This window comes from Oxyura jamaicensis, chromosome 13 (assembly GCF_011077185.1).
Source record: "Oxyura jamaicensis isolate SHBP4307 breed ruddy duck chromosome 13, BPBGC_Ojam_1.0, whole genome shotgun sequence".
Classification (NCBI taxonomy): Eukaryota; Metazoa; Chordata; class Aves; order Anseriformes; family Anatidae; genus Oxyura; species Oxyura jamaicensis.
This window is the reverse complement of record NC_048905.1, coordinates 267,460-369,095: the sequence shown is the minus strand read 5'-3', so window position 1 is coordinate 369,095 and position 101,636 is coordinate 267,460. Positions and strand designations below refer to the sequence as shown.

The 101,636-nt window shown below is 40.2% G+C and overlaps 1 protein-coding gene across 8 annotated transcripts; it reads left to right on the top strand.

Moving 5' to 3' along the window:
• The first annotated feature begins 23,230 nt into the window (after positions 1 to 23,230).
• On the top strand, positions 23,231 to 99,517 carry IL12B (interleukin 12B). Of its 8 annotated transcripts, none has more exons than XM_035338897.1 (12): positions 70,033 to 70,412; positions 70,564 to 70,725; positions 74,978 to 75,104; positions 86,294 to 86,374; positions 87,367 to 87,550; positions 90,150 to 90,231; positions 92,188 to 92,469; positions 93,932 to 94,049; positions 95,092 to 95,285; positions 96,123 to 96,274; positions 97,521 to 97,642; positions 97,911 to 99,517. In XM_035338897.1, exons 6-12 carry the CDS (start codon positions 90,150 to 90,152, stop codon positions 97,912 to 97,914), a joined length of 954 nt encoding a protein of 317 aa, XP_035194788.1. In that variant the 5' UTR covers positions 70,033 to 70,412; positions 70,564 to 70,725; positions 74,978 to 75,104; positions 86,294 to 86,374; positions 87,367 to 87,550; the 3' UTR covers positions 97,915 to 99,517. The 8 variants fall into 8 exon arrangements, with proteins under 8 accessions (XP_035194784.1, XP_035194788.1, XP_035194782.1 ...); XM_035338891.1 differs by having other exon boundaries at positions 96,123 to 96,280; XM_035338892.1 differs by having other exon boundaries at positions 86,291 to 86,374; positions 96,123 to 96,280.
• Positions 99,518 to 101,636: the final 2,119 nt, after the last annotated feature.

Genomic DNA, 101,636 nt, shown 5'->3' with positions numbered 1-101,636 from the left:
AAAAAAAAAACCCCAAAAAAAAAAAAACTACACGACGCTCTTCCAATTTGTTAAAACAAAAAAAAAAAAAAAAAAAAAAAACCATCCCCCCAGCCTTATTCATTAGTGAGTGAGTCAAATTACGACTTGATCATATGTTACAAACAGCAAATTCAAGAAAAGACTCTTCATTCATGGACAAATACAACTTTGATGCTCTCTACCTATAGGAAGACAAAGCTATTCCATGATCCATTATCTAGAAGTTGAAGCATGATAAAGACCTGCTGGAAGTAAGAGCCATGTTTGTAATGTGAGGAAAACATTTACTGATGGTTAGAGAAGATGTTATATTCTTAGCCATTATCAAATCAATATAAATATTTTTGTAAAGAAACGTGTTCAGAGAAACATGGATTATCATATCTTTGATATGAATTGTTACTGAGGCTCTGCAATTCTGCTTTTGGCTCTGTCATGTATAAATACATCAGCGAATTGTGATGGCAGATTTTCTTTACATGAAGAACATAAATAAAAATAATTGCTTTTCCTAGTTTTCTGTGCAAGAGCTAGGCTTAGCTTGGATCAAAATTTGCAGGCATTAATACTGCTTTTAGTACATCAAAGAGAAAACTCATCTTGTGTGCACCTTTTTGAGTAGCTGCACTATATGAGTAGCTGCACTATATGCTATGGAAAAAGTAGCATCTGTTTTATTGTGTCTGTCCATCCAATGCCTGCTTATTGTTTCAAGGTAGAGAATTTTCTTTTTTTGTGGTGTTTTTCACAAGAAGCAGGAAAATGACTTTTTCTCAGTTATATGCAGCCTACTTCTCTTTGATTTTTCAGCCCATCCGCAATGCCCACCTTCTCACAAGGCTCTGCAGTCTGCTAACTGCAGTTTAAGAAGATCCAAATGTACTGCACTTGATAAAAACTGCCAAAAGCAATTGGATAAATAAGAATACCTAGATGAAGTTTAGTGCAGTGAAGCCAACATTTGGGATTTTCTAGGCATTAGTCTAAAAAGCTGTGGAAGGTTTCATACTGTAAAATCTGACATTTCCCCTCAATTGTGAAAATACAGATCTGGTAATGGTGTGGTTATTGTGCTACTTGTGAACCACACACTGTCCACAATAAGTGACGGAGACGTTAATAATAAGCTATCTTTATATATATTACAGGGGTGGAGCACTGAGGGCTAACAGAATTGAAAAAGCACTTCAGTGTGCAGCATTAGTTTTCAAAGAGAAAGCAAAGCAGACGTTGCAGAGATGTCTTTAGATGTGCCCTATTAGGATGTTAAACTTATTTATGCTATTATGCATTATAAGTTTTGATATAGTTGGTTTGGTTTGTTCTGAGGACAGATGCTACTGACAGACTAAGGCACATTAGCTTTTTGCTGTACTGCAGGGTTCCAGTGGTGTTGATAGCACTAGTCAGAAACTCAATTTGCTCAGCTTAGTAAGTATACTCTGAAAGGAAAACTGCTGGGCCAGTAAACCAGATTTCCTCCGCTCTACTCCGTTATCCTCCCCTCTTCTCCCCTCCCCATTCTCTTGAAGCTTTTTGTTTACTCTTCTAATAAATGAAGTGTCTAGGGCAAATTTCACTTCTGCCGCTGATGTGGCATTTAGAAGGTGAAAGCAGAACTGGCTTTAAACTGTTTTAACATCACCTGCATTCCTGAGCCTCTGCATTCTATTATTTCCTGACTGTTCCTGAATGGCTTTCTTGCAGCAACAGGATAACTGAATAAACTCATACTCACTATTGCAACCACTCCCTGGGTGGACAGTGTGTAGCAAACGCATGAAAACCATTCGTGTGAGCCAAAAATTGTATTTTATGAGCAGTTCCTGGGGAAACTGGACTATAGCATTCTCCCTTTGATACCCTCTACCTAAACAAAGGACTGGAAAAAGATCTACCTGCGATCACTGGCCAGGCAGCAGCATGAGTTACACTCATGACTGAGTGGACAATCCAGACTTCTTCCTTCTGATTTTATTTTAAACCATATTAAGGAGAGTCCAGAAGTAACATTCTGGTTACTTCTTGCTTGTCCTCGTACGCATGGCAGGCCGGAGGGACAGTTGTTACTGTGGTTGTTCTTTCACTCATTTCAGTAAAAGCTTTTCTCATTGATTTTTCAGAAAGCAAACACATGAGCACAGTTCTAACTCTCTAATGGTTAAAACAGGCAAGATAGTTCCTACCCCTGGAATATGATTTGCAGAGGTACTTTTTTACACTACGTTTTATGAAAAAAAAGAAAAAAAGAAAAAAAAAAAAAAAGGAAAAGTTAGCTCAGCACAGCCATTTTGATTTTTTTTACCCTAAGAAAGAGTTTTTACCCTAAAAAAGAGTTTTTTTTTATCCTGAAAGAGTCAGGCTCATCTGACAGGGGCCTGTTCCCTGGCATTCAGTCACGGGCCATCCCTCTTCCCATCCTTTTCTGAGCTTCACAACACCTGGAAGAAGAGGAGAAAAAAAATTGATTTAGCAGAAGGAATTCAAACTTATAAAAGCATGTATTTTTTCAGTAAGCAGGACAAGAAGTGACATAAGAACAGTCAGACAGTCACAGGACAGTCAGTGGAATTAAACCTTAACTGAATTTAAAAGGGAAAAATAAAAATAAATGGTGGTTGCACAACTTGTGATTAACTCTGGGAACTCACTGCCACAAATATTTATTGAGCTATGCTGCAGAGTACAGTTCTATAAATAAGCAAAAACATGCTGTATTAATAAGAGAAACATGCTGTATGTAATAACATAAACTGCAGAATTAATGCCAGAGGAACATACAGTAATTAGGAGTAAGGAAATGTCTGTCCCTCCAAGTGGTTTTAAAGGAGAGAGCCTCCTGTGCCTTGTTGGGCTGCCCATGAGGCCCTACCAGAGATGTCTCCCATGAAGGAGAGATGCTGAAGGTGGGTGAGCTCCCAGCTCTGCGAGGAGCCAGGGCAGAGATGGCCTTGGTCCAGCGCTGCCAGTCAACACGTGTGTGCAGCTCCTGTGGATCCCCCCTTGCCAAGGCAGAAGTTCTCCATGTGGAGGAAGCAGGCAGCAATGATGAATGAATGCCGTACGTTGGCACATCTGTTAGGAGGAAAGTGCTGCTTGAGGAAGCGGAGGAAAGAATATCAAACCTCAGGGGGAAAGACTTAAAATAGGCCAGTATGTCAAGGAGAACGAGCATAAGGCTGTTGATATAGGAGCTCTGGTGATTTAGGCCTTAAATTGCCGCAGCTTTCTTCTCATTGTCTTTGTCAATGGCTCCATCCCCCTCCACAGCAGGGCTGGCAGAAGAGAAGGTGATCCTCAGCATGTCTGGTAACCAAGAGTAAAGCCACATTCCCTGGCTGTGCACGAGAGATGATACTTTGCAAGGACACGTATTCCTTTCTTCAGGGACAAAAACCTCCAGTAAAAGTATAAATGGATAAAAATGTCCCATGTCTACTGAACTGCAGGTACTGGAGCTCAGCTGAGGGCCCTGAAATGGGCCTGCATGTGTCAGGCTAAATAGCCTTGTTACCAAGGGCTGATAAACTTTATAAAATAAACGAATTGCATGGAATTTGTATGTCAGTTTAGAAGACTTTATTTATGCTCAATTCTTGCCCACATTGCTGTGTAAAAAAACAATATATTATAACGTGTTTCCTGGTCATTGCTTGCCACAAGGACAAAACAAAGTTGAACTGCTTGATCAGCATGGAACTACCTAGTGCCCCACAAATGTGGATGAGAGAAACACAGGATGTGTGGGAAATGGAAGTGAAATGCTGAGTGCTGTTGGGGGAGAGCAGAAGCTCTGAGCCCTGGCTCAAAGTCTGAGTGCTCAGGAGACCAAGGAGAGGGTTGAGGTGCTGCCAGGACTACTTCTGTAATGGCAGTTTCAGGGCCAAAGTCTTCTAATTTTTATCAGTTTGCAAATTCCTTTTTTTATTTTTATTTTTTTTCATTGTGACTGAGTTAATCTAAAGGAAATTTAGAGGAGAAAACTTGTATTTTGTACCTCACTGAGCCAGGAAGGCTTTCATTACAGAGATGACACCCTTGACTCCTGTCATCTTTATTGTGCTCTGTTGGCTGGAGAAGGCTCAGATAGATGTCCAAACCCCAAAATTTAAGGCTTGGGAATAAAGACAGTTGGATAGAAATCCATCTCTGACAAAGGATGTGCAAGGGAACAAATATTACAATGCTATGTGGACCAGCCAAAGACAACTGTTTCTCAATGCATCAGTGCATGATGCTAACAACAAAGTTTCTGATCACTTCGAACCTGACTTCATAGAGAGAAGTATCTGGATTGCCAAAAATGACAGGATGGCCAGAAATTGCACTTTTCATAAGAAGTATACCACCACCTTGACTCCCTTCCCTTGTGAGAGGTCCTACAACAACAGCCTCTCCCCAGATCAGTTGGCTGCTTCAGTCCCATTGACTACAGATTGTAATCAATATTTTCCACTGAACTCTGATTTTCATGATGAAGGATGAGAAACTGCTGAAAGGGAGAAAATTACAACTGTCCATGCAGTGTTGGATTAATGCATTATCCACACTCGCCTTGCTGCTGACGAAGGTAGATGCTTTTTAGTCCCTGACAATGCCCTGGATATTTGCTGAGAAGTAATTTGTGTTGTCTTTGAAATGGTCAAACAGTCCATTTTGTGCTCTCTTGTAGCTCAGCTGTAGCTCTGGGAAACATTTCTGAGCTGAGAGAAGTAGTCTTCAGAGAGATCACAGGTTTCTTCAGAAATTGAAGATTTATTTTAGTAATTAACAGAGAAAGTGAGGCAGTCTGGGAATCCACCTGTCTGCAAAGCACCACAGAATCGATGGATTTGGGTATTATAAAGCTAAAGTTGAATCGTCCCCCAAAACTAAGAATGACAACACCAAACATCCTTACTTGTTCCCTGCTTTGGAAGGAAGGACATCTTTGGCTCACAGAGGGAGGTGTTTCTTTGCCTCTTGAATAGGATCTTAGACTTTCTGAAGGTGGCTGAGAAGGTGTTTCTTCTGTTTTGTCATTTTACCCTCAGATTTCCCTTGTTTGCTGCATGCATTGAAATGCAAGACTGTGGAAGATGAATGAAGTCCCCTGATCTGAAGTTTCAGATAGAGAAGATTTCAAATGGGGATTTCTCTGCAGCTATGCCAAATGCAGGGCTACATCTGTTCATGTTTCTCACCATTTGTGTCAAAGGCCCTTTTCTTTCTGGTTGTGCCATGACACAAATAGTGCAATACCAGGGTCAGGCTGCTAAATCACATGCCCCCTCAACATTTCCTCATCTTTCCTGGCTCCACCTGGCTTTTGAAAGGAACATCTGGGCTCAATGGTAGAGAAAAAAATTGCAGGGTGAATTAATGTGCCTTAGCAGCCTGCAGGGGCTTTTCCTTATTATTCAAAGTATGTCTTAGCACAAATGTATCAAATGCCAGTGGGAATGCATCTTCAGGGAGCTGAGGAGAATTCAAGGAAGGCACACACTGAAAAATATATGCCATCTTCATCTCTTCAGTATATTAGGTAGCTACTTTCCTGGGTAGGGAATTGTTCTCTTTGCTGCTTGAAGGAAAAGAAAAAAAAAAGAAAAAAACTGCAAAAATAACAAAAAGCACACCAATTCTCAGAGGAGAAGGACTGAGTCAGAGTGAGAGAGTGAAAACTGTACCATTTAACTCCTCCCAGGAGATACATAGATTGGAGATTATACTTTCAAAACATGACATACTCTGGTGACCTGAGTGATGTGACCAGCTAGAGCAAACTCCTGGCTCCTACAACGGTAAGTTTTCTGTGGCACTTTACAAGCAGCGATAATTGTGTGTGGCCTTTCACAAAGCAGGGTACAAAACCAGAGCCAGGTCACACATTAGCACTGCTCTCAGCTAGCTTATTCATCAAATACTTGGCTGGGCAGTAAAAACCTCTTCATTACATGCAAAGATTAATAGTGAGAAGTGATGTGAAGGCTGTGTCTAGGTCTCTGGGTCTCTCACCACTAACCACCACTTATCATGGCCATCTTTCATCAGGAAAAGCTAACACAAACATGCTTTTCTTTGCCAGAGGCAATGCAAGCTTTTTTTTATTTATTTTATTTTATTTTATTAAATAGAAAATATCAGATGGACCCATTGAATCAACAGCTCGAGGAGGAGACAAACTATTGTCTTCCCAGGGGTTAGACACTGCTTATTTTACTCTGGCAGTTTAGAAGGTGCTTTAAGATTTCTAGATGAAAATTACATGGAAAGCAAACAGCTGACTTTCAAATCATTAGGTACCCTAGGAAATGAAAGGCCTAAACTATCTGGACTGTAAGGAATCTAGTGATGTTTGTTATCACAGGGTTTCCAAGCTGGGCTAAATCTTCATGAAATCAACTCAGAAAACTTCACACGTCTTAGTGTGGTTTCAGTCTGCTGCATTCCAGCTGCTAAACCTAAGGTGAATTCAAACCTTACCTACTGTGATCTCTCACTCTGTGCTTCGTATCAGCTTCATTGTGAAGGACATAGAAAGGAAAGAGTATTTTGATGGTCTGTAATGTAAGTACTATTTAACATTCATAAGACTATGTGTGGGAAAGAATATTTGCCCTTTAAATGAATAATGATGAATTAATGACATCAAGCTGTATGTGCTGGCTTGACATGCTTGTACTCTCTGGATATCATTGCTGCTCTTCATACTGCAAATGTCACACCACACACACACACAGGCAGATGTGCCAAAATGTGATAAAACCAGAGTGCAATTTTTCACACATCAACACTACTGTCAATTAAGACAACTTGCAAACCTGGATGGGAACTTTTTTTTTTTTTTTTGGCTGTATTCTTTGTAAAGGAAAAAAAAGAAAGTCATGGGGATTTCCATTTTTCTGAAGGAACAGAGTTCATCTGACTGCTGTTGTGTAGCTTTCAATCCCAGAATAGCAGTGGTGGAGAAGGAGATCCACCAGTGTGAGTTAGTGGTCAACTACTGTGAGTTTCTTTCTCTTAATCCTCTTGAAGTAGTAATATTTCTTATATTCTCTGATTCTGAGGTATGCTGCTGTCTTGTCAGACTCAAATTGATTGGTATGGGCCGTTAACTCCAAGTACATGCTGCTTGATTATCAGCCAAGTTCACTTCCAAGAGACTGACTTTTCAATCTTGATCAATTTATAACTCACTGAATTTCCAAGCTATAGCAGATCTGTTTCCTAGCTAAGGACAACAGAAGGGCAGCTTGTATACAGTTATCTTCTTATTTGCACCCCATGTGGTACTAGCAACCTTCAGGGTGATATTTGGTTTGGATATAGACCGTGGAGTACAACAAGATGGTCTCTCTCCTTTTGTCCTTTAGTACTGAGAGCAGGAGCCTGCAGTGCTTGCTGACCTGCTTGCACCCTTTTGCTCACTGCCTGATGAACATATGACTGTCCAATTAGTCCCACATGTGGGAAACAGAAAAGGAACAAACAAGCTAAGAATGTAATTTTTTTTTTTTTTTTTCAGTCAGGAAGCAAAATTTATTTATTGTCTTCCTGTAAAAATTATTTTGCTTCCTGACTGAAAAAAATGGAGCTACACCCCCAGCACTGATGTTAAGAAATACTTGAAGGAGTAGCAGGACCTGTTAATTGAGTATTAGATTTTGCACGGTGCTTTATTAGAAGGTAAACAATTTAGACTTAATCGGTCTCCTAGTGAAACCTTTCAAAGAAAGAATTTGAAACGGAATAGAATAGGTTTGGAAAAGGAAAGGGAAAGGAAAAAGTTTCGAGGTTTGAAAACAAAGCACTTTGTAAACCTAACAGGTCACATGTTGTTGAAAACTATAGAATAAAATTGCAGTGTGTGATCAGAGAAGAAGAAAGCCAGAAGCACTATTCCTCAAGAGCAACCACAGAGAAAGCTAAGACTCGGGTTAACTGAAGTAGTTCAGTGAAAATCAAAGTTTGGACTGAGAGAGAGGGAAGGCATTTGCACAAAAGGCTACTCGGAGAAGCTTTGTGTGCAGGGATGCCAGTCAGTACTCTCAAAACCGCTTACATTTTATATTGGTCTAATAGCTTCATACTTAAATTAAGCAATTACTTCACTGCAGTTCTTTTGTTTGTCTTGCTTACCTCTCTTTCCTCTTCCGTGCGGCTTTTCCTGTGAAAACCCAATGGTTTATGAGGAAAAGCTATTTACTTATGGAAGATGATTCATGCAAAAACTTCAATATTCTTTGCACTTACATCATTTTTCAAATGCCAACTTGTGAGTTTTCAGTCTTTTGAGGTGATATGACCCCTGGATGGACGAAGGCAAATACAAAGTTTATCTGACATATGCAAGACACCCTTCTCATCCCGTGAAAAAATCTGAGGGACAATGAAATATTTTGAATCCACATGAAGAAAACTTGTCTTGATAAAACACATTTTCAAATAATTTTTGTTTCAGGTATGTTAATTGAAGAAAGCTCAAGGCAGTGCCTGATATCTGAATATTTTTGTAAATGGAGACCTTGAACATGTTTTACTATGACCACATCTTCAAAAACAAACTTTAGAAATTAAAAGCAATTTAGGATTTCATGAATTTTTCTTAATAATGCTTCAAGGAAGTACAAATTCCAAATTATGGAACAATTTAAATTATCACTATATTGTCTGCTAGGCAACTTAGAAGAAATTCTTTTTCCTTAAAAATGAAACCAAATTGTTTATTATTTTCCTTTTTTCTATCCTTCCTGTAAATACTGCAGTGAAACCATTGATCTGGATAACTGGTTAAAAATATTATTCACTGACAAGTGAACTGATGGAAGCTTCAAGCTAATATATTCTAATTTAAACCTAATATATTTTATACTCTGCTTGTTATTGGGAAGAAGAAATATAATTTAAAAAATCCAAAACAAATCAAACCAAAACAAGGACATCTTTTCTGGTTAGAGTAAGTGGATATTTATATCAATATTGTCTCTAGAGTTCTTTGTTTCTGACTTACTTCATTAACCTCTATTTACTTTTAATCTGTTAAGAGGTTTTTACTGAATTAGAACTAAAGAAAATAAGTATGTTTCAAGAATGTTTTGAAATTCTTTTTTTAGTCTATTTTCAGAGTGGTCCAAAACAGCTAGAAAGGTTTTAACAGCTTTTATGTTCATACTGACCATTTCTTCTTCTTAGAAGTAATGCATTCTGCAGCATTGCCTCACAGAGGACATTGAGGGTGATTTCTTTTACGGTCATGTTGTACTGCACCTAGGAGAACTGAGGCTCAGAGCTGCACAGGACAGACCCTGAGATATTTATCAGATATGAAGATGGACAGAGGAAGCCTTGTCCAGACCCTGGATCCAAAAATTCCAATTTAAATTTGAGGTCTCCCTTCAGCCTGCCTACCATCCTGTCCAGGTTTTGGGGGCAAAATTCTATGCGATGAACAGGCACTGAAGCACTGAGCTGAATAAGCCTACAATTTCAAGGCTGTTCGGTGCTTTCTGTCAGGTTAGAGCCCTTTCTTTTAGTTTGTTTGTCTTAAAATAGTCCTTTCTGCTTCAAACTTTTGAAAAACCCGTTTCTTACAACATTTCTCTTTTGTGCTATGTTAAGCAAATTTGGGAAATAAGTGTGATTTTTCAGTCTGTTTACTTTCAGAAAATACTCTCCACTGGAATAGAACAGCTTGTGCTAAAACACCTGATTATAGCAGAATTTCTCTGTGAGGCCATTTGACATTGTTTCTTCCTTTTATGCCAATGTTATGATGGAAACTAAAAGCTTGACTAAATTTACATAAGTGTATTTTATTCTTTACTTGTACAGCATGTAAATATATGCAACACTGTTGTCAAGAAGATTTATTATATCTATTCAAGTGTAGAGGTAGCACAGATTGTAGCACAAATTGTTTTAAAGAGCAAGGAGGTTAGTGAACTGTCATAATATGGATGTGTGTGCACTTACCCTACCAGGCTGCTGATTTAATGATAATGAATTAGTGCTTAGTGGGGAAACTCTTCCTCTGAGGCCAGTATATTCATTTTTGATTGTTAAATCTTCATGCATGACATCTCGCTGTGGGTCATGCACTTTTGTTCGCATTAGCAAAGAAACATTAGTGCCATAGGATACCTGAGCTATTTGTGAACGCCTTTACAGCAGCGCTGTAATGGGGCCATGTTTGGGCTGGTTTTGCCTCTGCTGACCTCCCTGTCCTTGGGTGTAGGGTTCAGGGTCAGCACAGAGTTTTTAAAAGACTTTTAGATGCAGAGGCAGCAAGGAGTTAAAAATAAGGCAGAGGTGAGACCTGCCGAGGTATCTGTACAAATGCCCCCCATGAGGCCAGGGACGCCCCCAAACCTTTAAGGTAAGCAGACAGCTGTGGGCTGGGTTAAAAGGCACAAGCAACAAGGTGAGAAACGAGGCAGACATCCAGTTTTCCATCCTGCCCAAGGTGGGCTGCAAAAAGCCATGTTATACCGATCAATCTTCCCATACCCTCCATTAGCTTATTCAAAATCAGATGATCATTATATAAAAATAGGCATTGCGATTGTTTGTTGATCATCTTGTTCTCTGATTCCTGGGCTGGCCACAGTGGGGCTCCTGCATATACCTGCTTTGCAAGGAGATTTTGACCGGGGCCATGACTTGAGGTAAGGAGCAATCACTTTGGCTTCTGCTGGTAAGGAGAAGCTTTTGGCTTCTGCTGGGCATTGGAAACTTAACTGCAACTTGGAAACAGAAAGCTGTGACTTTCAGCCTGGTTTAATAGGGTGGAAAAATGGCTATTGTGTCTGAGATTTCATTTTCTCTGTATTATCCCTTATACTTTTAAAGCACTCTTTCTCAATTAATTTATAGGACAGATAATTTAATCTGAGAGTTGAGTAAATGTGCTGAAATACAGCCTACATTGCACTCATATGAAAGCTTAAATTGTGTTGTTTTATTTTATCCCCTTGGAAGAAAATAGTCATTTTCATTGGAAGTACATGAGGAGATTTTTATATAAGAAGAAATAGCATTTAATGTGCTGTTTTAGAAAGTGAAGATGAAAAAATCTTATAGCACTTTTAGGGAATTGCTCTATTTTTGTAGACTATGTGGTCTCAGACCATGCAAAGGCCTTATATTCTATTGTCCTTTTCTTTTTCTTTACAGTGTGGTCTTCACACCATGAGCCAGCAGTGTGCCCTGGTGGCCAAGAGGGCTAATGGGATCCTGGCGTGCATTAAAAGGAGCGTGGCCAGCAGGTCAAGGGGGGTGATCCTCCCCCTCTACTCTGCCCTGGTCAGGCCTCACCTGGAGTACTGCGTCCAGTTCTGGGCTCCCCAGTACAAAAAAGACAGGGACCTCCTGGAAAGAGTGCAGTGGAGGGCCACAAAGATGATACAGGGCCTGGAACATCTTCCCAATGAGAAAAGGCTGGGAGACCTGGGTCTGTTCAGCCTGGAACAAAGAAGACTGAGAGGGGATCTTATCAATGTCTATAAATATCTGAGGGGTGGGAGACAGAGGGATGTAGCTAACCTCTTTTCAGTGGTTTGTGGGGACAGGACAAGGGGCAATGGCCGCAAGATAGGGCACAGGGAGTTCCACACCGACATGTGAAGGAACTTCGTCACAGTGAGGGTGATGGAGCACTGGAACAGGCTGCCCAGGGAGGTTGTGGAGTCTCCTTCTCTGGAGATATTCAAGGCCTGTCTGGACGCCTACCTGGGCAGCCTTCTCTGAGGAACCTGCTTTGGCAGGGGGATTGGACCTGATGATCTTTCGAGGTCCCTTCCAGCCCCTACAGTTCTGTGATTCTGTGATTCTAAGAAAAAAACAATGTTAGAAAAGCAGAAAAAAAGTAAGCTAAATCTACATAATTGACTGAAAATTGCCTAATTCTTTCTGCAGAGATAACTCATAATTTTATAACTTTATTATATATAGCAATTACGATATTTATAATTGATTGACTTGAATATACTTATAGTATAGCTCTAAAATTTACTGTTTGGATACTTCTAGCACCCCTCTGAGGTAGGGAGGTGGTACTGTGTTCTTGTTACAAATGGGAATGAAGAAATTAAAACTGGCTTGCTGAAGGTCAGACAAGGAGTGTTTAACAGACAGAAATTATGTCTCTAATCAGAGATTAAGGCTCACATCATAACCACCAGTGTCCTCTTAACTGGATTGTTTCACTGTGATAATAATTGTCTGTTTAAAAGGATCTTGTGCCATACCTGAGTGGAACATATCTGGATATTATATTCATTACTTAGTAATTAAAAACCATAATAATACAGTCCTTTGACCCCATCCCTAATGGGTAGACATTGCATTGAGTGATCTTTCAAAAGTTCTACGTATTTTCATACCCATATGTATGAACTGCAATCTCATGTTTTTGAGTAGCAGGGTGCCTAGGGGGTTAGGCACCCCTAACCCTCTAACTAATCCTTAACCCCAACTGATCCATTAGTATTAGGACATCCCTAGAGAGATGAGGGACTGTAAAGATTTCATAATGTTGTTATGAAATATTTCATAATGTTCTTATTTAAGAATCTCCTACAACTACGAAAAAGCAGTGGAAAAATGGGCTACTTTTACTTAGCCATTACCTAGCCACTTCTGATCAAGGCAGTGTTTATCCAGTGCTGCTGAACTCCTGTTCCTCAGGCATCTTTTCTGCTGCTAGCTGCTACTGTGTGCAATTTCATGGTTTTTCATTTCATGGTTTTCCTCCCCTCTCTCTCTTATGTACTGGCTTCTGGTGCCATAGAAGACTCTTGGATGTGATGTTCATGTGTTCTTTATTTCCCAACGTCTGACACTCACATTTCTTTCTTTTTCTTCTTTTTTTTTTTTTTTTTTTTTTTTTTTCCTTCCTTTTCACAGATATTTCCATGCATCAGGAAAGTCCACTGCAGCCAGGAGAAGAAGTAGACTCCTCCCTTTGGTCAAATGTAATGTGGATATAAGCCCTCACTACTGGGTTATCTTGCAGTTTGCAGTAAAAAGCAGCCCCATTTGCTCACAAAGTGATGGCTCTATTCTGCCTGGAGCATGCATGATTGCAGTGACTGACTTTGGTTGGTGGGTGCCATAACCAGACAGAAGTAAACATCTTCTGGCAATATGGAGGGAAATGTTTGATATACTGAGGAAAGCGACATTAGAAAATGAGCTCTGTTAAGTAAATGTTTTAAATATAAATGAAATAGCTGTTTCACTGAGAATTTGGTTCAAATTCTGATGGAAGTTCTTGCCTTTTAATTGTTTCCTGCATCTTGAGCCCATTGTCTCAAATGCTTCAGCTGGAAGCCTAGCAGAGTGATGTCCATGGACTAAGCAGAAACTCCAGCTGCTGCAGGTTAACTGCTCTGTGTAGAGATTGTGTCAAAGATGGGATGAGATGTCACCACCCTGTGACATAAGAACCACCTGCCACAGACACTGGGCCAAAAAAAAGTAAAAATGAGGGGGTAGCAAAAGCAGGTAAAAAAAGGTTGTAATGAAAGTAAAATAAGTTTAACTGGCCACAGTAATGGAGATCTGCTGTCTAGAAGAGATTAGTTTAGAGGCAGCTTTTCATTATCATGCCTTAGGCTGTTAGTAATCCCGGAAGAATCCTAAATGTTTGGTGCTAAATGGTTAGTATTTATTGGGCTTTAACGGTCTGTTTCAATTGTCATCCAACATGAGCTTATTGGAAGTGCGGGGCTGAATATAATTCTCTGCTGACAAGTCTGTGTTTTGTGAGTATGATTCTCCTGTAGATGCTTTCATTCATACAAATATCTTAAAGTGAATTCTAATAATTTAATAACTTCCTAACTGACCTGTGCAATCTTTCTACTCCTGTGCTGTGACCTGAGGAATCCCAGCCCTTCAAAGATGTTAACTTCGAGCAGCACTAGTAAGGGTGACTGCGGGTCATGCAGGGTTCACAGCACAGCCCCCTCCAAACAAAATTTTGTGTAGCTGCCCTGATAACTGTGAAGCGGGGCATGGAGGGAGGGAGCAAGAGGAATGCATGCCAATTAGAAGAATATGGCCATAAATATCTTCTTTTAAAATTGATGCTACTTGTGGTAAACATAGTATAAAAGAAAGTTCCACTGGATAAGTAAAAGCAGAGCTTGTGAGACTTAGCAGCACAGTCTCAGTACAAAGAGAAAGCAGGTAAATGGAAGAACAGGGATGTAATCATGTGGAGTTTAGGACTCAAAGCATCCAGTGAGACCTGGCTATACCCTAAGGATCCCCTTTTCTGGAAAATGCTTCAGATCTTTTCCATTTACTGAGTATCACGGTCTTCTTCAAAAACCTGTCTTGACATCATTGGTGGATAAACTCTGTATTTCTTGTTGCAACAGCATTTAAAAATTAAAGCGTGTGAGTAACTCCAAAGCAAATACCTATTGAGGTCTCTCATTCTGAGCTACTTGTGCAGCTTTTAAGATAATTGTTTTTCTCTTTGACAGCCAAACTGGAGGGTTATGGACACAACTGACTATCAGTATTGTTTTTCACCCAGAAGCGAGGTCAGAAGATAAAACAACTGATGGTCTGATATCCTTCGCCCTCACTTCCAGCTTTCTGGAGGATGTCATGGGCCAGCCTTGTCATAGTGCCAATAAGGCCATAAATCTCTCACATCCTCTGTTGTGATTTCTGATACAGCCTGAGTCAGTCTTTGTAAAAATTTGATGTAACTGACATTTTTAATAGGATTCTGGCAACTTCCCCTTATAGATGAAACCAAGAACTTTCAGTTTTCCTTTAAGAAAATTCTACCAGAAAGTCAAGCCTCAGTAGACTTCAGGTTTAGGCAAAATGATTGTTATCTTTTTTCACATTACGCTAACCAGCTTGGTGTAATGCATGTGCATGGGGATATTGCCCTGAGGGTATCCATGGCCCTTTCTGGCAAAACAGAGAATTCATTAAGATAGGGGCCTTTGGTCTAAAAGTTCTTGCTTCCCAACACTTAACAAGATCATCTGCTATAGTAGATATTGCTTACCATGGACTCTGGGATTTTTGCCATCATTTAATTGTTTGCTACCACCAGAGGATGAGCTTCCCAGGAGTTTTCTCAAACTTTCACTTCTTTCCAGGCAGTCAAGGCGTTGTGCTTCTGATGCTTTTGTAATCTCTTGAGTTAAAGGTTTGCAGTAACCCAGATGGAAGGCTGTGCACTAGTGACCTGTTCTCTCACAGCACTGCACAACATTCTCTGATTAAATTCAGACCCCCAAACTTGTTCTCCTTTATTTTCCAAAGATTCCTCTGTGACAATGAAAGAACAGAGCCAATATTTAAGAACCGTTGCTTCCTTTGGTTAATGTTGACTTTCCGAGAGATAGAAACCAAACTGTGATTTTCTGGTCAGAGTTCTCCAACCTGTCTCTGAGCCCAGTGAAACGAGAACAGGGTAGGAAACAGGGCTTCCCTTCCACAGCTTGGAAAACCCTTCCATTGCCAGGGCTCAGTGCTTGCAGGAGGAAGAGGCCTTTCAGCATAAGGGGGTCAGGAATAGAAAGTTTTTTTTTGTTTTGTTTTGTTTTGTTTTTGTTTTGTTTTGTTTAATCATAGAGGTTTCTCTGCTTTCCCCTCAAGGCTATAGGCCTGGAATTATGTGCAGAGAGAGAAAGATTAATGATGTAAAGGTTAATGACGTAGCTGTGCTGGCATGGGAATCCCCTCACCGTAAGTTTCCTGAAGGCCTGACACATGGTGATCCAAACATTTCAGTGATCTTTGGGCAGTCAGATGGGCTTCCTGCTTTGTATGGCAGCAAAGAGAACACTGTTCAGATCTGCTGTTTGCAAGTGTTTGGACTATGATATTTTGCATGAAAGTAGATGAACAAAACCATATTTTTTTCCTTTCCTCTGTGCATCTGATGTGTAGGCTTACCATTTCAAGAAGGTGGAAAAATACCAAAGATATCAAAGAAAAAGTTGAAAAATGTAGGAATATCACTCACTTTCAGATAACAATTTGGAGTTTGCTGATCCCTTATTAGTAAGGTTATATTTCATTAAATCTTGTGGATCAGACACAAACCTCCACAAAAAAAATAATCAGAATTATGAGTAGTATATCTGCAGTCTATTTAATGCAGCCTACCTGGCTATTACATGCTTTCTTTAATGGTATGCAGGAAGAGTGCAGTTTAATGTAGGTGCAAGTAATAAGGAAATATTCATTGCCAGTTCAATATTATCTAACTTGTCTGTCTGCACTGACACAGGACAGTACTTTGCATCAGTTTGAGATGATGGTAATTATGAATCAATGTGTAGAATTAGCAATCCTTAATCAAAGGTGAGAATCTGTAACACAGGAAACCCAACAACTTTAAAACAATAAAACAGCTTTAAAAGGTGAAAACAACTCCTGTATCACCATAACCTGTCCTGTGCCAGGTCTGTCACTCTCGTGTCAGCTGTGCCTGTTTATGCTGGTGTGCCTTGAGGGACAGGACTCTCATGCAGTAGCGTCTGCATCGATAGCCACTTCAATTAATTGCTTCTGTGCCTTGCATGTGTACAAAGCTGGATATACAACTTGGATAAAGTAACCAAGTCTCTCTCTCTCTCTCTCTCTTTTTTATTATTATTATTATTATTATTATTATTATTTTTTTTAGCGAGAAAGCAACAATTCAGTCTGAAAGCATTCCAGAAAGGAAGTCTTGTTTTTGCTGTGGGGTTTGGGTTGTTCCTCTGTCACATATGTTGGAAAGTTTCACTGGAATGCATGATGCTTTCTTTGATTGTTCTAGAACCTTCAATGAGGTTGTTTGAACTAAAACTATTCTTATGCTTAAAATGTGTAAACCAGACACTTTTTTCAGTTGTAGTGTTTTTGTCATTTTAGGATTATAGTTCACTGATAATTACTGTCCAGCTCTTCTGGTATCAGGATAATGGGTTGTATCTGCAGTTCTGTTAAGAAATATCCTTCGTAGACTTGTGATCATTGCCGGTTATCTGCTATCCCATACCGTTTTCTTGTCTGGCTGCCAGTTTGGATCAAGGTTTTCAAACTTGCCTTTGAATTGGTCACATAACTTGCTTTATTTTCTGTACCAAAATTTCAGAATGTCTTCATATTCTTCCTCTCTTGTCCTGCAAAGATTTATGATGTAAATATGAAACTGGACTCAGTCCAGAAATTTGTAACTGGATTAAATATCTCCAGAGTTTGGATGTGATTAGATGATTTTGCTCCATTTCTTAAGTTCCCTGTTAGTTTTATTTAATTATGTTTTTCCTATTTTAGACATATTCAGATAAAAGTTTCTGACTCACACTGGCTGGTGTCTCCATCTGAATTATCACTGTTTAGGGATAATATATATTGTAGTCAGCTACATGATGAAATGTTTTTCCATCTCTTTGTAACTTGTTTTTCATGCATAACTTTTCTTTTTGCTGTAGTCAGGGAGGAAACTGTTTTAATTTTGCACAGAATCAGTTTAGTCTACTGCATTTTTACAAGTAAATTTTTTCTCTGAATCATGCATGTTCTTTCAATTCACAGACTTGTTTGCTTTAAGGTGGACTATTTGTATGCTAAAATCACAGCCTTCAGGGGCATCTAACATTGGAGGCAGAATGAAAGCAGAATATAAAATGCCGCTGAGTTGTTGATTCTAATTTGGTTCGTATAAAGGAAAACAAAAAAGCCTGGTGAAGACAAAATAGGAAATGAATTTTGGCTTTCCACACTGAACAAACAGATCAGGCATTATTACACATTATCAATGCCAGTTAATTCAATAGTAATTGTTTCCACTGTGGTAACTGAAAAACTATTTGGGGCAAGGGCTGCTTCTTTGCAAAATACAGTGGATATGCTGGCTGTGATTTATGACTGAACTCTTAGGTGGGACTGGGACACAGGCGTAACAAATACCTAATGATGAATATTATAATTACTACTTCTACAGAAGTGTTACTCAGCTGTGCCTAGCTTGACTCTTGGCAATAGAGTCACTACATAAACTAACCTGAAGGCTGGCAGATAATTTCTTAAAAGATGGCTTAATCTTCTTACACCAAGGCTTAGGTAGAGTTCATATGAGGATACAAAAGCACATCTGGAAAAGTCAAACATTGTCATTCTGATAAAGCTGAGCTTCAGATCTCTTAATTACAGGCTGTTTATGAAACAGCAAGTATGACTAGTTAGTCTGGAGAAAAAAGAAAGACCGTTCCAGATGTGATTGCATCTTTTTTTACATCTGTGGACATCTCTGACACAGCTGGGCACCCAAAGAGACCAAGTAAAAGGAAGCTCTTCAACAGTGCAGTAAGTTTTAGGACCACAAGGCCAATAGACCTGTTGCTCTCTCTCTCTCTTTTTTTTTTTTTTTTCTTACATAAATGTTTTTTAAGCCACTTAAGCCACAGAAGGGCATTTCAAATAGCTTATTTCAGTTGTCTCCTGTTTCTCATTCAGGGCAATGACCTAACGCGGAGACTTTGCTTGTGCTGTTTTCCTCTTTTGCGTCCTCTTTCTGATTATGGGGTGCCACCCAGTTGCATTTGGATTACAGTGATGTCTGTCTGTCTTGTTAAATCCCCGCTTGAAGCAGCACTGTTATTTATGGTCAGAGGCCTCAGGCAGAGGGGTGCGAGCCTGAGGCCCAGGCCAGGCCGCTGAGTGCCCCCTGCAGAGGATGCATCTTGCCACAGCCCTTCCAGGCAGCAACTCTGCTTGAGGGGCACAGCAAGAAAACATTGAGCTTTATTGCTCATACTGCAAGTGGACAGGGTCTTGTAGGAGTCTTGTGCAAAGAGTGTCTGAGGCCTAGTTCGAGAAGTTCTCTGAATTTGGAGCTGACCTGGGGGTTCAAATTTCCCCTCTTTCTCCCTCATCCTCTCATCCCTGCATGTATTCTTTTACTGCTTTTGGAAACACAGTAGTTGTTTTTCCTAGCTGTGTTTATGTCAAATATTTAACAGGGTTGTCTAGACCTTAGCAAAGAGTGCTATAAAGAGAAAAAAGAAAGTGAACTGAGGGCATTTTGTAGGTTTCCTGGGGAGCGGGTGGGAAAAGACACGGGCTGTGTGCAGTGGCAGAGATCCAGCAGCAGCAGCAGGTGTTCGGGCCTCCCTGAGTAACTACAGCTGGAGGTCACTAATAGCTCTGACACATACAATGTGTGGCAAGTGATGTGAAGCTTTTTGTTTTGGAAGTGCCTGAGAGGAATAAACCCCCATTCAGCATTCATTTGTCACTATTACATCTCTGCAGACTTTCTATCCTGTCAGGGTGTCAATCTACCAACGCAGATATCGGCTGTGCCGTGTTGCTGAAAACAGCCCTCCTTTCAAAAGGAATCAGTTCAGTTCCTTCTCCTCAGAGGTTCAAATGATTTTTGTTTGAAAGCAGCTTTCTTGACAGTAATAACCATAAATGCAGCCATTATCAGCTCTAGGCAAAAAGTACTTGAGAGTTTGATATGTACCTTTTGTGAAAGTTTTTTCCACACAAACACACAGGTTTTTGCCAGAGTATCTCTTGGCTTTGCATTAGCAAACTCAGGGTAACACTAGGCATGAAACTGCATCTCCTCATTTTCCCCATATATAACTACTTAATTTCATCAGCTATGTAAAATAAATGCCACTACATAAAATTGCTGCATTAATCCTTTGAGAAATACAAATTTCTGTTCAATAATAAATTTGCTCATTTATTAAATTTGCTCATTACTATAATGTATTTGCAATTAATGTTTTTCACCTTTTTGAAACTCTGCAGAGTTTTACTGAAAATACATGAAACCTCTTTTACTGAGCATAATCTGTTCAAACAGGATCTGAATAGCTTGCAAATTGTTAATGAATATTGGAGTTGACAGAACTCTACAAGTGATCTGGACTTTTAAAATCATATATTTTCAGTTCCTGAAAACTGAGCAACACTCCAAAGAGTGAAATTAATCTGAGTTTCAAATGAAATCTTACATTTCTATCCTAGCCTGTTGTCAGTTTTCATCTCAAGTGTCAATATAGCAGGAAGGCTTGGAAATTTGGTGGAAATGCTATCAGCCCCTAGGCTGGAGAGAGGAAGATGATCCAATGGTAGGGATATTCACTTGGAATAAGGTATTGCACAACATGGTGGAAAATATATAAAATTAGGGGGTGTAAAAATTATTGTGGCTGACACACCCTTGACCTCAGTCTTTACCACCCAGGTTGCATCTTGGTTGTGTAGGAAATCAGTTGGGAGAAGGAGCTTTGGAGGAGCTCAGCTCCACCATGACCAATCTTTGTTGGTGAAGTAGACGTACTTCCATCCAGTGAAACTGGTAGCACCAGAGTAGCATCTCTTCTGGTGTGTCTCCAGCTTATCTGAGAGCTCTTTGAACAAATTGAGCTTCTACCACTACTAACAATAGCAAAGACATACCTAATAACTTCCTGAATTAGGTTAAAGAAACCTACTGCCTTTGAGCTTTTTAAGTATTTTTGCATTATTTTGCAAAAATTATAATGTGTTATTTTTCTTCTAAAACAACTGTTCTCAGAGCCTTCACTTAATGCTTATCCTAAACTGAAGATCTAGGGTTGCTCTGAAGGCAGGAAACAATGATCATAGTGCTTTGGATAGGTTCATAGACATGAAAGATATGCGTTAGTAGACAGAAGTAGTTATGGAGGAGAAAATTAAACAGCCCTTCTCTCATTATACACAGTGAAGCCAACTTGGAAACTTTTCAATATGAGAAGTGACAAAACACTGATAGTGCCACAGCACTGCAAATCTAAGTCTACTTCTAAAATTAAGTTATTTTTAAGGCTATGCATTTAAAATATGAAAGGTCAGTGTACTATTCAAAGATTGCAATTACTGCAAATGGCTTTATAAGGTTCATGATTAGATTAAAAAAGATCAAAGTCACATCTGAGTAAAAGAAGGAATTACTTTCTAGTAAAGTCAGCCTTCCCTTTTGAAGATACACTCCATGTTAATGGATCCAGTGAATGTATTTTCACAGACTGATTTCTGCAGTTTCAAAAGTCTTGTTACCAGCCCACAGGACCTTTCACACACTGGGGTTACTAAATGCAAGTTTTGAATTCTTTTCAGTGATGCAAAGGAAATATTTAAAATTAGAACAGCAGAAAAAATCATTAACTCAATTTCATACATTTCTGTTTAAAAAGAGTTTAATAATGTTCTCTCTCTCCCCTCCTTTTCTTTAACTGAATGACAGATTTTCTTCCTTTGGCACCAAAGTTGTTAACTTTGCTTGGTTTTATTTCCAAGGACTTTAAGGCAAGGGCAGTGGCTTTCTGTACATCAAGGTAATTCTGTGTTATCCTTTCACCTATTGACTAGGTCTGACTTGATCTCAGAATGGATAGTTCGCTAGCTCATGCTGGGGAATTAAGGGATGTGGCTGAGTATTGCTTGCAGTCATCACCAAAATGAGGGACTTTCTGAATTCCACCACAGCCAGGCAGTGTGCAGTGCTTCTGGGAAGAGGGAGGCCCTTCTCTGGAGGAGTAACTCAGAGCAGCAATGGGTAACTTTGTCTGTCCTTCCTGTGTTAGAGAGGGGGAAACTGTGATAAAGGAGTAAAAACACAAGCAAGTACTTCCTCTATCTACAGTCTGTGGACCACCAACCATCTGGAAGACAGCAAAAGGTGTTAACTCCAGCTCATGCTGATCTCCAGGGCCAGGTGGGACCAGGCATGTATGATCAGTATTCCAGTGAAAGTGCTAAAGTAACAAACAGTGAAATTCCTAATACTGTTATACTCAAGCATATAATTATCCTCTCCTTTCCTAGTTGCCAAGTCATAGTGAGATGCATGGCAGCCTTTCATTGTTTTTTTATTTTTTCAGAAAGGTTGGGCAGTCCTTTGAGTAAAAAGTCTAGGAGTGTTATTCTGACACACACTAAGCAAATTATGCTTTTTGGTTACTGAACTTGCACTTGTGTATTCTTCTGGAAATGATTTCTTAATAATTAATTGTCTATTCGCTGCTGCAGCTGAAATGGATTTTCCTAGCCCTTGAAAACTTGGAAGTGTTCAAAATTCTCCCAACTGACATTGGAGTGAAGTATGGAAAAAGATCTACAATGCCCAAGTAAAAATAAAACTATTATTTTCTTTTGGAACTTTAGAAAACTTTAATCTTCCAGTGCAAATCTTCTAATTTATTAATTTTATAATTACTGTTAGCTTAAGTGCAGGAGTTTTTATGAAAATAGGATTTTTGTAGGTAAAAATAGTTCATGTTTAAAATTTTAAAATATTTTCTGAGGAAAAAAAAATCTGTTATCTTTTGTGTGTGTGTGTGTGTGTGTAATGTTTTGGTTTAGAAAAGCTTGTATTTTCCGAAATAATGAAACATCTTCCACTGAGAAATTCCCAGGTTTAACTGGAGCTACTTACTGGATAATGAGGGTTCATAAAAGAACTCTCGTCTTCTCCCAAGCCACCTGTGCTTTCTTTTGAATAATTCATTTTATCCTATTTTTCATACCTTCATAGCTAACATCATATCATGAGATTCTTTACTACGATAAAGAATTGTTTTATATATCATACATACATCATAGAACACCCTGAGAGTTTCTTCATGTATTTCAGACAGGGGTTATTCTACAGAGGAATAAATGGACACCTGGGATGGTCAGAGCTAGTGAGACTTCTTGTCTACTGAAGGCTATGCTATGTGAAAAGGAAAGGGTGTTCCCTTTTCAAAGGAGCAGGAAAACACAAGAGCAAGAGGAAGTGCGAAGCATGCTAAAAGAAAGATGAGGTTCTTCCTTCTCATCTGCCCCAAAGTACATGTGGGCTGTGGGAAGAAATGTTTGTAGCAGCATGCATGGGAAAACCCATGGTCTGGTAGCCCTGTGTGAATGAATGGTAGTGACCGTCTTTTAACATATGTGTGCAATAATCACAGATGCTTTTTTGTGCTTCTCAGGAGAAAATAAAAGAGATTTACTATTTTGTTCAAAAATGTAAACACTGAGGTCAGTGTTGCTGGGAAAATAACTCAGTCTGTAACAGGCGTGCTTGGGCCCTGTATCTGGATTAGAAATATAAGTGAAGATGTCCAGCCCATGCCTCAGATGCTGCACAGTGTGCTTGGACGGGCTGTCCCCAGCTGGTAGCCACATGTGAGCACCGAGGAAAGTGCAGGGGGCAGCGCCGTTACTTGGGGCACCCTGTGGGCCACAGCTTTTGCCATCCTGGCCCAGCCCAGCCCAGCAGGCCCAAATGGGGGTCCACAAGCTCAGTGGGGTCCCAGAAGTGGCAGCTGCACTGATGAGCCTTCCAGGCAGGCATCAAACGCCAAAGGTGGGAGCGAAAATCCCTTTTGGGGATCTCAGTGTAAGGCAAAACAAGGCCTCAGGAGGCCTTGGGTGTTTGAAGGTATCGAGCTGACCCCCCATACTGAGAAATAAGGAACTTTAAAAGAAGAATTCTAATTCACTAAAACTAGTACCTATGTGTATGGTTATCTCCCTTCCTGAATTACTCATTTAATATCTGACCACATGCTGCTAAGGGCTTCATGGAGAGATGAGAGAGCATACTTACTCTCACTTCTCTGAAGTCCACACAGCACATTCCTGGGACTGATTGTTCCCTCATCCTTTTAGTTTTTGTCCCCACAAGCTTGGAAGCAAAGAAAGGCAGCATTTTAATTTCCCACCCGGAACAGCTGTTTAAACTGACTTTGATCAGATGGATTAGAATTTGTGGCATTCACTAAGGCTAGTAGAAAAAGCTATATTATTTTTAATGAGGAAGAGAATTCCAAGTATGACTGTTTTACCATGAATTTTCAGACCAAACAGAATTTCTTTTACATATGAATGGATTTACTGTACGTAGGGTCAACAACACAGATTTTTAAATGGCCTGTAGGTACTTAATTCTACAAGCTGGTATCCCGGCCTGATTGGAGTCAATGGGAAATTAAAGCATAGTTGGGAGACAGGGTCTTGTCTCCCTTCTTTAACAGGCTTCCTAACTCTGAATTTCCAAAGAAGCCTCAGTTAGCTCTTAAAACACAGATTACAAAAGCTGGTGTTAGGCAATTAGTGATAGAAGTGGTATTAAAAGGAAGGGCACATAGGGAACAGTGATTTGAGAGAGGTGTCTGGCAGCAGTGACAGTGTGGTAGGATGAGGCAGCAGAAAATGGAGAAAGAGGATGGTGGGACTACAGCAGTTTAACCTCTGTTGTTTTTACAGTCATTTCGTGGGATAGCTCCTTATGAATGTAAAACAAGGCAGGGAATGTTGGTACCATTTTGTGAGTGGTGCCTCTGTCATCAAACCCATTTTTGTTCCTGTAAAGGTGCTCATGACACCTCAGGAAACAGAAATGGTCTCCCCAGGCCAGGGCGGCCAGTCTCTGCGGGGCTGACCTGGGCTGTGGGCTCTGGGCTGCTTGGAAACTCTCCTCCAGACATGCTGAGATAGGAAGTGTTTAATAGCATAGGGAAAAAAAAAAATAATAATAATTTAAAAAAAAGTCTTGTCAGGAACCTGGAGATATCAAATAATCATTATGATATATCTGAGTTTTATTGAAACCCAGGAAACTTTGCTAAAGAAAGTTGTAAATATTTTTCTCCTGAGTGACTCAGGCTGCCTCCCAAGTGAAAGCAAAGCCTCCAAAGTTCCAGAGATAATTTCTTTCTTCTGCACTGCCCCACTGACTTCCTAAAGCAGACTGAAAAATTAGTCCATCCTCTGCCTGCATCCAGAGAAGCTGGGAAAAGGCAATGGGCATTAACTTCATTTTGTTTCAAGCCTCATTTTCAGAACTGGACACCCAGCAAAAGTTTTTGGAGTTTTCTGCATCCAGTACTTGAAGGAAACATGTAAGTTTGCTGGAACTGTCTCTTCCACTACAAATCCCACTGTCTCACTCCAAAAAAAGAGTCAGCAGATGCAGCGTGTAAAAATGAGCCATGGTCTAGGGCAGCTCTATGAGGCATGTAGCGGCAGATGGGAAGATGGCAGGTAGGGCAGTGGCTTCTTACCCCTGTGCACAATCAGCTACCTCAATGGCTGCCACAGGACAGGAGAGAGGTGATTTTACACAGCTTTGCTGTCACCCATCGTCATTGGAGTAACCAAGATGGTCCTGGCAGACTCAGAGGATGGATGAGATATGAATGTCAATCAGTCTGCAGTTCCCTTTTTTTACCCAGCTAACTGCTGACTAAAGTGTAACAATCCTCATGTTCTTGTCAGTGTCTGAAATTTAACGTCTACTTTTAGAACAACAACAAAAAATAATTATAATGCTGGATGTCCTCCGACCCCTCATTATCTAAAATGCAAAACTCCGAAGAGATCAACTGCATACTGCTGCAGGTTTTCTGCTACTGCATGGCAGCCTCAGTGCTGCTGCCTTTGCAACCATCTTATCCAGATTACACAAACAGTTTTGTGGGAACATCAAGTGATCTCAGACTTTGTTTATGAAGTACTCCTCAAGACTGGGAAGACTTAAACCCTAAACTGGAGCCAAAAGAACAGATGTTCCTTTTCCTTCCTTGAGGCAAGAGCCTAAGGGGAAAGAATAAAAAATAAAAAATAATAAAATAAAACTAAATGGGTTCATTGTAGGATAGACTCACTGTATTTGCTTTCATCTAGGTAAAATGTCAAAATTGTTGAATTCAAATTTTAAGACCTATATAAAGATACTCTAAATTCTCTGTGGAGGAGTTAACCATTTTCTCTGGCTCTATTTTTATACACAAATATAAATAGCAAAGATTGTTCATGCCTGATAGCATCAGAGAATCATTGTGCTGGGAAGGGACCACACAAGGTCTCTGGTCCACCCTCCTGCTCATGGGGGGGTCAACACTGACTTCCAATCAGGTTGCTCAGGGTTTTGTCCAGACAGGACAAAAAAGGTCTCCAAGGACAGAGACTCTACAGCCTCTCTGGGCAAGATGATCCAGTCCTTAATTATTCTCATACTTATTATTTTTTACATCCAGTCACAATCCCCCATATTTCAATTTATGACCATATCTGAAGGACAAAAGTACTTTCCTGATTGATGTCATATCTTGAGTGCTGGCTGGACGTTGAGCTTCATGGAGCAGATTCAGGAATAGCTTTTCTAGTGGATTTAAGAAAATGGCTGCTGCCTCCATTAAGTGTTTCAGCTGCATTTTTAGCAAAAATAGTCCACATTTTTATGTGAGTAAATAAGCACTGTAGGAATGAAAGGATAAAAAATGCAACCATAAATCACATTCTGCCATGGCATCATAAGTATAGTTCCATCAATGTCAAGATACAGCTCTGTATTTTTTTATTCCATAAAAGAAGATTAAAATGATCAGAATTATGTGGTTCATCACATGCAATTTCTAATTCTTTAAATGTTCTCCTTTTCTAGACATAGTCATTTTTAAGAAAAGCTCAAGCCACTGACCTTCATATTTTTTTCACTGAGTGACAGCATAGGAGTATTTCTACTAGAATAATTAGTATGAAAACATAGTTTGTCACCTAATAAGTAAAAAAATATTTTGAGCAGCTTCCATATAAGAATAAGAAAACATTTCAAGCAGTCTGTTTAATAGCAATGTCAATAAGTAATGTATATCTAATTTATTGCATTGGTCCTTGTGTGGGATTACCAGTAAACAAGAGGGTTCTGATGTGCAGTCCAGCCTCCTTCCTTGCATGAAGTTTATCTGTTTGGATGTGCTCTAGATAGATTTAGAAAAACAAAAGTGGCTTGAATGTTTCTCTGTAGTGATAATTTTGAAACACATATCCAGATGGCTCAGCAGTACAGTGGATATTCACAGATACTGCAGGAAGCACTGAGAAGTTATGGGGAAAAAAAGGCACTAGAGCCTTTCTTATTTTGTCCAACAAGGCAAATGGTCTGTTTGGAAGGAACTGAGGTAATTTGGAGCCAATTACCTCACCTCTGAATTTCAACAGGAGTAAAATTTCCTTATTAATACATGGATATTATTAGTTGTGACCTGTGTTCTCATTTTATCTGGAAATTAGCATATTTTTTCTCATAAAGGAGTGATCCATGTTGCTTTTTGGCCTACCAAGGGCTGGTGTTATTTAGGTGACTAGTTTCTGAAGATGCCCATCTTGCAGGAAAGCAGAACTACTTCAAGAGAGGGAAAGGTATGTATGTAGTCAGTACCGTATGACTAAAAAGAAAAGAGATTATTTTAATGCACAATTAGTGATAACTTTGAGCTTCTGCACATAGGATATTGCATAACGGATAACTCAGATTGTGTCTGCTCATATAGTTTGGCCCATAACTCTCAAGTTCAGCTCAGCAACCTCAAGGTAATTGCTACCTATTTTGAACCAAATAGCAAGCAAGTAGCTTTTCCACTGGGGTATCACAGGCCAGAATCTTAGCTGGTGTAAATTGGTATAGCTCCCTCAGCTGGAAATTAGTTACAGTGATTTACAGTAACCAAGGGTGTGGCCTCTATTGTTGGCTTGGCTTTCCTTCTTTCCATCATGCTTGCTAATTAGCAGATGAAAGTGCAATGAATTGGCAGATGCATTAACCAGGCCTTTTAGAGTCCTTCCTTTGCCCCTGGTCTGAAATTATACTGACTCATCATTCCAGCCACAGGTATTTCTAGGAACACAGACTGTTTGCTCCTGTAAGATTATGATTTTTTCCTTGAGAAAATTGAAAGAAAAATGGCTCTTAAATAACCATGCTCATCATTACTGTGTGTCTGAGGGTTATGTGTGTCTACTGTGCTGCATTATAACGTGCCTTCCTCCACAGACTGTGTCTCAGAGACACATGCTGAGGGCTTGTAGGTGGGAGTCTGCATGATAGACTTGGGAAGGCATCACAGGAGGACTGAATGGCATCACAGCCCTTTTCTTGTTGTTAATGATGTTTTTTTTTTTCTCTTTAATGCTTTTTCTTGTTATTTTTTAAATTTCTTTTTGAGATGCCTCTGGTTCAAGTTTCTTGGTGTGCCATTGTACCTAACCTGCTCAGTAACCTCTAAATTCTGATTTTTTCAGTACTTCAGCTGTTGTTCTCTCTCAGTGAAGAATAAGAAGTCTGATATTAACATTAACTCCTGGTGATGTCTCCAAACCTGGCAAATATCTTCTTGCATTTCCCATGTCTTTCCATCAGACATAAGATTTTCTCCAATGCCTTCTCTCTCTGAAGCACTTTATTTCTTTGCTAAAGTAACATGACTCATTAGCTGAAGGATTCTCTGGAGATCCCCTTTGACAAAATTGCTGTGTGTAAACAAGCAAAGCTAATGGAAAGGGCAATGCCAGTGAATAAATCTTTAACTTACAGCATGAAGAGAAGGCAAAGCAGAATTCCTCTGTCGTATTCTCAAGTTGCACTATTTCTAATGATCCAGTTCCCTACTTTATATTACAAACACTTCAGAGCTATTTCTAATTTACAGTCTAGTGCATAAGTCATTTCAATGATCTTCAGATGTAATCTTATTTGCAGCCAGACCTCTGTGAAATTACCAGCTATTTTAAAATGAGAAACAGTAAGAGTTTTCTTTGCAGAAATTATGAATGCTGTCAATCAAAAAAAAAAAAAGGAAAAAAAAGAGATCAGAGATTGGTTTGATTTTTATATATGTGAAACTATGTTTCACCTGTAGTGGAAAAAGTTGCCTTCTGGCTTTACATGTTGTCTTTTTTTTTATTATTATTTTATCTTACTTTAATAAGCAAGTTGATTTTGCATGGCAAAGCTTCACTAGCCATTTACAGGCATTGTTCAGTAGCTGTATAAATTAGGTCCAGAGCTGAGTGACAGAGCTGTGTCAGATCAACTCTCCAGACAGAGCATTTTTCTGGGCTCTTATTATACCAGCTATAACATCATGTGCTGATACCATTTTGAGGGACCAAGCTGGTATCTCTACATGGACAGTGTGATGTGCAGACGTCAAATGCGTCTCTGCCTTGGTGTTACACTGTGTGGGAGGGTAAGTCCTGCCATAGGTTAGCCAAAAGGCCAGGTGCACCCAGATCTTCTAAGTCTCCGTGTCTTGTTTTTAACTTAAGACAGATCTGTAAAGAGAAGGATGGTGCTTGCTCGTTATTTTCACGATTCATTATTTGTTAACAGACACCTGGGGAAAGGACAGGTATTTTTCAGAAAAACTGTTGAAGTGCTAAGTCCCTCACAGAAGTGATCTCCATCATAGCAGTCAGACACATACCTCATGCTGGCACAAAAGCCAGCTTGCCAGCAAATCATCACCACGTGCTCTTGACTGGCAAATCCTTCAGAGCAGAAAGTTTTGTGTTACAACTGCAGTCCCATCTTATGGACTGTTTGAGAAGACGGATTCCAGAAGCCAAAATGCCCCAAATGAGCATGATTTCATCTTGGTCTTCAGATGTTTATAATTTTAGGAACTATTTAGTTAACTGTTCCCACACAACTGCTAACCTGAGGGAGGGTATTAGAGAAAACAGAGCAAGGCTCTCCTTAAAGGTGCACAGTGAAAGAACAAGAGTAAACAGATACAGGTTGCAGCAAGATGTAGTCTAGATAGATATAAGGACAAAATTATTCACAGCATGGTTAAACACTGGAGCAGATTGCTTGGAGTGACTGTAACCTCCATACTTGAAGATACTCAGAATTCAGTTGTGTAAGTCCATAAGCTCACTGATCTAGCTTGGATGTTGGCCCTATGCTCAGCAAAGGTTGGAGCGTTGACCTCCATGAAAGACTCTTCGCATTAAGTTACTTTGTGATTGTATGATCCTAAATGATCTATGTGCAACTTGCATTGAGACAGGCAACCACAGTTACCCGGTGAACGGAACGGAGACTGAAGATCATTTGCCTACATTCAAGACTGCTCCAAGTGATCACAGCAGAATTTTCAAGTTTGTCATGTCCATTTTGTAGTTGTGCTGGTGGCACTGAATTCCCCAGGTGTGTCAGTCATGAACACCCACTTTTAATACATTCAGTCCTTCGAAAACTTCACTGTTTGTGAAAAACAGCCTGCAGACGACTCGATGAATGCCCCAGTATAAGCAGAGCAATACAGCTTTTCCTTGTAAGAAAACACTTTGCACTTCTCATTGTAGAAGAGAAAAAGTTACAACACTTCCAGCTGCAATGCAGTCCTTCTTTCCGTACTTAAGGGCTGTATACCATTGCAGCAGAAGCCATGTGCATTTACTTATTGATTCTTCTTTTATGTTTTGACTGTTATTTTTAGCTATAGAAAACTATTGACAAATTGTGAGAACAGGAATCTGTCGTAGAGACCAAGTGACTTCTCGATTTTGTAAGAGAAAATATTTCGCTCTTGACCCTTTGCTGACAGTGTTATTTTACGGTGGGCCTCAGGCACCAGCCAACCAGCTGTGAGACAGGAGAGTAGTTGGACTCTTATCTTGGTTAATCTGTATTGTGGAGGTATGACTCAGAGTGTACACAGGAACAAGAAAGTGGTTTTCCAAGTTGGCAACAAGAAAAGATGGAGGGAAAACTGCCTTTCCCACCAGCAGGCATGAATTTGATCTGCTAGGGTCATATACATTGTGTGCACTGCTGCATCCTGTGCAGTCCTCAGGTGTTCTTCATTTCAGAGTCCCAGTAGCAATTAGTAAACAGCCCTTAGGGACAGTCCAATGTGCATCCTGATTTAATCACACACTGAGTCACATTTATTAAAAGTTTCTTTGTCAGACTCTCTGATTTTGAACAATTGCATATTCTGTTCATCCACACAAAATACTGTCCTGAAAGGAGACATTATTTAACTACATTTAAAAACTATTTGAAGAGATTGAAGTCTGTGTAAGATGAGAAGGAACAGCCGCTGACCACTAGAGTTTCAGCAGGATGGTGTGAGCTCTTGGAGGGATTATGAATATGAATTCCAGTGACTGTGACTGAGTGAATTAGTTTGACCATGAACTCTCCTGAGATACACTTTGATCTGGCAGAACATTTAAACACAGGCTCAATTCAAACATCGTTGGGCTTGATATATGAACACCCTGAATTTTGGTACTATAGCTTGCATGGTTAAGCATGATTAAATTTAGTTGAAATGGGAGATTTCCATTCCACTAGTGATTTTAGCTTTTCAACCTTTTGTTTGTTTGCTTCTGAATTGACAGACAGACAATGGTTAAGAAACAAATGGAAGGTAAATGGGCTTAATTTCCGAAGTGTCTTCATTTTCTATTAATTCACTGGGAATTATGAGACCTCAGCCTTCAGCAGATTTTAAGAAAAAGTTAAAAATTCTTAGCATTTTTCAAAGCATTTTTCATCTTCTCCACACTTTGTAAATAAATGAATATTTGAAAAGACATGGGAAAACAGAACAAGAAAATTGAAATAATTGAATTGAAATAATTGAAATAAAAAAGTATCACTTCCTCTTCCACACATTATTTTTATGGGATGAAACCCCATAATACTGGATTTGAAAACCATAATATTGGATTTGACAAGATAGTTCATAGTGGAAGAAAATGCAGATACTTTCCACACTTTTTACTTTGAAACACAGATTCTACAGTGGGACGTTTGCATAAATTCCGGTCAGAGTGGCAATTTCATGTCCATAATTAAGCAGACTGAAAGAGTACAATATCCACCGAAAACAGTCCGATGATGAATAGGTAGCAGAAAAGTATAGTTTAGTTTTTCTTACTTTGCTCTCATTGAAAAAGAAGTACTACAATATTTGGAGCTATGGGAAACAAATGCATTAGCCAAGCATTTTGTTCTCTGCTGCAGCTTGCATCTAAGGGTGCAAAGCAAACACACTGCTTTTAAAATCCTTTTCTACTTCAAGAATTGTCGCTCACTTTATCTGACCATAGGAAGCAATCTTGCCAGATCCCAGTGCAGATGCCAGTTTAGTTAGATGCTGACCTAGGAATGACCAAGGACATGATTGAAAGCTGGCACCTTCAATCATGTCCTTGAGCCTTTGCCAATACTGCACCCATGTAGGACAGAGTAATGAAGTATGAGATTAGTCCCCACACACAGTGTAATGCCAGCTGACAGTGTCCGGATGTTATTCACTACCTCAAACCTTCAGGTCAGCAGAAGGCAGTTATAGCAGAGCTCCAACTTGTGTTTCAGCATGGACAACTTTTACAAGAGTAAAACAATCTGTAACATTGACACTGGCTTCTAACCTCAGGGTGTTTTACCAGATCTGAGGAGTGCTTTCATAGTGGTCACAGTAACAGCATTCAGGCAGCATGAGCAGAATTTGATTTCCCGCTGTTTAAAGTGTATATATTTGTTAAAATGACTATTTGTTTGATTGTTGCTTGTAATTCTGGTCTGGGAGAAACAGAAGCAGGTTTGGGGAATGAAGGATAAACCTCTTCTGGCAAGGGTTTATCAAATCATTCCAGTATTTTTTCAATTGCTTTAGATAAGTCAGTCTTTTTGTTGAGAAATATATTAGGCAAAGTCTTTTTCTTTATTTATTATTTTGTAAAAACTCTTGATGTGATGTTTTCCCTCATTTTCTGAGTGGCTTTGAGCATGACTTATAGCCCACAGGAATCATTTAATAAAGAAGAACTGCTAACCAGGCCTAATAGCAACCCTCCAATGTAGATAGATGATATGTATTAATACTGAACTGTGGTCTCTGACCTGGTTGGTGCAATCCCAGCCATTCCAGTATGATGGCAGCAGGAACTGTAATAACACGAGCAGAGCCGTGTGACTTGGGCCAAGGCCCTGGGTACAGCTCTGATTATTTATAGCACTTTAATGATGAACATAAATTATTCTAACATCATTTGTACGCAATTTTATTTAGAAGAAAATAATGTTCTGGTTCTGAGTAAGCTTGAAAAAACTACAGTTCTGTTTCATTTCCTAACAAAAAATCAGTTTCTTGGTTTTGCCAAACTGTGATCCTTGTGTGTGGAGGTGATGACACGAGAAGGCTATGTGGAACTGGGATTCCACCAAGAAGAAAGTTCCCCGAACATGAAGTATTTAGTAACCTGTGGTTGATTAGTGAGACACTCAACAGATGCCTTGAAAAATCATTTTCTGTAGAGAGACAAACACTGTCTGTGTTTGGTCCAAAATAATGGAGCAAATAAAACATTATCAGACCAAATCAGTATTTGCTTCACAAAACTTTGCAGCAGCATGTTAGCTAACAACTGAAGAGGAGAGGTTCTGGGAAAGAGGAAGAGTTACTAATGGACTTAACCAAGGTGACTGCAACTTCTTGCTGAAGCTGTGAAGAAAACTGTTATTCAGAACCACAGCTGCATAGCTATGTATGTCTGTCCAGGAGACATCTAGCTGTACACCCTGCCCCAGCTGCAAAGGAAGGCAAAGGATGCTAGGTATGTAAATGCTTCCAGTAAGGGTTGTTGTTTGGCAGATATGCTCAGTGGACTATCTCCCATCATTATCCTCCTTGAATCTCTGCCTGTCAGTTCACACAGGCGTTGGCAGCCGTTGCCAATTCCTTCTCCACCCTGAGCCACTGACTGGAGATTCAATTTTCATCTCTACCTTCTTTTGGCACTTTTGTCCAGCTGTCCCAGGAATGATAAGCACTGCCCTGGATCCCAGGAGCTTGCACTTTTCAAAACTTCGTATCTGCTGCATTGATGCAGCTTGGTTCCCTTTCAGGGTGACAGCCCTGGAGATTTATAATGGGTGAGGAGTTTATGCTGAGGAGGTGAAATGGAGGCCATGAGGCTGCGTAAAAAGACCCAACAGGTTACATACGTTGACAAGAACTCTGCTAGAATTGTTTCACTGGGGTCTACTATGGAGGAAGACTGTAGGTTAAAGTCTCAAAGATAGATAAAATCTTATCTATCCTACAAAGCCTTTATCTGGGCTATTCCTTGGTCATTTGCCATGACAAGATGTGTTCCTCTCCTTTACTATGCAAAAGGCCCCAAAATTTTCAGTTTCATGATCCTCCTCATGCAAATATGAATAAAACACCCTGAGTACACTCTGCACTTACTACGCCATGCCTGCGCAAAGGCTTTAAGGGGGCAGATCTGCAGAAGTATCACTAGGGCTGTGGCAGATCAGTTCAAGAACTGCTACTGGGGAAGAATCATGCATTTGTTATGCTTTCCGAGTGATATCACCAGCCTGCACTGAAACAGCAATTTCAGACTACCCCATAAAGAACAGAGATGGAAGGACAGAGCCGGAAATCCTTGTGTGACCCTACAATGAGGGTATGGGTTAATGAGGAGATGGAAAATGTAGATCACTTTTTACTCCAATGCTCAAAATACACAGACAACTATTTTCTCAAGTGACTAGGAATAGTATAAAAACTTTTCAATAAAATGGGATGAACTGGTGAAGAATGAGGAGGCTGCTAGGGAAAATGTTACAGCATGCTCCTAATCAGAAATGTCACCACAGAGAAGGCACAGAAACAAAACCCCAAAACACGTTCTAGGGTTCTGCCAAGGCAGCCTACCTGTATGTATCCAAGCAGGAAGCCAGTTTCTGTTGTTTTAAGTTCATTGCAATTTTGCTCACTAAAATCCAAGCTGCTTTTATTGTTTTTGAAGAGGAATGTGAACCTGTATGCATGTGTATACGTGTGAGGAAATTAAAAAATGTCAATACATTTGCTCGTTTTGAGACTGACACAAGCTAAGGGAGATAAAAATAGGCAAGTGAAATGAGCCCAAGCAGAAGTGCAGAGGATTTGCAGAGGAACCACCTCCAATTCCTGCAATTTTGCCTTAAGGTAAAATGCAGCTTTTGAGGAAAAAAAGATGATGAACAGAACCAAATCAACTGGAATAAGAAGAAACAGTTTTTCACAGTTTCCTTGTGAGAGATTCAACAGCTCTAAGTGGGTCTTAGATCTTGTGATGCTATCATTCATCTTTGGCTCTCCCTCACTCTCCACTGTCAGTTTTGCTGAACTACAATGCGTGAAAAGTATTTTTCTTCCTTGGCATGGGACCAGCGTGCAAGAGATATTTCAGCAATTCTGCCCTGTGGGGATAGCAACTGTTGAATTTTACTAATCCAGATTCCAGATTATATTATTACTCTAGTGCAGATAACAGAAATGATTTCTTTCCTGCTGTATGTCCCTCCCTTTCCTACAGAACCAGCAACCAATTCTGAACTAGTTCTATTTTCAAATAAATAAATAAATAAATAAATAAATAAATAAATAAATAAAAAGAAGGGGAAAAAAAAAAAAAAAAAAAAAAGAAGAGAGAGCATGCACCTGATGGGGAGCTATTTAACCAGATGAGGACTTTCTCTGGAGTTTGTAATGCTTCCTAGGGAAACGGATCATTGCTTCTTTCTGACAGGGGGATTAATCACTGAGCATTATTAGCAAGTGAGAAAACACATGCTTTCAGATGCCATCTTCATAGCTTTGTGCATTTATCAACAGTCTAATGAGGAAATACAGAACTCTGATTCCCTAATACCACTTCATTTGCATGAAAAAGACATCTAACCTTACTCCCAGGGAATGCCCCAGCACAAGGTAACTTTCTGCTCCTGACGATAATGCTAGACAATCTTCCCTGCAGCATTTTTGCTACCCAAGGGTGTTGCAGTGCACTGGATGAGGCCACGTTTTGCCTGTTCTTGGCCAGCTTTATGCTAACTGGAACAGTTTGAGGGCTGCTCCATCTTATACAGGGAGCCACATGAAGAAATATCCTTGCTCCTGTCACTTGCTCTGCTTCACAGAGCAATGATGACGCAGAAACAGAATCATGCTTTTATTTCTACGCTTCTGGAGAAGAATGGAAATGAAAATGGGACAAACTACCTCTGAAAAGATTTGTTGGGCAGTGCCAAGACATAAACTGTCATTAAGTGAAAGAAACCAGTTCCACAATATTGAAGTCTGAAGTTCTAGCAGTACCTCAGGGAATTTGATTTTTATTCTCCCTGAAATTCAGAGAGGTAGAGCACCATAGGATTTGCTGATATTCCCAGAGGCAGCACCAAAGATAAGTCAAATTGTAACACACCACTCCACTCCTGGGAATTCAAAAAATACAGCAATGATGGCAAAAACTCAACCAAACCAAAACAGACAAAACAGATGGCCATGCAATTTTGGCAGAAAGCGTGAGCAAACAAGGCATTCATTCCACTCTGTTAAGTCATGGATCGCGCACAGTTTGACGAAAAAGAGAAAACAGGTGTGGAGTAAGTAGCATTGTTTTGGATATTCTTTTGCCTTCATTCTGCCAGGTAGTCCTTCTGGTCCCTTTGCTCTTGGACATCACTTCTCTTAGAAAGTGTGGAGCTCTGGCAGCAACTCCCATCACACCCCAAGAGTCCCTCCGAACACAGACTCTGCAGAGCACAAAGGCAAGCAGTGTAGCAGGGAGGCATGGTGTGCCTCTGCTGAAGTTGTCGCTCTTTCACATACTGAGAAGCAAGGGCAAATTAGCCAGGTTTCTCTACAGAACATATGTAGCCCAACATTCCCACCCTTTGGAGATACAGCCCTGTGATACAAAGCTCTGAGGATGGGCTTGAGGGATCTTGAACTTGGTGCAGAAACTTTTTCTTCTGACCTCAGTGGGGGTATTATGCTCAAGATTTATACCTTACTCCTTTTCAACTAACATAGACAATTTCTTCCTGAGGCCTCTTTCGTTTTGGCCTTCTAAGAAGCAGGTGTAAAGGCATTAAACACTTCTTCAGCAAAATGGGTTTTGAGTATCAACTGAAGGTGCCATGCCAGTAATAAAGATAGTGCCCAGCACCCCTGAACTCACCAACAGGCTTATCTTTCCTTTTGTAAGAATTGTTTGAACATCTTAACACAACTCCCATCCACAGGTCATTTTGATGTTTTTTGGGGAAAAAAAGGCATGTGAGATCATGTTCTCAAAAATAAAATATCCAGATTTCTCCCCAGGATACTGGTTCTTTCTAGTGGTATTACATTTTAGAAATTTACTCTATGTGGTTCAAATTCAGTTTGGCTCACAAAGCTGTGGGATGGAGAGCAGTTTGTGGATTTTGAGGGGCTTTGCCAGTTGTAGCTATTTCAGCTGAAATAGTCTTTGCTGTTAGTCAGGAAGTTAATTGCTGGGACATGAAACTGAGGTAGCATGTCTTATTGCAGCTCTCCTCTGAGATTACTGAGAAACAACTGAGCAGAAGAGAATCTTAATAGCAATCCAGCATACCTCATTTCCCCAGACCTTCAATTTCTTGCTGAAGATTTATATTGTTAATTCTTTTAATGAAGGTTGTCCCAGAGGTCAAAAAATTCCTAATTGACAGTGCAAGCAGGATTATTCATTAAGCAGTGTTTCCAGATAAGTGCTGGCCCAGAGGCTTTAGGGGCAGTGGGTAATGAGGGGACCTCCCTCATTGCAAACCCCTTGCAGCGCTTTGATGCCTGGTTCTCTAGGAAGAAGACAAGCTCAGAACTGCCCTTTTAATGTAAACAAAGTAATCAGTTACAGTCACCAATTTCATCTTCCAATTGAACTTGTTTGAGGAGAGAAATCATATTTTTAGGCTTATTAAGTTGAATTTTCTGCCTGCAGCACAGTATGACTAGATGACACATATGGAAATGAGTTCTTATCTGTCCCAACATAGTCCTGGTGGAGTTAGCTCAGAAGGAACTAATGGAGGCAGTGCTCGTGTCTGGACAATTTTCTTCATAGCTGCTTAAAGCTCTATTTGTTAAATATGTGTGGTATGTCTAGAGAAGATAGGTACAAAACCAGTCCCAACAAATACATATCAGCCCTAGCCCAGGTCCCTGGGAGGATAATTCCCTTGATGTATCACTGTGTAAAGGCACTCCATGCCTTCATTCCCACCTTACTGCCATTCCAAGGGGAAAGGAGGCCATGACAAGGAAGGGCTATATTTCATACAAATTAAAGGCACCCTTTTTCCACATAGATTCTGAAATGTCTTTTCCCAGTCTTTGGCACCTGATAGTGAAAGAGACTCCTAGTAAAGCCCCTAATCTCCTCCAGCACACTCCGCTTTCTGCTCCAGTACTCACCTACCTGAAATCCCTTTCCTCAGTCTGTGTACTTCAGAAAGCAAATGAAGCATTTCAGGCCTCATGAAGTTCAGGCTCTGATTTAAGTGGCTAGAGCTAATGAAGGAGTTCCCGCTTCCCAGGAGCCTGTATTATTTGTGCATCACCCCCATTGCATGGCATTAGCCTCTGGCCCTGGGGGGTACAACCTGGGGCTGCTGAAGGGTGCTGTGGTATGGCCATGGAGGTAGCCAGTGGCTATACCCTCACTGTGCTAGCAGAAAAACCATTCGCATGGTGTGAGGCTTCATGACCCATCTGCTGTTTTACTGCCATCAGCATTTCTCTCATTTTTCTTCTAAAATGATTATGACCTTAGAAATAAATGACTCTTTGAAGCCATTTCTGAGCATTTAATTTGTGAGGACTTTTATGCTGAAGGCTATGGTTTTGTTTGTACTAATAGTATCTGTCTGCTAGGAAACCTGAGTGGTAGAAATTTTTTAAGAGCAGGAATACAGGAATACTGCAGGCAGTAGGATAATGTTAGAAAGTATGAGTATGTGTAGGCAACTCACAACTTCACTTAGTTTTACCCGCTAGCGACTAAACTATGCAGAATGTGACAAGGCAGAGATCTGTGGGGTTGAAAAGAAACTACACTGGTGGCAACACTGAAACTCCATGACTGGAAGACAGACATTTCAGGAAATACTGACCTTAATCAGTTGTCCCCAGGGATGTTCAGAGCTTTAAAGAAACCACTTCCTTACTACCTTAGTAGGTAGTGTATGTTCTACCCTGGTAGTGTGTGTTCTACCCAGAAAGATAAGTGTTATCCAGAAGGAAGCACTCTCCAAAGTATCAAATTATCCATTCACTATCTGAGAGGCTAACTTCTCTAAAAGGACAGCATGAGAGTGTTTCCTGGCACATATTGAGTCCTTGCTCTTTTTTAAAACTTTCCAGTTATTATGAGCAAATGGCAATTGTTTATGTCAGTATAATGTCTGAAAATACCAGTTTCCTTCCCCTTCTGATCGTATTAGCTATGGCGTAAGCCACAGCAGCTGTCTGTGAGGCATGCTGCGATCAGATCTGACAAGGTCTGAAGTTCTGGTATGGCTCAGTATAGTGCTAAGCATCATTTGCTGCACCAAGACCAAAGTTTCAATCAGGACTTCATTCTTGCAAAGACTAAGGGAGAGCTGAAACTGTGGCTTTCCCATTCTCAACCCTCTCTTCTTCACCATGGCAAAAAGTTAAAAGTGTGGGAGCCAGCACAGCAACAGAGTATGCAACCAGACCTCAAATCCAAGACCCAAGACTGGATGCAAAGACTGGATGCTCTTCTCCTGTGCAGTACTGACAAGGGAAGGATGGGGCTGAGCCAGCTCAGCCAGTGTGCCTATTCAGGGGTTTAGTTAGTACAGCAGTGAAAATGAATTTTCATTCTGTTTTTGTTATATGCACTAATTAAGTAAACACAAATTCTGTAATGTGTTGCGGGGACCTTTTTAATATTTGTTTTAGGGGTGGTACATTCAGAGCAATCTTCCTGAGGAGATTCTTTGAGCCCACACACTGCTACCCGGGGAATCCTGGCATCACGCTTCCATCAGCTATCACTGCAAGCACTCTCTGAAGACAAGCTCTTTTGCAACCCTCCAGGAGATGAGCTAAATCTGATCAACAATACAATGCAATCCTGAACAGAAATTTTACCCTAAAAAGAAGAACAGATGGAAACCCTGAGCCAGCTGTGTGCCCTGGCAGCCAGGAGGGCCAACTGTATCCTGGGGTGCACCAAGCACAGCATTGCTAGTTGGTCAAGGGAGGTGATTGTCCCGCTCTGCTCTGCACTGGTGTGGCCTCACCTCGAGTACTGTGTGCAGTTCTGGGCACCACAGTACAAAAAGTTTGTGAAACTATTGGACAATGTCCAGAGAAGGGCTACAAAGATGGTGAAGGGCCTAGAGAGGAAGACATATGAGGAGCGGCTGAGGTCACTTGGCCTGTTCAGCCTTGAAAAGAGGAGGCTGAGAGGAGACCTCATCGCGGCCTACAGCTTGCTTGCGAGGGGGAGTGGAGGGGCAGGTGCCGATCTGTTCTCTTTAGTGACCAGTGATAAGACCCGAGGGAAGGGTGTCAAGCTGTGACAGGGGAGGTTCAGGCTGGATATCAGGAGGAGGTTCTTCACTGAGACTGTGGTCGCACACTGGAACAGGCTCCCCAGGGAAGTAGTCAATGCACCAAGCCTGTTGGAGTTTAAGAAGCATTTGGACTGTGCTCTTAGTCATATAGTCTGAATTTTTAGGTGGACGTGTGTGGTGCCAGGAGTTGGTCTAAATGATCCTTATGGGTCCCTTCCAACTCGGGATATTCTATGATTCTATGAAACTTTATGACATTCAGTAGGGACTTTGCTATATTGATTTTACATAGAAGGTACTTTGGGGAGCTCATGCTTTAAATGGCTGAGTTGTAGTGACTAGCTTCCTAGTTTCCCTCCACACGCTGTGGTAGAAGAAAGGGCCTCTGAAAGACAACTTGGAGAACCTGAACAGGTCTCTCACTATCTGTTTCTTACATACACCATTTCTGTTGGCTCATCCATTGCTGAGAGAGCAGCCCTGGGTGAGCCATGATAGCAAAAGCTACCTCAGAGCTCTCCCTGAGCCCAAAGTGTTCCTCAGCCCCTGTGACCACTGCAGCAACTGGGGACACCAGCACAGCCCTGAGAGCTGCTGAGAGACCTGAAGCACAGAACCACTGGCAATTTCAAGGATCATTGTTCTAATGAGGCTTGGAAAGATAACAGTGCAGGAAGCAGGCACTTCAGAAGTGAATCGTAATTACAATAAGCCATGGACATCAAATATTCATAACCCAAGAGCAAAAGACTCAGAATTAAATCTGAAAAAGGCTTAATCATACAGAAATGGCACATACATTGGCATCAAGAAAAGAACTCAGAAAGCTGCATATTTTCATGATAGTGAAAAATGTCATATATCTAATTCAGCACAGTTGAACAATGACTGGTTTACAGTCATCCAGAGCAAGATAAATATCAAAGCCAAAGCACACTGATCTGCTGCAAGAAAGAACAACTCCCAGCCAAACCATTTAATTACACCGATGATATTGTTGTTAACAATATATTGTTTTTTCTAATTGATTTGGAAGTGGAAATGAAAATTGTAGATCAAAGGAAGCATGTATTGACTGGATGGATGTGCTTGTGTTTCACCTATATCTTTGTTTATCACAGGTGGTACTTAAATAAGGTGGTATTATCTCCTCCTTTACTGACTGACTGCAAATGCATATGTCAGCAGGAAATGGCAGGAAAACAAGGGCAAGTTGCCTAACTCCCACTGAACTTTCTAGGGGGATGAGCGCCTCCCCCCCCGGAATCTTCTCTTTCCTCTTTTCTACTGAAATTCATGGAAAAAAGGTACAAGTGAGGATTAAACTCAGGAGCTACAGATGCCTCTGGTATGACTTAAGCTATTTCTGTTTGGTATGATTTGTTACAAATCTAAATATTTGAAGAGACCACCACAAAGTAAGGCCATTGGGATTCTGAACAAAAGTCCTTGTTGCATATGTCCTGACCCACTGAGAATTCTGCCAGCCTTCCTGCCCATGTTGCCCCATGTCAGGCCAGAGCCATTGCAAATTACAGCTGAGAGGACTCAGGCAGAGCTCTAAAACAGCATTTCATGTCATCATTTGATGGCAAGATTATTACTACTTATGAATGGCTACAAGAATGTATACTTATCTTATCCAGGCTGTGTAGGTCTGAGGAACACTGCCAGGCCATTTTCTGAGGTATCTTATGGGAACTACTGTGCTTCTCAGTCAAGAAAGAAAGGCTGAAGGATAGTAAGGATCAGGCAGAAATGTAGGCTGAATGTAATCACCGCTTATCATTTAATCAGTAGGATCAGTAATATGGATATCTGGCAGGAGAATGTACCTAATTCTGCTAACAGATACATGGTGCCCTTGTAATGAATGTATCTGATTCCTCTCTTAGTCTGTAAGTAGTGACACCCCTTTGTTAATTGACACACACAAAAAAATAAGAAGGCGGAAACTACTGGGAATGAGACTGATGATCCATCTGCTAGGTAAAGGCCTTTGGGAATAGCTGTACCAGATACAACAAAAGGACACTGCAGACTTGGGAGGGAATTTCTAAGCCATTGTGCCACATCCAGTCAGGAATGAGGAGCTGGATTTGCTTCTGTCCCAGGAAGACTGAAGTGGGAGAAGTGAGAGCATGGGAAGGAAGAGACGGCTTGAGGAAAATGTGGGGGAAATTCGGCAGTAAAACCCCACTTCTCAGCAGTGGATTAGACAACTTGTAAACTGCATTTGCTTACAAACCCTTCACTGCCAAAAGCAGCTTGATATGAGACTGAATCATTGCTGTTGCTGACACACACAGGAAAGGCTCCCCGTATGCTCACTTTATATTATTAGCTCCAGCATATGAATGTTACAGGGCTGGGAAGGAACAGAGGGAAAACACAATGAACTCCAAAGGTCCTAGCGTGACAATATTTAGAGACTTTAGCAGCAAGCCTGGAACTGAGGTTCTTCTGTGGCTGATACATATTGGAATCCAAATTAGACCCAAATTTTTTCTCTGATAAGGGGAAAGGAAGGAATAGCTAATAGCTTCCCTACCAAGAACTGTACTAAGTGTATACAGAAGATATCCTGAAAAAATATAAAAATAACATTTTTTTTTCCTGGCTTTTAAGACACATCTTTTGCAACCTACTAACTGATTGGTGAATCATCGTGTCATGCTGTCATTTGTAGAAGTGCAACAGATGGAGAAACAGTCATCTGTGATCCATCAGAAAACATTTCAGGGTCAAAATGGGTGTCATGGGGCACACTTACAGAGTGATGGAAGGCAGCGTCTGAAGGTCTGTAAGAACCCTGGATCACAGCATTTGTGGTAGGTCCATATCTTTTATATGAAACTACTGGAAGCCATGTTACCCAATCATTCATGCAGGTGTCAAAAGCAAGGCGATACCACAGCTGCTGTTGTCTGATGGGCATTAAATCAGACATCCATCATGTATGCATTGCAATACAGTCCTTAATTACTTGATTACATTCTATGTTGATGGAGGGCCTGCCTCATCCACTGCCCAGAGTGAACTCAGTGGGATAAATCAGCTGCATAGCAAAGCTCTGTTGTGTGCATGATTCTGCCTTGCTACTGGAGGCACAGAAAGGCAAGGAGGGAGTCCGTGATCTGCCTGCAGGGACAAAAGCTGCAGAGCAAGTCATGTGAACTCAAACTTCCCAGAGGCTGCTGCTAATTGTGTCACTCATTCTGTGGTAACTGTGATATTCAAATGTATGGCACAATGTGTGTTTTGCAACAGTTCTGGCAAAGTACAACTGCAGTGAATGCTGATTAGTGTTATGCTGTGAACAAAGGAATTGCTATTGATACTGTGGTCAGTACAGGAGGAAAATGTGCTAAAGGTATCCCAAAAATATGCATCCTGATCAGCACATACTTCTTTGGGTTTTTGTCTGAGCTGTAGGAATTGTGCCAAATTCAGCTGGAAGGATATGCAAATAAACATGAGTGACATGAAGCTGCAGGATTAGTATTGTTAGTGATGGTAAAAGAAAGTTATTTCATGCTACACATGATATTTATTGAATCATGCCACAGAGAGGAAAAAAAGTCCCTTAGAGTTTGTAGAGTTGGGTTTATTGTTGTCCTTCCCATGTGAATAACTGGGAAAAGGCATCCTATTCCTTTTTATTATTATTATTATATGGTCATATAGAACAGGTATTTTATTTCCTTGCCATCTTCAGGAAGCTGAACCAGTGGGACAATTTGGACTTAAACTTCGAGATAGGGACTTTAAGACAACTAAGTGAAGCAGCCAGTAAGAGATTAAAATTTCTCTAAGCCTATGGGCAGGAGGAGGTTGGGGTCTGCAACATGCCTGACACAGAAATGAGGTACAGAATGCATATTACAGTCTTCCAGGAGGCTTGTTACTAGTAAATAATTCTGTCCCTGCAAAGGACCCTGCAACTGTATGAGTGGAAATGCACATTCTGATATCATGGTATGGGGTTGGCCCACACCTTTATGCCTGACAGTGATGAACCCTGCTAAGCACAGGGCTTGGTCTGGTCCTTGTGGTTCTCCAACCTTGTATGTACTGGTTCCATTCCCCAATATGACCTCCACCCTGCTAAGTCTGGAAAAAAAAAGAAAAAAAAAAAAAACAAAAAAAAAACAGGAGTTATTTAATTTTCAAATAAGTGTTTTGATATGTCAACTCTCCCATGACTAAATATTCTGCTCCTTTTTTAAAAAAATTTTAAGCGTTCACAATGGTCCCCATTTCTGGCTCTTGAGAACATGTGTTTGATTTCATTTTTGTTATGCTTCCCCTAAAAAAAAAAAAAAAAAAAAGTATGGGGGGGGGCACTAAATTTGTGAGATAAATGGCAAAACAATCCCTTTGATTTGCAGATACTAGCAAAATCATGGCAAGACAAACTTTGAAAAGCCAGTTCAAAACTATAAATAGGGAAGAAGGGAAAAGCAGAAAAGCTAGAAGGAAAGAGACATCAGTCAGAGTGACTTATCCTTTATTTTTTTTTTTTTAATTATTTTTAATGGAGAAGGAGAAAGGACTCGTATTAAGCTAATCTTGCCAGATCCTGATAAGACTTAACATATTTGCAGGGATGCTTATACTGTTAAGAGCAAAACCCTTTAGAGTATGTAATAAGTTAATTTTCTTGGCAGGATTAGGAAATCATCAGCAGAAGAGAATCAGTAGAGACAATCACAACAGAGAATGGGGAAAAATATGTTCATGGACATGCCTGGCTCACAACTTAGAAATTAACCAAAACGGATAGCTGGGTCTCAGTTTAACAAGATGTTTAATTATGTGCTTAAATTTAAGTATGTAAACTGACTCAATAATTTTATAGATGACCTCAGCAGAGGTTTTCTAAGTTATTCTATGATTAATCTCAGCAATATTAACTTTTTGATGTTTAAGGACACATTTATGCCAACTAGGTAACTCAATGTGAATTTTCTGGTCCACAGCAGCAATCATTTACTTTCTGTGTTTAAAAAATAGCTAGGCCCTAAAGAGTTAATACATGTATTTTTCTTCTTGCCTGCACTGAAAACAAGATCAGTAGTATGTTTATTACATTGCCTAAATCATAGAATCATAGAATCATAGAATATCCTGAGTTGGAAGGGACCCTTAAGGATCATCAAGTCCAACTCTTGACACCGCACAGGTCTACCCAAAAGTTCAGACCATGTGACTAAGTGCACAGTCCAATCTCTTCTTAAATTCAGACAGGCTCGGTGCAGTGACAACTTCCCTGGGGAGCCTGTTCCAGTGTGCAACCACCCTCTCTGTGAAGAACCCCCTCCTGATGTCAAGCCTAAATTTCCCCTGCCTCAGCTTAACCCCATTCCCGCGGGTCCTGTCACTGGTGTTAATGGAGAAAAGGTCTCCTGTCTCTCGACACCCCCTTACGAGGAAGTTGTAGACTGTGATGAGGTCTCCTCTCAGCCTCCTCTTCTCCAGGCTGAACAGGCCCAGTGACCTCAGCCGTTCTTCGTACGTCTTCCCCTCCAGGCCTATCACCATCTTCGTAGCCCTCCTCTGGACACTCTCCAACAGTTTCATGTCCTTTTTATACTGTGGTGCCCAGAACTGCACACAGTACTCGAGGTGAGGCCGCACCAGCGCAGAGTAGAGCGGGACAATCACCTCCCTTGACCTACTAGCGATGCCGTGCTTGATGCACCCCAGGACACGGTTGGCCCTCCTGGCTGCCAGGGCACACTGCTGGCTCATATTCAACTTGCTGTCTACCACGACCCCCAGATCCCTCTCTTCTAGGCTGCTCTCCAGCGTCTCATCGCCCAGCCTGTACGTGCAGCCAGGGTTTCCCCGTCCCAGGTGCAGGACCCGGCACTTGCTCTTATTGAACTTCATACGGTTGGTGATCGCCCAGCTCTCCAACCTATCCAGATCTCTCTGCAATGCCTTACCACCCTCATTCGAGTCCACGACTCCTCCAAGTTTGGTGTCATCAGCAAACTTGCTCAAAATACCTTCTATTCCTACATCCAGATCGTTTATAAAAATATTGAAAAGTACCGGCCCTAAAATGGAGCCTTGAGGGACCCCACTAGTGACCGCCCGCCAGCCTGACGCAGCCCCATTTACCATAACCCTTTGGGCCCTGCCCGTTAGCCAATTGCTCACCCATTGTATGATGTTTTTATTTAGCTGTATGGTGGACATTTTGTCCAGTAGGATCCTATGGGAGACCATGTCAAAAGCCTTGCTGAAGTCCAAAAAAATCACATCAGCTGGTTTCCCTTGGTCCACCATACGGGTGATCTTATCATAAAAGGAAATCAAGTTAGTTAGGCAGGACCTACCCTTCACAAACCCATGCTGGCTGGTACCAATGACTGCTTTGTCCCCCAGGTGCGCCTCAATAAGTTCGAGAACCATCTTCTCCATGATTTTTCCAGGCACTGACGTGAGACTGACAGGCCTGTAATTGCAAGGGTCTTATTTCTGACCCTTCTTGAAAATCGGCACAACATTTGCCAGCTTCCAGTCTACCGGGACCTCTCCAAATTCCCAGGATCGTTGAAAAATAATTGAGAGAGGTTCCGCGATGACGTCCGCCAGCTCTTTCAGCACCCGGGGATGAATCCCATCCGGACCCATGGACTTGTAGGGATCGAGGTGGAGTAGCAAATCCCGCACACGTTCAGGGTCGGTTGGGAGTTTGTCATCCCCACCGTCCCGGTCCTCCAGCTCGGGGCACCCTGGGTCCCGAAGCCCATCATCGGCAATGAAGACAGAGGCAAAGAAGGCGTTAAGCGTCTCTGCTTTGCCTATGTCATTGTCTGTGAGGAGACCTTCCCTATCAAGGAGCGGCCCTATGTATTCTTTAGTTCTCCTTTTTCCATTCACATATCTAAAAAAAACCTTTTTGTTTTCTCTCACAGACACAGCCAGCTTCAACTCTAGGCGTGCTTTGGCCACACGAACTTTCTCCCTACAAACACGAACAGCATCCCTGTATTCTTTCCATGACACCTGGCCCTCCTTCCAGTAACGAAACACTCTCTGTTTCCGCCTAATCTTCACTAGAATGTCCCTGGTCAGCCACGCTGGCCTCCTGCCCCGCCTGCCTGACTTGCGATATTTAGGAATTGCCTGATCTTGTGCTTCTAGGAGGCATCGCTTAAAGAATGACCAGCTCTGGTGGACATCGAGGCCTTCAAGAGCAGTTTCCCAGGGGACCTTGCTGACTAGTTCCCTGAGCAACCTGAAGTCCGCTTTCCCCATATCTAGGGATGAGGGTTTGGTGGCACTTTTCCTTCTGTCACTGTAAATTTTGAACTCAACCACTTCATGGTCGCTATGACCAAGGCAGCCACCAATCACCACATCTCCCACCAGACCCTCTCTGTTTTCTAGCAACAGGTCTAGGAGGGCACCTTTCCTAGTTGGCTCCGTTAGCACCTGCACCAAGAAGTTATCATCTAGGTGCTTCATGAACCTCCTGGACTTGCTCGTGTCAGCCGTGTGGCACTCCCAGTTAACGTCTGGCAAGTTGAAGTCCCCCATAAGGACAAGGGGAGTTAATCTCGAGGCCTCTCTTAGTTCTGTAAAGAATGATTTATCGGCGCTATCGTCCTGGCCAGGCGGTCTGTAATAGACTCCCACAACGACATCCCCTTTATTCGTTCGTCCCTTGATCCTTACCCAGAGGCTCTCAACTTTGCCATTGCCAACCTGAAGTTCCACACAGTCCAGCCCCTGCTTCACATACATCGCCACCCCACCACCTCGCCTACTCTGCCTGTCCCTCCTGAAGAGCCTGTAACCATCTATCGCAACACCCCAGTCACAGGACTCATCCCACCAGGTTTCGCTTATGCCGATGATGTCGTAGTTGCGGGACTGGGCCAGGACTTCTAGCTCATCCATTTTATTCCTCATGCTGCGTGCGTTCGTGTAGAAGCACTGCAGGTGCGTCTCCTTACACTCAGCACCTTGTGGATCTGACCGAAGGACCTCACTAGCACACAGCCCCTCTGATTCTAGCGTACCATCCCTTAGGTCTTCACCGGCGTGCCTGGTTTTAGCCCCTTCCCCCTTCGACATTCCTGACAGACAGCAATAACCTTTTGCAAGAATTTTTCTAGCTGGACGACTGAGGACAAGTTATGTTTGAGGCTGTTTTCCCCACAGTGACTTTGATGTTTAATGGAGGACCAGAGTGGAATCATGAGGAACACAATTTTTAAAAGTATCCATTTGCCTGCACTGCTTGATGCTGCCGTGATAAAATGCAGCTTATTTTTGAAAGGTATTTTGGAAAGATCCATCCAATCTAACCTGAGTCTAGGCTACGCAAGTTATCTCAGCTTCCCTGTTGCAAGTGGCAAGAGACTGGCTATTCAACCTATCCCTAAATAGACCCATAATGTAGGATGAATCCCTGTTCCTCTCTACTGACCCAGTGACTACCTAATTGCTATGTAATATCAGAGGATATATGGGAATGACTTTTTGACAAGGAAAGGCCTTTTTGTTTTGCTTAGATGTTGTTTAAAACAACAAACATTTGTTATTCCAAAGCTTTAAGGTTGTTTCCATTTATTTTATTTACATTTAGCTGATGAGCCTCAGTTTTCTTTGGTATTATTCCAGGTCATTGTTTCTGAGGAGTAATGGTTTGGATGTAGAGTAAATTTGAGATATTTAGCAAGATAATTTTCAGCAGCACGTAACCATGAAAGAGATGTGCAAGTTCTCCTTGTGAAGCAAAACTGTCAGTGGGTTCTACACTTCTACTAAGAAGTCATGACAGGGTGCTGTTCCAGTACTGCCTACTTAGTGGACATGATATCTAAGAGATACTTCAATGGGTGCTAGATAAAGCATTGAAAGGTCTACTGCTTTGACTGTCACTGGGTTTGATGGCTCTCTGGAACAGAAAACACCAGTTACATAATTCACAGACTACATAAACACAAGAAGATTTTCTTGAGTCTTAGAAAACTGGTGGGAGTGTTGCTTGGCTTTCAGTTTTGAGGTTTTTGATTTACAAATGTTTTGCCTTTTTTTAAAAAAAAAAAAAAAAAAAAAAGTTTGTGGGTGAGGAGGTTGAAATGAGTTAAAACCAATGTCTACAAGAGCTTGATACTGTACTTGGATTTGCACTTCTCCTGCTCCATCCCCCAGAAAAGCTACAGCCCCTTGGCCACATGACCCTACAGTATTTTCATTTTTTTTTCCAGCTCTCATCCTGTCCCCAACTGATTTATCAGGATTTTAAAGTTTTCTATTCCCATAGGCAGGGTGCAAAGCTCGTTGTCCATTTAATACCAAAAGAGGTCACAATCCCTGCAGGAGGACATAACAAACCTACTCTGCTGTTGTTTATGGAGAAGAACTGTTTGAATGCTCAGGACATGCCTGCTTCATTTGTGACACATTCACAGCTTATAAGGGCTATTCAAATGCAAGCATAAATATAAAAATATCTGCACCAGGCACATTCACCTTATTCATGGTATGCCACTTGTCACTCTTGACTTTGAAAGCTTTAGTTATCAGTTCAATGAGCAGCATTTATCCCTTGTAACTCCATGATGAGCAGCCAATACTGAACACTCAGCAATAGAAATTTGTCCTCCAATAAAAAAATAGTAAAAACAAAAACATTCAGTAAAAACAAAAACATTCTCCTTTACTTCGAATGCCCCCCAAAAGGACAAAATTAAAGGATGACTGGAAAAATGCAATCATTAATATAATACCATAGACTATACTGTAATAAAATAATTGTAGCATTTCTTATGAATTCCAAATAATGCATAACTAAAGACTTAAAAAGTCTTCACCCTGCTGCTTGTGCCAACTGTATTTTTCTCAGCTTGAATAATAACAAAAAGTTTTCCTTTCCAGTTATACAGAGATTTTCAGTGGCAGTTAGAGTGGTGTAGAGACAGATAATGTGAACAGGGGGAGTTTTACAATTAAGTGCCTTTGAAAATCCCAGTAGGTATTGATCTTCCAGTGTATTTCAAATTCTCATTTATTTCTTTTAATTAGTTTTATTGAAGTGTTTGTATGTGGTGGAACAATCCTGAAGTGCATGAGCTGTGACTACTGCAGAATGCAGACTTGTTACACTTAAGAGCTTCTTAGTGCTCTTCTAGGCATATTTTAGTATGATGAAGGCATCTCTTGATCTTACATGTTAAAGTCTACATTTGGGAGTGATTTTACTAGACTGAACTTCTTTATACAAGTGTAGCAGATCAGAATCTATATGTTTTAAGCATCCATTTCTCACAATAGTATGATCCCAAACTGTAAGAGTATTCTCTTACATATATCAGCCCATAATTCTCTCTCAAAGAGGAATGGCTTATTATTTGTGTCTATTTCCTCTCAGAATATCTTTCAGGATTTTACCTTGGAAGGAGCCATATGATCAATGGATTAACATGTCAGAAGCTGTTAGACAAAATAATGCTGTCTGTATATAGCAGCCTTACTGCAAAATCTTGGACACCTTTCACATACCAGACTTCAGAGGCTCAAGCTGTGGAATTTTCCTTGGATTTCAGGGGACGGCAAGTTAAGATAGCATGTGCACAGTCTGAGGTATAGAGGCCATTAGTGGGTTTTTGGTGGGTGCCTCCAGTCTGGAATAAGAAAAGTGTGTGCCAAACTTCTAAGTACAAGTGGAGATAAAATAAGGGAAGGTTCAAAGCAGTTGTGAGATTTGGCTGCACGTGGAGCAGACTCTGTCCCCACTTTCACTACACTGCCTGTGTAGACCGTAGGGATTAAGCTGTTAGGGTCCTAAAGACAGGCAGTAATAGAAATAGAAATAGATTCTTCATCTCCACAGATCCACACCTCTTTTCTTCCTCACAGCAAAACCATCACCCAATAGTCTACAGACCTTTCTTGGGCTTGAGAAGTAGTTCATGGATTCCTAAGGATGAAAAGCAAATCTGTTGATGACAGGCTAAGATTTGTTATGGGGCTATGGGTCTGCTTACCGCAGTCTTGGGCCTACCTGTACACTCAGGCAACATTCACTGTACTCATTATACACACTGCTTTCTTCTTGGGAAAAAAAAAAAAAAAGGCAACGGTAACTTATCTGTAATAGTGATCACATCATTTCTTTTCATAATATCTTAAAATATTGCCACAATACAGGTCTCTTTTCTTGCCTGTGCCTTGGATATGAATCCAATACAGGCCAATCAGATGTTATGTTCGTAGATATTCTTGATCATCTCTTAGCTTTCATTACTGAACCTAATAGCACAAGCCATATCTGTAAATTCATTTGCATTGAATAAAAGAAAACAAGAAAAAGTTGGGGAAATTAAATCCCAGCAAAATCAAACAGCTTGCATAGTGTAGTGCCTAGAACATTTTGTGTTGGCCTTGTGCATGGAGATTTGAGAATGCAGCAGTTATTCCATGTCGTTCAGCAATTTCCTGTATGAGTCAGTACAGAGGTATTTATCCCCACGGAACTTGCAGAAACCTGAGTTTTTCAATCACTTGAAACTGAAGAGGACGATGCACATGAGATTATAAACTCTCTAAGTATGCTCTATGGTGTGGTCCATAGCCTTGAACTAGTCTTTAGTGTCTGGGAAGTGTTCAGTGGCCCTTCCAGCCAGCCTGTAAGGTCATTAAGTTCCCTGTGCTTTTGATTCAGTTTGTTTAGACCTGACTAGGGTGGTTTTTCTAACTCTACTTTCTGTGATTACATTAGAAAAATGAGTTTCTCATTCATAAGGCCAAATTTCCATTAGGCCAAATTTCACTTTCACTTTGGAGAAATGAGGTTGTGCTATTTCTAGCATCCTCAGGAAAATTTGGGCTCACCTGCCTGCAAACACCACTGAAATTAACTTCCAGCAGTTGTCTTCAGAGCTTACACATTCATTAAAGTTTGCAAAACATTTACTTTGTCAATGTAGCTTTTTAAGTAGAGAAACTATACATACATATAAATACTAGATCAGACTTCTTCTCCCTAGTACACATCACCTTGTACAAATGCATTTTTGTTCTTGTCTGTGGCTCCTACAAATTGCAATAGTGTGGACAGCAACAGCTCCTTACTGTGATCAAGGAGTCTTAGATTTATTTATTTATTTATTTATTTATTTATTTTCTGAAGTTCACAAAGTACTCCCTAATCTTGGAATGCAGGCTACAGGTTCCTTTGGATCAAATGATTGTTGCTATAGTTCAACTAAACAGGGCATCAGGAGCAATTTGAGAGAAAAGTACTTCCAAACGTTCTTAGAATTTGTTCTATAATTACTGGTGGAGGTTACACAAGGTAATGCACAACTACAATGGGAGATGTGAATCCATCTATCTGGTGTTAATAAACTTTGTCTCTAAAATCCGAATTTGTGGTAGAAAAAATCCATAGCTCAATTGGTTTTCATTTTTCCTTATCGTATATTACCCTCTAGTGGCTGAGTCTTTGAGCAACATCTAAAGCAAAGACGAGAAGTTAACTGTTTTCATGCAGTGTCTTTTATCTGAGCATACATGACTACTGCACTCTAGATATGTTTTACTTATTTTTTAAACTTTCCTCAAAACAGAAAAAATGTGAAAACAATCCCAAACAGCTAATCTTTGCAGGAAATAAATGTGAGAAAAAGTATCATCTTGCCAAAGCTGAAAAAATGGTCTTCAACATGTAAGGAAGAAGAGAGTGCTTGAGCCTGTTGATTAAACACATCCCTTGTTTTTCCCTGTTCAGGCACAAATTTCCAGACTCAGACTCTGAATGTAATTTCTATTCCCCCCACACCACGTGCGTGTTGCAGAATTTTACCAAATGTGCAGTAAAAACTTTTGCAAGGTATGAACAGTCACAATGGGTACTTCAGTTTTGACTGCTTTAGCCTTTTGAATTGGTCTGGTTTGGTTTCGTTGGTGGGTTTTTCTTTTGTTAACGAGAGATTCTAACCCTTGGAGATCTGGAGAAAAAAATGGGTTGATGCAGGATTGCATGGGGCAGCCTTTCTCTCTGGCAAGCCGGCAGCCTTTCTCTCTGGCAAGCCAAATGGCCTGGGGGAGCCAGCCTCAGAAAAAGGGGGCCCTTAGCCCCCCCAGTCCTCCTCTTTCCTCCACGTGAGAGCATCTTCCAGGCCTCTCCCAACACAGCCGCCTTTGGCCTCGCATGGGCCACTCCATCACAGAGCCTTGCTGAGGTCACAGTGGCCACCACTGCCCCACCTTTGCCCTGGGCCCTATAAAACAGGCCCCCTGCAGCTGGCCCGCCACATGCTCAGCTACTCGGTCCTCTGAGAGCCAGCATATGTGGCAGGAAGAAGGCCAGAGAAGAAGCAAGGCGAGTGGCAGCCCTCCTCGGTGTGAGGACGGTGATGCGGTCCGAGGAAGCACCAAGAAGGATGGCAGCTAACGAAAGGAAGATGCGTCATGGGCAGAGGGACAGCACCTCTGGCACAAAAGACACCAGTGCCTGAGGGACCTCTTGTGCCTGGCCCACAGAAACGTATCAGCAATATCATTGGCACTGCAGCGTCGCTGGGAACAGGCCAGCCCCTTAGATATAGAGCGACAGGGGGCCTAGGCCTAACCAGTGGTGCAGTGGTGGTGTGGAGCGAAGGCGGGAGTGTGAGACAGACAGCCATGGGGAGCAGAGGCGTGCCTATTGTCCAGAATACAGCGTGGGTCCCAGCCATGGCCACAAAACAGATGGCAGCATCAAACCCATGCATGAAAATCTAGCGGAGAGTGGCATGGGACCAAGGCATGGAACTGGATGACCCCCTGGTTCGGCACCCTGGCCTGAAAATATTCCTGATGGAAGGTGTCCTGTGTGGGCAGTCCCGGGCAAGGACTGGCTTGTCCTGCCTAACACCTTGGAGCACATGCAGCTGGGTCCACAAGAAGCGGTGGAGGAACTGATGGAATTGGATCAACCTCGGCCAGATCAGACCTGGGACTATCCCAGCAAGTCTTTGTTCTGTGCCATCAGAGAACACCAACAGCTTCGCAGCAGGGCCCAGTGAGCTCCCTACTCATCGTCACTCAGGTTCCATCCTAAGCATTAGCTTGGAGCCACCAAACACTCGGCAATAAAGACCTCTTGCCAATTCTTAGGGGTTGTGTGAGTGCTTCTTTCCCATCTGCCAGCCCTTGTGTGAGAGGAGGCAGCCCTTCTGCACAGAGCCTCAAGGAAGAGCATGAGAGGACCCAGCTCCCTTTGGGCTGCTTAAAATAGACTGAGGGGTGAAAACAGTAGTGTGTAAACAATTATAAGTGGCTGATTTCTTATATTAAGAGTGAGTTTCTATATCTGAGTAATTGGTAACGACAGACATGGAGAAGACTGAGGTACTCAGCAACTTCTTTTCCTGTGTCTGCACTGGTAGATGGGCTTCCCAAGTCTTTCATTTCCCTGAACCCATAGATGGAGGCTGGGGAGCAAAGTCCCACCCGCTGTAAGTGAAGAGCAGGTTCGAGACCACCTGATGAATCTAAACATGTACAAGTCTATGGGACCTGATGACACGAATCCCAGGGTCCTGAGGGAACTGGCTGATGGAATTGCCAAGCCTCTCTCCATCACAGTTGAAAAGTCCTGGCATTCAGGCGATGTCCCTGGTGAGTGGAAAAATGGAAACATCATGCCCCAGCTCTTCAACAATTAAAACAAAGAATTGAACAAAGAGCACTTCTCTTCAACAATTAAAACAATTAGGAGACATTTCTTCTCAGAAAGAGAGGTCAGGCATTGGAATGGGTTGCCCAGGGAAGTGGTGGAGTCACCGTCCCTGGGTGTTCAAGACAAGGTTGGACATGGTGCTTAGGGACATGGTTTAGTGGGTGACATTGGTGGTAGGGGGACAGTTGGACCAGATGATCATGAAGATTTTTTCCAACCTTAATTTTTCTATGATTCTATAAAAACATTCCCTAAAAATTTATAAAGTCATATTTTTATCTTCTCTGACAGCTTTCTGGTCTAGGTGATGAATAGGAAAGGAAAAAAAGCAACAAGTTTAAATATCAAAAACTTAGGAAAGGAGGAGTGTATTAAAAACTTCCCCTTTTGCACATGGTTGTCATGAAGGAACAATTATTTAAGGTTCCTATGGAATAAAATTGTTTAAATTTCAGCTTCTATTTCTAATTTCAAATTATTTTAAGGGTTTTGGAAGGATTTATATAACCTAAATTGACCAGTATGTGTATCTCAAGGGATTAGCCAATGTAATCACTAAAATGTCTTGCATTGTTCAGTTTGTTCATTCTCAATAATCATTCTAAATTTATCAGTCAGAACAGTGTGTCTATTATTATTAACAAATTAACAGGCTCTCATCAGTTTAATTGCAGTTAAACCAAGGAAATAAATCTCAGAACAATTAGGTAACTTTTCACACTTCTATTAGTTAGGAAGAAATAGAGAGGCAGAGACTCAAATGCGTATTTCCTTCAGAACAATTAAATTGTATATTTCTCCACCTTTGGTTACATTAGAAATTTGCAGTGCGTACTCATGATGTGCTGTTTACAGTGCCACAGTTAATCAGTTATGTGATAATAGCTCTGTTCTGACAGGATGATTTACATAAATAACCAACTTGGTTATAATTATGAATATAAGAACAGAACATTCAATTTGAAATTATATCACTGCAGTCTGATTCGCTTGTTTGTTGTAACTAACCGAAAAAAATCAATCAAATTTGTATACCTGTCCAGGAGTTACATGTTCCATGAAATATATTTAATGACACTATTTTCCTTTAGCAAATATTTCCATAAGAATTACATCAAAGCAAACTCAGCAGGCATTATTGATGAAGCCTTATCAATTTAACAATGAATATTATTGAAAATTCATTCAGGATTTACTGGAGCTTGGAACTCCAAGAATTTGGATATTAAATTGATCACAAAACCATTCCCAAAGTATGATCAGGTCAATACTTGTTTGTAACTGCTTTTTCTGCCCACCCAAAGGTGCATTCCTGTAGTGACAGCACACTCTATGAGTTTCCTCAGACACATTACCTTTTCCTACCTACATATTTTTCTAGTCAAACATGAAAATTCTAGCTATTTTTTCAAAGGACAAGTGCTACACTGTGTACTCATTTTTTCCATCAGAGCAATCCTAGTTAGCAATATAGCACTTCTAGATGAGTTGAATCTAATAGTAACACTATTAGTATTAACTTGTACTAATGGTAGTGATATTCAGGATCATGTAACTACTTAAGAGGAGCTTTTCTTGTTCATCTGTAGCTTAACAGAGACGAGGCAGTGCAAGGTTCCTTGAGTCCCCCCTACCACCCTAAAAGCAGAGCTTTTGCTAAGGTGTTTTTGAAGCTTCTACAGGACACCAGTGCGACCTGTCCTGTCCTTATTGCTAAAAAGTGCAGTGCTCTGGAACCAGATGGGGAATTTCCAGTAACTTCTGTTACACAGCAGCAGTTCTACTTCCATTTTCAAGGGTCCTGTTATCATTAGTACTTTCTAAGCCCTTTGTGATCAGGACAAAGTGTTAATAATAGGACAAGTGCTAGGATAGGCAAAACAAGGCTTAATATTAGGTTCAAAAGACTTGAACATGAGGAAAGCAAAGGAGGCATCATTCCAGACTTACTTTATACTTCTTACATATGCAGAAAGAGTCCCAAGGGCTCTTATAATGGGACCAGGAAAAAACCTCCCAGGTACAAGTGACAGTGCTGAGAAATTAGGGTAAGCTTGACTGTGCCATGCTTAGTCTAGTATTAAACAGAGACCATCTCTCATAACACGTGGGATGACACATCCTATGGTATTAACATAGATGAGGGTTAATCTTGCAAAACTGAAATGAACACTCCAAGTCAAGTCACTGAAGAAAAGATTGCCAGTTCAAAATTCCTGAGATATATTGTATGTCAAGGACTCAAATCTTTCAAGGTGCCTGTGTGTCATAGTTTGTACTTATCTCTGTGATTTGTAAGTTCTTAAGCTTTCTTACATTTTAGCTAGTTTCTTTTTTTGGCCTACGTGGAAGAGTCAAAGCAATAGAAAAAAAGTAATGAAAAGCTCCCCGTCTTTGTATCCTCCTTCTTTTGTCATGCCTAACCTGGTGCCTGATCAAATTAAGTACAGAATTCTAATAAATGATGGAACTTCTCACATGTCTCTTTATCTCACCTCTTAGCTTTTCTGCTGTGTCATAAGGAATTAATTAGTTCTGCTAAGTTAAGAATAAAGGCACATCCTCTCTAGGGTTTTAGATGAGGCTTTCTGTGGTGTTTAGTTCAGGTGACAGCTTGGGTGAAAAGAAATTGTCTCAGTTCCTCGCTGCAAAGAATAACCACATGATATTTTGAATATTGGGATATCTGAAGTATTTTTATATGTTAAAGGAGGAAAAATTCCAGGGCTGCTGAGAATATGAAACTGCTGAGAGTATCACCATAAGGTTCAAACTTTTCCACCCACAATAAGGCTGGTCAGTGCTAGTACAGAAGAGCCCTGAACTCTGTTTTTTACTATCCCTTTTGATTTCAGCCTTAGGAGCAGTGAGGGAATTACCACTAAAACTCTAGAACCATAAAACTTAACATCCTAGTGACCACCAAGTTTAGATTCTGCTCATAAGACCATTTTGGTGTAACCTTTGGTGTAACTTCAGTAAAGACTATTATTTCTCAGAAACTGAATTATTTTCAAGTAAAATCCTTCTCTTTGAATCTCTTGTATCTTGCCTTACCTTGCTTTGTCTTATGTGAAGGCTGCTTTGTTAGCCTCCTTCCAAGGCTCAGAGATAACAGGACACAGGTGCTCACAGCCCATTCCTAGCTGAAACACCTTCCTAAACACACCGTTTTTGTTGGAAGGTATAAATTACTGTGGTGAGGAGCTTAGTAGAGCAAGGGAAAGTTTAAAAATTAGTGCGTGTTGTTTTGGCTCTGTTGGGACTCTTAAAAATGCTCAAGTCTATGTGTGTTATTACTCTGATGCTCTCTGGTAAGACAAGAATATGGTAAATTCCTTAGATTCATGTTTAAAGCTACCTCTTCCTAGCAAGTAGAGTAGAAATCTCTGGATATAAGCAATTAAACAAAAAAGTTGAGGTGTACTTGAACTTATCTAAGTACCTGTAGTTTCTCATGATTATACATTTTTGAAAGAAGTGGATCTTTCTTTCTTATGGATCTCCAAACCGTGAAGTTTAAGTCAGGCTGGATATCCTGAGAGATCTAACTTTCTTATGGTATGTCTTTTTGTTTGTTTGTTTTTACATTTGCGAGTGATTTGAGGATTAGAGAACAAGTGGAGTGGGGGCCCTCATCTTTTAAAGTGAATTCAAAAATATTGCTTATGTCCACCTGAATGTTTCTGGCTAAGGTCGTGGTGACAGCTATTACATCTTCACAGACAAGTTCCTTGTTCTCACAGAATGTTATTCCTCAACAAACCACATGTACAGTGTAAATACATTATACTTCCCTTTAATTTTCCAACCTAATTAAAGAAATAAACATTTGCTTCCTGGCAGGCTACCTTCTTTTGTTAACTCTTTTGCAACCTATAGTGTATATGAAAATACATATTTAATGAAGTTGCCACTGTAGCAAACAAAAGCATCATAAACAAGACTGCTGTTTGAGCCTACAAATAATTTAGGAAGCATGTGATGAAACACTTTCACTCCTTGAAAATATTCCTACCAGCTCCTAAACTCTGTTATCTCATGATTTCAAAGGCAAAAACTCAATAGTTAAAAGCTGCAGAATTTAGTCAAAGGTAAGGGGGAGGGGAAATAGATGAGAATAACATGGATGTTCCTGTGTGTTCACTGATGCATTATTGTGTCGTGAAGGTCATCACACTTCTGGGTCCCAGCACTGCTGAATGCTGCTAAGTGTCTTTGAGACGAGGCTTCAGAAATGCCTTAGTAGTGCTCTGTGCCTGTGGCCTGCTCATCACCTTGATTAGCTAAACACAGAACAAAGATAATGATCTGTCAGACATCTTTAATCAAAGCTCTTACACACAGTTTGTTCCCTGTCAAACTTAAAATGCAATTAGGTTTTGGCTTTAGCAGCCTGTCAGCTGCAGCCAGATTGGGCACATCAGTGCAAACAGTGCTTTCTTCCTAAGTCTGAGTACTTCATTTCTGAAAGGAACTATCTCAGCCAGTCCAGGCACATCTACCACTTTGAACGTGTAAAGGAAATGTCCCAGATACCTTCTAAAAAGCTAAAGCTTTATATAAAGACTGCCAGTCAAATCCTGCTTTGTGCCACCTGTGATGGTGGCTCTTCTGGTTTGTGTTTAATGTATCAGTGTAAGGTTGCAGCCAGTTACTCGATTTACTAAATGCTGCCTGTCTGTGGGCTGAACAACAAATCTGAAGATATTTCCTTGTCTATTCCTACATCCGTGTAGGGTGACCAGGAGGCCTGCTGCTTGGCATTTGTTGCATGGGGAGCTTGTGCCAGACTCTTGAGAGTGGCTTTTGGTCAATTCTGACCTCTACTACCCCAGAGGAAAGTAGAAGAGGCTGCTGTCCTCTGAGATGAGTTTTTAGGGGATCAAGAACTAGACTATACTGATGTGTTTTTATTTCAGTGGACTTTTCCCAAACTATGCAGAGATGCAGTTGGAAGCAGAACCTGTCTGCACAGGAGGCTGACTTAGGCTTGTTTAAATAGATATGCTGGCCACCTATTCCTATGCTACTCAAAACCTTGCCTGTGATAGGTTAAGGTCCAGCTCATGAAGCCACTTCGATGGGAAGATCTGCAAGGGAATATTTCAAGTGGCATCTTCTTTCACCTCAGGTCAGTATCCTGCTCCAGCATCCGACACGTGACGCAGTGAGGAGCTGAAGCACAGTCATGCTGAGTCATGATGGAGACCCATCTCATCAGCTCTGCTCGTCTCTAACATGAATGCAGCAGGATCGTGTGAATGGTATCCAGCCCTCAAAATGAGAAAATCTATGCCTTTGTAAGAAAATGCAGAAATTAGGGAAGATTTCCTTTTGGGGCTTGTAGGAAGAATATTGGAAAATAAAACTGCAGCTTTTCTCTCAGCATCAAAATGAAATATTTTTCTACCCTTCATTTGTCTCATCAAATAGAACCTTCTTAATTTCTAGGTCATCTCTCATAGCTTCAGTTTAATAGCTTTAAAATAAATTTTTGCTTTGTCTTCAAAATGAAGAAGTTCCTACATTGTTTTTAGGATTTTTGTTTCCCAGCAGAAATCCAACAGAGGCATCCAGAAATCTGCTGAGACCAAGTTCAGCACAGCAGTAGTGCTGATGAAACTGGAAGTTCATCCAGAATTCAGGAGCCAGCTAGAAAGTCTTGATTTACTAGAAAGTTTAACTCGTGTGAACAAAGTACTGGTTTGTTGCTATTTGTCAGGAGCTTCTGCCTCACAGCCTGAAATGGAGGTGCTGGCAGTCATCCAGATTGCTGTAAGGCCTAGGTAATAATCTGACCTTGTTCTGTGGGTATTTAATAGCTGGATTGCCTGTCACAGCTTGAAACGGATTCCATCTGCACTTGACTGCAATAAACCTAAGTGCCAAATACAAAAGAGCAGAAGAAAATGAAACTGGTTCAGCTGACTGTTTGATTCATTCTTTAAAAGTTTATGTAAACCCTGTTTGACATCTCTATTCCTGCTCATGCTCAAGTCTATTGCAAAGGCAGAGGGGAGGAAAAAAGGATTCAAGTGTTACTTCATGGAACTTGTTCTTCTGTTGTTGGAAAAGGGAGCATTTGAGCAATTTTCCTTAATTCTGCAAATATAATGTAGCATCAGAAGTTAAAATAAAAGGAAGAATATGAAAACTCCAATTAAGTGCATCTTGGAGAAGTCTTGAAGACTTCTTGTAGTAAGAAGGAATTCTCCATATGAAATGCCCGTACTGCCAGGCAAAGTGTTGCCTGCTTTTCCATAGAGGCTGCCTTGCTGTGGTGACAAGTATTCCAACAGGGTCTCTTGCTCATACTCAGCTGCATTTTTCTGCCCATGCTTTGTGTTGGTAAGGAGCAAGGGTGGGGGCATTTTAGAAATGTTTCTAGGGTGCTGTGTCCTTCCAACAAGGCTGAATGGATTGGTTTGTTATCTCCAGTAAGATGACACCAAAAAAGTGCTACTGTTTACAACTGGGCATGTAACTTAAGTCCCCCTGTCAGACTTGGTCTTGGTTATTTTCTTGAACACAATTCCCGATTTGTTTTGACAACCACCTCTTATTTATTACAATGTATCTATTCAATGGGAAAACAAACAAACAAACAAACAAACAAAACACAACAAAAACAATCAATCAAACAAACAAAAACAACCAACCAAACAAACAAACAAACAAAAAAAAACTTTGACTCTCTCAAGAGAAGAGGTTCCCTTGCTTAACTCTGTTTCTTAATTTCTTAGCCATAAAATGCCCTAAGAAAATCTCGGGAACCCCTGGGCTAAGCGATAGCTCTGCTGTTTTTATGTGGAAACAAGCGTGCTTCTATTGCTATAACCACATCCATACCAAGCAGATTTCAATCATGTCAGCCCTGCAGCTTCTGCAGATGGGGATTTGGTTTTGTACCGTCTTGCTTAGTTCTTATTCCTAAAGGCAGCTATCCACAGCACACCAGGTTCACAATGATGCTGCTTCTGCAGGCCTCCTGCTTTGCTAAATACAACATAGAGATTGTTGGTGTCTGCTAAGTAAACAATGAAAGATAAACAGAATAGAGAACTCGTTTCCTGACTCAGCTGTATTGGTAGCAAGACTAAAACACATTAAAATACTGCCACAGAATGGTGGAACAAGGTAATTTTATTGCTCATTTATGGAGAGCCAGAGCAATTTCAGAAGTGTGGGTACTGCATGAGTAATTACTTGCCTTTTGAGCACTGAGACATTTACTTGATAAGAACGTGGATAATTTTTCTTCATGCTTAGTAGCTTCAGAAACAGTGTCTGAAGAACCTCAGACAGATTCAAGTTCCTTTGCCTGCCTGACAAATTGATCAAAATTCAGTGCTTGTAGAAGCTTTGGAGATATTCTCCCATACCAGCTGTTGCATCTGAGGGACTAATGAAATCTAACCACAGTATAAATACTTCTAGAGTTGAGTTGTTAACAGCATTTTTGTAAGTTAGAAAATAAATTCCAAGCCTTCTAAACTTGCTGGTAGTTGGGCAGATTTGGAGTTACCCGAAATTTGAACGTGATACTCAGGTTTCTGCTTAAGACAATCTTGAACTAAACTGTCAGAGCTACTAAGAAAAACACAGAATACAGATATTGTCTAGAGATGGGATGTCCTTCAGCACTTCATGAAATCCTTACAAAACTACTAAACACAATAGTAGGGTCTGTGTCATTCAAGGTTTGGTTCAGCCCTGGGAAAGTGCACCGGTTTGATTTTTAGGCCATAATTCCAAATTAGGGATGTGCAAATGTTTAAACTTGGCTTCATTTAAACATGGTAAGAAACAAGAGAAGGCTTGAGGGAACAGACTTGCACTCTGGCAATGCTTCCCTTCCGTCCTTTACCCACTTTATGGCAAGACAGTCATGTCTGTAATGCGAAGTAAATGCGGCTTTAACAAAATGCCTTGTTATTCTGATATTTTTACAGAATCACAGAATCACAGAATTTTCTAGGTTGGAAGAGACCTCAAGATCATCAAGTCCAACCTCTGACCTAACACTAACAGTCCCCACTAAACCATATCCCTAAGCTCTACATCTAAACGTCTTTTAAAGACCTCCAGGGATGGTGACTCCACCACTTCCCTGGGCAGCCCGTTCCAGTGTCTAACAACCCTTTTGGTAAAGAAGTTCTTCCTAACATCCAACCTAAAACTCCCCTGGCGCAACTTAAGCCCATTCCCCCTTGTCCTGTCACCAGGCACGTGGGAGAACAGGCCAACCCCCACCTCGCTACAGCCTCCCTTGAGGTACCTGTAGAGAGCGATAAGGTCACCCCTGAGCCTCCTTTTCTCCAGGCTGAACAAGCCCAGCTCCCTCAGCCGCTCCTCGTAAGACTTGTTCTCTAGGCCCCTCACCAGCCTCATTGCCCTTCTCTGGACTCGCTCAAGGACCTCCATGTCCTTCTTGTAGCGAGGGGCCCAAAACTGAACACAGTACTCGAGGTGCGGCCTCACCAGAGCCGAGTACAGGGGGACAATCACCTCCCTGGCCCTGCTGGCCACACTGTTTCTTATACAGGGCAGGATGCTGTTGGCCTTCTTGGCCACCTGAGCACACTGCTGGCTCATATTCAGCCGACTATCAACCATCACTCCCAGGTCCTTCTCTGCCTGGCAGCTCTCCAACCACTCATCTCCCAGCCTGTAGCGCTGCTTGGGGTTATTGCGCCCCAGGTGCAGGACCCGGCACTTGGCCTTGTTGAACTTCATGCAGTTGACCTCAGCCCATCGGTCCAGCCTCTCCAGATCCTCCTGCAGAGCCTTCCTACCCTCAAGCAGATCGACACACGCACCTAACTTGGTGTCATCTGCAAACTTACTGAGGGTGCACTCAATGCCCTCATCTAGATCATCAATGAAGATATTGAAGAGGACCGGCCCCAGCACCAAGGCCTGGGGAACGCCACTAGTGACCGGCCTCCAACTGGATTTGACTCCATTTACCACGACTCTTTGGGCCTGGCTATCCAGCCAGTTTCTAACCCAATGAAGCGTGCGCCAGTCCAAGCCAAGAGCAGCCAATTTCTTGAGGAGAATGCTGTGGGAAATGGTGTCAAAAGCCTTGCCGAAGTCAAGGTAGACCACATCCACAGCCTTTCCCTCATCCACCCAGCGCGTCACTTTGTCATAGAAGGAGATCAGGTTCGTCAAGCAGGACCTGCCCTTCATAAACCCATGCTGACTTTAAAGCTCGTTTGGATCATTGCACCTATTAATCAAGGATGCTGGGGCAAGGAGGGTGTGTAATGCTGATGTCTGAACCCTGTGGGACCTACAAAGAAAGCAAAGTTGAGACTGAAAACTGTGGTTCAGGATACATTGTGCTTTGGAGTATCATCTCTAAGGTGGAAAAGTTTGCTTCTTAGCCCACAGATGTCAAATTTCATGACAAAGAGCTTGTTTCACCATCTGTATTTGAAACAAGGCTCCAGAGAAATGAGAGCTGTTTTCAATGAAAAGGGTACCTTTCTTATAATTCTTAAAAGATAATATGGAATTTTTGTTCACCTCCAGATTATACCATTCCTCTATTCTAAATATGGGTTTGCATGTGTTTTTTCCTCAGACCACACCGCTCTTGTGAAAACTGTCTAACTTTCAAAGACTACAGAGAGAACATTGCAGAACTGAGAATCTGATTTGGGAATACTATGTCAGTGGTGTTCTGACAGTGTTTTAACAAGGGGATCCACAAAACAGTTCTCTTTTAGCAGCAGCGAAACCTCTAGGGAAACTTGTGGGTATATGTCTACCAAGATGAAAGATAGATTGAGATTCATGGTAAGATTGTAGAATACGAAATATGATTGTGGTGTGTTTGTGATACATTTCTACTGTTCGTTGGGTGATTAAAAAAACACAACAACAACAAAAACAAACAACAAGCTTCTAACAGAGATCAACAAAATGGTTTAGAAAGCAAGTAAGAGTGAATCTTTCTTTTTGGATTTTTTAACTAAAGGGATGAATCATGAATTTGTGAATTTGTAGCAGAAATGTAGGAGAGCCCTCCACTATGCACTACTTGAGTACATTAAGAACAAGCCCTTGCAGATGAAAAATAACAAATCAAAGATTTTGGGAAGATGCTGCATTCAGGAGATATGTTTTGTTATGACTGCCACAACAGGGATGTAACTCAAATGTCTGAGGCTGAAATGAAAATCCACAATCTGGACTGCATGGGGGATGTCTTACCTGCTGCAGGAGCAGCCTTCCAGCCAAACACCCCAGCTACTCTCACCCTGCCTAGAGGCAGCCACACACAGTCACCAGCTGGTTTACTGCTGGCCTCAGAACATCTGTCCTGCTTTCAGCCATCCCCTGGCACCTGTGTTTTAGGGAGAGAATATTGTATAGGTTCTGTCCATACACCATCTCAGTTAATGAAGAAATTCTCTGGAAGGATGCTGGGATGCTGGTTATGCCTATAATCTCTTGATTTGTTCCCTTCAAAGCACCACTTAGCAGTGTGTGAGAGAAATTAACTTCAGAATATATAGTTGGTGTTAAGCCAGTTAATGGGATAAGGTTCAGAGAGGACTTTTCAGTGAGATTTGGTAAAGGACTTTGGTAGTTTTCTGCTTATTTCTGGCACTGGAAGATGTGGTCCCTTTTTTCAGGTGTTTGATCTCCGAAATTCTTTAGAAGTAAAGGGACCACAGAATGCTCCTTACAATGTCCATGGTCTTTCCTGCTGTGTTACTCTGAGACGCTGGTTTTGTAAGCTTTGATTTAAAGGTATTCAGAGGAGCATCCCATAGCTCAGGAAGGGGCTTTTCAGGGAATGCTCTGGCCTAAGACCCTTGTGTGGTGGTGATGATGGGGAATTAATCTTGGTGGTCCAGGTTTCTCTCTCTCTCTCTCTCTCTCTTTTTTTTTTTTTTTTTTTTTTTTTTTTTTTTTTTTTCCAGGGATTGTTCCTTGGGACAAGAAGTATGGACATACCAGCTCTTTTACCGTTACTGAAATGCTTCATCTTTCTTTTCAAAGTATCATCACCTTTTTAACTTGAATCTGCTACTGTGGAAAATGAAAGAGGAAGAATATTGCCCCAGTGAGTTTCCCCATCTCATACCCCTTTTAGTCTTGGAGGAGGTCTCTTGAGGTCATGGGACTGAAGCTACTGGGGACATTTTTCACTCACCCACAATATAGGAAGTTCAGTGTGTAAGGATTACATTGCTTTCTTATTTAGATACTCTAGTCTTTAATTACATCATAGTTTTGCTGTTACTGAAGCAAGAGTTTTGATGTTCATGAAGTCACTCAAAGTGGAATAAATGGGCACAGACATCAGAGAAGCTATAGCATTTCACATCACTGTGTCCCCAAACACTGCTTTCCCCAACTCTGAGGGGATTTCACTTCCATGGTTATTCTGTCATTGGCTTCATCCCTGCAAATTCTACATTTGCTGAGACACAGGATCAGGCTGAAGAGGACCTGTGGATGTGGAGTGGAGGAACCCCTCCACTACCGAGCAGGGGGCCACCGCTGTAGCAGAATGGCTGTGAGGAGTTCAGATGACTGCAAGCTGTCTGCAAGCCAGGCTCTGCTGGAGATCCACCTTGCTGTGTTTTGCAACCTTTCTGTGAACTTGAGACTGCTTCAGCCCCCCAGCAGCGTACTGCTGTAAAATAGAACAATCCTGCTTTTCTCCACATTCTGTCCTTGTTCCCAACGATATGCTTGTTGTGCTGGGCACTGTTTTATTGGCCTGCCCTGAAAATAAGGGAGGTGGGTGATGAGCAAGGAGGAGCAGTACATCCAGCAGGAAGGGCTTGTAAATACACCCAGAGAAAAACAAAGTCTCCCATGTTCTGCCTGGGGTCCTCGGCAGCTTTTTGACAGGGCTTTGACCTGCACTGTGGAGGAGTGCCAGGATGGTACATCACAGCACTGCACTGGGGATGTGGGTGCAGCTGGCCAGAGGTGTCTGATTCAGCCAAAAACATGAACTGGGAATAAGGAGAAATAACAAAAGGGAAGTAGACTGGAAAAAAAAGAATTGACTGTACATTTTTTTAGGAATCTCTTCAGTGTTCATTAATTCTGAGATGAATTGTGATCATTAGTTTTGCAAGTGAGATCACCCATGATATGAGTCTTTAACGGGGATTTATGTAGCAGAAAGTAGACTGAAACTACTCAAATTTTCTGTGAAGGTAGCAATTAAAGATCAGTGGCTTTCAGTCACTGGATAGTAAGGCTGGAACTGAATTTCTGATTCATAGGTAAAAAACTCACTGTCAACCTCTGGAAATTCTTTATACACATTTTTTCCCCCATTTTTCCATCATTTCTCTAAACAAAAGACTGACCTTGTAGTTAAAGCACGTGGCAGAATATGTTTGTATTACTTCAGTCAGGTAACTTAATCCTTCACTGTATTAACTTCTCAATATCAAATGCAAAGATCTTGAGTTCCATAGGAACAGTCAAGACTATGAATGTGAAATTATCTGAGGGAAGGTAAAAATGCTTAAAATGATGTTATAAAGAAGTAATGGCACTTGCAAAATGCCAGGTTGAAAGGGGAATTTGTGTTAGGTAATACTTCTTTCTTGTGCTCGTGTTCTTCGTAGACTGAGCTTTGCCAGTCCGTTTGCCTTGTGCATACCTGGATGCCGTGCTCCGTGTCTAAAGAATGTGGATTATAGCACTATATAATACTTCCTACTGTCTTTTGCTTTCATGTTACCTAACACAGCTCAAAATCACATTAGCTGGTATTTTTTCTACTCCAAATATCTGCCACGTGTTTTTTATATTTGTCTTCTTCCTTGCCTTTTCTTTTCTCCCTTCCTTTTTCTTCTCCCCTCCTCTCCCTTCTAATCTTCGCTTTAGCTTTTTCTCCTCAAAACTCATACAATGGTGAGATAAAATCTAATTGTGGTTTTACAATGTGATGGTTCGGTTCCTGGGAAAATAGCATTCACTAATAAAAAAAGTCTTCACATTTAATTTGCCTAGCAGACAGCACTAGTAGTAGGAGAAAAGGCAGTGTGATGCAGAGACCAACACAACTCTTAGTACAGACTACTGTGTTCCAGTCCACAGCAAATGAATTTGTTCAGAAGTTCCTAATTTTTTTAATACTAGACTCAATTTGCACTAGTTCTCCAGTTCTAAAGTTTTCAGCTTGAACAATTCTTCATTTCCCGTAATTAGATCTTATTTTAAATCCATTGGCAAGATTTGGTTTTGATATCATCTTATGTCATTGTATACTTGCATTGGTCACATGGGCTTTGTTGGCACACTAGAAGTGAGAATTTTAGTCACATTGGAAAATACATTAATTGCCCAATTTGAGTTTGTCACAAATGCATTTGAAATTTGATTCTAGCAGTCTGATGTCAGCAGTACTCTCAAATTTTAATGAGATCTAGATTTAGTGAAAGCATTCATAAAGAAAGTTCAGATAAATTGCAAGTTCTTGTGAACTTTTGAAAATCACTTTGATAATTTGGGATCTTAAATGCTGTAGATGATTCCTTGATTAAAAAAGGCATAGAACCAAAACCTATAATTAAATATGGGGATAGGTCAGAATTGGTTATAAGATGCACAATTGGTTTGTATAACATCCACTCAGTTTGTATAACATCCACACAATTCAAGTGAAACATTTCATTCATCTGTGTTTTATAATCTACAAAGCAGAAGAGGTTCTGCTGAAGTGCACTTGAAGGAAGTGGGCAGGAAGGGAGCCAAAAGGGATAAGACTCTGTGGTGGGGAAGTTCAGAAATCCAGCTGTAATTCTTGAGGATGAAACTCGTTTTGTTCGTGATGAGGCGGATGCGGAGGAGAGTGAGAGGCAATGACTAACAGGTAGTGGTGGCTACTGGGGAGCTACCACCAGGGAAGAAGGAGGATGGGGACGGTGGTGGGCAGGAGCAGAAGGCTGAGACGGAATGACCCTAAACATGGTCCACAGTTTTTGGAGCAGGTTTGTGTCAGAAACAAGAAAGGGACAGGAGGCTTCTGGTGATCAGTGTGAATCCAGAGTCAGCAAGTAGGGACAAATCACTACATAAGGTGTGTGCCATGTGCCATCCCATTTGCACAGGTGCTCGCCCTCCCTAGTTCTCACTGAGTCTTCCTTTACCTTGTCTGTGGGCATCCGAAGGCTCCTGATGGTGGCAATGAGTGGGACAGTAGGACTTCTGTATTTCCAGTTTTGGTTTTTATGAGTACTGAAGAGAACTCACAGAATAGCCACAAAAATTACTGAAATTGCAAGTCAGTTACTAAGATGTGAATGAAAGCCCAGAAGAACAACTTCCATTACAAGGGCAGTGGGATGGATATGGGATGGTATGAAAATCAAACAGCTCCATAGCTGATGTGAATACTACTCAAGAAACTTGTATCAGAGTATTTGTGCTCTTCTGTGAATTCAGAAATTCTGTTAAAAATATTCATACAGTATATTCCAATGTTTTATTTTGCCAACAGCTGATAAGAAATTTTGAGATGTGTCCATTTATCATTTATTTTTATTTGACAGTACTTGGAGTATGAAATTAAGAATGTCCTTCTTTGTACTTAATCTCCACTGAGCAATCAGAAGCTCTTTAGTTTCTACTGCCAGTTCAGAAGTAACATCCCTAGATACTAGGAGTTCAGTCCTGACCCAGTGAAATGAACACAATTTTTTCATTAAGTTAAGTATCCTGTAATTTCAATGGACCAGTGATATAATTTTAGTTTTTGAGCACCTAAAAACTATCAGCCAAATTCTGACTCCAAAGAAGTCAGTGTAAAGTCACCATCCATAGTTACAGGACCATGTATCAACATGAAAAATGTGACAAGAATTGATTGGTTATGTCCAATATAGCATGTTAGGATAAGCATTAAAAATGATATTTGAAAGGTCCTTGTCAGAAAATGAAGACCAGCTTTATCATTTTTGTACAGATGACACTGATTTCCAGTGTGATTTAACTAAATATATAAAACTTTAATAAATAAATAACAAAATACTTTTATTTTAAATTACTTTTTAACTTTTTATTACTTTAAAATAAAATAATAAAAACTTTAATAAATAAAACTATAAAGAGCAACTGATTAACTGGTCAGATGGAGAAGATATACACACAGCTTGGTATATTTATAGAGAATTTGTGTGTGTTCTGCGCTTTAAGAATGATATGTCTATATTGTCAGAAGATGCTTGGGTTTGTGTTTTAAAATAATATGTAAAGTGTTTTTTTTCTTATGCAATGTTTAGTGTTTCTGATGAATTTTGAGTTTGCCATTCAGACCCAGTACAGAAACACAATAGGATACCACACAACCCTATTCCACTGGCAGGAGCTGATGACAAAATAGTAGCACTGACTGCATCAGAGCCTGCATTTTCTTTCCCTTATGTACAGAGGAATAATGTGCGGAGCTGTGTCTGTAGCAGAAGCTGGTGAAACCCTTCTCCACCAACTTGTGGGCAGGAACGCTTCTACCAGGTGACTTACGGAGATATTAATTTCAGGATTGTTCACAGTCTGGCCTTTATATTTCATTGAATCGAATTACCTGCCGGTCCCTACCATAATGTATTTTGTTCTTTTTATTTACTGGATCTAAAGGTCTTGAAATTTTCTCTCTATCGTCCAGCTGGTAGATACATGGAGATACCCTTCACTCCATCAGCTGGCCCACTGTGACAGCAATATCCTTGACTCAGTTTTCATACTTTTGGGGTATGACCTACAGACTGTCAGTTCTGGCTCTGGAGATGATTTGGAAGAAGAAACATCACTTAAGAAAGAACACTTGGTAAATTTCTTTCCTTTTTTTTTTTTTTTTTTTTCATTTTTATTTTTGTCATACAACAAAAATTTTCTGTCTGAGAGACACATGTCAGGTACATCAAGGGGAGAACTTCCAAGTTTCTCTGAGCTCTTCCTTTAGTTTGGGAAGCTGCTGAGATATTGTGGTGTGGGGGAGGAGGGGGCAGAATCCATCTGCGCATGTGTGAACCCACTGCTTCAAGTGTAACAACTGTGCTGCTCTTAATGCTCATATGACTGTTATGACAGCTCACTTTCCTGTGACAATAAGGAACCAGTTTCAGGCTTCTTGGTTTTGTGGTCAAGTTAGATCTTACAGACCATCCTGGGGGAAGTACTACAGCAAATACAGACTTATGTCTTCTTTGAAAGGTTTACTATTCTATTACATAATGAAAGAGCTCCACTTCTGACTCATTGTGTTGTTTTATTTCCCCTAATATGTAAATGAAACCACAGAGTTGTTTTGACTGGAGCTGGTTATTACATCCCTAGATAACCCATCAGCAACTGGCAGCTTTGCTGAACTAAAGCTGAGGATATGTAAATTAGTGACTGCATACTCCACCTCTGGCTGCTCTCAGAAGGAAACAGAGATGTGTTTAACATAACAAAATTCTTTGTATTTCAAAACAGCTATATTGAAAACTAGAACTGAGGAAATTGTGAATGCATGAGAAAGAAGACACTATTTTGAAATAAAATGCAGTGCCCTGCAGTGGCAGGTAGTCCAGAATGGCCAGTTTTAATCTGTAAAGTTCTTTTATCTTGTGGTGAGTGAGGTGTATGTGAGCAGCACAAACCTGACTGTGTTCCTGGAGGAATTTGCAGTGAATACTCAAAGTAATCTCAGGACAGAGGAGGCTGTGACTCCCACAAATTAGCTGGAGCAGGAGGAGTAATGGAGTTGTCATGCACCATGTGATGAAGAATGACATTGGACACGACACCACATCCAGCCAGCACACTGCTATCTGCTTATGTAAATCCTCTTTAGATTTCTGACAAGGGTCACCACAGATGCTAGCACATACACCCTGCTGATGGTCAATAGAAACATGCAAAGCACAACAGCCAGAGCATCACAAGAAGCTTAAGCTTTCTAATGGGATATTACTTATCCCTGTGCCCTATACATGTGCTCTGATCAGTAAGCAATGCCAGTGAAATCCTACAGGGACTTAGGTCAGATTCTCAGCCTGTGGGACTCATACTGCCATAGCTCTGCAGTACCACTGTCTGTTCATCTCATGCAAGATTCTTTTTTTGTTTGTTTGTTTGTTTGTTTGTTTGTTTTCCTTTTCTGTAAAAGACAGTTTCTGCCAGCCGATTTGACCTCAGAGGACGAATCGTAACAAGCAAGTAGCTATGTCAAGGGGAGGCAGTAGCTCCAGCTGGGCTGGCTTTCATCATGACTGAGGTCAACAGAAACTTGAACTTCTGTGCCAAGCCTGGGTAGGAGGTAGCCTCTGATCTGAAGATTATAGTAAAGGTCAAAGGCTGCCAGATGTTACTGGCAGTGCCTTGTGCCATCCCGGGGTTCCTGTTACATCTCTGATGCAGGAACCCTCCCACGTGGTCATGGGGCTGGTCTGAGCTACCAAACAAAAGGCACAGAAAGGGAGTTGCCAGCAGACACTGTAGTTTCATACTACATGAACAGTGCTTTCTCCTATAAGGAGAACCATTTATTACAATTTCTTAAGTTGAAGTAAAGAGGATTTTTTTAAGCTCTGACCAGGATCTCTTTTTCAACTGAATAAATCATTTTTTTTAAAGAGAAGTTGCTTTAAATTTTCCTTTCTAAATGCAGATGTGCTGAAATCATTAGTGAAGAGCATTAAACTTATTTACCCACTGCTGTTTTACAGTGAAATATATGAAATATATTTTTATATTTTTATATGCAGCGTGAAATGGAGTTGAAGATCCTCTAGGAAACGCTTGTGGTTAAGTATTTGAAACATGAAGCAAAATACATAACTGTATGCAGTTGTATATAGGTTATGTACCACTGCCTTGTCTATATTGCATATTTTTTATGTGCCGCTAATGGAAATATACCTGTGTTCTTTCTACTATATTTCTGACTTGCTTGCAAGCAATCCTGAATCAAGTCTTAGGAAAAACTTGAGCAATTAACAGTAAGGAAAGGGCAGTGTAAACGTATTCCCCCTTCATGAAATGGTAATTATAGTATTGTCACAAGGTAAGTTCATGACTTCTAGGGATTTTAATTCTGACTCTTTTCTCAAACCCTTGGCTGTGCACCATCACCTGCTGTCTAGCAGTTGTGAATAAACTTTGCCATCAGTTATTTATAACTCTGTAACAGATTAGATAGTTCCTGTTTTCTTAATACAACATGCTTTGTTGCAGAGTTGACTTCTATAGAAAGCTGTGTGGTGACTGTAGGAATATGGCTGTCTCATACCACATCCCATGTCTGTGGTGTTTCTGCCAGCTGGCTCATGGAGCAGTGCCAGGCTCATGATGCTGACCACAACCTGCAATGTGTCTTGAAGTTCCCTGCAGATTGTGGACCAATGTCTTCTTCCATGAGGCTGCTCATAGTTAAGTCCTATGTCCTCTAAATTCAGCTGGTTGAACACGCACACACAAAAGCAGAAAGCAGAATTTCTCATGCTAAGGATAATATTTGATCAATGCTGTTTTACTGCAAAATTTTTATCCCACCTGATCTATCTACACCATTAAGTCATCTATACTGGACTGCAGTCTGTACTGAAAGTGGTTTTCTGCTGGACTGTGTAAACATGATAGACATCTTGTTTGCTTTGGGCAAACAACAGTTCCTTAGTCAAAGGGATTTATTGTTAGGATTATCAGACTAAAGTTCTCTGAACTGATTTTCATTCTCAGAATTCTCAGATGTATAGGTAGAGGGAATTGACACAACATCTAAAACTGATATTCTTATTACATATTCACACAAGCATTGCATAGGAATAGTAATGATTAACTTGTGAGGTAGTCAGGTGTGTGTGTGACACCTGACCACAGAAGAGATTCTGCAATGCAGGGTTTTCTCCTGCTGTTTCTCACTTGAGTTAGAAATTCCATTACTAATTGGCAGATAGCACAGCTTTGGCTCACCATATTAGAGGAGTTTACATTTTGGAATATCATGAATGCAAGCAAGCTCTTTGCTCAGTCATCTGAAGTAAGACAAACAATAAATACTAGGTTTAGTGTTTTCTTATAGTGTTTCCTTACACTAGCTGTTACCACGGAAAGGAAGTAGTATTGTTTGTGGCTGGAACCCACATTTGTCTGACTTTCTAATGTCGGGGAAAGATTTAGTGGTGGTAGGGAGAAACTCCACGTTGCACTTGTTACGTCAATACCTGTTGTGTAACTTTATTTAGCTTTGCACAGAGGAATTGAATTTGCATTTTGAGTGCTCTGAGGAGCATGCTAGGGGATTTTGCCTATGGAAAGAGGCAATATACAAAGCCAGTTAAAGCTGTAAGGTAAAAAATGGAGTGATGCACTTTTGACTAAAAAGCTTCTAAGTTGAGTGGATTTTGGTGGCCAGTGAATCTTTGTTCTGCAACTCTGCACTGTGGGGTTGAAGACTGAATCTAATTCACACCCTTTTATTTCTTCTCTAGCCCACCAAGCAAAGACTGTCCCCCAAAACTCCCATGGTTAAGCTGCAGGGCTGAGCAGAGTTAGGAAGTGATAAGGAGTGTCAACAATGCGTGATAGCTGCAGGGATTCTTTGCTAAATGAGATAACATCCCCTTCTCCCTGTAACCTAGAAGGTTCTGGTTTCATTAACCTTATGATTTCTGCCTTATGACAAGAGCAGAACCCAGTAGCGATTGTCCTCTTTGGGATCTGGGGGAGATGGACACAGCCACTTCTGTTCACTAGGTTAGATTCTAAATGGTCTGCCTTTCAAACACAGGATTGAATGAGCACTTGTATGTGCAAACAGCAGTCAGCTTTAACATGAACTGAGTATTGATAGCCCACAGGTGCAACTTGGAAGAGCCTTGTGTACATGATCACCAAAAAAAAAAAAAAAAAAAAGGCATTGGATTAAATTTTGACCAAAAAAAGCCTTAGTACAAATCCATTGATATTTTAAATATAACACATTTCCTTTCCTTTTTTCTACCTATGTCTTCTCAAACAGTTTTAAAAGATCTCATTCATGCTCAAGTCCAGGAATTTACTAACGTTGTTCAACTGTTTCATCTGTGTGACAGACACTTTTTCTACGGACCTGTTGTGATGCATTTACTCAGGATGATGTCAGAACCAAGGGAGGAGCAAGAGAACACAATTTCCAATATGAGCAACTCCAGGCACATCCTCATACTCTATGGTATGATGGTAAGCAGAAAAAAAATGTTGTCACTCCATGAAAGCAGTTTCATCATTCTTTTGGGAAAGTACTCTGTGGAAGTTCCCTCACACAAAGCTTTCTCCTCACCTTGACACTTAAATTGTTTGCTGAATGAGTTATTGACTAACCAGTAGTCTATCCTGAATAAGGAACTGCAGGTAGGTTCACACCCAAAAGCTCAGAAGATACCCCATAATGGCATGGAAACCTACGTGTCTGCTTTTGCTTTGCTTTGCTCAAAAAGAAATATAAACAGTCACCTCCTCTCCTGACTTGCATCCTTTGTGTTCCAGTCCAATTACGTTGCTGCAGGCAGCAAGAACTGAAAGACAGTGAGTTCACTCTCTGCTCCCCACCCTTTTGAACCTGTATAGCTCACCCTGTGAGTTCTGCTCCTTGGATGAAGTAACTTGATCTCTTCATGTCTTCCCCCTCCTTGTCTCTACCTTGCATCCGAACACTTGAGACTGTACAAACTGGCCAAGTGTTCACCTTCTTAGCTCATTGTTTGATGATAATGAAAATGAGAAACAGTATCAATAACAACACCGGGGTGTGTGACAAGTTCTGTTAGTCCCATTGCTGTTAAGGCTGAAGACAAGGCATTGCAGTGTGCTTTGATGTGTCTTGTGTCATACATAGTCACAGAGACACAGGACACTGCAATGGAACTATCCTCTTGGTTTTTCTTCTACCAGTGTCTGAGTTCAGCTAGGTGGTCAGATTTTTCAAGGTTGAAATCAGAAATAAAAGGCTGGATTTCTTAGAATTCTTAGAAGCAATACTTAAAGTATTACAGTCTTTGTAATCTGGGTCCCCCAACAGAAGAAGGACATGAATTCAGTGGAGTGGGTCCAGAGGAAGGCCACAAAGATGATCAGAGGGCTGGAGCACCTCTCCGGTGAAGACAGGCTGAGGGAGTTGGGGTTGTTCAGCCTGGAGAAGAGAAGGCTCTGGGGAGCATTTACGGCAGCCTTTCAGTGCCTAAACGGGGCCTGCAGGAAAGCTGGAGATGTACTTTTTCAGAGACTGTGGTGATAGAACAAGGGGTAAAAGCTTAAAAGTAGAAGAAGGTAGACTTAGGTTAGATATATGGAGGAAATTCTTTACTATGAGGGTGGTGAGGCCAGTGAATTGGAATAGTTTCTGGCTGGAGAATCATCTGCAGTAGCATGGTGCTTTGCCATAAAATACATAATCTAAAGTCTTATATAATGACCTTTGTTGCACCAAAGCACGTATTTCTTGAAATGGGGTTTTTGGCTGCAAAATACCACACTGGAAAAACCTTCAAGAAGAGAAATTTGGAGAAGGCCAGAATGGACTAGCAGATAGATCACCTTTTCCTTCCTGCTGTATTAGCAGTTTCTCAGCAGCTAGTACTCCGTTCAGGCTGTGATTGCTGTTTCAATTAATTAGATAGCACATTTTGTTTGCTTCACTTTGCTGCCCATCTTGATCAGCCTTTGTGAGTACATTCAAGCATTTCCAAGGTAAATGGTACATGATCAGTGGCCACGCGACAAAGATGAAAATTGTCCTAGGGATTGTGCCTGTAATATCAAACAAACAAAACTTGATTCAGCAGTGTAAAGATCCCACGTTCAAGTTTCTTACTTGGATCAAAACTTTCTGCAAATATATAAAGTGTATTAGAAAAGACAGTTAAACACAGGAATAAGTGTTGTACTGTGCTTTTTTATTTTGGGGTTTGTTCATTAGGCAAGTTAAACGGTACCATTTAAATCAATATCTGCTTTTCTTCTCATTGTGTATTACTGCCATAGAGGCGGTGGTATCAGTGAAAAGAATGAGTTAGTTATAGAAATGTTACATGATACAACACAGTCTATTGGCATGTTACCAGAGTAACTTCCACAGGATCTGAAACTGAGACAGAGACCAAGACTCTGCAGTTGTGTCCATATGGGCTCAAAAAGCCTGTCATTGCTGCATTCCCCAGTCACAAAAACTGTTCTTGTGGGTTTTCTCAGTTTTGAAAATAAGAAAACTGTCTTCCTTCCTTCTTGAATGTGGCTTTCTTTTCCCCTAAAGAAGCTGGTCACAATCAGCTTCAAACTGTCTCTGTCAGGGCCTGGTACTATAAATCTGTAAGTTAGCTTTCCTGTAGCATGATTATTCATCATGATGCTTATAACAAAGCAGTTTTACATGCCTGCCTTCATGCCAAAGTAGCTGAGACTTTAAAAACAAAGGAAGCTGAAGACTGTAAAACCTATGTGCAGATGAGGTAATGAATGTTTGGGGCAGAATCTGAAATGAAAGCAGCAGGCCCTTTAGCATGCAACAGGGAAAAAGCCCAGAGCAGCTGAATCACTTGCACCCAGTATAAAACTGCTGTTCATTTGGCATGAACCGAAACATTTTCCTGGTCAGGAATGGAGGTGGCAAATATTGAGAATACTCAGGCCAGGGACCACACAGAAACACAACTCAAATCATCGTTATTAAACCATTCTTCTTACAGCTGGCATATAGGTGCTCGCACCTCCCCTTGTTTCCTGAACAAGAATCCTTCTGCAAAGATCTGTCAGAAATGTTCGGTGGCAAGAAATTGAGTTGCTGTGGTCAAGTATGAAACAATCTAATTCCTATTACTCTTGTAACAGTTGGTATGTCAGCACAGCTGGGAATGGCAGAGACAATATATATTTTAAAAAGAAAAGATCCCTTCTTATGTCTCTTCACCTCTGTGTTTAATTGCTTTTGCTGCAGACAACATTGTTGGAAGCAAAGGCAATTTTTAAAGGATTTCTCCCCCCTTTCAAATAAAAACAAGATTAATGTGTTAGTTGATTCATATCATAAACATTCAGACAATGACTGTTCAGTTTCAAAATTAACAAAGAAAGCTGATACTGTTGAGAACAGAAAAAATAAATACAGATTTCCTGTTTTATGGCTACAAATAATAGCACTGTAATAAAGGACAAATTTTCATGGATAAATAAAAAGGAGAAAAAATATTACAAAATTACAGTACAGCCCTACAGAAAGTGTGTTTCTGTACTAAAGAAATGGCACTGACAAAATTATTTTTTGAGGTTCTATATTTTTTATTTACAACGAAATACATTGACAAATTGTTGAAGTATTTGTAGTCTCCCTGTTAGAGTTCAGATCTACTCTAAACACCTTTTTAATGGACAAAGATAAAGAACAGGAATTCTGTTGTGTACTCCCATATTGAACTCATGCATTGCTGGACTCCCTACTGGTTTGCTGCATGACTAACTACATGATACTAATTATGCAAAGAAAAGAGAATATATTAGCTTTCTGTCCTTGAAATTCCATGATGTATGATTCAAGAGAGTATTGAAAACCTGGGTTTCATATTTCTTCAAATTTTCCAGTGGAATTTCAAATCTCTATTGAGAATTTTAGATTACTGTGGTGGACTTACTCTTTTAAGAGCTCATTTAAAAGCATCTTAGACTGTGGGCCAGTCTGAAGAACCTCCATTCCATAGGATGTATTAAAAAGGTCTAACATGCATCCATTCCCTAAATGAGACAGAGCATAGCTACAGGTCTCCTGATCCATTCTTTAAGAAGCAAGGCAGCACACTTGGGTCTAATCGAGAACTATTTTAAAACAGTGGATTTTTTTTCCTGTCCTCAAGTCCAGTGGTTCCTTCATCTTCCAGCCAAAGCCTGCATGCATGCAGGAACCTTGGTCAGATTCAGAGATGTCTGAAGTAAATTTCTCTGTCTAAACATTGTAGATTTAGTATCCAAGAGGCTTTTTTGTGAGCAGCAAACCAAAACCTGTTTCCACTGAAGTCTAAGCTGAAGCACACATTATATTAGAGGGAAAAGGATTAAACCTGTCCTATTTTTCTCTTTAGACCTGGAACATTCGTTTTTCCACTGATCAAACTGTGTAAGTTTGCATTAATTTAAATTTGTCTTCTGTCAGGAAGGGAACATAAATTCAAGACATAAAGGCTTTTCTTTCAGCTTTCTTTTAAGAGAGTGCTGCGAAGTTCCAGGAACCACTCACAGATTGCCTTATCTTTTGCTGTTTATTAGCATACAACTCTGTAAGTATTACATAGTTTTAATTACTCCTAGACTAATACCAAACAACCTTATTATTTCTGTAATTATAGTATTAATACCTCTCACACTTCTGCAGGAACTTATTTCTTAACGTGACAGCTAACCTTAAAGCTTAGATTTAGATGATAACACATGAAACTGAATTCTCAGCTTAAGTTTTTTACTAAAATTACAGCTTCTAGCTGTTGTGGTTGCAAAGAATATCTGAAGAGCATAGCCTGGCTCCACCCTGAATGCCTAAAACAATACCAGCAGAAGACAGAAAACCTTGTTTAAAAAATAACTTCTTGGATTAGTTACATCTGGGAACTGAGGAAGGCCAGTGGGGTGGTAGTCCCTCCTAGCACCTTTTTTTCCATTATCTGGTACGTAACAGAGGAGGATTTGCCAGTCCAGCGGTCCCCCTCTTTTCTCTATTCTACTGTAGCTGCTAGAAACCATCACATGTCAAGGCTCCTGAATTTTTAGCACTTTGGGTTGGTAATACTGTAGTCCCATTTATTACAATATGACTTCAGTAAAACTAACATTCACAGAAGTTACAGGAGCTAATGTCATATCAAAAAACAACTACTGAAGTCATTTCAGAAATTTCCTTTGACTTTCAGAAGTTGAGGGGTGCTTCAGTGGTTCATTTGTGAAACATCTTTGCTTTCCAAATAGGTCTTGTGTGACCTCATTTGTTAACAGTCATAGGTGGTGTTGATGCTCTTATTACATAATTTGAAATATATTTTCACAACCTCCAGGAACCTGGAATTTTCTGACAGATTATTAATGATGAAACAGGATGCCTATTTCATAACAGGGCACTGAATCTTACTATGAACTCCTGGAATCCCTTATAAGATAGGGCCATGTTCTCAGTTTGAGCCTTTAGGCTTTAGCATAAAATAAATATATACATAATAATTACTAAGCAAAATAGACACTTGTGATGACTTCACTTTTCTTCAAGGTATATGCCTGAATACCTTAACCTATGTCCACCTTCCTCTTCAAAATAGCAATAAATGCTGATGAGAGAAGTATGTTTCATAATGATTGCACTTTGTACAGACTTAGATCCACTAAGAGTACAACTGAAATACTGTCGATACAGTATTTCATGCACAGAGGTCCATATGCTCTGCTAGGACACCGAACTTTATCAGAAGTCATAGGGCAGAAGTTAGCACAGTGCCAAGTCTGAGCTATACGCCCTCCTAAGAGGGGTTCAAGTCAGCTTGCGAAATCCCAAGTAAACATAGCCACAGTCAATGCAGCTAGGTGCAAGAATAACTCCTCTGCTCTACTTTCCTCTCCTCTCATTAGTGCCGTGATAACAGCATGGTATCTGAGCAATGTGCTTGTATATAGCACACATTGTTTCCCCCGGGGAAGGGAGTGTGCACAGATTAGCAGGGAAAGAAGGAGGGGTTTGTTTGCTCTTTATAGACAAGTGCATTTGGAGCAGAAGGCAATGATGTTTTCTGACTTCCTGGAACGTTTCATTCAAGTCTTGGGCTGTCTCTGTAGAAAGACCTGTTTTCCTCTTTTCCTCTCTCACAAAGAAGCATTACCTTTATGTCTAGGTTTCTTACTATTAGGAAGGGCAAAGAATTTTTACCTGCTATCATCCTCCTGAAGCTTCAGGAGTTGTTTGAGATGTTCTAGTGCCAGGACCCACATAATGCTGACAACTTCCTCAAGTTTTTGCAATATACTGCCAAAAGGATGGAGAGGTTCAAAGGGCCTTTCATTACCTTCGGCAATTTTCCCTTTCCGCAAAAAATAGGAGGAAACAAACAGCCCTTTTTTTCCCCAGCTCTTCCCTTTACCACGGCTGCAGATCACTTAGCCTGGCCTACACTAGCCAGCATGAAAGCAGCAGTCCTTCATCTTGTGCTTCATGTGCAGCCTATAAGGCCCTCTGATATCACGAGGGCCATAGGGACGTAACAAGCTTATACTGAATTAAAGGAGAATGTCTCATGCTGCTTACAGCTCATTATTTGTTTCATATTGTTACCTCTTAGACATCAAAGGCTGCTTTGCAAATCTCTGTGCCAAGATGAATTCTTAGGGCTGCTGAAATATGATAAAATATAGTAAGCTGTCCTTCAAATACTGTGCTATTAAACAGAAGGTGATTAGTTAAAACTAGAATATTCCCTGTAATTCCACAGAAATTAAAGCATAATGAATCCTGAAATATAAAATATTGATGTTATAACCAATTTCTTTCTCTTTCAGCAGCATGCTTAACCTTTGCATTTCTTTTCTACTCTGTTTCCATTTTATTTAAAGTCACTCACTGAACACTTTGTCTTAAGTATGTGTTAAAAGCATGACATCATTTGCTGTACGGGTGTTCCTATCTATTAATAGATATATATAGATAGATAATTATACATCATTGTAATGATGTATAATTAAATAGATGTACTTCATATGAGAAAATCAATTAATGTCTAAGAAAAGTAGTTGATGAATTTTAAATTATTAATACAATTCCAAAACGGAGTGTAATTTCTCGATAGATTCTTTGCTGACTGAATGTTACTGTAGATGTTTTTTCATCTGTTTCAGCTATATTCTCCACTTTATCTTTCTCCTGCATTGATCTTTCTTCAGCTGTGGCAAAGGAATAACTGAAGAGCAGTATGAGAGCATCCAAGCATTTTACAGAGCACACAATAGAAGCTGTCTAGTTATTGTCCATGCTGAAATGATTTTCCTGCATTACCAGATCCTAACACCAACAGAGAAGTCTTATGTATTGACTGCCTTTTGGTAAGGGAAGTGCAGACTTTTCCAGGGATATTCTTATGGCTTAAAATAGTGTAATGGACTGCACTGGATGTTGCTTCCTTTGTCACCTTCAAGCAGATGTAGAAAGGCCGTAATTGTTTCCTGGAGACTTATTGATCCCAGTCCAGTAGTGCAGTTCTGGGTTTTAAAATACTGTCTGATCCCATCACATATCCATTGCTAACAATCACTGGCTCTAAAAAATGAGACTGATTGATCAATCAATTGATCTAGTTCTCTATTCATCTACCCACCTTTCACAGTCTCTGTCATTTCTTAATTGAACTGAAATTCCTATTAGTGTAATAAAAAAGATCAATATATCATTGGTTATCTGGGCTTGTACTCAGCAAATAAATTTGTTGCCCAAGGATTTTATCCTTGCCTATTACTAACTTACTATGAATGCCTGAAGAAATAATGCTATATGTAATTTTAGAATGGCAAAAAAAAAAAAAATCAAAACGAAATAATAATAATAATAAAACCCACAAGTGTCCTGCCTCCTTTGCACAGAAGTTGCCTGACAAAAAAAAAAAAAAAAGCTGTAAATGCTGTTTGAATTTAAGTCAATTAGTTACTACTGGGTTTTTCCCCTTACTTTCTGTTTTATATGTTATTTCCCCCACCTCCACCACTATATCCTGGCCAAAGCAATGGTGACAGTGGATTTCAAACAGTTACAACATCACACTCAAGAAATGAGTGAACCTCACTTACAGTGACCAACTTGCATCTAAATCCTAGTGTTAGCATAGAGTGTAGCATATCATATTTATCAAATGTAAACAACAGATTTATGATAGAAACAGCAGACCAGTGTAATAGGAAGCATTGCATTACTCCACTGAAAAGCAGTGAACTGTATTTATATGCATGCTCTGAGGGAGGAACTTTTGTGCTTTCCTGTATTAAAGAGGACTGGTATCTATAGTTCTGCAGCAAATCTTACAGAGGTGAGATTCTTTTTTATCTCTGCCCAATATTTTGAGTGACTATGAAGATTTGCAAAAACATATCGTGGACATATGTACCAAAATCCCATTGACTCCACGCAATCCTTTACTGTAGTAAATGGGATTAATTCTTAAATCATTTTTGAAATGTCAAAATGTCACATCTTTTTTTTTTTTCTTTTTTTTTTTTTTTTTACCCTTCCTCATGATAGTTCTATCTCTTTCCCCCTATTCTTTTTTACTTTTAATATATTTCATTTGAGGTGAGAATTGTCTCTAAGTACAGGTTGTATGTATAAATGGAGTCTACGTAGAGATACATGTGTTGACTGGACAGATGTGAATTTAGTGGGGGAGAAGGGAATAGCACTAAGAGGTGAAAACTGCTCTTTTACACTTCCCTTCTTTAACACCAGCTAGTGCTGTTTATGTACTTGTATTTTATATCTAAATCCAGCACTAAATCAAACAAGAATTAGCTCTAATTGGAAACTTGAGTAGCTACGTTAGTGTGATGGTGGCCAGTTAATTAGATGAGGCCACAGTAACACTATTGTGCAATTTCTACTTTGAAGGTAGTGGATTGCCTACCAGCTTGGAGCACAAATGAGGTAAACACCTTATTAACCTCTCCATCTAAGGAGAGATACCTGGCACATGGATTAGCTTTAAGGTAGTCCTGTGTGGAGTCAGGAGTTGGGCTCAGTGATCCATGTGGGTCCCTTCCAACCCAGAACATTCTGTGATTCTGTGCTCTTGGATGGTTGTTGTAGATGCAACATGAACCACTGTTGTATAAAGCTGAGTTTTTATTATTATTATTATTATTTTAATAGAAGTGGAATGTATTTTTTCCTTCTATTATTTTCCACTTCTGCGAAGGCTTGATCTTGGTCCAGTGATTACATGCAGTAACTTGGTACTGAAGGTTTTTTAGGGAAGGTCATTGATAAGTTAATAATATGCAGTTTTTCCTGATGAAGTCACATAAACCACTGTTTAATTATGTAAAAAGAACAGAGTTCCCTTCTCACAGCTACTACATTAATAATTACTGTAATATAAGGAATTTGAGCTGATAAAACAAATTGACCTCCATGCAAAACTAGCCAGGTGCTGAAGGAAATTCCATAAAGAGGAATCATATTGATTATACAGTTTATACAAATCTTCCTTTTACTAATGTTACACTTTTTTTTTTTTTTTTTTTTTTGGATTATGATGAAAAAAGTGTGCAATTTGACAAAGCAAAAATCATCTATCCTTCAAAAGAAAGGAAAACCATTTTCAGAAAGGCCATTTCTGCCAAAAGGGAGTATTTCCATTGCAGTAGAGGAAATCAAAACATGGACATAGGGTTTCCACCAGTCTCTCATTCAGTGTCATAGGGGAAGTAGGATAAAATGATGGGAGAGAAACTGCTGTCCTCCAAATTTCCCCATAAGAATGTATGAGCTCATAATGGAAAACCAGACTGTCATCAAAAGATATTTTCACAATCTCTGTGTTTTAATATTTAAAAATTCCATTCTGATGGATCATAGCAAACTATCTTATCATGGAAGTTCCACACAGATGTGTCTGTACTCCGTAACTGGCATCTAGGATTCCTGACATAAAGCTTGGGTACTGCATTACTCCGTTTGTCCTGTAGCAGTAGCTAAGCAAAGGCAGTCATGTGGGCTGAAGTGTACTTGTTTATGTGTATGTGTTTATGATCGATCGTTAACTATTTATGCTTCAGAACTGAGCAGGCATTTAAAGACTGCCACCAGGCTGGCCAGATGTTCAAGCTAAGCAGTAGTGACATTTCAGTCAAAAAAGAAAAGCCGTAATACATGGCTGATATACACAAACAGGTAAGTTAATATGGGTTGAGTCTATCAGGGGAAATGTGTGTCACTGTTCACCCCTCAGTCCTGGTTCCTGGATGCTGATGCACAAAGTATGCTCTGTGGGGCATCCTGTAATCTTGGTCTACCGTATATCTGCACTGGAAGTGTAAAAGCACACTGAGGCTTCCTACCTGACCTTGTAACAAGTTTTCCTCTGGAAGGAGAAGCAGATGAATGGGAATATGGTGCATAACCCAGTCTCCTTCTGACAAGTATTTCAAGGGTAACCAGGAGACAATTTTGTTACCTGGAACAGTTTAAATGCCCTTCATTTGCCTGTGCCGCAGCTGTTTCTACCGCATCTTTGTCAACTTGCTTTCTCAGATTTCCATTTTGTCTTTTTGAACAGTTGAACCAACAACAGCAGAAATGGTTTCTGCATGGCTCACCTTTGGCAGTGACCTAGATAACAACAGCTGTTGAGATAGGAGCAGGAAGATAAACAGTATATGGGAATGGATGGCCCAAAACTGGCTGAGAAGACATTTGTCTCCAATGCTCATTTAAGAGAGGAAGACAAGGATCAGCCAGATTAATAACCCAGGAATTACAAAGAGATGAAGTACAAAATAATTGAAAATTTGAGACACTGGCAACAGAGATCATGGGACCGAAGCAGACCATCAGCCAATACCTGATTCAGCACTGCCCCAGGTAACTCCACTGGGATCATGATCTCTGCCTCTGCCTGACTGAGCATCCTCCCCTTCAGGCACCATTAGTAGCCAGCATGCCAGCTACTGGAGTGATGGTATAAGGTGTAATGCATAGGGTCAAACATTTTGAATAAGCTTGTATGAAATTATGAGGTGCTTTCTCACCAGTATGTGCCTTAGCAGACTGCAGGAAGCAGCACAGAGCTGGAGCACCCAGGAGGTAAGGAGGTGGACATGCACTCCCAAAGATGGTATGTGTTTGTAACCCACACTTCCTTCCAACGTGTGCATGTGTGACCTTGTGTATGCGTGTGGGGGGGAATTAGAGCTTTTTGAGATAAGTTACAGAAGGGTGGAGATGTATAGGTATCAATTAACATTTTGGCGACGACTAGTACTCTGACTTACCTGTTGTATTATTGATATGATCTTGAATGCATAGTTCATTGGTTGCTGGTCAATTCTGTGCCATGCATAAACCAATAAACTACTTTGATCCACATTCAGCATAACTGTCAGTTTTTCTCCATGACAGAGCCATCATTTCATGCCTCACTGAGAAAGCGGTACTCGCAGCCTGCAGCCTTCTCACTCTGCTCTTTGCTCTGGCTGTGATCTCTAGCAAGGGAGAGTGTGGGGCTGACTTGAGTAACAGATTAGGTACACCAGGCTCAGCCAGTAAGTTGTTAGGCCCTTCTGAGTGCCATTGCAAGGCTTTTGTTACGTGCTTTGTCAGATGGGAGGGAGTTAAAGCTCAGCTGCCAAGGGTGTATGTGATATCTCTCGAGCAGGGCTTCTTTGAAGAGGATGGCTAAAGAGAGGAAAGGGTTCCACCTGCAATACTGCACATTTGTGTAAGGCCTTCAGCACAGGTAGAGTCCTGAAAGTACCCTCCTCCAAATAAGAGCCTGCCACCCCCTCTGCTATTGTGCTTCCCAAATGCATGACAATGAACATGAACTTCATGCCCCGGGAACTGCTGGGTTTGTAAATTTGTCTCACTGCTAATTTGCGTTGGGCTGTGGGAATACTGCTGTCCCTAGAAAGTACACAGGCTAGAGCTCTGTCTCCTTATGAATTCTTAAAGCATGTCAAGTTGAATTTCAAAGCATTTTTATGCTTTCATAAGGAATGTATTTCTTCTTGCTTATAACTTATTCGTCTTATTATTCAGGTTTGGAATAGGGCTAGAAGGAGGACAACTCAGTTCTTTTCTGCCTGACAAAGAAAGTGAATCATTTTCTATAACAACAACAATAATAAAAATAATAAAAATTAAAAAAAAAAAAAAACTTTTTTTCCTCATTTTCAAAGTATATGCTATATATGGGGCTTTTCTCATGGTTTAGTACAGGTCAAAAAAGAACATCAATTTGTAAAGAAAAAACAGTAGGTGTTAGTTAAAAGCTGCCAACATAAAATAATGTGGCAATTTCAGGTTTTTATCTCCCAGACAGAACTATTTGTTTATATGTTGGTTGTCCTAAGTCTCAACTTTTAGAATAAATGCAATTCTAAAACAGCAATTAAAAAACCATTTTCCCTTAACTCTACTTCTGACTGATGTGGTAGTTGAGATTTTAATTCATGTAATTATCTCTTTAGTGCTTACCAGATAGTAATAGATTTAATTTATTTAACTTTCTCTTTCTGTCTTCATAATATATTTCCCATCAGACAATTTTGGAAGTTTACTTAATCTGTATTTACTCTTCCCCAGATGATGAGATGAGAGACAGAAAATCGAGCAGGAAAGGAAATGCCTCTGGCATCCCATAAAGGTCATTGTAACAATCTCATAATCTCATTTCCTCTTTAAAGTTTACCTGGGAGTCCCAAACATTTTTTTTTTTTTTTTCCTTAGCTCTGCCACTATGTAAAAAAGGAACTCAAGTCCCGTGTTGCAATTCTGTGGTATTGCGGTGAAACGGAGCATCCCTTTCCTTTCAGAGTTTACAAGTATTTATAAGGGAGCCAGCACTTTGCTTCCTTCAGATCACAAAACCAACCTGCCTGACAACTGCAACTAACAGGCGTTGCGGCAAAAGGTAAGAATTCCTTTCTTCTCTAACACTAGGGCAACACAAGCCTGGCACCAGCAGACTTCAGATGAAACTAAAGAAAACTTAAAAACAATTTGTAAGTGTATTTGAATACTTGTCACGATATTTTTCTCAGAACAGTACTTAAAAGCTCCTGAATTTAAATGCATATTGTATATATGTACACAGCTAATAGAATTATTATCTAAGAGAATAGCTAATGTTATAAATTAATGATTTTCTCTATGTTACCAATATTCATTAATGGAGTGTGTTTATAGATGTATGTTTATGATGAGGTTGATCTCTGTTTTAAAAAAAATGCAACACCATTGGCTTGGCCCTGCCTTGAGCTGGGACTGGCTCAGGGGATATAAATTACTTTCTGACATAAATTACTCTGCAATTCTCAGTGAAGGAATCTGTGCTGATTTATAGCAACTTGTGCTCTGGATCACAGGGAGCACATGATGTTGGTACACTACTCAGCTATGAAGTCCTCAGGCAACTGCACTGATTACTGATGTTCAGAAATAGAGTTTATTTCTGATTAATTTTTCAACAAAATTGTGAGTTGGGGGGGGGGAGATAATTTTAGACGGAAGTTAACTTTTTTCATCAGAAACGTGAATTGTGAAGCTTCTACTTAAAATCAGACAGTTTTTTTTTATGTTAGTTTTCCATTTCAATGAAAAGTTGGTAATAAAAAGAAAGCCTTTTTTATCCCCTTCCCCTCCCTCCAAGTTTTTAATTGATATTTCAGTTATCAGTTTTATGAAGCATAGTGATGAATACCATGTGGCAGTGAAAGAAATCATCATCTTTCAGAAAGATGAAAAAGGTATTTTTCTTTCAAAAATTACAGATAAACCTGCTTACAGTAGAAAATCAGGAGCCAAGAATGTTTACCTTCTAATGAAGCAATATACCACTGACAGGCTGCCTGACAGTAGCTGGCTTTTGACCAAGGCTTCTGCCTCCCTCTGAGTTCAGATGCAATGTGAGATGGTTCCTCTCTTGGATACTCTCTCAGGATACTCATAGCTTCTGGTCCCATTAATAGGTGTGCTGTGTGGCATACAAAATCAGATGGCATTGCTTTCTTTGATATTGGCCCAGAAACAGCTGACTTCCAATCAAGTTAATCTTGCTAAGACTGCTAATAATAGCAGGAGCTGTCAGTGAGTAACAGATTTGGTGCACATGTGAGTACACACAAACTCCATAAACACAGATGAAAATGTTTCATAAAACATGAGAAGACATCATAAGGATTACTCCCCTTCCATTGCAAAAGACTTGCTTGCGAAATGCTTGGAAAAAAAAATTACCACCTAATTTTGTCTTTTTTACACACATTCAGAATTCCACTGATAGTCCGAATAGACTTAGAAAGATATATTCACCTATCTCGTTTTCTAAGTCATTAGATTAAGTCTACGTCATTCCTGTTCATTTCATTTACTCTCCAGTTAAAGGAAAAATGTCTTACCGTGTACCTAAATAACTGTTTAAGTTTTTCTTCTATGCTTCTGGTGGTTATTACAGTATTTGGCAAATAGAGTTTTTGTTTCATGAAGGGCTCTAGCTTATTCTGAATTCAGGACAAAGAATTTTATGTGGGATCTAAAACATGATTATATATATATATAATAGGTAATACAGATTCACTATATTTCTGTAACATTATATATTAACATTATATAATTATGTAACATTATTGTGTATATATATGTATATATAATGTATATATTGTGTATATATATAATTATTTAACTTTAATGTAACATATAATGTTACATTATGTCACATTATATATTTTTGAGATGTGTACATGTCTCAAATGAACACAATGACAATCACATGCATATCTTGCCATTTCTGAAAATACAGCTGTGGCACTTATTTCAGAAGTAATTTTGCCTGAAATTGCTTGCAAGATAAATCAGGCTGTGCAGCCTCAGGTGGATACTAGGTGTAGGACCAGTTAGTCAGTATTTAAGCCAGCTGTACACTGCATTATTGACACTGCTGTCACTTGTTCTCACAGCGATGGTGAAGACTACAGTCCAGAAAAATACTTCAGCTGCTGCTTAATCTTATTCACAATCTTTTTTTTTTTTTTTTTTCTTCTTTTAATAGGACTACTGACATGCTTAAACCAAGGAATGTATTTAAAAGCTTTGTAGGATTGGAATTTATGTCCATTGATCCTTTGGTCCAATTCCTTATTCATGCAAGTAGCCTCACTGGCATCAGTAGAGCTTTTCTTGCCTGAGGAATGTTTAAGTTAGGGACTTGGGAATTCTTCTGAGCTCTTGACCAGATAAAGGCCAAGACTTATGCGTGCAATTGCCTCTAAGTTCCATGATTTCTTCTCTCACAAACTGGTTCACGGTATGAATAACTAGCAGATCCAAATCTTGCCTTGAAGTCCAGTGCACACCTACCATGCAATTTTGATGTAGTCTCAGAATTCTTAGAATGGGACAATGTTTCTTAGTTCACTGGAGCTGAATCTGTCTTCTTATTCAGCTCTGAGCTCAATTTCAGTACACACTCAAGAATCCTAAATGAAGTTAAGTAATTTATGTTTTCCCTGCAGATGTCTCACCTACTATTTGCCATACTTTCATTACTTTCCTTTGCTGCCCTTTTGGAAGCCCAGTGGAAACTGAGAGAGAATGGTAAGAAGTCTTCACTTACCAAGACCTACAGCTGAGTGTAGGTCAGAAGTATGTTTCATAGTTACACTTGTGTGCACAAGCATTGAGTTGTTAACTGAAGTTTCCTAGGCCAAGGTTCTTTCTATTTGATTGTGAATAGCTAGCCAACTAATCGGTATTAATGGAAGACATATTTAGAAGTCCTAAAATATTGTCTCATACAATAGCTATTCATCTGCATATTTGCATTAGAAACTGTCTTATTCCGTATTCCCTGTTCTCTTGTTTCAAAAGTTTCAGTCATGCAGTCCAGAAGCAGAAACAGTATCTTGTGACTTATGTACAGCCCACAAGCAAACAGAGAAGAATTAATTGTCAAAAAAAAAGATTTCACAGAAAAAAATAAAATAAAATAAAAATCTCAGAACTTAGAAATGGTTTATCCAGCTTTTCTGGTGAATAAATTTAATGCAAATCCATTTGTAAATGAATACAAGGTCAATAATAAACAAATCTTTTAAATAATTTACTAACCAAAAAATTTCGCTAAATTCGGATAATCAGATTTGCTGCTTTTAATCAGCTAGTGTAGTGTTTTAATTCAGGCTGTCTTCATTGTGATTATCCAAAAAGAACCCTAATCACCATGAAAAAAGCATTCTCAATCTGACTGTAAAAAAAAAAAAAAAAAAAAAAAATTATCTTATGGATTCCCTGAGCAATATCCCCTGTGCTGAAAATTGCATAAATTTTTAACACAGTATTGAGAACATACTTTTTTATCTTTGTGTTTGAACTCTGAGATTTATCTTACCTATGCTTCAAATATCTGTAAGCAGTTCGCTAAGTTCCTAGAGTTGCATGCTTTCTGCCACTTAAGATTCAGCATTTGACATGTATTTCTTACTGTTTCTTCTCAGTGATAAAGTCTTAAAACTCTTATTTTGGTAGTGAAATGTCTTGGTGAAAAGGTCTTATTGCTCACTGGAACTCTGGTTTCCTGAGCTGCGTGCTTGTTGTGGTTGTTGACACACTGAGAAACAAATTTCTGCCTCTTCTTGTCTGTAGAGAGCACAGATTGTGGTTGGGGAGCCTGTGACAGTAGTACTAGTATGCCTGAGCAATAGCAATTAAATTTGAGAACTGCTGCCACACAGAAGTGCAGGTGAAAATCTTCAGCCAACCTGACTACTACTTCACTTCCCGTGTGAAACCATAGCAAAGAGATAAGATAATATTCCTTTAGTCAAATAAGTCTGAATTATTTTATGTGGTGTGTTTACTAATTCAGAAAGACCAGCAGGGCACTGCAGAGTTACAAGATGGCATTTAGAAGACTGTATATCCTTTTTGCAGTCAACTTTCCTCTGCTGTAGCTCGGAGATCTTGTCTCTTAATAATTGCTCCATTTGGACCAGAGTGTTACGAGTAAAGATTGTTCTCTATAGAAAATGGAAAACAACATTAGCTACACGCATATACAAACCACTTACCTAGAGCTCTTCTCCTTCCCATTATTCACTCGCAGACCTTTGACACTGAGGAGGTCCTATGGTGGAGCCTAGCACCATAGTACTGAGGGCTATTACATGCCCTTCTGTGAGCAAAAGCCAAGGGCGACGTGCAGGAAGAATATCTGAGCTCAGTGTGTCCTGGCATCCTCACCTTTAAAAGAAAGGTACCTGCCTCCTTCTCGTGGTTATAAACTGCTGTAAGATTCTCTGGGAACATGGGAAAAATCATTTCTCGAAAGAAAATGTCATCCCTACTGGCCAACAGGTTCTAGATATATTTTAAATTTCTAAGTCAAAACTCTCCTTTTAGTGAAGATCTCCAGATGACAGTGGGGATCTAAAGAAAGTCAGGGATTTTTTAGCAGTTTCCTGGAGAGCAGAGCTGAAAAAGAGTCTGAGCTCAGTTACCACACTGTTAAGTACGAAAAGCTGCTAACCAGTCTTTTTCTGCAATCTCCACAAGTGTATGTCATAGAATCTGAGTGGAATGATGAGACACCACCTAAAAAAATGGAGCTCACCTGTAACACATCTGATGAAGCACTGCCAGTTTACTGGAAAAAGGGCACAGAACTGAAAGGAACTGGAAGGACTCTGATTGCTGAAGTGAAAGAGTTCCCGGATGCTGGCAACTACACCTGTCTGACAGCTAATACCCATGAAGTTGTCAGCTACGATTTCTTCCTCATAAGTAAAATAGACTCCAATGGGCAAATGATAAGGTCAATTCTGAAAAGTTATAAAGGTATGTTCATGGGATGATATGGTGTATCTTGGTCAGCTTTGTGCATTGCACTTTTGTGAAGAGCAGATGGAGCTCTCTTCAGAAATGTGTGAGAAATGTGCACTTTAAAATGTATGCTCTCCAACCACTGTGATAGTGAAAGGGAGATGATGACTTTCTGCATGTTTGTGCATGGCACTACTGATGAGCAGTTCAGGAATCTGTTGTTATGGGCTTAATTTAGGACTCTCTAGACTCATAGGATGGAGTGATAACACCGGTAAAAAATATATGGGATAACATCAATACTGTGCCACTGCTTTTCAGGTGGGGAAACAACTGATTTGCTTTTCCTCCATCTCACAGACCCAACACTCAGGAGAGGGTCTGCCTCTAACAAACAAATCACTGGAAAGGTCTATATGATTTGACAGAACCAGGGGCTGATCTAAATTTTAAATGCTGTCATTTGGGCTTCTCTATTCATGACTAATTCACTGGAACAGGCCTGTGATATTTTGCATTTTTGCAATGAAACTCACTCATTTAAAGGGGGCTTATAAAAAAGATGGAGAACAACTTTTTGCTCGGGCAGATAATGATAGGATGAGAGAATGGTTTTAAACTAAAAGAGGGGAGATTTAGACTAGAGGTTAGAAGGAAATTCCTCACACAGAGGGTGGTGAGGCAATGGAACAGGTTGCCCAGAAAAGCTGTGAATGTCCCATTCCTGGACGAGGCCCTGGGCAACCTGATCCCTGTCCATGGCAGGGGGAGTTGGAACTGGGTGATCTTTAAGGCCCATTCCAACCCAAGCCATTATATGATTCTGTGATTCTATGATTTACCTCTCAGCATGCAGTCCCTCACTGAAGAGCCAGAAACTTACCAATTTCCAAGTTTTTTTACCCCTGGCTCTATGACCCACATATCAGGTTCTGTAGACTGACCTGCCAGTCAACTATATCCAGGGTATTAGAAAGAGCTGCTGAGAGTCTGCAGTGCTGGGCAGCAGAGAACACACACCTGTACTGAGGCCTCATCCACTTCCACACGAGGCATTTCCACCGAGTGCCCCAGTGTGCAAAGTCATGAGGTTATCCCGTGTGTGAAGTCATGAGATTATCCACTGCCTGCACTCTCATGCGCTGGGTAACAAATACAGAGGTTTTCCAACTGAATAGCTGCATTGTTTCTCTATGAAAGGAACAATATATTTGTCTATATAAATCACTTACTGACAGCTCTCTGCAACAGCTTGTGTTCTAACTCCTGTCAACAGCCACGTAGATATGGTTAATGTGGTGCTATGTAAACCAGCCTTCAGCCTCTAACTGCAGTTATATGGCTTTTTAGCTGGAAGTGGCCTAATGGGCAGCATGAAATTGTGTCTGCCTGCATACCCACCGCCTGCCAAAGGAGACAGGAATCTGTTGAACTGTTTTCTCTCTTCTTTGACTGTTTTTTTTCTTTGTCCATCTAGAGCCAAACAGGACATTTTTAAAATGTGAGGCAAAGAACTACTCTGGAATTTTCATGTGTTCATGGATGACAGAAAATGAGAGTCCAAATGTGAAGTTCACAATCAGAAGTCTAAAAGGGTAAAAGCTTGTACTTTCCTTAGCCACCTCATAGCAAGGCCAGAAGAGCCCTTGATATCACTCTTTATAGAAGATCCTGGACTGTAGGCTATTGAAGGCACATAGAAGGGGAGGAGTCCCACTTTCAGAGTCTCAACATCTGTAAAATGATTTGAGATGTCACTGAGACTAACTTAACTGATAAGGGCATGGAAGTTGCTCAAAAATTAATAAGAATTGAAAACTATTAGACTATTAGACACTGGACTATTAGAGCTGCTGCAGTACAGCCACAGAATAACTTAAGCAATAGCAAAAGCAGTTCATGAAGGGGAGAGAGAGGAAGTTGAGCCAAAAGGAGAAACAATCATAGCACTGAGTCTCTTTGCAGCAGATCCAGTGGAATTAAGGGAGTAGGAGGCTGCACCCACTGCAAAAGCCACATGTCCACTGCCAAGTCTCTGTTGAGGAACACTGCAGAAACCTGCGAGGGAAATATGTGAGGGGAACCTTATGGGGATTTCCTACCTCCCAGTACTCTTGAGGGTTTCTCCAAAACATGGAGTGCTTGGGCAAAAGTCATTTCAGTTTGTTAAAGAGGAAACAACTGTAAACTGTTTATTTTGCAGAATGCAAAAATAGACCAAGACTCAGGAAGTACTTTAGAGATGGCATCTTTTATTTGTTTCACAATGAAATAATTTAACCTTGACCTACTTCTTCCAGCAGGGTTTTGGAAAGGGCTGAGGAACACAGTTACTAGGGCTTGTCACAGTGCAGTGCTAATTAGAAGAGGAGATATCCTGGTTTAGGTTTAAACACAAATTTCTCCTTATAAGGTGATGGTGCTGGGGGCTTTTGTGATTTTTTTTTAATGTGTAATATAGCACTAAAAATGTAAAAATATTCCCACTGAACTGTTTCTGCAGTTACTGAAGTGCAGACATAGAGTGATAGATGCAACAGCAAAACACCATCTTAACAATTGCATAGTATCATTATGGCAATGAAATCCTCAGAAGAAAACAGCATTTCCATTTATTTATTTATTTATTTATTTCAGCTCTCACGGAGATGTCACCTGCAGCAGCCCTGTTGTTCACACTGATAAATCAGTGACTGAATACACAGCCCAGTGCCAGAAAGAAAACTACTGTCAATTTGCTGAAGAGCACCAGCCAATTGAGATGTTCCTGGAGGTCATTGATGAGGTGGAATATGAGAACTACACTAGCAGCTTCTTCATTAGAGATATCAGTGAGTAAACCAGAAATCACCATCAATTCTTAGCTTTATTCTTGCTGTTGGTAGTGGAACTCACAATGGTAGCTGACTGAACCAAGCATGGGAATCCCTGCCCTCTTCTACTGTAAATCTGTATCAAGCCTCCACAGTTACAGGAACAGGGGAAAACAAATTATAACTGCAGTCTGGAAGAAGATGAGGAAGTGAAGAAGCAACATACCCATAGCTTGTGACCTTCAACCCTCTCTCCCCCACATCTGCCAGAAGTTTCTGTAGCCTACTCTATTAGATATGTTTAGGACATGTGGGAGAAGTCAGAGAATAAACAACAATCCAGCAGGCTCTGCACTGAGAAATACAGATTTACTCTGATAATGGTTAATGCCAGGTATGCCTCACTCCTGATCCATTCTCACAGATGGACATCCAGGGCAGGCTAAGAGAAACTGACAGGACTAGCTGTGACCGTGATGGCACAGGGCACAGGAAAATGAAGCAGCATCCTAAAGAAACAGATGTTTTACTAAGTGCCTTAGTCATCAGCAAGGGTTAAAGATAACCATCTGTCTCTAACAGAGCCCTCTACAATCCTCTGGAAAAAAAAAAAAAAAAAAAAAAAAAAAAGAGAAAGAAAGAAAAAAGAACAATCTCACCCAGAAAGTCTCAGGGAGTGTTGTTAATTATCCATAAGAAGCATACAAGGCAGTTCTTACACATCATGCCAACTCCTGTCTTAATTTAACAGAGGCTCCGAAAGCTGGTTCATATAAAACTTATCAACAGTAGTACACTAACATGTGATATTATGTTGCTAATGCAAATTAATACATTCTGTGTTTTCTCGTGCAGTAAAACCTGATCCACCTCAATGTCAATGTCAGTATGCAGGCACAAATGGAACAGTGACCTGGATGTATCCCAGAACATGGAGCACACCAAAGACCTACTTCCCTTTGACTTTCAAGGTCAAAGTTGAACGTACAAAGAAAGGTGAAAACCAGGTAGAGATAAACATTTGATACATGATTTTCCTGCTTTGGCATGCAGTTTAAATAAATAAATAAAAGGTGCTGAGCCCCATATGTGGCAAGGTTATGTTTTGGAAGAAAATGACCTCCTTCCCAGTTCAATGAGATCCAGGCAACACTCAGGGGTGGATGCAACCTGATGTAACTGGGGAGATAAAATCCTGTCCAGCATTGCATAGCCATATTAGCATGAGAAAAGTATCTACTAACTCAGTAGGCTGCGTGGGTCCTAATGTGGGAAAATCCCAATTTCAATAAGCCTAGGATTTGTTGCACTGAGTTCCTTGTATGTTGTTAGTACCTGAGCAGCTCAGACTGACTTCTTAGTTGCATTGGCAAGTAAGGAATCAATGACTCATTTGGAAGCATTTCTGTGGAGACTGGTGAAAACTACAGTCTTTGGCTCTCACGTTCTAGTTGTTAGTTAATTGTTAACTAAATATTACTAATTCCTATTAGCTTGATGGGTTTGCTTCTGCTGCTAATGCTTATGGGTACACTAAAGGACACAGAACAGCAGTATGGTGATTTGTCTAGGTTGGCAAAGATATCAACAGCAAAACTGGAAAGAAGTGCTTAGACCAGCTGACCACAGTGCAGGTCCTTAATTGCAGTGCTGCTCCGCCTTGATTCAGCAATCCGAAAAGTGAACAAATGTAATCACTACAGTCTGACAACTAATTAAACCAAGGACACTAAAGGATGTCATTTTATATATGAAAAAAATAGCAAGCTTTTACCAGCAGATGGAGCCGTTTACCTAGTGCTGATTCCGTGATTTTAGCAGGGCTGCATTGTGCAGTCCCTTAGGTAGAGAAACTGGCCAGTCCACAGAGCGCTACTTGTATCTGCCACAAGTCTTCAGTGGAAGTCTCAACGAAGCTGAAAATCAGCAACTTCTGACTATTATGGTCCACTCTGTGGGCAAGAAGAAAAAAAGAGAAAAACTGTGATAGACAAAAAAAAAACCTTTGTTTTAGTGACAGTTTCATTTTGGGGTTTGGATCACTTTACATCATTAGCTTCAATAGAAAGTGGCTGGTTCAGTTTGTTTCTGCTGAGACTAAAGTTCTTACAACTCTCATGACTTTGACATCTATGAGGTGGCGCCTTCGAAACAACAGAGCACCAGCAGTTTTTTGAGTTACATGTGCTTATTGCAGTCTGTCTGGCACTTTACTGTACGACCCTTACTGATGGAGCTGTGCTCTGTTCATAGGATTATGACACCGATGAGCAGTCTATTCAGATTCCAGCGATTGGGCCAAAAGACAAGGTCTCTGTGAAGGCCAGGGATCGCTACTACAACTCATCCTGGAGTGAGTGGTCTTCACTTTGCAGGTAAGCCCTACAGAGCTTCTACTGGAGGAGCAGGGGACCATAGCTGGACAGGTGCTCTCAATAGTCAGGGTGAATTCCTAATCCCTGGCAGACAGGGTAACTTCTGAGACCTGCATTATCTGGTTCTGAGTCTTTTAGAGAAATTGAGGGGTGGTGTTTCACTAGATGGCTCAGACCAGCAAAGCTTTATTGAGAAATGGGCTAAAAATCTATGTCTGGGGAAAATTAAGATAATTCCTTTGTAAATTTCCTTTCTCTTATTTTACAGATAACCAGTAAGAGATCCTAGGAGCACAATGCTTCTAAAGAAAGCAAAGGATGAATTAGGACAAGTAAATAAGCATAACTAGAAGAAAAATCTGCATTTGAGATTATTAAGAAGCCACGACATATCTTTTTTCATAATAGATTAATATCACCTCTAGCATACATCATGTTATATTAACATGTGTAGTATTTTGATGCATTGCTTTCAGCTATTATTGTAGGTTCTGCATATTATTGTATTGCATTTATTTATTTATTTATTACTTACTTGATATGAATAGCAATGTCAGCTGATGGCAGCTGCTAGTAAAAGTGCTTCATCTGTTAATTGATACGGAAAGTAACTTACAGAAAGAACTGTTTATTGTTTTTTTATTTGTCCATTTATTTAATTATTTATGTGTTTAATTATTTAAGTATTTAATTATTATTATTTATTTTGTTGAAATACATCAGCATAGAAAGTCTTGGCTGCATGAGGCAGCTATGTATCATGTATCTGGGCCATCTTCATCTTCCATTCTGACAGTTAATATTTTAGAAGAAGGAACTACAAGTTCAGAGTCCTGGAAATGTTACCTGCTGTATTTTGTCAGCTGTTTGTGCTTACATCATGTTGATGGTCAAGCTGGTCAACACTGAAAATGGTTGTTGGATGAGAGATCAACCATTCCTGAAGCCCAACACTTGCAGCTGAGCCCAAGCTGCAGTGGGAGTGATGGGAGTGCCAGTAGTTGGCAGGGAAGCAGCTTCAAGGTGCCTGCATTCATTCATTCCAAAGCTGTTGTTAGGAGTCCTGCTGCCACCTTCCATGAGCATGAAAGTAAATGGCATAACACCTCCTAAATAAAACTATTTTTCTTTCATGCTTGTGATCATTAAAGGGCTTTTATTCGGTGGCCCATGTCGAGCCAGTGCATCTCACAGTGGAGTTTTCTGATAACAAAATTCACTCAGACCTGCTATGCCACAGGCACAACAAGAAGGCACAAGTAGTCAGGAATTTGCAATGGAAACCAAAGGCAGCTTAAATTATTTAAAAGTATAACTGAAGCATATCTGATATTTCAGATAGCAATTGGTAACTAGTTTTATAGATGAATGTTAAGCATCTAAGTAAAGTTAGAATAGTAGAATACAGATTACTATAGTTAATTTTGAAATTGCTTCCCTAGTACTGCAAGATGTGCTAGGTGTCTTCACAGAACCTTAGGAAAAAAAAATCAAGTCCTAGTTCTGAACTGCTTACAGTGTAAGTCCCCAGGTCTGGAAAAAAACAGAAGCATGTGTTGAAGCCTGTACGTTTTTGTCAAACAACCTAAATTGTGACTTTCAGGAGGGCAAAATACTTTCAAATATCTTGGAGGATTTAGGCCTTAATCCCTGATACAGAATCACTGAAGTTAAGAGAGATTTCCATTGTGACCACGCTTCCTTTTTTTCCAGTCTTAGAAATGGGTGGTAATTTAAAGTCTTTAAACATTGAAACATGGGAAGTATCTGATATTTCAGAAAACTGTGGATAATCTAGCTACAAGTGCTGCTAGTATTTATTAATATTTTGTATACTTCTTATTTCTGCTATAAATGCAAGAATTAAATTAACTTCATGACATGCTTGTTTTTCAAAGAAGCTAATAAATGCATCTACAAAAAGAAAATTTGGTTTACTTGTGATCTTTTAAGATTAATGGTTAATATAACATGTGACTTTACCAGAATATTTACACTGCTTCTGAGGCAATGTCTGCAGGGAGACGTAATATTTTTTGTTATATGAATTGACCAATGCTACCAAAATCATGGTCTGTAAAACTTTACAGGACAACACTGGAAAGTGACATGTGGTGCAGAAGCCTCTTCTGCAAGCTGAGAAATGATTGCTTCTTTTGCAGTCTAAGGGTACATTGAAATTCATTGGCCTTTGTGGTCAGGAGGTTTGCAACTGAAACCAGGCTGACAAATCTTGAGGTCTTTGAGGTTTCTCTCTGATACTGTTGGTACAGTGTTCAGAATTAGTGGGACCTTTCAGTTCTTCAGATATCTTGGGTGAAACCCTGGCACCATTGAAACCAACCATTGAAACCCTGAATGAAACTTTGAGTCACATTAGTTTACACACAGAAATACTCAGGTTAATGTACAAGTATCCTGACAAAGCCAATACTGATCTACTGTCTTAGGGGAATATGCCTTTCAGTGCCAACAAGATGGTGCAGAAATATGTCTGTCTGTGTGGAATATGCCTTTCTGTGCCAACAACAAAGCACGACTTGAAACTCCACTTTCTTCTGCAGAAAGCAAGTTAGTTGAAAGACGGCTGCACTCTAAGACATAAAGTTGGTTACAATCTTTGATTATCTGTTTCCTGCGACCTGATACAGTACCTCTGAACGTCTGCTCTAGAAATTGTCACAGTCTCCCATCTCTGAGCATCTCACTAATTTGTAGTAAAAGGTGTTACTTTGACACCACATATTCACTAGGGTGGCTCCATATACATATATTTCCTATTGTATTCTATCCATTCAATAAAATAATAGTTGATGTGTCAGTTAATCCTCATGCTTCTCTTTCTTAATTCCTCTCCTTGTTGAGCTGCAAGTAATCTAGAAACCTTATAAATTTAAAAATAACACAAAGTTGGCCTGCACAATGCACAAAGTTGCCCTCAAAGACTTCAGACTGCAAAACCAAAGTTGCAGAACTAAAATCACGGTGGAATTAAGTGTATTCCTGTGGATCCTATTGCATGACAGTTGTTAATTATAGGATCACAAAATATGTCTTTTACTAGACCCCTGTCTTACTCACCATTCTCTGGAAATGGGCAGAACCTCCAGCTTTCTATTTGTACTCATCATTCAGCATGCGACTTTAGATTTTACTTACCACACCCCCATAAATCTGCCTTGAACACAGACTGACTAATTCCCTTCAGGGCTTTTTGTGGGTGTTCCTCATCTTAAATAATGCTTTACAAATAGTTGATGTAATTAATGAGGCACTAATAGGTTGCAGTAGGAGCTTGCTATCCTCTATGTGCTCCCACCATTAGAGGTGGGTAAGCAGGTGCTTGCTAACATCAAAAGGGAAAAAAGGCTTACATTTAATTAGGGGTTTTGTGAGAGAACGCATATTAGGATTTCAGTTCCAAATGCTTCACATCCACCCATCCTACCATATTGGCTTTCAGTTTTTCCCTCTTCATAAGTTGTAGCTTCTCTCTTATAAAAATCATAGTATTTTTAATGAAGGCAAAATCAACATATGTCCTCTACCTTTGCTCTGAGACATTCTGCAATGTTAGAAGAAACTTCCTCGAATATTTCAGTTTGACTGACTTCTGTGTGACAGAATTTCAAAGTGCAAACCTCCTGGAAATTACATCTTGAAATATAAAACAGAAGGCAATTTAAAATAAGACCTATTCAATACTCACTTTCCAGTTCATTCAATGTTCCATGTTAAGCTGTTAATGCCTATTTTGCATATGTCTGTGAAGGAAGAATCAAGTCATTGAGCAATGGTGTGACACCAAGACAAAAGGATTCACAAGGTAGCTGCACAACAGTGGGTATCACAACATTGCAATTTATCTTAAAGATATCAGAAGATACAAAGAAAAACAATAAAGATCAGCTCTAGTCTTTGCAGATTATTTTTGTTGTTCTTGTTTGTTTCTTTGTTGTTGTTGTTTTTTTTTTTTTTTTTTTTTTTTTAATTT

Bases quoted from the DNA above. Each gene is read 5' to 3' on its own strand.
- IL12B (XM_035338893.1), top strand. From the start codon at position 90,150: ATGTCTCACCTACTATTTGCCATACTTTCATTACTTTCCTTTGCTGCC. The intron at 95,286-96,122 runs GTGAGTAAACCA...TTTCTCGTGCAG, and splicing joins CTTCTTCATTAGAGATATCA to TAAAACCTGATCCACCTCAA. The intron at 96,281-97,520 runs ATAAACATTTGA...CTCTGTTCATAG, and splicing joins AAGGTGAAAACCAGGTAGAG to GATTATGACACCGATGAGCA.